Below are 144,179 nucleotides of genomic sequence, written 5' to 3' on the forward strand. Positions count from 1 at the left end.
GTTCCTCTAATTATCCTACTTTTGGGGGAAAGGGATGCGTGTAGACTTAGTGTCGTTTTATTTCTATTATTTGGCTTATTTCTTTTTGTCTTAGCACCTGCTTTGAGAGTGGAGCCATCATTTGTAGGGAGTTATATGACTGTCATGTTAAAATCTTTTACAGTACCAGTGACAGCAAAGCCTACAATATATGGATGCTTCTTTGACCCTGGGATTTAACCAGAGGATCTCAACAGGTTTTATAGGCATTAAGTAGTCAAGCCTAAAATCAGCTCTGAAGCATGGATATTACACAGGGTTGATGTTATGAACCAGAGGGGCACTAGGAGAAATATATTTAAACAGAAAGTCCTTGGGGAACCATCAAGCTGAGACTGAACAGGACTGCCTCTCTCCTGTGAGCAGGGCATGTGTTAGTGCCAATGTTCTCCACATTTGTTTTGTCTAAAAATCATTGAGGCGATTTGTTAAAAGCATAGTTATCAGACCAGAACTTCTAAAACCTGGGTATTTTTTTAATATACAGATTCTGTTTCAGTAGGTCTGGATCAGACAATACTTTAAGCACGAAAAGCCAGCACTAGCATCACTCAAAACCAGGAAGTCAGAGTGGGGCCTTACTTGTTAAAACACAGATTGCTGGGCTCCACGACAGAGAGCCTGGTTCAGTAGATATGGGATGGAACCCAAGAATTTACATTCTTAACAAGCTCCCAGTCAGTGGCTGATGCTACTTGTCTGAGGCTCACACTTTGAATAACACTGATCTTGATTGCTCTCCAGAACTATCGGGGTCTGAGTATTCTTGTTTTTAACATACTCCCCTGGTACTTAGAGTGAACATAAAAATTTGAGAACCATAAAGCCAATAGAGACTGACCCTGGATTAGGCAGCAAATATACATACCCCCAAAAGCCAGGTGTTACTTCAGACAATGTCAAAAGGCACAATACAAGAAGTGGAACAGTGAGTGAAGATAACAGGTGAGTGCGAACACAAAGGAGCCAGGCTGACCTTGACTCCACTTCCAAAGTCCTAGCACTTCAAGGCTCACTAGTGGTAGGTAGTGGGATGGGAAGCCAAAGGACAAAGCCAGATCTGAGGACTTAGAAGAGAAATGAGTCATAGGGTGACAAGCTAGGGAATCTGGAACATAAAAGTATAAAGTAGTTTGGAGCCAGCTGCTCGGGACCGACACCCAATTGTAAGTTATACTGGCTGGCCTGACACCTTATCTGGAAGAGCTGAGACAAGTTGATGTGGACTTTCAAAACACTGTGTCTATTTCTTTAGACACTAATGCCTACATACCCTTCTTTCTGTTTTAACTTGAAAATCCTTATAGTTTACAAAACATACTTCCATTCTCCATTTAATCATTCTTCCTTCTTCACCCATCAAGGTACCTGTCATTTTCATCATTTTTGTTGCTATTTGTCCCAACTTTTTTTCTGCTGATGTTTAGAGCACAATTGCTAATATTTTTCAAAAACTAATTCTACCCTGGACACTAAAGTTCCCAGATTGTTCTTAGATATTTTACGTGGCTAAAATTCTAATTATTTCCGAGACTAAAGTCTAAGACAACCTACAGCATCACATGTTTAAAATGCAGATTCTTGGGTATCACCTATCAACCTGAATCTCCTGGGGCAGATCCCCTTGAACATGCTTTTTTTTTCACATCTTTGAGTATAATTACAATGTTGTGTTAGTTTCTGCTATACAACAAAGTGAATCAGCTATACGTGTACATATATCTGCATATCTCCTCTGTCTTGAGCCTCCCTCCCACCCTCCCTATCCCACCCCTCTAGGTCTTCACAAAGCATCAAGCTTATCTCCCTGTGCTATGCAGCAGCTTCCCACTAGCCATCCATTTTACATTTGGTATTGTATATATGTCAATGCTACTCTCTCACTTCGTCCCAGCTTGCCCTTCCCTCCCTGTGTCCTCAAGTCCTGAACATGCATTTTTAAGGGGTTTCCCTTGAAATTTCTATGCACGCAGAAGGTTGGGAGTTAGTTATTATTGCTCTTTCCACTCTTTCTCTCCTCTGGGTGGGCCTCAGCTGTTATAAATTTAGTAACCTCAGTTATTCCTTTCAGGTGAATAATTCAAAAATAGATTCTTAAAGACACAAGTCCTATATCATTCCTGGATATCCTAAAACTACTCAAAAATAGGGGGAGAAAACATTAAAAAACACTTAAACACAATGAACAATTTTTTCTGTGTTAAAATATACAATGTAAATATTGTTTCAGACCAGATCTTCATAGTATCAGACCAAATAGAATTATATTATTGGATACATAAAGGGAAAAACTACCTCCAATGTTAATTTGCGGTAACTATCAACACTGATATCTAAGAACACAAAAAAATAAATAAAAGCAGATATAAAGCTGAGTAACATTGTCCTCTACTTTGTAACCCAGAACATCATGTTCAGTCATTTATTTATTTATTTTTGGTTAGGTTGGAAGGATAAGCCCATCACAGTAGCCTCTGGGCACATTTACAGCATTTTAGAAGAGACATTCTACAGTTTCTGTATAAATTCTGAGCAGCTTAAAATGAATACTAGTTCTGTTATTTAAAAGGATTTCTGGTTTGTTTCAACTTGAAAGTGATTTAATAGGAGGCCCACAGAGAAAATCCGTCTCAGTAATCAAATTATAACAAGTAAGGATTAAAAGTATTAAGAAGTTTAAGCAAAATTTTCAGCGGCCCTGTTTTTTCCCCTGGTAGGGGGTGGGGCTGAGGTGGAGGGTCACTTGAAGTTGACTGTGGGGATAAGTACAACAAAATTATAAAAAGGAAAAACACAGAAACTGCAAAATTTTTTGGGTTCATCATGCATCTCCAGCAACAATGTTTTTCAAACACTTGGGTTTGGCCAAATTCTAGCAGCCTTTTTCCCAAGGACATTTTGTCTCAGTCTACTACTTTCTTTCTGAATTTATAAAGCCAACTATATTTTACAGGTAAATTTAATTTACACTTTAGGATTCATTTGTACTTAATTCATCAAAGCGTTTTGTTGTGTGGGCCACTGGATTTTGGAAAAGCCTTGTGATATTTTTAATAGACATTTAGAACAATTTTTTTTTTTCCTTTCTTAGAAACAGGAAGTCACTTTGGCCAAAAGCAAACAAGGTTAAACTCCAGAGTGTCTGATTTGGGCTTGACATTTAGAAACCACAGATTGAAATGGGTTTTGAGTTAGGGAAAACATTCTTTCTCTTCTTTATTAGGTGAGAAGAAAGCATTTAGGGTAAAAGCAAAATTATTAAAGTGGGAATGCATTGCTTTAGTCTTTTATAAGCAAAAATAAATCCACACACTCTTTTTCTACTTAAAAAAAACCACATTTCTTTTAAAAAATTTGTAAACCTAGTAATTTCTGATATGCTTTTTACTATATACTACATAAACACATAGTACATATAGTAAATTTACATATGTATACAAAACACATATACATTTATAAAGTCATAAATATATTAATAAAGTTTCTATTAGTTAAGAAATTATTTATCTACTGCTTTTGTAAAGTGACTAAATTGTATTATGTAGGATATAACAAAGGCAAAGGATCTCAAAAGAGCATATGGTTGAATTCATAGACTCCTAGCAGGTCAGTGCCCCAAATATACAAAATGATTGCTAATTAACCTGCTTTTAAAACTCTTCAAGAAAAGAGTTCAAATCCTCTTGCAGTCATGAGATAAGATTAAGAATAAACTTAGTTTTTTAATCTTTCCAAACCTCCAATAAAAATAGAGAAGTTAGAATAACAAAATAAAATTTTATGACCAACACCTACAGCAAAATTTGAAGAAAGGGTATTCCTGCACCCCCTAAACTTGGATCTGCCATCAGGCACACGTGGTATCAGCAACTGTATGGGAGAAAGTGGAAGGAAGAAAGAAGTACTTCTGATGAGTGTGAAATTTAGAAAATAAATTCCTAATAGGTATATGCCCCCAAAATGAGATGTCCTCATTTCTGTGTAAAAAGCTCAGTGAGCCAATTCAAAAACAGCAGACATGCCTGGGAAGGGCCTTCAGAGGCTATGATTCATGGGTGAGTTCAAGGGACCCCAGAATGGACTGATTGTACAGGGGAGTCTCCATACCAAGTACTTTCCAAATTGACCAACCTAAGGCCCCTTTCAAAAAAAAAATGCCCAACCTAAGGAGAACACCTGAGAGGAGAAACTAAACAGAGCTGAGTAGAAACACTAAGGCAAAGGAAAAAGAAGCTCCAGAAAAAAGTATGGGGGAGAAGGCTTGAGGCATGAAGCTAGGAAAGCTTTCTGGACCATTCTGTTCTTTGAGTACAATGAAACAATTATCACTTAAAACCAGCAAGAGGAATGAACTGTGGACAGAACCCATGTAAAGTTTTTGTAAGGAAAAGGAATAATGAGCAGAATAATATTCATATTGACAATAAAGACATGCCAGAAAACATCCCACAAAACTGATAAAATATTCCCTAATATTTCAAAACAAGCTAAAAGAATTTCAGAAAATCATAGAAACTGTGAAAGAATGCCAGAAGAATTAGAAACACTCAGAAATGAGCTGATGGAGAGAAAAAGAATATTTGAAAAGAAAGAGGAAAGAACTCAAGAAAGACTTAGAAATAAAAGTAAAAATCGTTTCAGAAATGATGACTAAACTAGAAGGAACATAGGAACAAATAAATGGATTTGGATAATGGGTAATGCCTTTGGATACATTTGAAAAACAGAATATAGGAAAGAGGAGAGTAAAAGAAGATATAAAAGTGAAAAAAAAAGCAATAAAACAAATTAAAAGAAAGTGATAGAGGGAAAAAGGCAAATAAAATCCACCCTTTATGTAGTAGAAGTCCCCAAAGAAGACATATAAGCAAGAGAATAGACTCAATACTGAAATGTAAAATTCAGGAAAACTTTTCTGAAATAAAACAAAATCTTTAATCTATAAACATATTGAAAAGGCCCAGCACATACCTAGAAAAGTTTAACCGAAAGAGACCACATATTATTTTAGTAAAACTAACTTTAAAAAAAGCCCTTTGCGTATCTAAACAAAAAGACAAAGTCACTTATAAGGAAAAGAAAACCTGATTGTTGTCATGCTTTTTAACAGGAACACTTTATGACAGAAGACAATGAAATATCTTAACATATTTGAGATACTCAAGGAAAGAATGTGTGAGCTAAGTCTTTTATATGAAAAGTGACCTTCAAATAAAAATGCTGAACTTTCTATGAACATACAGGAATTCAGGAAATACTGCCGTATGGAGCCCTTCCTGAGTAATCTACTAGAGAACAAACTTCAGACAACTAAAATGACTAGAGAGTCCATGGCATAAGGACTGGTTGGTGAGAATTCAATACATATTTACCTGTAAAACTGAAATTAAATGATGGATACAAGGAAAACATTGTAGTACATAATGGCTATATGTTCTCATGATGTACACACAGCACAATTATTAAATGCAGGGAGAAGGAAGAAAGAATATTGAAAATAAAATAAACTTGCTAATTACCTTAAATAGCTGCTATAAATGAAGGTATCACAGAGTTAGAATATCATTAAACCTTCATGAAATAATGCATGTAGACAATAAATATTAATGGCAGTTAAAACCATAAAGAGAAAAACCAGAAAAAAAAAAGCCAGACAACATGCGCCTCCTGATAAAAGTACACATGACCATCAATGACATATTTTTGTTATCCAAAAACAAAAAGAAAAAATCAAACCTGAATTTGAAAGTCTTAAATCCCGTTAGTTGATAGAAAATAAAGAAGAAGAAGAAGAAAAAAAACATGTTAAATAACCCCACAAGGGTACATTGAGAAAAACCCAGACTGTGGAAAATTCTCCAAGACAAATTAAAGTGGGTTTATAGATCAAAAGGGACTTAAGATACCTGTCAAACAACTGCGATGTAGAAACTCTGTTGAATCCTGATTTGAACAATCTTAAAGAATAATTACAAAGCAACTGAGGAAATATGAACACTCTTTGGATATATAATGGTATTTAAAAGTTAATGGGGAATTTTAAATATGTTGCAGTTCTGTTTCTTAGAAAATAATAAACAACTGACTATAAAAATTTCTTCCTTATCTATCACATAGTCATATTATTTAACCTACCAATGTGCTAACATAAAATTACAGTAGAGCACCATGGAGCCATTAACATATTACATTGATCAAATAGAAACTTAGAAGTCCTGTAGTTAAAATAAAAAACTGAAATGTAAAGTTTGTCAGATGAGATCTGATCTAATAAATGACTGCCTGGCCCCAAACATGTCACTTTAAGGATGTTCAATGATGAAGCTTTTAACTTCACTAATTAATCTATTCCATAGAAATAATTAGTCTTCTATTAAACTATTTTTTGTGTGTGTCTAAAATGAGCCCTCTTTGGCTTACATTTGAATCCATTTCCTTTACTTGGCTTTCTTAAAAATGGTCATGTCAAGACAGACTTGGAATTGACTACTTTTTTGTCAGTGACCACTAGATGGATTTGAGAAAGGGCTTCAAGGAGTAGATGTAAAGTTTAAATCAGATAGTATTTAAAATGCTGGCATGTGGGGAATTCCCTGGCGGTCCAGTGGTTAGGACTTGGCGCTTTCACTGCTAGGGCTGGATTCAATCCCTGGTCTGGGAACTAAGATCCCACAAGCTGTGCAGCACGGCCAAAAACAAAAAAACCCATAAAATTGTATTAATAGCTGTATCCTGCAGGATCCTAACTCACAGAAAAAGTAATTCACTATACTAGTTTTAGAAGAAGGGGGTTAAGTTAGGCAGTTTACAGAATCTCTGGGAGAATCAAAAACTGAGTTTCAATACTGCAGAGCCAGGAACAGAGCGCATCAAAGAAAAATGTCCAAACCTCCATGAGCTATTCTAGTGTACCCACGACAGCTAGCCAGATATCACCTTGTTGCTTAACACCTAAGACACCATGGACCTGTTGCAAGAAACTCCAGAAACTTAGACTTCAGTGTGTCTTAAGAGCCAAATGCCATTATCAGGATTGGCAACTGATCTGATCTCTTCAACAAAAGCATTACTGCTCACTTCTGTCTCAGTTGAGTGTATCTACCTAGGTCACAAGTAGAACACTTGCTGCAAAGGATTTTGAGAAATACAGCTTTAGCCTTCTAGATTCTGCTGTACAAAAGTTATGCTAAAAGGGAGTCAAAAGCTTACTAGGTGAACTAAAATAAGTGTCTTCCATTGCTTTCTAAAACACTTAAATTCAGTCTATGTGTTCCTTCTTTAATTCAAGCTCTGCTGACTCCTCTAAACTTCCTTAAAGGGACCATTCTTTCTGAATATCTTTATCTTTACTAGGCATCTTCAGTCTTTCTAAATCCTCTCTTTAAATGTTATTAAGCTTGTCCCTATATTCTAATGTGTCTAACTAATGCCAAATAGAGAAGAAGGATGACTTTTTAAGAAGGCATACATCTGCTAAAATATCCCACTGTATTCTGACCTTCATGAAAATAAATTGACTTTGCAAATACATGTTTGACTTGTTTGGTATTTTTCTTATGTAGCCATCTATAACATAGTGCATATATAGTAGCATATATTTCTTTAATTAGATATATAGTTTGGTTTTAGATTTTTTTTAAGGTCATTAAGATAGATAATTATCTTTTTTAAAGTATTTAGGGTATGTTAAATGCTACTTTTAAAAAGTATAAAACAGCATATGTATCACCAAATTATTTTTTCAAAAATAACAACCCCCAAATGACAATTTTGCTATAAAACAGGGCCAAGTTCCAAAATTCATATTCTTTAAAATGAAAGGTCTGGGACTTCCCTGGTGGCACAGTGGTTAAGAATCTGCCTGCCAATGCAGGGGACACAGGTTCGAGCCCTGGTCCGGGAAGGTCCCACACGCCACAGAGCAGCTAAGCCCGTGTGCCACAACTACTGAGCCTGCACTCTAGAGCCCGCGAGCCACAACTACTGAAGCCCATGTGCCTGGAGCCCTTGCTCCGCAACAAGAGAAGCCACCGGGCTTCTCTTAGATAGGAGAATAGATAAATAAAATCTGTTGAGGACCATGAATTGAAGGATAGAAAAATGTGGAAAGAGATGATGGTAGGAGTGAAGGAACTGCTTGAAGGCAAGGATGAATGGTTTGAATAGGATACAGAAGATAATGAAGAGCAAATGGTTTAATGATGCCAGGAGAACAACATGATCTTGGTTATAAAATTCTGAAGTGTCCTGGAGTATAAGAAGTGGTTAGAAAATATTTGGCTCCATTGCCCTAAAACAGGTATGTTTCAAAGTTTTCCAGTTTTGATAACTATAGGCTGTTTTTAAGTGGCCAAATAACCAATTTTGTACAAATATTCATGTACAAATATTAGTAGACAGTTGTTCAGAATAGTGGCAATTAGTTGATGGACTGAAACTAACCAACATAATAAAGAAATAAACATTAAAATCAAGGGAGGGAAGAAAACTGCAGAATTATAAAGTGTGGTCTTTGCCCCTAAGAACTCCCAGAGCCACCCTCATAGAAGGTAACAATGTTCAATAGGCCAGAAAAAGATTGGCAGTTTTCAGGCTTCCTTCATGCTCTAAGATTATTGGGCCAATGTCAGAGACAATGACCAATCTCTTTCAAATTGTCCCAGAGGGGTCTGGAAAGCAAAGTTCACATCTTTGGAGAATATTTCCATCCTTATGATGAACTACAGGCTCTGTTTGTGTTTACCATATGGGTTTAGTCTTCAGTTAATGAAAAGATAAGCAGCCTCAGAAAACATATGGTACATATTCCACAATAATATAGAGAAATTATGCAATATATCTTCCATAGAATTTACAATTTAACAGAGAATAAAAATCTAAGGTATAGTTGCATGAAACCTGCCAGCATCAGATTGTTCTTAGGTACAAGTAGATATATTTATTTCGCCATTCTTAACAGGAGAAAAACTGCAGACCATTCAGTATAGTTGGTATACTGCATTTTTTTCTCCTTTGAAGACTAGAGAAATATATTCTTTTGCTAGCCATAGTATAATACACAATGTACACCCTTTTGTACCTATGTAAGCCACCTTCTTCACAGCATGAAATAGTTTAAACAGTTTTTGTCTATTTTGCTCTGAAGAAACCTATGAGATAGTGATTCTATCAATTGATGTTGAAATATTCTGCTTATTTAAAAGTCTATCAGTATGCAAATGCCTTTAATAATATTTTCAATTATTCTTTAAGTCCTAAATCACAAGCATGGTTTTAAATCATAATACTTTCCTCTGAATATAAAAAAATGACAGTTTACAAGGTATGTCTATGTAGTATACTGAAGAAAGTATATTTGGGCACCCAAAGAGGGTGAGAAGATCCCTTTAATTTACAATGTAGAGCAACCATGGTATTTTACAGCAGGCATTCTTTTTTACTTTTCTCCTTGCCTTTATTTTTAGTCCCTATGATGTTTTGTTCCCAGATGTAGGAATGTAGCTGAACAAGGGCTGCTGCTAATTACTGAGGAAATATCCACATGAAGTCCAGATGTTAATATGTGATCATTTTTTCTATCAGCAAATAGATTTCTTTCTGTGTCATGTTGAGATCAGATAAGACTCTTCCTATACTTTACCTTGGTCATTTGGAGCCCTTACTTTATTTAGTTTTCTATCAGTCACTTATCATTCACCTACACTCTATATAAATCTTATGTCCAAATGAAATAACTCCATTCATATTTCTTATTTTGTTCAGAACAATCTAATCTAGGTTTCCATAGGAAAAGAACCTTTTAAGAAAGATATTTTATTTGCAATTTATAAAATAAAATGTTGAAACTAAGCACAAAGTGAATGTCTGGAGAGAAAAAAAATAAAGACTATGTTTTGCTAGATGTTAACATCACATGTTTTCTTCCAGAGTGGTTATTAATAATAGAAGAGCAAAACAAACCCTAAATTAATTACAGAGATTTTTTAAGTCTCTCTGCTGGAAGAAAAAAACAAAACAAAAACACAGTCAATCTCACAAGGCTTGCCAATGGATCAATACATGATCACTTTATAAAAATGTTTTTATAGTTTAACTCAAAATTTATTTATTGAGTCTATACTTCAGAGTAATATAGCTGTTTAAATAGAGGCAGTTACCACAATGTTTTCTAAGGCTAACCTCCTATTGTAAACTGACAATTGTAAAAAGTCAATGAGCTTAAAATTGTTATGATAACTGCTACAATTTTTTTTTTTTGCTTCTTGGAAACATTGAAAAATACTTTATTAAAGTAAGTCTCAGCTACTCAGTAGATACATAAATTTCTTTCCATTTGTAGACAAAACTGGGTGAAGAAATCCAGGAGACACCATAATTTCAAACTGTATTTCTGCTCAAACTGAAGTTATAACATTGCAAATCTTCCCACCAACCAAGGAGCCAAAAAGGCTGTTCATTGTCTGATTTGGCTCAAGTAATGGGAGCCATTGTGTTGGCCTTCAGCAGAGTTGGTGGGAAACCAATTTCAACTGGGTCAGATTCAAAATTTGAGCATAATACTGATACTTCTGATTGTTTTATGTAAGAATTTATGGCATGGAAAGATTTTATTTTGAGAGATATTTAAAGGTAAACTGGCTTCACATTATTTTTGAATTTTCTAACAAATTTAACTTGATTTTGCCATGCCAGGCAATTTTCAACATATTTGTTCATGAAACTTTGCTTAAAGGAAATGAGCCATTCAGTCACTCAGGGAAAACTTTTGGCATTAAAATAAAGTCATTATCTGCAGACTTACTCATATACAGGTTAACTGTATGTGTTTTACTAATTAACGAGCCAAACACTATGAACGAAAAAGGTTTAACATCCATTATAGACTTTTGCATCAGGTTAACATTAGAACACTAAATTTCCAACTGTAAACTACCACTTCTTATATCTTAACAAATAACAATCACATGAATTAGTCCATTAATCTGGGACTAGAAAGATAGCAGGCCATGTGCCTAAAAGAAATGAGATGGTATATCTAAAAGTTCTATTTTCCTATTAGTAAACTGATATATTTAACAGGAATAAAAAATTAGTGGGAATACCTGTTTTGTTTTTTGTTTTTTGTTTTTCATTTAGCCTAATGGCATATGGTGAAAAAAAGGGGGGGAGTTATGATTAGATATTACAAAATATGAGCAGGGTTTTAAATATTTTAAAGTAAAGTAAAATCTTTATGAGGTAATAGATCTTTTAAAATATTTCCAAAAATGGCCATCTTTGGTATTATGCTTCACATTTCAGGAGCTTGAACCTCAATCTGCATCCCAAGAATATGGGAGTATCTGCAGTATTAGATTTCCTTACAATGCCAAGTCTATGTCTACAATTTAGGAAGAAATAGCATATCTGGTGGAGGCTAGTAAGGAAAGCTTGGGTTCACATCCTCCCTAATGATGGAGCCCCTAAAAGACACTAATTATTAATATAGACATCATAGAAATTATGTTTCAACTCACAGGATCACGATTGTTCACTATCTTTATGGAGCACTAACAATCTAAAAATAAATATTAATTTTGGCGGATTGAAAGCATCGTGTTAAAAATTACCATTTCCTTGATTGCTCAGTTTTATAGAACCATAGAGCAAAAAAAAAGTCTTTCTAAGGTGATTAGTATGCCTACCTGATTCCAGACAGGATTACACATAGAGTATCTATTGAATGTAGTTCGTGGGGAAAAAAAATAGAGAAAATACATCGAATGAGTTATGATCATTTCTAGCCCCCCAAATTTCATTGTTAGGAAATACTTTGCATGCATCATTATGAGCTTTCTTATCCACACTAACTCCAGAACACTAAACTCTGGACAATAGGGTTGGTCCTAGGATGAATCGTTTCAATTGATTGTACTGAGTCATTTATAGGCCAAGTTTTTAATGCTAACACAAAAGCACTGAAACATTATTTTTATGTCAGGGAAAAAAAGTATTATTTATTTCCCCAAAATTTCCACTGAATTTGTTAGTATATTTTTTTAAGAACAGAAAGATGAAACAGTTAGAGTATAAAGATTAATCTACATAAATAAAGTGAAATATTAGCAACGTGGCCTTGTGGGAAGAGCAGTGGTCCAAAGATTTCCAGATGACTCTGACTAATAAGTCATAACACTTTAGGCAAGTGACTTGGCCTCTCACTTACTATGTTTAAACAGTGAAATTGGAATAATAATGGTTATCTGAGAAAATTAATTACATAAGTAATACAAACTACAGAATTCATAAAGATGTTAAATCCACCTTTTTACTCAATAGCAGGATATGGTCTTAAATTAACTACCTAATTTCCACAATAGATATGGTATTCTGAGAAGTCACAAAACTTTACCAAAGCATCTAGCATTTCTCCCTCCAAATAAACAGATGTAAGATAAATGGAGTCTAGCAGAACATCAGAGAGTCAGAAAAACAAAAGATATTGTAACCATAATGGCTGAGATGTTAAACACTCTATTGGTATAAAAAGCAAGTTTAATATGAAAATAAATATATAGACTTTCATAAAGACAAGAAAGATAGTGTACTTGTCATTTTTTTACACTTTCATTTAAAAAGCTTTATCAAATTTTAGGTTTCCCCCTTCTGAAAGAGGCATTGAAAACAAAATTTCCAAAGGCCAAGAGAAAACCATTGAAAAGACAGAAAGCAATCCTTATTACACATAGTTAAAGGCGGGATGGTTTAAGATGAAGAAGAGTATGCTTTAACCTACTCTCTTAATGTAAAAGCTCATTCTGAAGAGCATATAACCGATCTGTCTACACCGTAAGATGAAAGTATTTTAAAACATTGGCAGAAATACTTGTAAAATTTAGCACAATAGGCCACAATTGGGATTATTGTATAATGTTTCATCACGTGGATAAGCATTGAAACAGACTAAGACAAGGCATGTAACCAGGATCTTTAAGAAAAGAAAAGGTAACAATTCATCTTGAATGGTTTGGCCTTACCTTTGTTAAAACTTGGGTACTTGGCCATTGACATTTGAAATCACTTCCGGTACTTGCAATTTATAGTTTATTCTTAGGAAAAGAAATGGACATGCTTAGATTGACTGTGATTTACAATTTCTTATTTTATTACACTTATTGTACTTCTAACACACCATTTTCTGCCAAGTTAATAGCAATATTTTAGAGGAAGATGAGAAGCTCTGTACTCAATAATGAGCTTAATGCCAACTAATCACTTTTAGCAGGGCAGTTTTGACACAGATTAGCTATAAAATGATTGAATTTCTAACTTAGTTTAATACACACAATAAATACTAGTGGGTTTTCATTTCTAAAGGTAAGCATAACTGCACATGTCTGGCCAGACATAATTAAGTCTGAAAAGCTGAAACATTTTAGCCAGTATTCAGAGAAAGAAACGTTAATAGTACGTGTCCATTATTAAATGTTACATACCCTATAAAATGCCACAAAAGAGACATTTCATTTTTAAAATATTATTGGTTATGTTCAAAATGACCTTCTAGACCATTAGGTAAAATTTGTTTCCTTGGAGAGCTGAAAGTGATACAGCCCTCGTCATCTAGCTGCTGATCTCTTGGTTCCCACAGATTCCAGAACTAGAATTTGGCCTGCTGAGTTTTGGCAAGTCTTATGTTGGTATCAAGCAAACTCTCTTCCAAAAAAGTGTTGGATAGCACTACCATAACTCTGAGTTGTACTGAAATCCAAATGTGAATTTCCTGGAACACATATGGGAACATGTAGTCAACAGATTTCTGAAACTGCATACCAGCACTTTGCTTTGCCTCTACAAGTGCTTGCCTATCTTGGAAGAAAATCTATTAAAATCTTTTCCAATGGATTCAGAGAGAAAATACTGCAACTAAAATGGCCACTTCGCTAGCTAGTCAGCTTCAAAGTTTTATATCCTGACTCTCATATAAAGCTGGGTGAATATAAAATGTTTATTACGTATATACGAAGGCATACTTCTGATATAGCAAAAGAGTAGAGTGACATTAACAGAATCACAATCATCATTATCCTCTATGCAAATTTCCTTAAACTCAGCCTTTTTGCTTCCTATAATTAGGAAAAGGTTGACTCTTAAGACTCAAATTTGCTATTTTCTCCTTTTGTCCAATTAGAGGTTTTTGCTAAAGGTTGTTTTACGTTGCATTTTCTTAAACTACCTGACTAAAACATTGGTTTCCAAACATTTAAAAAACTTCTTACTTATACATTTCCCACCACCTGCCACCTCTTATTTCTAAAGAAATTCTCTTGTTTCTTACCTGAACATGTTCTCTACTCTTTAGATTTCAAGCACCACAAAGTCAAGGGGACAACCCAGGCACTTTCTAATGTGTCAAACCAATAGTCTGAGAAAGTCAAGTTAACTTGAGAAATGCTTAATCTGCTTTCCACAGGTAAACAATGAGTCTCTGATGGATGCTGAGTATTTTACACTCGGAGCCTCTCAGGTAATCCTCGGCTTCTTTAATTAAGACAAATCCTGGTACAGCACCTAATACATAGTAAAAACAGGGAAGGACAGAGGGAGTTAAATATGGAAAAAACTTTTCTAGAATCTGAGGAACTGCTAAATATAGTAGAAATGATACCTCTCCTCAGAATAAAAATTATTTAAAAATAGGAGCATATATTTTCCTAAATGAAATTTGTCATGCATAATCTAAAAAACATAAGTGAATTTTTGAAGATAACAGACCAGTACATAGAATTGACATTGATAGAGATGCGCCTCAAAGGAAAGAATCAGGACTGACATGCCTCTGATGAGCAAGCTAGGCAAATTTACATGAATCCAGTACAGTTGGTACAAAGTCACTGTTTTCTCTTACCACTTCTACCCCCAAAGTTTTTTTTTTTTTTTTTTTAATGTGTTTTACTCACAAAATGACCACTTGGTAAAATGCCCCATGATCTGAAGTAATAGAGCAAACTGTTATTTTAGATCGATTTGAACCACATTTATGGCAATGGTTATGTAATGGATGGAGAAAGAGACTGTCAACATGCGAAAGGTCCCAGGTAGAGCCTAGGAAGTGTGCACAGCTCAGATTCAAATAGATGTGTCCAAGGCTCGCAGACTTTGGGTAAGCCAGAAAAATGTTTATTTGAATGAGAGGCAAAGGACCTCCTTGGACAGAGTCCATTTTAATGGATGAGAGAACCAAGTTCATAGACTTGGACAATAAAAACACCTGAGTTGGTCAATGAAGCTGATACTAAGTGTGATAGTGAGTACAATGAAGAGTCCACTACTAATCAGATTTGCCTTCTGACTCATCGTGATATATGAGTTTTAGGGAGATAGAGACTACAAACTGGAAAAAAAGAGCTGTTAAAAAAAAAAAAAAACAAGTTTGTAAGATGTTGACATTCAAGCCAATCCTTCAGTATATACCCATTGCGAAAAAAATAGTACTAAGACAACAGAAAGATATACTCCTCAATGGCCTTGCAGCATTGTGGGGTACAGGATATCAGCTATACCCTAGCTCTGTGGGGAACGAGATGCAGCACACAGCTAACATGCCTGCATTGGCAGTTCCCAAAAGCAATGATATTGGGGATGGAGAGGGTAGACCATGACTACCTGCGGAGGCTGAGAACTTGTTAGCATATGTATGTTAGCCAGCATAATTCTCAGATATAAGCAAGAAAAACTTTGAGTACAGTCAAGTCTCAAAACAACAGATGAAAATGAGAGCCAAGGAAATACTGTTCATTTCTAATAATCCATCTCCATACACCCTCCTCCAGGTTGCTCTGGCCTGGAACAACATGGGCTGTATATTTATCATACATATTAGCTAGGGCTTAGAAGTAGTTTAGGTTACAAGAACTCAGGAAAAATCTGACTCTTTGCCATTTCCAAGTAGAGCAAGCAGTTTGTTAGAAGCTCATAAAAATTTATTACTTGATAAACTCACTAGCTTCATTTTGAAGCAGGGGGTTAAATCAGAAAATTGACTAAAATATCAAATGCTCTTAGCATTAATTACTACTTCCTTATTAAAATTCTTTCCTTGGTTTCTATAAACCTGATTTTTATCCTAACTTTCTGGCCCTTCCATCTTGGACTTCTCAATTTCTTTTTCTTCAGCCTTAAGTGACCATATGCTCCAAAGTTCCATCTTTTGTCCTCAGATCTCTCTCTGTACATTTTCCCTGGGAGAGTAAAGTTTAACTTAACAACGTATGTGCTGACGATTTTCTTACATAGTTAACATAGTTAAGAAACAATCATTAAACAAGTTTTCAAATGTCAGGGGAAAAGTGAGGATTGGGAAACTGGTGAGTAGAAGTAAAAGTAGGAGAAAGTTCAGGTAGGTTAAAAAAAAAAAGAAAAGAAAAAGTGTGCTTATACCATGGTGTCTACAATACCTTTTAGATAACTGGGCTGTTCAAAAGACAATTTACATGAAAGCGTTAACATTCTTAACCAAGGAGAGGCATTTGTATTCTTTTCACCAGTATAATCAGGCCCAGTGTGTGTTTGGAGAAACAATCCCCAAATCTCATACATTTTGTTTAGCCAGGAAAAATCCTTGAAGGATGAGGGAATCTCAGCCATTGTTCTGTTTTATTTCACTGGTTCAATTGCACATTTTTTAAAAATATGATCCAACATTAGCAGATTCAGAAAAAAACACTGGGGTCAGAACACTTGGGAGGTAAAAGAGAAAGTCAGTGTTTAATATGCCAAACTCAGGCCCCAGAGGAAGGTCCTCCTTCTAATCATCCAATGGGTTAGAAGATTATGTATTTTAAATCAACAGGTGTTTATCTCATAAAATCCAAATATTATACTTTTAACAACCTCCTTGGCTGCCCTTAAGATACTTAGGATAAAATAGGAGGAAAAACTCTCTTTTCCCAGAGGCAATGATTTCAGCTGGTTGACCAGGTCTGTGTGCATGTGTGTAGAATAGTGGAGAGGAAGATAAAGTGAAAATGTGGTCTTTCTTATTTTGCAAAACATTCACTAGAAGAACTGAAGACATCAACTATACAGATGTCAACATATGGCCTCTTCCAGCACCCATTGCCCTGAAGAGAGTTCAAATCCTTTCCAAATCAGTGGGAAGATTTGGTCCTCACCAAGACCCACAGTAAGGAAATCTTAGTCAGTGCAAGCCATGTGTTCAATGCCTAGCAAAGATACCGGCAATGAATAGTGTAAATATGTAAATTACACTGACATGTCTTTTACGTTTTATTTGAATATATATGTATATATATATATATTCATATATAAGCAATGTTATAATACTGAATTAAAGTTTAAATATATTCTAGGAAAATAATTTTTTTCTATATTGAGCACTGGCTCATCTGACTTAAGAGAGTTATAAAATGCCAAATTGAGTTTTACTTATATTTCCCTTAATGACTTATTTGTAAGTTAAAATTTAATATTTACTGCACACCTGATATGTTCAAGACACTGTGCTAATAAATCAAGTGTGGGAGGAAGCAGGAGAGAAATAAGATGTGGTCCCTGCATGAAACAGCCCACAATCTATTCCAGATACAGACACAGGTCACTAACCCTAAAGCCAGCATTCCATGATAAGTGAGATAACAGGGGCCACAGAATACTGTGGGAGAACAGATACATGAGCTGACCTTGGAATTTGAGTACAAGTCTTCCCTAAGTGAGGAAGGATATTGCAGGCAGAACAAGCATGGTCAAAGGTATGGAGGCATAAAGAAAATGTACCAAAATTTAAATACTTCTTTTTCTCTTTGGCAAGAGAGGGAACAAATTTGGGGGATGAGTAGAGGGGTTGTTTTGTTCTCTGTTTACTCTGGGGAATGCTTAGATCCCTGTAGAAATTGTCTGACACATATTTAACCTGCAAAGGAAGAAATACAAATCACTAATAAATATATTTTAAAAATTCAACCTAGGGGCTTCCTTGGTGGTGCAGTGGTTGAGAATCTGCCTGCCAGTGCAGGGGACACGGGTTCGAGCCCTGGTCTGGGAGGATCCCACATGCCGCGGAGCAGCTCGGCCCGTGAGCCACAACTGCTGAGCCTGCGCGTCTGGAGCCTGTGCTCTGCAACAAGAGAGGCCGCGATGGTGAGAGGCCCGTGCACCACGATGAGGCGTGGCCCCCGCTCGCCGCAACTAGAGAAAGCCCTCACACAGAAACGAAGACCCAACACAGCCAAAAATAAATAAATAAAAATTTAAAAAAAAAAAAAATTCAACCTAACTGGATAGCAAAGAAACACAAATTAAAATATTTATTTTTCACTTACTGAATTAGAAAATAAAAGATAATAATACTCTGATTTGGCAAGAGTGTGCAGAAAATGGACATTTTTGTATATTTCTTTGGCTATGTCCTAAGGAAATAATCATTAATCTTCAAGAAGATATAATAACAAAGAGAATCATGGGGAAATTATTTAGTTAAAAAAAAAAAAACTTGGAAAAAAACTAAATGTCCAACAATAAGAAACAGGTTAAAAAATTAGTGTACAAACCTATAATAAAATATTGTGCAGTCATTAAACATACTAGAGAATAGTTAATGAGATGGATTTATGTTTACCCTTTATGTTAACTGAATAAAATCATGTCTATGTATATATAGAAACAGAGAGCTAGGAGAATACACACAAAAATAGTGGCATAAATTATATCAGTGGTAGATATAACGATAGTTTTTGTTTTCTTTTTCTGCTCATCCACATTTTCTAAAATTTATAAAATGAGTATACAGTGATTTTATATCAAGAAATATTATGTATCCAACTTTACAAAAAGCAGAGGCACAGTTATTGATTCTTATATTAGGACAAGAGCAGGGTACTTAATTGTCGTGAGCACAGTCTTCCTTCTACCAGTGAAAGGAAACATTTGGAAGAGAAAGAGGCCTTTAGACTTTCCTCATGAGTAAAAATCACTTATTATAGTGTGAAGTTATTGACCTCTCTCATTTTCCTAGTCACTCCATGTAGCAAGGCTGAGTGCTCCCATGTGATTGTGTGGCCACCCACAGAATCTGCCCCACACCCAGAAATGAATAGACAACTTCCGGGGAGTTCTCTTTTCTCCAAAATTGCCTTCCATTTGATCATTTTGTTAAGGACCTAAGGGAACACATTAATTCTTTGAAGTTGCTAGAGTATGTCTATACCTATACCATGGCATAAAACAGATGTTCAACCAAGTAGGGGGAAATGTTCAATTCTATGACATTATTCTTTTAACGTACTTTTAAATATAGTCAAACTCTCTGCATTTTTCCTCAACATTTAACAAGCCCTGTAGTTTATTGATTACAGAGGAAGTATGATCTCTTGCAGTGGGTTTAGCACGTGACTAAGAAATAAAGGTCAGGACTTCCCTGGTGGCACAGTGGTTAAGAATCCACCTGCCAATGCAGGGAACACGGGTTCAAGCCCTGGTTCAGGAAGATCCCACATGCCTCAGAGCAACTAAGCCCATGTGTCACAACTACTGAGCCTGCGCTCTAGAGCCCATGAGCCACAACTACTGAGCCCGTGAGCCACAACTACTGATGCCTGTGCGCCTAGAGCCCATGCTCCGCAACAAGAGAAGCCACTGCAGTGAGAAGCTCAAGCACCACATGAAGAGTAGCCCCCGCTCGCCGCAACTAGAGAAAGCCCGCTTGCAGCAACGAAGACCCAACACGTCCAAAAATAAATAAATAAAATAAATTTATTTAAAAAAAAGAAATAAAGGTCAAGACAACATATGTGCGTATGTGTCATTATGCAGGTATGTGGGAAAGTGAGTGTAACCCTGATAATCAGGGCCTTGTGGCAAATAACATAGAAATAATGCCAAGTTTTATAGTTTAGGAAAAATATGATTTTCCTAAAGAATCTTAATGTTGCCAAAAAGTAAGCTTTTCTCTTGGGGTGAGACACTCATTTTGCTAGTTCAGAGCATTTGGTAACTTTGATAGGACAAAGGTAAGATAATACCAGTATGGTTTGGTTTTAAAAGATCTATGCTCTTCCTCCCCTTAAAATGATAGGAGAATATAAATTAAAAAGCACAGTTTTATTTTTGACATTCAATAGTGAAAAAGTAAAGACAGTTTCATAAAAACAAGCTTGTTGATTTCAACAAACTCCATCCATTAGTGTACAGTGAGTTCTGCTACAACATACATATGTATTCCTAAAAATCTTCATTAGGCAAAATTGTTCAACAAAAACACAGGACTTATGAGGAAAATGGGGTGAGTGGCACATTACTCAAAAAACTTTGTTAGCATAGAAGACAAACTTATGGTTACCAAAGGGGAAAGGAGGGGAGGGGTAAATTAGGAGTTTGGGATTAGCAGACACAAACTACTATATATAAAATAGATAAACAACAAGGTCCTACTGTATAGCACAGGGAATTATACTCAATATCTTGTAGTAACTTATAATGAAAAAGAATATATATATGTATAACTGAATCACTTTGCTGTACATCAGAATCTAACACAACGTGAATCAACTATACTTCATAAAAAAATAAAAAATAAAGTTGGAACTGAAAAGGCAAAAACAAAAAACGAAATAAAACAACAAAAAACTTTCCTAGTTATACATTTTAAAGAGATAGAGACCATTCATATGGATTTTATGCAATCCCAGTCAAAATCCCAGTAAATTTTTTGTGGACATCGAAAACCTGATTCTCAAGTTTATATGTAGAGGCAAAAGACTCATAAGAGCCAACACAACAGTGAAGAAGAACAAAGTTAAAGGGCTGATGCTACCCAGCTTCAAAACTTACTATAAAGCTACAGTAATCAAGATAGTGTGGTATTGGTGAAAGAATATACAAATAGATCAATGGGACAGAACAGAGAGCCCAGAAATAGACCCCCATATATATGGTCAACTGATTTTTGACAAAGAAGCAAAGGCAATGCAGTGGAGCCAAGACCTCAACAAACGGTGTGAGAACAACTGGACATCCACAAGCAAAAACATGAATCTAGACAGAACTTCAAACCCTTCACAAAACTAAATCAAATGAATCATAGATTTAAATGTAAAATGCAAAACTATAAAATTCCTAGAAGATACTATAGGAGAAAACCTAGATGGCCTTGGATATAGTGATGCCTTTTTAGATACAAAATCAAAGACAATCCATGGAAGGACTAATTGATAAGCTGTACTTCCTAATAATTAAAAACTTCTAGTATGTGAAAGACAATAACAAGAGAATGAAAAGACAAGCCACACACTGGGGGAACATATTGACAAAAGACATGTCTAATAAAGGGCCATTATCCAAAATATTCAAAGAACTCTTAAAACTCAACAATAAGAAAATAAACAACCTAATTAAAAAATGGGCCAAAGACTTTAACAGACACTTCACTAAGGAAGATATATAAATGACAAATAAATACATGAAAAGATGTTCCACATCATATGTCATTAGGGAAATTCAAATTAAAAAAATATAAACTTATTGGCATAACCAAAATCCAGAATACTAACAACACCAAATGTTGTTGAGGATATGAAGCAAATGGAACTCTCATTCATTGCTAGTGGGAATGCAAAATGGTACAGCCACGTTGGAAGACAGTTTGGTGGTTTTTGCAAAATTAAACATACTTGTCATACAATCCAGTAATTGCACTTCTTGATATTTACACAAAATTTTGAAAAATTATGTCCACACAAAAACCTGAACATGGATATTTAGAGCAGCTTTATTCATAATTGCCAAAACTTGGAAGCAACCAAGATGCCCTTCAGGAGATGAGAGAATAAATAAACTGTGGTATATCAGACAATAAAATATTACTCAGCACTAAAAAGATAAGAGCTATCTAGCCATGAAAAGACATGGAGGAAACTTAAATGCATGTTACTAAGTGAAAGAAGCCAATCTGAGAAGGCTACATCTTGTATGATTCCACCTATTATATGGCATTCTGGAAAAGGCAAAACTATGGATACAATAAAAAGATCAGTGTTTGTGGGGGCAGGGCAAAGGGCAAGGCAGGAGGGAGAGATGAACAGGCAGAGCATAGAGGGTTTTTAGGGCATTGAAAATAGTAATGTATTATAATAAAGGATATATATCACTATACATTTGTCCAAACCCATTGAATGTACAACACCAAGAGTGAACCCTTAGGTAAATTATGGACTTTGGGTGATTATGATGTGTCAATGTAGGTTCATCCTTGGAAAAAAATGTACTATTCTGGTGAGTGATGCCGATAATGCAGGAGGTTCTTCATGTGTGGGAACAGGGGGTATATGGGAAATCTCTGGACCATCCTCTCAGTTTTATTGTACATAAAACTGCTCTAAAAAATAAGGTCTTTAAAAAGAATATAGAAACCTAATTTTAAAATGGTAGCATTTGTTAAATGGCTAAAAAGTATATAGTATTACAATAAATACGGTACTTTACTTTGAAAAAAGACTTGAAGTTTTCTTGTGCAAGTGGGTATCTGAAAGGCTAAACGTTGTGAGTTATTATGAGCCACTGAAATAAAGTTTATCTGGAATTGGACTGCGAGTTTTAATATAGGTTTAGATGGATGTGGCTCATAATACACAGAGTAAACTGAGTTAGATGTCTGAAGTGTCCACATGTGTGCATTTTGTGTATCCTTATGAGGCTTTGTTTAGATTTCCCAGAGAATGCATAGCTCAGCTGACACCTTGATTTTGGCTCAGTGAAATCCATATCAGACTGTGACCTCCATAACTACAAGACAATAAATTTGAGTTGTTTTAAGTCACTAGGTTTGCGATAATTTAGTGGCAATAGAAAACTAATACTCTATCGGACATTTTTCTTATTTTATTCACTTATATATCATGTGTCTCCCCTTACTAGAATGTAAACTCTACAAGGGCAAGAGCCTTGTTTATTATACTCATTCCTGTTCTTAGAGCTGTGCCTAGAACACAGTAAGCACTCAATAAAATTGAATTGAGTGAATAACACAAAATTGCATTTTGTCTGCCAAAGAATTTTATTCTTTCCGTAGACTTCAAAACTTTATGCTTTCTAACTGGAAAAGGAAAAGGAAATGTTTGGCAGAGATAAAAGTGCATTGGCCATTTTAATCTCAATATCAGAGGATTGTCATGCTTAGCGTTTGCTATACTAACAATATGTTCCTTCTCATTCTGATTCAGCTCCCTTATAAAAAGGACATATCTGCCTCGATATTTACAATCCTTTTCCAAGGCACATGCTGTTAGGTTTTAATTTGAGTCTTTAGATCTCCATGTAGTGTATTAACTGGAGAGCTGACATCATTATTTTTAGAGCTATAAATGGTGGTGGAGCTGCCATCAACTTATTGGAGTTTATTTGGAATTAAAAAATTATTTCATCATTGGTTATTTTTCTAGGGATATGTGAAAAATTCCTGGAAGTACTAATTTTAAAATACATTTCAATATTTGTAGGTTTTAGCATGTAAATATAGGGACAATTTTGCTTCTATTTTTAGTCTAGTAGACACCATTTATGAACTTTCATGAGACGGATTCAGTAGCCCATGTCAAAAACAACAATTCCAAGTTTCCTTAACCACTGACATAATTTCCCCTGGGCCCATATATATCCAGAGCTGGGCTGGTGGGATACAGAGTTGAGAAGACTGAGAGGGAGTGAAGGGCTTTCAGTTTAAAAGTTATCTTTTGTTGACTAGAAGATTCTCATGAGTTCTGTTCTCATAGATTACACTTACTTCTAATCAAAATCTTATTGTCAGTGATTGATCTCAGTCTTGTCCATATCCAATGTTTATAATCCAGTGTTTATATCCTGGTCAAGTAAGGCGTATTGAGAGAGAAACAAACAACAGCAGCAACAAAAACAAAAAAAACTCTAACCTTAATTAGATTGTCAATGAGAAATTCAAAACAGAACATTAAAAAGGCTATTTGAAAACATTAAACTTAAATATTAGAAACTTTATTTTGTCTCCAAAAGCCTAAGTTTAGGCAACACTTCGGGTAGACTTTGGGCTTAACCATGAGAATCAATAACAAGAGACATATTTGGGAGATATAAACCACCCATGTTATAGTTGTATTTTTTTAAAAAGAGGATTGCAGAACACAAGTTTCAATCAATGACTGTGAACACTAATTCTCTCAGATGTATAATTTCAGTTTATTATTTAAAATTTGTTAAATTCTTCTACGGCTAGATCAGTTATTTCTCCTTTCATAGTTTATCTGAATAAGAATATTAAATAAAACACAAAGAGAAGCTTTTTGCACCAGATTTGCTCAGAATCTATCCAATTCATGAACTCCAATATAATTACTCTCCTTAAGCCCAGGGCCATAAGCATCCTACAAAATTTCCATGTAGCAACCTTCTTGACGCTTGTTGACTCAGATTAGGTACTTCAAACTCCACCTGCCATCCACCCTCTCATAACCTTTTACTCTCATGATCTCTCCAATATTCATCACTTTGGCTTCATACTAGAATTTTTCCCCTCATTCTATCCATTTTGAACTTATGAATTCTGGCTGGTTTCCCTTTCTCTCTCTTTCTCATTCATATTCTTTTTCTCTCTCTCTCTCTCTCTCTCTCTCCCCCTTTCTCCTTTTATTAAATTAATACTAAAAATTAAACAATAAAGCTGTTACCAAAAACAAACAAACAAATCAACAAACAAAAACAACAACACTAGCGCACAGATGGTTGTTTTCTTTTCAGGATTCCAGTCTCAAGAATTCAGCAGGGGCTTCCCTGGTGGCGCAGTGGTTGAGAATCTGCCTGCCAATGCAGGGGACACGGGTTCGAGCCCTGGTCTGGGAAGATCCCACATGCCGCAGAGCAACTAGGCCCGTGAGCCACAACTACTGAGCCTGCGCGTCTGGAGCCTGTGCTCCGCAACAAGAGAGGCTGCGACAGTGAGAGGCCCACGCACAGCGATGAAGAGTGGCCCCCGCTCGCCGCAACTAGAGAAAGCCCTTGCACAGAAACGAAGACCCAACACAGCCATAAATAAATAAATTAATTAAAAAAAAAAAAAAAAGAATTCAGCAGGATAAACTTGCAGCTGATTCATGTAGATAATCCCAAAAGATGTTCCTCTTCAAGTCTCCCAGTCTATTTTTACTGTGAAGTTGGCCCATTTCTTTTAAAGAATGGTCAACTAGTGACTTAAACCATCATATTCACTCTCTTATGGTTCAGAAACTTCCTGGCACATCATTTGATAATCTTTATATTCTAAATACTTTCAAGTCACTTAGTGGGATTTTTCACTCTGGTAATTAAGCGGATTGGTTTAAAAAGAAAGTAAAGAGGGGGAAAGGGTGATGCATACATAGGCTTTGCTGGAATTCATTCTGGATTTTCACAGACAATGGAAAGGACTAGTGCCTGGCAGAAGTCATTAGCGTTGCTATATGCAATATGGACAAAAGAATTACTGCAGGCAGTTAACTACTTAATTGCTGCTACTGTTTTGGAATGGATTTATTGAGATGTAATTGATATATCATAAAATTCACTCACTTAAATCATCACCATAAGCAGTTTTAGAAGATTTTCATCACCCCAGAAAGAAACCTCATGCCCATTAGCAGTCATTTCCTATTTCCTTCCAACAACCCTCCCCTATTCCCAGCCTTGGCAACCACCAATCTAGTGTCTGTCCCTCTATAGAATGATGCTTATTCTAGACATTTCATACAAATGAAATTCACACAATGTGTAGTGCCCTTTAAGACTGACTCTCTTCATTAAGCATAAAATTTTCAAGGCTCCATTCATGCTATGGCATGTATCAGTACTTCATTCCTTTTCTTACAATTAATAGACTTTGTATTGTTAAAGCAATTTTAGTTTTATTGAAAAATTAAGTGGAAAGTATAGAGAGTTCCCATATACTACCTGTCTCATTCCTCATACACAGTTTTCTCTATTATTAATATCTTGCATTAGTGAGGTACTTTTGTTAAAACTGATGAGTCAATATTGATACATTTTTAACAACAAAAGTTTATAATTTACATTAGGGTTTACTCTTTGTGTCATACATTCTACAGGTTTTGACAAATGTATGATGTATATGTACCATTACAGTCCCATATAGAATAGTTTCATTGCCCTAAAAATTCTCTGTGTTACACTCATTCACACCTCCCTCCCTCTCTCTTCCAAACCCCTGACAACCACTGATGATCTTTTTACTGTTTCCATAGTTATGCCTTTTCCAGCAAAATATAATACTTTGCTGAAAATATTCCACTGTAAGACAGGTATTTTCCAATGGTATGATATACTGCATTTTACTAATCAATTCATCAGTTGATGTATGAATATTTATGATTCTATATCATGGCTGCTTTGTGTAGTTATGTACAAGTACATGTGTGACATATCTGCAAACAGTGACAGTTTTACTTCTTCCTTTCCAATTTGGATGCCTTTTATTTCTTTTTCTTATTTGATCACTGTGGCTATGGCTTCCAATACTATGTTAAATAAAAGTAGTGAGAGTGGGAATCCTTGTCTTGTTCCTGATCTTAGAGGAAAGGTTTTCAGATTTTCACCATTGACTGTGATGTTGGCTGTAGGTTTGTCATAAATAGCCTTTATTATGTTGAGATATGTTCCCTCTATACCAACTTTAATGAGAGTTTTTAACATGAATGGATGTTGACTTCGTCAAATGCTTTTTCTGTGTCTATTGAGATGATCATGTGCTTTTTATCCTTCCTTTTGTTAATGAGGTGTATCAGCTTGATTGATTTGCAAATATTGAACCATCCTTGTATCCCTGGAATAAATCCCACTTGAACGTGGTGTACAATCCTTTTTACATGTTGTTGAATTCAGTTTGCTAATATTTTGCTTAGGATCTTTACATCTATATTCATCAGAGATATTAGCTTGTAATTTTCTTTTTTTGTAGTGTCTTTGTGTGGTTTTGGTATCAGGATAACAGTTGCCTCATAGAATGAATTTGGGAGTGTCCCTTCCTCTTCAATTTTTTGTTATAGTTTGAGAAGGATCGGTATTAGTTCTTCTTTATATGTTTGGTAGAATTCCCCTGTGAAGCCATCTGGTCCTGGACTTTTGTTTACTGGGAGTATTTTTTAATTATAAATTCAATTTCACTATTGGTGATCAGTATATCTATCTCTTCCTGATTCAGTCTTGGAAGGTTGAATGTTTTTAGAAATTTGTCCATTTCTTCTAGGTTGTTCAATTGGTTGGTATACAACTGTATAACTGTCTGTAGCATGTTCTTATGATTTTTTGCATCCATGTGATATTGTTATTTCTCTTCTTTCATTTCTTGTTTATTTGGGTCTTGTCTCTTTTCTTCTTCATGAGCCTTGTTTATATTTTTGAAAACCAGCTCTTGGTTTCACTGTTTTTTTTCTTTTCTTTCTTTTTTTTTTTTTTTTGGTCTCTATTTTCTCTGATCTTTATTAATTCCTTCCTTCTGCTTTCTTTGGGCTTTGTCTGTACTTCTTCTTACAATTCCTTTAGATAATAAGTAAGTTAGGTTGTTTATTTGAGAGTTTCGTTTCTTGAGGCAGGCCTGTAGCAATATAAACCTCTTAGAACTGTTTTTTTGGGATCCTATAGATTATGGAAAGTTGCATTTCCACTTTCTTTTGTCTTGAGGTATTTTTCATTTCCTCTTTGATTTCTTCATTGACCCATTAGTTTTTTAGTAGCATGTTTAGTTTTCACATGTTTGTGTTTTTCTCATTTTTCCTGCTGTAATTGATTTCTAGTTTCATACCATTGTGGTCGGGAAAACGGTTGATGTAATTTCTATCCTCTCAAATGTGTCAAAACTTGTTTTGTGGCCTAGCATGTGATCTATCCTGAAAAACATTCCATATGCACTTGAAAAGAATGTGTATTGTGCTGTTTTTAGATGGAATGCCTATAGATATCTATTAAGTCCAACTGGTCCACTGTGTCATTTAAGACCACTGTTTTCTTACTGATTTTCTGTCTGGATGATTCGTCCATTGAGGTATATGTGGTGTTAAAGTCCCCTACTACAATTGTATTATTGTCAATTTCTCCTTTATGTCTGTTAATATTTGCTCTACATATTTAAGTGCTCCTCTATTAGCTGCAAATATGTTCGTGTGTGTAATATTTTCTTCTTGTATTGATGCTTTTATCACTATATAATGCCCTTTGTTTTCTTTTGTTATAGAGTTTGTTTTAAAGTCTATTTTGTCTGATATGAGTATTGCTAACCCTGCTTTCTTGTCATTTCCATTTCCATGAAATATCTTTTTCCACCCTTCACTTTCAGTCTGCATGTTTCTTTCACTCTGAAGAGGGTCTCTTGTAAGGAGCATATTGATGGGTCCTATTTTTTTTTATCCAATCAGCCACCCTATATGTTTTGATTGGCTCATTGAGTCCACTGACATTTAATTATTGATAGGTATGTACTTATTCCCATTTTGTTACTTGTTTTCCAGGCTTTTGTCTTGTCTTTTTTTTTTTTAATTTTATTGAAGTATAGTTGATTTACAATGTTGTGTTAATTTCTGCTGTACAGCAAAGTGACTCAGTTATACATACATATATATATATATATATATATATATATATATATATATATATATATATATATATTCTTTTTCATGTTCTTTTCCATTATGGTTTATCACAAGATATTGAATGTAGTTCCCTGTGCTATACAGTAGGACCTTGTTGTTTATCCATCCTATATATAATAGTTTGCATCTGCTAATCCCAAACTCCCAATTCTTCCCTCCCCCACTGCCCTCCCCCTTGGAAACCACAAGTCTGTTCTCTGTATCTGTGAGTCTATTTTGTGAGTCTGTTGTTGTTTGGCAGATATGTTCATTTGTGTTGTATTTTAGATTCCACGTATAAGTGGTATCATATAGTATTTGTCTTTCTCTTTCTGACTTACTTCACTTAGTATGATAATCTCTAGGTCCATCCATGTTGCTGCAAATTTCATTCTTTTTAATAGCTGAGTAATATTCCATTATATATATAATATTCCATTTTATATATATATCACATTATAAATATAATATTCCATTATATATATATCACATCATATATATGGATGGATTATATATATGGATGGATATATATATGTGGATATATATATATCACATCTTCTTTATCCATTCATCTGTTGATGGACCTGGGTTTTTTTGTAGTTCTCTGTTTTTCCTTCTTTTTTTTCTTCCCTTATGATTTGATGACTTCCTTTAGTGGTATGCTTGTGTTCCTGTTTCTCTAGTTTTTGTGTGTCTATTGTAGTTTTTTGATTTACGGTTACCAAGGGGTTCACATATACTGACCTATAATTATATCTACTTCTTTTAAACAGATAGTCCTTTAAGTTCAAACACTTTCTAAAAGATCCACATTTTTTAATCTCCTCCCTGACATTTTGTGCTTTTTGATGTCATATTTTATAACTTCATGTTTATTCCTGATAATTTACTGATTATTGTAGTTATACTTAATTTTGCATTTTTTTGTCTTTTAATCTTTGTGCTAGCTTATTTAAGTGGTTGCTCCTTGACCTTTACTACACATTTGCCTTTACTAGTGGGATTTTCCTTTTCCTATAGATTCTTACTTCTTGCTATAGCCTTTTCTTTTCCACTTAGAGAAGACCCTTTAACATTTCTTTTAGGGTAGATTTAGAATTGATGAACTCTCTTAGTTTTCACTTATCTGAGAAGTTTTTATCTCTTCTTTCATTTTAAATGATAATCTTGCTGGGTAGAGTACCCTAGGTTGCAGGGGTTTTTTTCCTATCAGCACTTTGAATATATCATGCCTCTCTTTTGGCCTGCAAAGTTTGTTTAGAAAAGTCAGCTAATAGCCTTGTATATAACTCTTTGTTATTCTCTTGCTGCCTTTAGAATTCTCTCTTTAGCTTTTGGCATTTTAATTATGATATGCCTTGGTGTGGGTCTGTTTGGGTTTATCTCGTCAGGGACCCTCTGCACTTCCTGTACCTGCTTATCTGCTTCCCTCTTCAGGTTTGGGACGTTTTCAGCCATAATTTCATCAAATACGTTTTTAACACCCCTTTCTCTTCCTCCTTCTAGGACTCCTATCATGCAAATGTTATTACACTTTATGTTGTCCCAGAGATCCCTTAAACTGTTCTCATTCTTTTGTTTTTCTTTTTTGCTCTTCTGATTGGGTGATTTCCATTATTCTGTCTTCCAGATCACTTATGTATTCTTCTGTATCATCTAGTCTGCTTAATTCCTTCTGGTGTGTTTTCCATTGCAGTTATTGTAGTCTTCAATTCTGACTGTTAATTTTTATATTTTCTAGTTCCTTGTTAAATTTCTCACTTATTTATCTATTCTTTTCCTTAGTTCAGTTAGCATTCTTATTACTAGTGCTTTGAACTCTTTATCTGGTAAATTGTTTATGTTCATTAATTTTTTTCAGGGGTTTTCTCTTGCTCTTTCAATTGAAACAAATTCCTCTGTCTTCTCATTTTGCTTACCTTTCTCTTGTCTTTATGAAATTAGGTGAAACAGTTACCTATTTTGGTCTTGAAGGGGTGAGCATCCCTATAGAGTCTGCAAATGCCCAGTGACTTTGGTGGGAGAGCTGGATTGACATGAACACAAGTTACGTCTTTCCTCAGGGTGTGTTGGTAGCTGTCACCTTGGTAGGAAGTGGAGATGGAGATGGAGTGGCTGGGGCCAGACCCAGGTGTGAGCAGGGGCTTCTCCTCTTTTCAGTGGCTGTCACTGCCCTATCAGGGGCAGGTACCAAGTTGCTGGGGCAGAAGTGCTTAGGGTCAGGTCTGAGCTGGCTCTGTTCCCTTTAAGTGTGTGCTCTCCCCACTCCCAGCACTGGCACCCTCACCTGAGGATAGCAGTGCTGGAGCAAGATTGGTTGGTGTGGGTGCTCAGCATGGGTCAGGGAACAGGCTGTGGCATTGGGCCACAGCGAGAGATTGGGACTGCTTCTGATGCACTGCCTGTGTTAGCACCAATAATGCTGCTCCTACCATGCTCAGATGTCCCTTGAGTCTGAGCCACATTTGTGTCTCACAGCCAAGGTCTCTCCTCAGCTGCAGCAGCCCTCACCCCAGTGTCAAGCTGTGTCATGAAGCAAGTGAGCCTGGAGCAGTTGCTCGGCTTAGGCTGGGAGGCAGTCGTGCAGCAGTTGTGGGAAACTGGCCAGCTACCCGTACAGTTTTAATCCACCCTCTCCACCCTGTTCGGAGAGTAAGCAAGCTTGTGTGTGCTCTTTACAAGTGGAGTCCAGGCTTCCCATAGCCCTCCTGTTAGTCCCACAAGCCCTCCAACCAGCCAACAGGACTTGTCTTCCCAGTGTCAGAACCCAGGGCTGGGGGGCCCAATATGTGGCTTTAACTGCTCACTCCCCAGGAAGGATCTCTGCCCATGTAATGTCCCTTCTCTTCTGAGTCCCCTCCCAAGGGCTCAGGTCCTAACCTGATCATGTCTCTTCCCTTCTAACCTAATTATGTATGTATCTTTAACAGCCTTGGCTGTACAGGAGTCTCTCTGCCAGTCTCCAGTTAGTTTTCAGTGAGAACTGTTCCACATGTAGATGTATTTTTATGTGTTCATGGGGGAAGTGCATTCCACATCCTCCTACTCCACCATCTTGATGTTATTGTAGTCTTTCAATTTCTTTAGGTCTTCCGTTTCTTTCAACAATACTATGTAGTTTTCAGAGTCTGTTTCACAATCCTTTGTTAATTCGTTAATAATGTAATTATTTTTTTCTTTCTTCACACATTATAATAATTCATTCTCTGTTATGCTCCCTCCTTTTGGGTCCCTTGCACAACTTATATCTTCACTCCCCCATGCTCAGTAGGTCCATTATTCACCTTGTCAGTGGGGAAGAGTACTTCCATGAATGGATGAATAATTTGCTATGTCTCTTGGTGTGTAATCCCAAACAATAATGCTTTCCAATAAGGAAATATTCATACTAATTTATAAAAGTTTTATATTTTTCCTTTAAAAATATACTCTTTTCTTTTAACTAATTACTCATTAAATGAGCTCATATACCCCCAGATAATTAAGAATTGGACAAAATACTTTTGTGCAACTTCCCAAGTATTCTCTGCTTTATCCAGTACAAAATGGGAAATAAATGATGGCACATACAAATGACAGTAAAATATTCTATTTGAAGCTAAGTTGAAATCATTTGAGCATTGGCAAACTCTCATTTAAAAAAATTAGGATCTGCTGGGATGAAGTAATAAGAGTGAGATTTCCAAACCCAATACCTTTCCATTTACTTGACATTAGTCTCATATTGATTTAAAGAATCATTCGATCTTTTTTATAACAGAAAAAGGAAAGAGAGGAACTAAACAGAAGCAAGTACAATATATTCAATGGAAGGGAGGAGTAGGAGACAAGCTAAAGAATTCAAAGTTTAGATAGTAAAGTTCATCTAAGGGGAAATACTAAAGAAATTATGAATTTTTAGCCTTGAAAAGGTTCAGTTGATTATATAATTGTCTTTAAATATTAAACAAAGTGTAATTATCTGTGGGTTTCCTCTTCATTGGGAGAGAAAATGGCAACAAGAAAATTATATTTCAGGAAAAAGAAGTTATTTTAGGTATAAAGGATACATTAACTTTAAAATGATTAGAAACTGAAAATAAATGATATAAAAGTTTTTAAGTGTTTTCTAGTGAGGACTATGATAACACAGTAAATGGATATCAGCTGTCTTCATGAGCGGCTTAGGTAGTGGTGGTAAGTTTCAAGCAAGACGGCTCTGGCACCTTCTTCTATCACTAAGGTACCCCAATTCATCTGCATTATACTCAGTTAGCTTTCAAATAGTGGTTATATTTTTAAAGTGTAATACTAACCCCAAATTCATTATCAGAGTTATTACTAAGTAAAAAAGAAAGCAATCGCACACACAAAAGCCTATATACATGGCACTTTATTTCCACATTCTGTAATCCATTTAGCTATAAAAATAGTCCTTATTGGAAAGTAGGAAAGAATAATTTTTTTTATAATATATTTGTTAGGATTCCAAAAATATTTTAATACAGCAATTCTTCCTGTGTCTAATGTGTTTAGTTACAGTAGCCATGGAAAAACCTCAAAAAGTGTTAGATTTTGCAGATTCAGCACATTTTAATCTTAGAATCAAAAGAACAGCCAAGAATCTAATTTCCTACCATAGCACTTGGAGCTGAACATAGCATTTGGAGCTAAACACCAGAAAAATCACTTCTCTAGAGCATGACTTCATAGCATTACTGTTTTACCCAGAAGAAGATGAACAATCTGTGTTATCTGATACTAATAATAGATGATTATTTGGGCTGCATAATTATCCAAAGTAAAAACACACAGGTCTACAGCCACTGAGTCTTATTTTGGCTATTAGCAATTTCATTAGCAAATTTAGTGTCCAATTTAGTATTTAGATGATTGTTATTGGACAAAGCTATAACCTGTCTTAATTTGCATGATGTTCAGATGAATTCAATTAAATTAAAAATTCAAATGCAAAATATTTTAACTGAAACACTTAGGTAATTAATGCAAGACAATATTTTTCTCTGTAGATAAATTAGCTGAACGTTCTTATATATCTCACTCCCATTTCAATAACATTAACGTGATTTCTGCTTGTCTTTCATCATCCCTTAAAAAAATGATGAAACCTTTTATTTACAGTTACTTTTTTCCAGTAATATTGTAACAGACTCAGGACCTCGTGGAATATAAATAATGGAAGTGAAAACTTGTAGTGCAACATCTTCTAAGAAATTTCCAATAGTCAGGGACACCATGAAAGCTGCATAATAAGGCTTTCACTAATTCTCTATAGCCCTAAAACAAAATATTCCAGTAGAGCATACAATAAACTTCTCCTTTCCTCTACAATTATATAGTTATCTCCAATTCACCATGCTAAGAGAGGTTGCCATAAACTAACATAAAGAGATATTATCCAGTACTTTATAGGGTAAAAAAAAAAGGCGGGAGGGGAAGGCAGATGGCAGTACATATATCTGAGGGCCATTTATCCACTTATTGTGCCCTTTCCTCCTTCCATCTTATTATATTGGTATGATCTCTATATTGTTTTATTAGTGCCAAATAAACAACAGAACAATAAAGTGTTCTATAAAGTAATAATGAAAAAAAAAATTCTTCTCACTTTGGATAGCAAAAACATAAAGTATTAAGCATAGAGATTGTCTCTTTTATTTGCACTGACCAAATATAATGGTGGTTAAAAGTTCAAGATTTGGTGTTAGATAAACCTATTTTTCAATCCCAGGCATTTCACTTATGGGCTCTGTAAATTTGGGCATGTTACTTAACTTCCATAAGTCTTAATTTTCTCCTCTAAAAATGGGACTAATAACAGACCCTACTTCAGTTAATGACATATTTAGTCTTTCATTAATTTATCCAACCAATATGTATGCAGCACACACAATGTGCCAAGCACTGTAACACTTTCAGGAAAATGAGGACAAATAAAGCAGCTAAAATCCAGTCTCTATTAGGTTTTATTCTAATGAGTGTATACAGGCAATAAGCAATAAACTAAAAAATATACACAAGGCAAATGAAGATCCAAGAATATAATCATGTGAAACAATCAGCCCAGTACCTGGAACATAATCAATAGTCAACAAATACTAGCAATAGTTATTATAATTATTCCTATTAAGAGACATCTAGGTGATATTACTTCTGGAATGAAGACATGAAGAATTCTGCAGACTTCTCCCCAGAAAACAACCACAACTGGTGAAATTTATTTTAAAACAATTATTTAAAGTTTCTGGAAACTGTCTTAAGGGAATAGAGGAAAGGAAGAAATATTTATTCAAAAAACTCTACTAAACTCAGTAAAAAGAGTGAGAATCTGTGGTACTTGAATCATAACCCACTCCCTTTTCACCAATCTCCACCTCGGTGTGATGGAACCTCCACATCAGGCAGGTACAGCCAAGATAATAGGGCTCCCTTTCTTCTTTCCCATTCTATGTTATCTCCCTGGGAAAGGTAGGCCACCCACATTTCTCAGTCTCCCACCTCCATGTTTCAGTGACTAAATGCCAAGCAAATGCAGCTGAAAGGACAAAGACTCCCTTCCTTCACTCAACTCTAATTTGTAGGGTGGAGTTCACTCCAGGTATTGCAGGCTAAGAGTCCTTGACCTTCAATAGCTTTTATCCAGATCACTCATTGGGTGATGGTTCCGTGCTAGCAGAGACAAGCTCAGAAAACCAGAAGCTACCACTCATATCCAGCACCCTGCTCTTAAAACTGGGGTATTACTCTAAGGTACCAGCTCCAGAGCAGAGGTGCAGAAATATTGTCCAGAGAGAAAGGCAGTTCATAGGGGTGGGATAGGGAGGGTGGGAGGGAGGGAGATGCAAGAGGGAAGAGATATGGGAACATATGTATATGTATAACTGATTCACTTTGTTATAAAGCAGAAACTAACACACCATTGTAAAGCAATTATGCTCCAATAAAGATGTTTAAAAAATAAATAAATAAATAAAAAATAAAATAAAATTATTAATGGGAAAAAAAAAAAAAAAGAACGGAGATCTCTAAAGTTCTGCCCAGAGGAACTAACTTCATTTGAAACACAATGTGGAGAAGTTTAAGCCTAATAGTACTCTCAAAGACAATGGAGGTTTTGGTGATAAGCAATTAAGAGGAAAGTGATAACTTCATGAGAATAAGCTAAATCATGGACCAGATAATTTACTCACATGGACACATTTTAATCAAACTGTCAAAAGCAAAAAACAAAGAGAATATCTTAAAAATGGCAAAAGAGAAGTGACTCACTACATACCAGGAATCCTCAATAAGATTATCAGCCTATTTCTCATTAGAAACCTTGGAGGCCATGAGGCAGTGGGTTGATATAGTCAAAGTGCAGAAAGAAAAACAAAAGATCAAACAAGGAGCCTATATCTAGCAAGACTCTCCTTAAAAATGAGGGAGAGGGAGTTCCCTGGTGGTCCAGACGTTAAGACTTTGCCTTCCAATACAGGGGGGCAGGTTCGATCCCTGGTGGGGGAGCTAAGATCCCACATGCCTCGTGGCCAAAAAACCAGAACATAAAACAGAAGCAATATTGAAACAAATTCAATAAAGACTTTAAAAATGGTCCACATTAAAAAAAAAACTTTAAAAAAAATGAGGGAGAAATTAAGACATTCTCAGATAAACAAAAGTTAAAGGAGTTGTTTTTTAACACTGGGCCTGCCCTGCAAACAAATGCTAAAGAGAGTATGTCAGACTGAAATGAAAGTAGTCAATAACTCAAAGCTGTATAAAGAAATAAAGACTTCCAGTAAAGGTAAATATATGGGCAATTATAAAAGCTAGTCTAATGGTAATTTTGTTTTGTAACTGTTTTTAATTTTCTACAGAAGTTAAAAGATAAATACATTTAAAAAACCATTATGAATCTATGTTTGAGGGCATACAATATATAAAGATGTAATCTGTGCCATTAATAACAGAAAGGAGAAACATGGAACTGTATAGGAGCAGAGTTTATATATGCCATTGAAGTTGATATAAATTCAAATTAGACTGTTATAACTTTAGGCTGTTAAATGTAATCCTCATGATAACCAAAAAGAAAATATCTGTAGAATATATACAAAAGGAAATAAAAAGGGAATCAAAAGATTTCAATACAAAAAAATCAAGTAAACACAAATGAAGTCAGTAATTGAGGAAATGAGAGACAAAAAAAGCTATAAGCCGTATAAAAAACAAGTAACAAAATAGCAGAAGTAAGTTCCTTTATATTAGTAATTACTTTAAATGTAAATTAATCAAATTCTTCATCAAAATACAGAGACTGGCCGAACGGATTTTTTAAAAAGCGTGATTCAATTATGAGTTGTGTAAAAGAAACTCACTTCAGATTCAAAGGCACAAAGAGGTTGAAAGCAAAAGGTTGGAAAAGATATTCCATGCAAATAGTAACCAAAAGAGAGCTGATCTGGCTATACAATTTTCAGACAAAATAGACTTTCAATCCAAAAAATGTTTCAAGACCCAAAGAACATTGTATATTAATAAAAATTTAAGAAGATAAAACAATTATAAACATTTATACACCTATTAATAGACCCTCAAAATACATAAAGTAAGAACTGACAGAATTAAAGGGAGAATCATTCTACACTAATAGTTGAAGACTTCAATATCCCATTTTCAACAATGGATAGATCAATCAGACAAAAAATAAGTAAGGAAATAGAGGGCTTAAAAAACACAGTAAGCCAACTAGACCAAACATACACATACAGAACACTCTACCCGACAACCACAGTATACACATTATTCAAGTGCATATGGTACATTCTCCTGGATAGACTATATGTTAAGCTAAAAAACAAGTCTCAATAGATTTTAAAGATAGATATCAAAAAAAAAGATAGATATCATACAAAGTATCTTCTCTGCCCAAAGAAGGGGTAAAGTTAGAAATCAGTAACAGAAAACTGGAAAATTCACAAACATGTGGAAATTAAGGAACATACACTTAAACAATTGGTCAAAGAATAAATCAAAAGAGAAATTAGAAAACAGAAATAAATAAAAACAAAAACACAACATACTAAAACTTATGGGATGTAGTAAAAGCAGTGCTCAGTGTAAAATTTCTAGCTGTAAATGCCTATGTTGAAAATCAAGAAAGATCTCAAATCAACAACTTAACTTTGCAACTTGAGGGACTAAGAAAAAAAAAGAGCAAACTGAACCCAAGGAGCAAAGACAGCACAAGGAAGGAAATAAAACAGAGTAGAAAAATAATAAAGAAAATCAATTGAAACAAAAAGTTATTTTTTTGAAAACAAATCAACAGAACTGACAAACCTTTAACTAGATGGACAAAACAAAAAAGAAGATTCAAATTACTAAAATCAGAAATGAAAGTTGGAACATTGTTCCCAATTCTACAGAAATAAAAAGATTATAAGAGAGCACTATAAACAGTTGTACAGCAAAAAATTGGATAACCCAGAGGAAATGGACAAATTCCTAGAAATATAAAACCTGCCAAGACTAAATCACAAAGAAATAGAAAATATAAATGGACCTATAACTAGTAAGTAGATTGAATTAGTAATCAAAAATCTCTCAACAAAGAAAAGCCCTGGACCTGATGGCTCCGCTAGTAAATGCTACCAAACATTTAAAGAAGTTCTAACACCAATTATTCTCAAAATTTTCCAAAATATTGAAGAGGAGGGAACACTTTCTAACTCATTCTATGAGACCAGCATTATCCTGATACCAAAGCCAGACAAAGACAGCACAAGAAAACTACAGATCAGTATCTCTTATAAACATTGATGCAAAATTCTCAACAAAATATGAGCAAATAAATTCAGCAATATATTAAAAAGCATTATTCACTATGACCAAATGAGATTTATTCTTGGAATGCAAGGATGGTTCCACAAAAATCAATGTAATACACCACATTAACAGAATGAAGGAGAAAAACAACATGATCTTCCTAATTCACACTGAAAAAGCATTTGACAAAATTCAACACCTTGTCATAACAAACTCACTCAACAAACTAACTACCTCAACATAATAAAAGCCATAAATGAAAAACCCACAACAAACATAATACTCAGTAGTCAAAGACTTAAATGTTTTCCTCTAGAATCAGGAACAAGGCAAAGATGCCTGCTTTTGCCACTTCTGTTCAACATAGTACTAGAAGTTCTAGCCAGAGAAGTTAGCAAGAAAATGAAATAAAAATCATAGAAATTGGAAAGCAAGAAGTAAAATTATCTCTGTTTGCAGATGATATGATCTTATATGTAGAAAACCCTAAGTATCCTACCAAAAACCTGTTAGAGTTAAATAAGTGAATTCAGAAAAATACCAGGATACAAAGATCATCTGCATTTCTCTACACTAACAATGAACAATATGAAAAGGAAATTATAAAAAACAATTTCATCTACAATAGCATCAGACAAAATAAAATACTTAGAAATAAACCTAACCAAGGATGTGAAAGACTTGTGCAATAAATACTACAAAGCATTGCTGAAGGAAATGAAAGAAAACACAAATAAATGGAAACACATACCATGTTCCTGAATTGAAAGATTTAATATTGTTAAGATGCCAGTACTACCCAACGCAATCTACAGATTCAATGCAATCCATGTCAAAATCCCAATGACGTTTTATGCAAGAATAGAAAACCTATCCTAAAATCCATATGGAATATTAAGGGGCCCCAAATACCCAAAACAATCTTTAAAAAGGAAAACAAACCTGGAAGACTCACACTTCCTGATTTCAAAACTTAATATAAAGCTACAGTAATCAAAACAGTGTGGTACTAGCATACAGACAGACATATAGAACAATGGAATAGAACAGAGAACCCAAAAATAAACTTCCTCATATATGGTCAAATAATTTTTGACCATGGTACCAAGACCATCAACAGGGAAAGGACAATCTTTTCAACAAATGGTGCTAGGAAAACTGGATATTCACCTGCAAAGAATGAAGTTGGACTTTACCTAACATCGTGTACAAAATTAACTCAAAATGGATCAAATAGCTAAATGTAAGACATAAACTATAAAACTCTTAAAAGAAAACATAGAGCAAAACTTCACAAAATTGGATTTGGCAATGATTTCTTAGATATGTCACCAAAAGCTCATCAACAAGAAAAAAAATTGACAAATTGGACTTCATGAAAATTTTTAAAAAGTGTGCATTAAAAGACAATATCAACAGAGTGAAAGGGAAACACAAAGAATGGGAGAAAATACCTGCAAGTCACATACCTGACAAAGAATTCATATCCAAAATATATAGAGAATTAAAAAAACAACAATCTATTTTTTAAAATGAGCAAAAGACTTGAATAAACATTTCTCTAAATAAGGTATACAAATGGTGAATAAGCACATGAAAAGATGTGCAACATCAGTAATAATTAGGGAAATGCAAATCAAAACTACAATAAGACAACACCTCACACCCATTAGGATGGCTACTACCAAAAAATCAGAAAATAAAAAGTATTGGCGAGAATGTGGAGAAATTAAAACACTTGTGTATTTTTGGTAGGACTGTAAAATGATATAGCTGTCGAAAAAAGTATGGTAGTTCCTCAAACACTTAAAAATAAAATTACCATATGGTCAAGCAGTTCCACTTTTGGTTATATACCCAAAAGAATTGAAGGCAAGGTCTCAAAGAAATATTTGTACACCCACGTTCATAGCAGCATTATTCAGCTAAAACGTGGAAGCAACCCAAGTGTCCATTGACAGGTGAAGAGAGAAGTGAAATGTATTGTATAGTATAAACATATAATAGAATATTATTCAGCCTTAAAAAAAAGAAAATTCTGCCATATGCCACAACATGGATGAAACTTGAGGACATTATGCTAAGTGAAAGAAATCAGACAGAGAAAGACAAATACTGTATGGTATACTTATGTGTGGAATAAGAAAAAAGACAAATCTGGTATAATTCCATTTATATGAGGTATTTAGAATAGTTAAAATCACAGAGTCAAAAAGTAGAATGGTGGTTGCTGGGGCTGGGGGAGGGGGATGAAAACATTGTTTAATGGGTGCAGAGTTTCAGTTTTACAAGATGAAAACAGTTATGAAGATGGATGGTGGTGATGGTTTCATAACATTATTAATGTATTTAATACCACTGAACTATACACTCAAAACTTATTAAGATGGTAAATTCTGTTATGTGTATTTTACCACAATAAAAAATAAACTGCAAAAACTAATGTCTAAAAATAAGAGAGAACAATCTGGCAGCATTGTGGATAATGGATCATAAGAAAGAAAAACAGATACGGGAAACCAATTTTGATTTGCTAGAGCTGAGTATCATGGAACTCAAAAGATTAAGCCATGAAGACAATTGGTATAAGTTTACATATACAAACTTCATTGCCCTCACAATGTAATCTAGTTTGAGTAGACTGGATGAAGCTGAGTTTCAGAGAAGAAAGAGAAATGTACCCTCCTCTCTAGGGACATAACTGGAAGGAGAAGTGGTGGACAACAGAATCCCTAGAAATGGTTTGGGGAAATCTGTGCCTGGTTTCCTAAATGAAGACTAAGGAGGTACAAACCTCATGGAAAAGTCTTCCCTTAAATAAAGGAAAAAAGTATGGCTTCAGTAACATTTAAAAACTTAAACAGCCCCATCTGCAAGTGTCTCCCATACAGTCCCACATCGAAATGTCACGGCAGCAGCAGAGATGGCTGGAAATTATCCTGTGCTGGAAGGGAGTTGGAAGCAGTCTTGGCATCCATCAGTTACAGACTGACAGGTAAAATTTAGCAAATGCACGCACAAATATTATGCTACAGTTGAAAGAAATAGATCATATAAACAAAGAGCTACAAAGAAGGATCTTAAAACAATAGGGTTTAGGGAAAACAGGAAACAGAATGAGATCTACAACTTTACCATTCATATACTACTCATCCACTCCCCTCCATAATTATCAAGTCTACGGAAACTCTTTGAATGCTTGCTTTTCCATCTATTCATTAAGTAGATATTTAAGACCCTACTATGTACCAGCCCCCGGGCTATGTGCAGACTATTCAGCATTGAATAAGACATATTGTATACCCTCAAGAAGCTTAAAATCTAGTAGCAGAGGCAGAGAAGTATATAGTCAATCGCAATGCAATTGAGTAATCAACTTTTATTCATTCTCTTTCTTACCTTTTTCATCCTTTTTTCCAGGTGACATGTCAGTTTAGTAAATGATAAAGGAATTTTGCAACTAAGAGGCACCGTATTAGTGCCTAAGAACTCAAGTGGCTATAATAGCCTCTAAGTATGTCAGCCAAGTGAGCAATGTCTTATACATTATCTCTTAGACAGCTGAAACTCATTAGCTGTCTTGGACAGTCCCATGAAATATGCCCTCCACCCAAACATGAACAACAGTAGGTCCTGACCTTAGTCAGAAAACAGACAACCAAATGTCCTGTGTGCTATCCATCTGTGGTACTCACTACGACAACAAGAACCACTTCAGAAAACAATATGTTGCATTTGATAAAATAGAAGGTGCTGGAGGGAAGAGGCCATCAGTTCAGTGAAATTAGATCCAGCTGCAAGCCACTCAGGCCACGGCTATCTGTAAATCGCTTTTTTCCCTGCCTTGTACATTATAGCAATCTACTACAGATCATAAGAGCACAGCCAAAAGCCATATGTTTGGCATCATGTGGACAGCATCTGGTATTTTTTAAGATACAACTAAAAACGTTGAAAACACAATAAAACAACTGTCATTCACTTAATGCTTGTGCTTATATCTCAGCTCATGGATGGTTTTATGACAAATAAACAGTTGTATAAAGTCTCAGTTTAGTCACCTTCCTTTATATATTTCTTTCCTTGGTGAATTACATTTTCATCTCTCATTTTGGCTTGGTCCAAGTGTACTTTTATATATGTGTGTGTGTGTGTGTGTGTGTGTGCGCTACTGTATAAGGTGAAGCATTGCTGTATAAGCAGAATGAAACTGTCTTTTAAGGTAGCTTCAGCCAAGTAGTCTACATGATAATAAATATTATTTACACTCAATTCTGTTTACTAAAAGTCAGTATGGGTCTAGCTAATATGTTTCATAATGTCCAGAATTCAGGCGTATATTGGAGTAGTAAGGGAGAAACACATGTGGTTGGCACTTGGGAAAATGGACATGGGCAAGGTTGTTGGCCCTTCTGAATGATACATGAACTATCATTCTAGATCCAGTCTACCCTCTTACTTGAAAACTCATTTAAGTATTCTGACAAGTATACCTGTTAATAATTGGCAGCCCCAAAGCAGTTTATGTAAACCTTGGAGGAGTTGTAAGCCTCTTAGTTACTGGTTTAGGAAGACACAACCCCTTGTTAGAACAAATTAATGACATTGACTAATTCACTTCTTCTCTGCATCTGTCCATACAGTAATGCTGTTAGCTTTAAAATTCTAAGGTAGGGACATGTTAGCTTTCTCACTTTGGATGCTCATTCGTAAAAAGGATAAGTATACTAATTGCCTTTGAAAACATTTAATATGTTGTTTCATATGCTGAAGATGTTAAAGTTATTATGACAGGTTTTTAATTTTAGTTAGAAAACCAAGGTTAAAAAATAGAAACTCTCTTCTGTAGAATTTGTCTGTAATTTCGAAAGTCAAAGTACACTGGATACTGAGGTATACAAAATCAAGGAACACCACATTTAAATTTATTTGATTCCTCCAACCACTTTTTCATACTTCAGATTTCTTTTTTCACTGTGATTTATTTGGGAGAGTAGCCAGGATGTGGCCTGGTCTGGGGCTACATAGATTTCATATCCAAAAAAGATTTTGGTAGAGTTCATTGGGAGCTAGTACAAAAAAAAAAAAAAAAAAAGGAATTAGTTAGGATAGGTTTTTAGTAGAAAGTAGAAAGGTTCAGAATTTACTTGTAAGGAGAAAAACTAGAAAATCATTTTATTAGTTTAGTTAATTCATAACTAAAATTAACTACTCATACTCTGGACTTATTCTTTAACTAGACACCAAGTTCCTTACCTCAGTTATATCTAAATAAATCAGTCATTTAAAAAGATGTAATTTATCCTAGAAAAATGGTACAGATGAGCCGGTTTGCAGGGCAGAAGTTGAGACACAGATGTAGAGAACAGACATATGGACACCAAGGGGGGAAAACTGCGGTGGGGTGGGGATGGTGGTGTGCTGAATTGGGCGATTGGGATTGACATGTATACACTGATGTGTATAAAACTGATGACTAATAAGAACCTGCAGTATAAACAAACAAACAAAACAACTAATACTAAACTTTCATTGGGTTATTTGTATGGAAATATGTTAATATAAATGTTTCAGACATTACATGAAATTTCTAAAAATCTTATATGTTCTGGTATAATGTTATAAGTCATAATCCTAGTTATTACTTTAAAATGTATATCTCAGAAATAACTAATTTTCTTGTCAACTGCATTATTATGAACTTTCATCAAATCTTTAACCGTGGTCATTTTTAAGTCTTTTGTCATTTACAGACAGTTCTGGGTGTACTCTGATGCTTTTGTAAATATGTTCCTATAAAAGGGTTTCATCTTCAGGAAATTCATGGAAAAGACTCTGACAAGTACATGTTTCTGGTACCTGACTGTACTGCTGAACTGAATGAATAAGCATTTTCAGAACTCTAATGAAAAACTGATGAGCTCATAAAAGTGCTAACAAAAGATCAAGATGAAAAAAAAAAAATTACATGGGACTGAGTGAACTGATGAGGATGAGTATAATTTTTGTGACTTTCTGTTTGAATTTAAAAAAAGAAAAAATCCCACAAGGACTCAGAGGCAAAGAATATACAAATCAATTTTCACTGCAAAGTAAAGGAGCTGTTACAGTGGAGGATTACTGGACTGAATTTCAATATTATGACATAGTATGAGTGTGTTTCATGTTTGTTAATTGCAATCATTGTTGCTTTTGTTGTGGTCATCCATGTACAATGCTTGGTGTCAGTCTATTTATCTCTTGTAAAAAATTTTTTAAAAAAAGAGAAAAATAGGATGTGGAGGAATAAAAAATGGGAAAGGCTGGAGAAGAGTAGAGAGGGAAAAATTGATGTACTGTGTGAGAAGTGACAGTGTCTATTGACAAAAATGTTAACTATTAAGACAATGAATAGAGAAAAATATATAATAGAATACAGTGTTAAAAAAAAAAAAACTATTATCCTGACACATCTCCTCTCCCAACCCTGTATTTCCTCTCTTGACTAATAGCATCATTAGCTACCTGGTCACTCAAGCAAGAAACCTGGGCATCACCCCTAACTTCTCACTCTGACCTCCCCACTTAGAATTGGACACGAAGTCCTATCAGTTCTCTCATCTCCTATCTGTCCCATTATCTTCCTTCTTAGCTCTCAATTTAGGCCCTAATTATTTGTGGCTTGGACTCTTCCAGTAGTTTCCTGATGGCTGCCTGGAATTCTGATTCTCCTCTACAGAATGGTTTTCTGAGTACAGTGGTTAACAGCATAGAGTCTGAAGCCAGACTGCCCTGGGTTCCAATCACTCCATTACTCACTAGCTGTGTGATTTGGAAGTTACTTTACGTCTCCGTCTTAGATCCCTCATCTGTGAAACAGGGATGACACTAGTAGTACCTCATAAGGCTGCTGTGAGGTCTAAAGGAAGTGCTATATGGGAAGTACTTAGAACTGTGCTCTGCGTTGCTTTGTTCAAGATTGCAGTTTACAACCCTTCAGCAGTTCTCTAGTCCCACTTACCAGGCAAACTCCTGCTCAACCATCAGGACTTGGCTCCTGGGTCTATTTCTCATGAAGCCCTGGGTGACTCATTTAGGCAGTTTAACTTTTCTTCATTCCAGACTTCACCTTGAATCTCTCACTGCACTCAGCACAATAGTGCAATCACCTGCTTACAGAGTTATCATCTTCCTTCTGGGAAGTGAGCTATTGATACTTGAGAGCAAGGACTGCGGCTTTTTTCTTTTTCTTTTCTTTTTTTCTCAATCTTCAAGACCAAGCACTGTGCCTAACACAGAGTAGATAATTAGAAGCAATGAACAGTGTTAACTATGTATGAATGTAAGAAAGGGACAGAAAGGATTCGGGAAAAAACACCTGTTTCGCCACACTGATTGGATGATGGATGTTTTAACCCTTCTCTGTATTATTTTCATGTGGTTTCTATAATACAAAGTTTTAAAAAAAAAAAAAAGCCCATTGTTGCCACCATCTACGCTGCAGCCTCTAACCCAGCTTCCATCAGTAGTAAGAAGGATATATCGATCCCTGACTTCCTTGTCCTCCTCTCAGTGGGTTTGAACTTGGGCCGGGGAAAAGGGTCCATGTATTAAGCCCCTAAAACCCTAATCCCTACTCCTGCAAGTGTTGTAATGAAGATCAAATGGGGTGGTCTTTATAAAGCCCTTGGAACAGGGCCTGGAATATAATAAATGCTCAATTACCTTAGATAATTATAATAACAAGCATTATCTCTTTTAATAGCTAATGGAGTCAGTCCTTCCTCATTACTCTTCCTTTTCAGAATTTTCCTACAGCTATTCTCACACATTTACTCTTCTAGATGAATCATTTGATTAATTTTTAAATATCCTGTTCGAATTTTATTAAATGAATAAGTAATTTAGAAAAAATAGACATTTTAATGATGTTGGGTTTCTCATACAAGAATAAACCCTGTCTTTTTTAAAAATAAAATAAAATAAAAAATAAAAAGATGTAATTTATCTCTAGTAAATTATAAGTAATTGTTTTTAAATTAGTGGTAATGTTTAATAGTGTTACTACATGGGCTAAAATCCAAAAAGTTTGCTTCATTCAAGTGGAGAATGTCATTTCTAATCTTGTTGCTTCCCACCTTTATGCTTCCACACACTTCATTTATATACTAACCATAGTACTTATCAAGATGAACGTTAATGACTATTAATAGACTATTGATTCTTCTAGTGTCTAGTGTCAAGGCCATGTCTTATTCATCTTTGTGCCCCTAGTATTGGCTGGGGGGAAAAAAAGGCATTGAATGAAAGAATAAATTATTTGAAAACAAAAGGAAAAGCCAGTCAGTTTGGAGACTGTTTGATGTACACTATCCAGCTATTTAACCTATTTAAAAATATAAACACTAATCTGTTTAAGGTTCTTGCCTTCCTGAAGCATAGGCCCATTAAAATGGCAGAACACAGTATAGAGGAATATGTGTACACTCACTGACCCAGTATAGAGGAATGGATCCAAATAACAGTGAAAACTGATTAATGGAACTGATGACCATTACGTTCTAAGTGGAGAGTCTAATACGGTCAAATAGTACAGGGCATATTGAATAAGGCACTTTGCTTCTTCAACTCAAACAGCCACTGCTGGTTTGAGAAAAGAATGGGGCGCTGCAGTAGACTGACAACATTGACAACATTCCCCTCATAGGAATTTTCTCTCTCCATTTGCTATACACTGGAAATTTGTTCTGTAACTGGGAGGCAGTGAAACAGTATGACTGAAGCAGATTTCACAGGTAAGAAAGAAGAAAGTTTTTGTTTCTTATCTGACCACCTAGACAGGATTTGAGCTCTTATTATTAAAGGGTAGATGCCCAAACAGAAATTAATTAAATTTAATGTAGATCATGTGCATGGTAGAAAAACAAAAAAACAAAAACCAAATTGTACAGAAAAATCTCACTCCTTAGGTAAAATCACTTTTACCTTTAATAAAATCACATATTTCAAAAGAATGTGTTTATACTGAAGTTTCTTGATTTATGAAGTTTATGTATTATTAATTGAATTTTGGTTGTATGAAAGTTTATTAGCTTATTTACAAAACTATCTCTTCTCCTCCTTCTTCCCAATGTGGTAAGTGCTGACAGAATGATCATGGGGGGGCAGGTACGGAAGATGGGGTGGGAAGGTGTATGATGGAGGAGTATGTAGTAGATGGTACCAAATGCAGCATTTTGAGGAGATGCCAAACGAAAAACTGGGCCAACTTCCCAAAGACATCATCAACACAAAGAGCAAATCAGAGGGAAAGATCCTGGAGCAAAATCAACAGAATAGAGCCTGGGAAGCCCAGTCAAGAGAAAAGATGAGAAGCAAAACTGGGGGTCGGGGAGGTGGTGGGAAGGGAGGGGTGTGGACAGAGAGAGATGCAGTCTCTGCACCCACAATAACCCCTGGCAACTCCTACAGAGAGCAGAACTGGACATTAGAAAACCAGCAGAAAAAACTACAGTAAACCCTTGAAAGATTTTTTTCTTAGATCACTTCAATTTTGAAATAATTTATGAAAAATATGTTGGAAACACTGTAAAGTCTATTACCAGATAACCAGCTATCCTGGTGAAACTTAACATTTGGGAGACCTGGGGCAAGAATATAAATGGAAGCCAACATACTATATATATTCTATATGTTTAAAAGTTATAAATCAAGGCAACTTTTAAATAAGATATAATCTATCTGCTTACTTTGACAAATATAATTTCATAACAGAAAGAAAATGTACAAAGCTAATCTTCTTTATATATGACTGAAACTTAGCAAAATAACAGAGAATTAAATTTAATAAGTATTATAGCTGTGTAAGTGGTCTGTGGATGGACTGAGTAATAAAATAAAGAAAAAAATCCATAAATTATTTTTTTTTAATCATTTTTCTCACCTTCATTTCAGCAAAATCACTGTTACAGTGGTATAGTCAAGATTTTTACAGTCTGTGCTATTTCTAAAGTAATCATTTAAGAGTTAAAAATAAAACATTATCAAAATATAAATGTATTCTTATAAAAATGTAAATTAAGGTAATTTCAAAAATCAAAATATCAAAATTATCCTACATGCATATTTTCAAAAACATTTTCTTCTAAAGTATTCAAAATTATCTATTGGAAGTGAAGGGCAAGATACAAATTGTAATTCATATTAAAATTATATATATGAAATATTTAATGAGGAAATTTTATTTTTGAAAGTGTAATTAAATGTATTAAATATTTTAATAAAAATGAAACTATTAGCAATTCTAACACTCAGTAACAATGTAGTTAGAACTCATATCTTGCTTTAGGCATATTACATGTATACCTACATACATAGAAATTTAAGTGAAATATGATTAAATATGGTACAATATTCTTCAACTCCCTCATACAAGTGTTGTAAATATGATGCTAATTTGTGAGTACTTTCAGAATCAAATTGGAACACAAAAGCAGCAAAAAAACAAAAAACAAAAATAGATGTTAGGCACTACTGGCAAATGAAACTTTGTTAACAAGAATTGATTTAATTTAAGTTATCTAAAAGATTTGACAAGTTAATTTATCTAATTACCTAAGTGCTTCTTCCACTCAAATGCATAATGGAGGTGATAGCAAACACTATGGTGGTAATCATAGCGCAATAGGGAAGTGTATCAAATAAACACGTTGTACACCTTACACATGTTATATGTCAATTATATCTCAATAAAGCTGGGACAAAAAGTCTTTCCTACACCCTGAAGCCATACCAATCTCCTAAGAACAGCAGCACAATCCACAAACTCACCACATTCAGATATAGTTACCTTTTGTTTCAAGAACACAGAGCAAAAAAAAAGTGGAAAACCATTTCCCTGGGGCCTGAAAAATGTCAGTCTTGAGAGTAGATGTTCAGGATGTTTAAGGTTCCTGGTTGCTATATCAGGGCTGGACACCAGATTATGTGTAACAGAGGTGTCCATATGTACTTTAATAAATTGTGTGTGTTTGTATGTTTGGTCAGTAATCAACTAGATCTTTAAAGCAGTGTGAGGGCGAGGGCTGAGGCCCCTCTTGCCTAGTTCTAAAGGTGGTACTGCCAGCAACAGAAGTGACTCAGATGCCAGTGAAGGTCCTAAGACAACATATAGAGCTAATATCACTGCTAAGAGTAACTCTTAAACGTTCCTATGTTATTGTTATCATTATGTCAGGACAAATTAAATAAACAAAATTAAATAAAGTTTATGAAATTAATAAATTCAACAGTGGCCTGTGGAGGCCACTACTAGTTTACCCCGGACACTAGATGCACCATACTTGGTGCATAATAGAAGCTTAATAAATACTTATGAAATAAATTAATGAAATATTTTGTGCCTACTATACATTATGTGATGAGCTAGCATTAAGACAGGAGGTGCCCCCTGCCCATGACCTCATGGAGACACCTGCGCATGACAAGATTCACACGCCAGAGAATGTATCAACCTCTTCAGTCCTTTGAATGACTTCTGTGACAGCTCAACCTAAAGCAGAGAGAACCCCTTCTGCCACGACCAGTGTTAGAGACAACAGCAGGGCCATTGCTCAACACTAAGCTCATAGGTGGGTTTCTGTATTAAATCAGTACCAGATCTGAGGTCTCATTATTTCAATTCAATACACAATTTGAGAGCAGCCCAGTGAATCTAGGAGAATGTGTTTCAGTACTATAACAGCGTTATTCTAGCATCAGCATGGACTTTGGCTCCTTCTCTCTCTCCCTCTGCTCTCAAGCTTAAATCAACTGCCAGTTTCTGTTCCAAATTGGAGTTGTGCCATAAGCATTTCCCCTGGCAATGAGTCACTTCACCCATGACTTTAGGGGTTGGTGGCACAACCCATGAACTCAATCTGGAGGATGGGTCATTTGAAACTGGTAGTGAAACTAGTTTCAGTTCATGAGCTTCCAAGCTTTGACTGAAATATTTAAATCCATCCATCCAAGTTTCAGACAATTTATAGGGACTTTAAAAAAAGAAACAGAAAAATAAAGATTGTTACAATAAAATGAAACATATTTTTGGAAAATGCCTACTTTTATAACTGTCAAAGATCATAGTTTTCATGGAATTATACTATAATTGTTTTGATTTTTCTTTCTCCAGAATAATCACACTTACCCAGACTGCCAGCCCAGGTAATTACATGAGTATGTCGACTCATTTAATGACAGCATGGAGCTTTTACCAGTTATGAGTAAATAATGTATTAGTACAACTGGAAGTGATTTGCAACAAATTTGACTTATCAAGCAATACCGAGTTTAGCACTGATAAATATTAGTAAAATGTTGGACGGAATTCAGACCACATTGGTTGGAATAAATCAGTGTAGGTTTCGGGGGAAGCAGAATAGCATAATAAAAATCAAGAGCATTAAATTCACCTAAAAGGCCAAGCTGACAGCACTGGAGGCCAGTATCTTTTCTTTATTCCCAAGGCACATATAATGTAGATGTCAGGCTCAAGAATCAGTAAAATCTCCTCCAGCATTCTTCTGATAAACTTACCCATTTTCCATGAAGGAACATCTTATAAGGAGAAAAAGGTAAAGTTTCCACCTCATAATTTAAGATTTAATCTTAAAATTTTTCAACAAAAGAATTGTTTCCTGGGATTATGGGCACCTCCACCTCAAGTTTCATCATTTGGCACTCCTTGGAGACAGTCTCTTACCTGTATAATCCACGTCCTGCCAGAGAGGACTTTGTAGAATGCTGGTGCTCTGCCTATGCTTAGTGAGTGGATTTATTAGTTACTATAACTAATTCTTTTTTCAGCACTAAGTTTTTTATTTTTCAATCTCAATAATAAGAGTTAACACAGGATTAGCAATCAGCATAAAAAGGCCAGATACTGAAGTGCCAATTATTTACCTACCAAAAAGAAAATGCTCCCTGAGACATAACAATGTAGTAAAATAAAATGTTTATTTCTTCTACATTTAATATAAGGTCAAAATTCTTTAAGTTTCTATATAAAATGTTTCCCATTTACAACACTAGTAGTTAACCTCTCCTGCTTCTTCTTTATTCACTTATTGATACTTATACATGAACTTTTCCCATCAAGAATATGAGATGGATTTCCTTTTCCTCCGAGGAGTATAGCTATGGGAATCAGTAATAATATTTTCAAATTGTCACAGAAATATGCCTGACATTCTGCATTCTATGGATCTTGTTGTGTTCACACAGCTCTGATCCTCTTTTGGACTTCAGTTCATACCTTCAACATAAGATAAATAACTCCTCCCCGTTTTATGCACCCAGTGTGCACTGGGCAATCTATCACAGCAAGAAATGAGTCCTGAAGCACTATAATAAAATATCTCACCATCATAGCTTTACTTTATTCAGGGATAGAGTGTTTAAGGCCAGTACATTATTATTTGTTTTGTTTCCATCTGTACTGGTTGAAATAAACTTAATGTTAGAAAGAAGCTCGAGGGACTTCTCAACTTTAATGGCCCTTGTATGTGGAGTTATATAGCTAAGTGTAAAACTACTAAAATGAAGTTGGTGTACCATGGTTTTAAGGTACTATAACAATTACTTGGGAATTGCATCCATGCTGGGAAACTCCACAAGTGATCAATCATCCTGGGCTCTTCAGCAGAAAAGCACTAAATAAATATATTAAAAAAGTGTATCGATATATGGAATCACTAAAAGCCAGCTAAAAAAATGCTTACATGGCAAGAAATACAAAAGAATCAGAAACAACGATGGGGGGGCAGAGTCAAGACGGCAGTGTGGGAAGACGCAGAGTTAGCATCTCCCCACAAGTAGGGTGCCTGCCGGCTGCTAGTTGGGAATCCTGATGCCCAAGGAGACAGGAGGAACCCCAAAGTGAACCAGATCTTGGTTCACGAGCCAGGGGTCGGGCCAAAGCTCCTGCGGTGGGAGCTCCGAGTCTGAACCACTGGACTAACAGAGAACCTCAGACCCCAGGGAATATTCATCAGAGTGATGTCTCATGGAGGTCCTCATCTCAGCACCAAGACCAAGCTCTACCCAACAGCCTACAAACTCTAGTGTTGGAAGCTTCATGCCAAACAACCAGTAAGACAGGAACACAATCCCACACATAAAAAAGAAAGGAAAGAGAAAGAAAAGAAAAGAAAAGAAAAGAAGAGGAAAGGAAGGAAAGAAAGAAAGAAAGAAAGAAAGAAAGAAAGAAAGAAAGAAAGAAAGAAAGAAAGAAAGAAAGGAAGGAAGGAAGGAAGGAAGGAAGGAAGGAAGGAAGGAAGGAAGGAAGGAAAGAAAGAAAGAAAGAAAGAAAGAAAGAAAGAAAGAAAGAAAGAAAGAAAGAAAGAAAGAAAGAAAGAAAAAGAGACAGTAAAAAAGCATGTCACAGAGGAAGGAGAAAGATGAAAACCTACACAACCAAATAAATGAAGAGGAAATAGGCAATCTACCTGAAAAAGAATTCTGAATAATGATAGTAAAGATGACCCGGAATCTTGGACATAGATAGGAGGCATGGGTTGAGAAAATACAAGAAATGTTTAACAAAGATCTACAAGAACTAAAGAACAAACAGAGATGAACAACACAATAACTGAAATGAAAAATACACTAGAAGGAATCAGTAACAGAATAACTGAGGCAGAAGAACGAATAAGTGAGCTGGAAGACAAAATGGTGGAAATAACTGCCGAGGAGCAGAATAAAGAAGAAAGAATGAAAAGAATTGAAGACGATCTCAGAAACTTCTGGGACAACACTAAATGCAACAACATTCAAATTACAGGGGTCCCAGAAGAAGAAGAGAAAAAGAACAGGTCTGAGAAAATATTTGAAAAGATTATAGTGGAAAACTTCCCTAACATGGGAAAGGAAATAGCCACCCAAGTCCAGGAAGCTCAGAGAGGCCGATACAGGATAAACCCTAGGAGAAACACACCAAGACACATATTAATCAAACTAACAAAAATTAAATTCAAAGAAAAAATATTAAAAGCAGCAAGGGAAAAACAAAAAATGACATACAGAGGAATCCCCATAAGGTTATCAGCTGATTTTTCAGCAGAAACTCTGCAGGCCAGAAGGGAGTGGCAGGATATACTTAAAGTGATGAAAGAAAAAAACCTACCTCCAAGATTACTCTACCCTGCAAGGATCTCTTTCAGATACGACAGACAAATCAAAAGCTAAGAGAATTCAGCACCACCAAACCAGCTTTACAACAAATGCTGAAGAAACGTCTCTAGGCAGTAAACACAGACAAGAAAAGGACCCACAAAAGCAAACCTAAAACAATTAAGAAAATGGTAATAGGAACATACATATCGATAATAACCTTGAATGTAAATGGATTAAATGCCCCAACCAAAAGACACAGACTGGCAAAATGGTTACAAAAACAAGACCCATATATATGCTGTCTACAAGAGACCCACTTCAGACCTAGGGACATGTACAGACTGAAAGTGAAGGGATGGAAAAAGATATTCCATGCAAATAGAAATCAACAGAAAGCTGGAGTAGCAATACTCGTATCAGATAAAATAGACTTTAGAATAAAGACTGTTATAACAGAAAAGGAGGGAAACTACATAATGATCAAAGGATCAATCAAGGAAGAAGATATAAGACTTCCCTGGTCGCACAGTGGTTAAGAATCTGCCTGCCAATGCAGGGGACACAGGTTCAAACCCTGTTCCAGAAAGATCCCACATGCCGTGGAGCAACCAAGCCTGTGCGCCACAACTACTGAGACTGCGCTCTAGAGCCCGCGAGCCACAACTGAGCCCGCATGCCACAGCTACTGAAGCCCGTGCGCCTAGAGCCCGTGCTCCACAACAAGAGAAACACCGCAATGAGAAGCCTGTGTACTGGAACAAAGAGTACAGCCCGCTCACCGCAACTAGAGAAAGCCCAGGCACAGCAACGAAGACCTAACACAGCCAAAAAATAAAACAAATAATTTTTTTAAAAGATTAAAAAAAAAAGAAGATATAACAATTATAAATGTTTACGTACCCAACATGGGAGCACCTCAACACATAAAGCAAATGCTAACAGCCATGAAAGGAGAAATCAACAGTAACACAATAATAGTAGGGGACTTTAACACCCCACTAACACCAATGGACAGATCATCCAAACACAAAATAAATAAGGAAACACAAGCTTTAAATGATACATTAAACAAGATGGACTTAATTGATATTTATAGGACAATCCATCCAAAAACAACAGAATACACTTTCTTCTCAAGTGCTCATGGAACATTCTCCATGATAGATCATATCTTCGGTCACAAATCAAGCCTCACAAAATTTAAGAAAATTGAAATCATATCAAGCATCTTTTCTGACCACAACGCTATGAGATTGGAAATGAATTATAGGAAAAAAACCCGTAAAAAACACAAACATGGAGGGTAAACAGTGCACTAGTAAATAACCATGAGATCACTGAAGAAATCAAAGAAGAAATACAATACATAGAAACAAATGACAATAAAAACACCCAAAACCTATGGGACATGCAAAAGCATTTCTAAGAGGGAAGTTTATAGCAATTGAATCTCACCTCAAGAAACAAGAAATTTCTCAAACAATCTAACCCTACACTTAAAACAACTAGAGAAAGAAGAACAAAGAAAACCCAAAGTCAGTAGAAGGAGAGAAATCATAAAGATCAGGGCAGAAATAAATGAAATACAAACAAAGAAAACAGTAGCAAAGATCAATAAAACTAGAAGCTGGTTCTTTGAGAAGATAAACAAAATTGATAAACCTTTAGCCAGACTCATCAAGAAAAAAAGGGAGAGGATGCAAATCAATAAAATTAGAAATGAAAAAGGAGAAATCACAACTGACACTGCAGAAATACAAAGGATCATAAGAGACTACTACAAACAACTATATGCCAATAAAATGGACAACTACAAAGAAATGGACAAATTCTTGGAAAGTACAATTTTCCAAGAATGAACCATGAAGAATTAGAAAATATAAACAGACCTATCATAAGTAATGAAATCAAAACCATAATTAAAAATCTTCCAAAAAACAGAAGTCCAGGACCAGATGGCTTCACAGGAGAATTCTATCAAACATTTAGGGAAGAGCTAACACCCATCCTTCTCAAACTCTTACAAAATATTGCAGAGGGAGCTACACCCCCAAATTCATTCTGCAAAGCCACCATCACCCTGATACCAAAACCAGAAAAAGATATCACAAGAAAATTATAGACTAATATCACTGATGAACAAAGATGCAAAAACCCTGAACAAAATACTAGCAAACAGAATCCAACAGCACATTAAAAGGATCATACACCATGATCAAGTGGGCTTTATCCCAGGGATGCAAGGATTCTTCAATATACGCAAATCAATCAACGTGATATACCATATAAACAAATTAAGAAAGAAAAGCGATATGATCATCTCAATAGATGCACACAAAGTTTTTGACAAAACTTAACAACCATTTATGACAAAAACTCTCCAGCAAATTGGTATAGAGGGAACCTACCTCAACAAATAAACGCCATATATACAAACCCACACCAAGAATCATACTCAGTGGTGAAAAACTGAAAGCATTTCCACTAACATCAGGAAAAAGACAAGGATGTCCACTCTCGCCACTCTTATTCAACATAGTTTTGGAAGTACTAGCCACAGCAATCAGAGAAGAAAATGAAATAAAAGAATACAAATTGGAAAAGAAGTAAAACTGTCACTGTTTGCCGATGACATGATACTATACATAGAAAATCCTAAAGATGCCACCAGAAAACTACTAGAACTATTCAATGAATTTGGTAAGGTTGCAGGATACAAAATTAATGCACAGAAATCTCTGGTATTCCTATACACTAATACGAAAGATCAGAAAGAGAAATTAAGGGAACACTTACATTTACCACTGCAAAAAAAATAAAATACCTAGGAATAAACCTGCCTAAGGAGGCGAAATACTTGTACTCAGAAAACTATAAAACACTGATGAAAGAAATCAAAGATGACATAAACAGATGGAGGAATATACCATGTTCTTAGATTGGAAGAATCAATATTGTGAAAATGACTATACTACCTAAAGCAATGTACAGATTCAATGCAATCCCTATCAAAATACCAATGGCATTCTTCACGGAATTACAACAAAAAATCTTACAATTCATATGGAAACACAAAAGACCCCGAATAGGCAAAGCAATCTTGAGAAAGAAAAGCGGAGTTGGAGGAATCAGGCTCCCTGAGCACAAACTATACCACAAAGCTACAGTAATCAAGCTAGTATGGTACTGTCACAAAAACAGAAATATAAATCAATGGTACAGGATAGAATGCCCAGAGATAAACCCACGCAAATATGAGCATCTAATTTACAACAAGGGAGGCAAGAACATACAATGGAGAAAATACAGCCTCTTCAATAAGTGGTGCAGAGAAAACTGTACAGCTACATGTAATGAAATTAGAATACTACCTAACACCATACACAAAAATAAACTCCAAATGGATTAAAGACTTAAATGTAAGACAAGACACTATAAAACCTTTAGAGGAAAAAACAGGAAAAACACTCTTTGACATAAACCACAGCAAGATCTTTTTTGACCCATCTCCCAGAATAACAGAAATAAAAACAAAAATAAACAAATGGGACTTAATTAAACTTAAAAGCTTTTCCACAGCAAAGGAAACCATAAACAAAACAAAAAGACAACCCTCAGAATGGGAGAAAATATTTGCAAATAACACAACAGACAAAGGATTAATCTCCAAAATATACAAACAGCTCATGGAGCTCAGTATCAAAAAAACAAACAATCCAGTTAAAAAATGGGCAGAAGACCTAAATAGACATTTCACCAAGGAAGGCATACAGATGGCCAAGAGGCATATGAAAAGATGCTCAACGTCACAAATTATTAGAGAAATGCAAATCAAAACTACAGTGACGTATCACCTCACGCCAAACAGAATGCCCATTATCAAAAAATCTAAAAACAATTAATGCTGGAAAGGGTGTGGTGAAAAGGGTACCCTCCTGCACTGTTGGTGGGAACGTAAATTGATACAACCACTATGGAAAACAGTATGGAGGTTCCTTAAAAAACTAAAAATAGAACTACCAAATGACCCAGCAATCCCACTACTGGGCATATACCCTGAGAAAACCATAATTCAAAAAGAGACATGGCGGGCTCTGCTGGCTGCAGCTGGAGCGGAACCCGGGAGGCGGCGGCGGCGGGATTCCAAGGGATGGCAACCAAGATGGCGGAGTAGAAGGATGTGCTCTCACTCCCTTTTGCGAGAACACCAGAATCACAACTAGCTGCTGGGTAATCATCGACAGGAAGACACTGGAACTCACCAAAAAAGATACCCCACATCCAGAGACAAAGGAGAAGCCACAATGAGATGGTAAGAGGGGTGCAATCACAGTAAAATCAAATCCCATAACTGCTGGGTGGGAGACTCACAGACTGGAGAACACTTGTACTACAGAAGTCCACCCACTTGAGTGAAGGACCTGAGCCCCACGTCAGGCTCCCCAACCTGGGGGTCTGGCAACGGGAGGAGGAATTCCTAGAGAATCAGACTTTGAAGGCTACTGGGATTTGATTGCAGGACTTCAAAAGAACTGGGGGAAACAGAGACTCCACTATTGGAGGGCACACACAAAGTAGTGTGTGCATCGGGACCCAGGGGAAGGAGCAGTGACCCAAGGGAAGACTAAACCAGACCTACCTGCTAGTGTTGGAGGGTCTCCTGAAGAGGCGGGGGGTGGCTGTGGCTCACCATGAGGAAAAGGACACTGGCAGCAGAAGTTCTGGGAAGTACTCCTTGGCATGAGCCCTCCCAGAGTCCGCCATTAGCCCCACCAAGGAGCCCAGGTAGGCTCCAGTGTTGGATTGCCTCAGGCCAAACAAGCAACAGGGAGGGAACCCAGCCCCACCCATCAGCAGTCAAGCCGATTAAAGTTTTACTGAGCTCTGCCCACCAGAGCAACAGTCAGCTCTACCTACCACCAGTCCCTCCCATCAGGAAACTTGCATGAACCTCTTAGATAGCCTCATCCACCAGAGGGCAGACAGCAGAAGCAAGAAGAACTACAATCCTGCAGCCTGTGGAAAAAAAACCACATTGACAGAAAGACAGACAAGATGAAAAGGCAGAGGGCTATGAACCAGATGAAGGAACAAGATAAAACCCCAGAAAAACAACAAAATGAAGTGGAGATCCACAACCTTCCAGAAAAAGAATTCAGAATAATGATAGTGAAGATGATCCAGGACCTCGTAAAAAGAATGGAGGCAAAGATCGAGAAGATGCAAGAAATGTTTAACAAAGACGTAGAAAAATTAAAGAACAAACAGAGATGAACAATACAATAACTGAAATGAAAAATACACTAGAAGGAATCAATAGCAGAATAACTGAGGCAGAAGAACGGATAAGTGACCTGGAAGACAGAATGGTGGAATTCACTGCTGGGGAAAATAATAAAGAAAAAAGAATGAAAAGAAATGAAGACAGCCTAAGAGACCTCTGGGACAACATTAAACGCAACAACATTCGCATTATAGGGGTTCCAGGAGAAGAGAGAGAGAAAGGACCAGAGAAAATATTTGAAGAGATTATACTCGAAAACTTCCCTAACATGGGAAAGGAAATAGCCACCCAAGTCCAGGAATCGCAGAGAGTCCCATACAGGATAAACCCAAGGAGAAACATGCCGAGACACATAGTAATCAAATTGGCAAAAATTAAAGACAAAGAAAAATTATTGAAAGCAGCAAGGGAAAAACGACAGATAACATACAAAGGAACTCCCATAAGGTTAACAGCTGATTTCTCAGCAGAAACTCTACAAGCCAGAAGGGAGTGGCATGATATACTTAAAGTGGTGAAAGGGAAGAACCTACAACCAAGATTACTCTACCCGGCAAGGATATCATTCAGTTTCAATGGAGAAATCAAAACCTTTACAGACAAGCAAAAGCTAAGAGAATTCAGCACCACCAAACCAGCTCTACAACAAATGCTAAAGGAACTTCTCTAAGTGGGAAACACAAGAGAAGAAAAGGACCTACAAAAACAAACCCGAAACAATTAAGAAAATGGTCATAGGAACTTACATATTGATAACTACCTTAAACGTGAATGGAATAAATGCTCCAACCAAAAGACACAGGCTTGCTGAATGGATACAAGAACAAAACCCATATATATGCTGTCTACAAGAGACCCACTTCAGATCTAGGGACACATTCAGACTGAAACTGAGGGGATGGAAAAACATATTCCATGCAAATGGAAATCAAAAGAAAGCTGGAGAAGCAATACTCATATCAGATAAAACAGACTTTAAAATGAAGAATGCTATAAGAGACAAGGAAGGACACTACATAATGATCAAGGGATCAATCCAAAAAGAAGATATAACAATTATAAATATAGGAGCACCTCAATACATCAGGCAACTGCTAACAGCTATAAAAGAGGAAATCGACAGTAACACAATAATAGTGGGGGACTTTGTAACACCTCACTTACACCAATGGACAGATCATCCAAAATGAAAATAAATAAGGAAACAGAAGCTTTAAATGACACAATAGACCAGATAGATTTAATTGATATTTATAGGACATTCCATCCACAAACAGCAGATTACACTTTCTTCTCAAGTGCACACAGAACATTCTCCAGGATAGATCACATCTTGGGTCACAAATCAAGCCTCAGTAAAATTAAGAAAATTGAAATCATATCAAGCATCTTTTCTGACCACAACGCTATGAGATTAGAAATCAATTACAGGGAAAAAAATGTAAAAAACACAAACACATGGAAGCTAAACAATACGTTACTATATAACCAAGAGATCACTGAAGAAATCAAAGAGGAAATCAAAAAATACCTGGAGACAAATTACAACAAAAACACGACGATCCAAAACCTATGGGATGCAGCAAAAGCAGTTCAAAGAGGGATGTTTATAGCAATACAATCCTACGTCAAGAAACAAGAAAATTCTCAAATAAACAATCTAACCTTACACCTAAAGGAACTAGAGGAAGAAGAACAAACAAAACCCAAAGTTAGTAGAAGGAAAGAAATCATAAATATCAGAGCAGAAATAAATGAAAGAGAAACAAAGAAAACAATAGCAAAGATCAATAAAACTAAAAGCTTGTTCTTTGAGAGGATGAACAAAATGGATAAACCTTTAGCCAGACTCATCAAGGAAAAGAGGGAGAGGACTCAAATCAATAAAATTAGAAACGAAAAATGAGAAGTTACAATGGACACCACGGAAATACAAAGCATCCTAAGAGACGACTGCAAGCAACTCTATACCAATAAAATGGACAACCTGGAAAAAATGGACAAATTCTTAGAAAGGTTTAACCCTCCAAGACTGAACCAGGAAGAAATAGAAAATATGAACAGACCAATCACAAGTAATGAAATTGAAACTGTGTTTAAAAATCTTCCGACAACCAAAGTCCAGGACCAGATGGCTTCACAGGTGAATTCTATCAAACATTTAGAGAAGAGCTAACACCCATCCTTCTCAAATTCTTCCAAAAAATTACGGAGGAAGGAACACTCCCAAACTCATTCTATGAGGTCACCATCACCCTGATACCAAAACCAAAGATACTACAAAAAAAGAAATTTACAGACCAATATCACTGATGAATATAGATGCAAAAATCCTCAACAAAATACTAGCAAACAGAATCCAACAACACATTAAAAGGATCATACACCATGACCAAGTGGGATTTATCCCAGGGATGCAATGATTCTTCAATATACGCAAATCAATCAGTGTGATACACCATATTAACAAACTGAAGAATAAAAACCATATGATCATCTCAATAGATGCAGAAAAAGCTTTTGACAAAATTCAACACCCATTTATGATAAAAACTCTCCAGAAAGTGGGCATAGAGGGAAACTACCTCAACATAATAAAGGCCATATATGACCAAACCACAGCAAACATCATTCTCAATAGTGAAAAACTAAAAGCATTTCCTCTAATATCAGGAAGAAGACAAGGATGTCCACTCTCACCCCTATTATTCAACATAGTTTTGGAAGTCCTAGCCACGGCAATCAGAGAAGAAAAAGAAATAAAAGGAATACAAATTGGAAAAGAAGAAGTAAAACTGTCACTGTTTGCAGATGACATGACACTATACATAGAGAATCCTAAAGAGGCCACCAGAAAAGTCCTAGAGCTAATCAATGAATTTGGTAAAGTAGCAGGATACAAAATTAATGCACAGAAATCTCTTGCATTCCTATACACTAATGATGAAAAATCTGAAAGAGAAATTAAGGAAACACTCCCATTTACCATTGCAACAAAAAGAATAAAATACCTAGGAATAAACCTACCTAAGGAGACAAAAGACCTGTATGCAGAAAACTATAAGACAGTGATGAAAGAAATTAAAGATGATACAAACAGATGGAGAGATATACCATGTTCTTGGATTGGAAGAATCAACATTGTGAAAATGACTATACTACCCACAGCAATCTACAGACTCAGTGCAATCCCTATCAAACTACCAATGGCATTTTTCACAGAACTAGAACAAAAAAATTTCACAATTTGTATGGAAACACAAAAGACCCCGAATAGCCAAGGCAATCTTGAGAAAGAAAAATGGAGCTGGAGGAATCAGGCTCTCTGACTTCAGACTATACTGCAAAGCTACAGTAATCCAGACAGTATGGTACTGGCACAAAAACAGAAATATAGATCAATGGAACAGGATAGAAAGCCCAGAGATAAACCCACGCACATATGGTCACCTTATCTTTGATAAAGGAGGCAAGAATATACAATGGAGAAAAGACAGCCTCTTCAATAAGTGGTGCTGGGAAAACTGGACAGCTACATGTAAAAGAATGAAATTAGAATGCTCCCTAACAGCATACACAAAAATAAACTCAAAATGGATTAAAGACCTAAATGTAAGGCTAGACACTATAAAACTCTTAGAGGATAACATAGGCAGAGCACTCCATGACGTAGATCACAGCAAGATCCTTTTTGACCCAGCTCCTAGAGAAATGGAAATAAAGACAAAAATAAACAAATGGGACCTAATGAATCTTAAAAGCTTCTGCACAGCAAAGGAAACCATAAACAAGACAAGAAGACAACCCTCAGAATGGGAGAAAATATTCGCAAATGAAGCAACTGACAAAGGATTAATCTCCAAAATATACCAGCAGCTCATGCAGCTCAATATCAAAAAAACAAACAACCCAATCCAAAAATGGGCAGAAGACCTAAATAGACATTTCTCCAAAGAAGATATACAGATTGCCAACAAACACATGAAAGGATGCTCAACATCACTAATCAGTAGCAAAATGCAAATCAAAACTACAATGAGGTATCACCTCACACCAGTTAGAATGCACATCATCAGAAAATCTACAAACAATAAATGCTGGAGAGGGTGTGGAGAAAAGGGAACCCTCTTGCACTGTTGGTGGGAATATAAATTGATACAGCCACTATGGAGAACAGTATGGAGGTTCCTTAAAAAACTAAAAATAGAACTACCATGTGACCCAGCAATCCCACTACTGGGCATATACCTAGAGAAAACCATAATTCAAAAAGACACATGCACCCCAATGTTCATTGCAGCACTATTTACAATAGCCAGGACATGGATGCAACCTAAATGCCCATCTACAGATGAATGGATAAAGAAGATGTGGTACATATATAGAATGGAATATTACTCAGCCATAAAAAGGAACGAAATTGGGTCATTTGTTGAGACGTGGATGGATCTAGAGACTGTCATACAGAGTGAAGTAGTCAGAAAGAGAAAAAGAAATATCGTATATTAACGCATATATGTGGAACCTAGAAAAATGGTACAGATGAACCAGTTTGCAGGGCAGAAATCAAGACACAGATGTAGAGAACGTATGGACACCAAGCGGGGAAAGCGGCGGCGGGTGGGGATGATGGTGTGATGAATTGGGAGATTGGGATTGACATGTATACACTGATGTGTATAAAACTGATGACTAATAAGAACCTGCTGTATAAGAAAATAAATAAAATTTTAAAATTAAAAAAAAAAAACAGAGTCATGTACCACAATGCTCATTGCAGCACTATTTACAATAGCCAGGACATGGAACCAACCTAAATGTCCATCGACAGATGAATGGATAAAGAAGATGTGGCATATATATACAGTGGAGTATTACTCAGCCATAAAAAGAAACGAAACTGAGTTATTTGTAGTGAGGTGCATGGACCTAGAGTCTGCCATACAGAGTGAAGTAAGTCAGAAAGAGAAAAACCAATACCGTATGCTAACGCATATATATGGAATCTAAAAAAAAAATAAAAATGGTACTGATGAACCTAGTTCCAGGGCAGGAATAAAGATGTAGACATAGAGAATGGACTTGAGGACACGGGGTGGGAGGGGGAAGCTGGGGCGAAGTGACAGTAGCATCGACATATATACACTATCGAATGTAAAATAGCTAGTGGGAAGCAGCAGCATAGCACAGGGAGATCAGCTCGGTTCTTTGCAGTGACCTAGAGGGGAGGGATAGGGAGGATGGGAGGGAGGCTCTTGAGGGAGGGGATATGGGGACATATGTATGCATATGGCTGATTCACTTTGTTGTACAACAAAAAGTAACACAGTATTGTGAAGCAATTATACTCCAATAAAGATCTATTTTAAAAAAAGAAAGAAAGAAAAAACGGCACGTATCATTCACACACCCACTCCTAGCTTCATTCCAGCAGGTTAACAATTAGAAGTATTTTGGTGGAAAAGTTTGTTTTCTTTGAAACAAAGGAAGAGATAATTTGTAGCACTCAGACCTTAAGGGTGCTGCGTACAGCCAAGGCTGTAGCTAATTTGGGGTTTCAGAGATGGAAGAGCATCCCCTGGTTATTTCATACCACTTCCCCCTTTGAAGGAGTTGTTAAACAAATGTTTACCTTGTCGTCATGTGTAACTTCGGCAATATGTTCTGAATATTATGGGGTTATGTGCTCCCCACTGTGGGTTATTCACAAAATTTCCTGAAGTTGTGCAAAGCAAGTTACTGTGTGTGAAGGTTCTCCAAGGTTCTGGTTGACTTATGTTTGGAATAAGTCTTTTGTTGTTATTTGCTTTCTGACAGAGGAACTGGAAATTGTCTGTAGTTTGGAACTGACTTGGTGTTGTTTGGATAGTGCTTTTAAACTGAGTGGTGTGTTAGCATGTGGTTTACTTATGCAAAACAAGTCAAAAGATGGATTTAAAGTACATTTCTTAAAGTAGGAGTGTTTTTGAGAAGAGTTCCCAACAGTCCCAGTTTTGTGGTACAACAGACTCACACTGGCTAAAAAAACCTGGCAAGGTACTTAACTATCACGTTCTGCAACCTGAGTTTAGCAATGCTGCAAACACTGTTACTAAGTTTGTTTCTCCCTTCCTCCCCCTCTCCACTTATTAAAAAAGGATAGTTTATTTAAGAACCACATTTTGAAAATTAAGTAGACAGTGATAGCACTTGCCTGCTACTACATTTACCGAGGATTAAAATATAGATTTTCAATAGCAGAGACTCAAACCTAGCTCTATTCTGTAGCAAATAATTCTGGACTGTTTCCTTTATAATGCGAGGCTAGGGAGTAAATAAACTGATGAATATGTAAAGCAGTGAACAGTTAATTGGGGATGCATGTTTCCATAAAAGGACACACCCTTTATCTTAAATTGTGAGTATCTCTGTAACCATCTGTATAACTTTAGTTGAAGAATAACAGTTTAAATGTGATACTCTTTGTGAATAAAGGTCTAGGTCAGAGGGCTCTCCTGCTCTCCCCAGTTCACGTGCCCCCCTTTCTGCACACAACTAGGGGGAAAGACCCTGCATTCTTTTATCCTCTCTCCCCATATTCTGAAATTTAAAAATAAAATTTAATTAAAGAATGTATTTAATTGATGTGCTGCTGAGCTCCTTCACCAGCAAAAATAGAACATCACCCTTACCTAAAGATGTGTGCACACAGGCTGAAGTACACACATAGGATAAATTAATCTTGCGGCGGTTTTGTCAAAATGAGAACCAATGCACCAAACACAGCCCCATCCCAGACACACAGAAGCACCAGGGTGCTCCCATCAGCACAAGGCGCCTCTGTGTTCTTGTCTCCTCTCTCCTTTTATTAATTAATGGCACTTTACTTATCATGTGGAACACTTTTCTGCTGTCAATTCCTACATTAAGGAAAAGTATTACATGCCCTTCAGTTTGCCTTTAGGGAATATTTAAGTGTTTTAATAATACAGCTAGAAACATGATTTGTATGGCAGAATTAGCCACAGAAATTCTGACAGTGGCCATTCCTAAGAAATGCCCAGTTCCAGAACCTCAGTTGTAGTATCTACTCGGGTTCTGCTCTCTTAGCTGTCCCAGCCCCTGCCCTGTTACCTCTATTACTGTTCATAGGATATCTAACTGGCTGAATTGCTACCTCCCAACATTAGTGACAGGAATGACAAAAGAAGCTATTACTAATGTAGTATGTAGTGTTATAAGGTAGGTGGAATCTCAAGTCAGGAGTATGTTGACCTTGAAAGATGCCCATTCTGTCTCAGAAGGAAGGTGTGCTGCCTGGCATACTTGTATGCCTAGGTCCCAAGAACTGGTCAGGGATGTGAAAGCCACTAAGGTATAAATTTTTTCAGCTATACAAGGATACAAGGATATATACAAGGATACATGGTTATCAGCTTGTGTAGATGAGAAAATCCTTCCTATTCTGCACCAAGTTATTTCCATTTATTCATTCACTCATTTATTCAGTCACTCCCAGCACCAAGCAAGACTCTTAAGCACAGCCATATCAGAACTGGGTTAGTATCTCAGCCAGTTCCAGCTTCAGGACATGCATGCTGTGTTTACTGATAGCTTCCTATTATAAGCCACTACAATTTGAGACCTTTTCAGTGTTAATCAAGGCCACAATGAGAACTAGTTCTACAGGCCCCTGTATAGAACAGAAAAACCAGATCAGAATATTTTAAATTTCCTAGACTGAGTAAATTAGAAAAGACTGGACCCTTCATTTGCCTCCTCAAAGAGGTAAAAAATTAGACTCATCAGTGAATGGGAATAAGGTAGCCTTTGTAAGGCTTGCATAGAGCTAAAGTAATGATGAGTGAGAGAGAAAAGGGAAAAATCAGAAATGAATGGTATGGGGAAAAAACAGGAGAGGAAAATGGGTAAGAAACAACAGTGGAGGAAGTACAGTAGGAGAGAAAAGAGGGCTAGAAAAGAAGTGAAGAGTTGTGAGGCCCAAGATAGGCACTCACCAACTCATTGACAGGAAAGGGGAAATACGTGGAGAGCAAAAATGGGATGGACAAAGGGATGAGGGATAGAGAGCATCCAACTTCTCACCAATTCTCTACTTCCACCTAATCCAGGTTGCTATCATCACTGTGGACTATTGTAATAGCTTCCTGACATCCTCCTGGCCCTTGCTCCTCTATACTTTCTATTAATAATCAGAAATGAACCTTATAAAAGGTAAATTATAGTCATGTCACTTCCCTGCTCAAAACATTCCAACATCTTCCCTCCCCACTCAGAATAAATTTCAAAGTCCCTATTATGGCTTCAGCTGCCACCCATTATCTGTCCTAACTCGTCTTTTCTTCAGCATGTTACAGGCAGGCTGACTTTCTCTTCCTTGAATACATTAGGTTTATTTTCTTCTTCAAGGCTTTTGTGCTCCAACCAGATCTTAAGGCTGAATCCTTCTCATAATACAGATCACAGCTCAAAAGCCATTTTGACTGTGTCTAACTCATAGATGGAACTCAATAAATGCCTGAACAAATGTGAATTATGAAAGCTTCAGCATAGCATTAACAATTGAAGAATCTGGGGAAAAAAGAAGACTTGGTCAGTGGGAATGTTTGTTTCTCCAGATGATTTAGGAATATCTTGTAGAAGAGATTAAATTATATTCATCTAGATCACAGAAATAGTGTCAATGTATGGAAATAACAGGAACATTCCAGCCTAATAAAGAACTTCCTAAAAATTAGAACAGTTTATACATCATTGTATTTCCTCAGTACTGAACAATTCATATAGCAAATAATCAACAAAAGTATTTTAAAAATGAATGAATGGAATTATTTATTATACACCTGAAGTTAATTTTGTTATTTAAATTACAAAGTGGTGGCAGTGCTAATGATTTGCTTTATTAAGAATTCATACAAGACTCTTATTTCACAGCATACATAACTATCCTAAGGTCAAGACTTATTTGTTCTCAGGAGATCTGTACTGTTGGCTCTCTGAGCTATCAGCTCTCACTTCAGTGCTGATGAATGTAAGCTCAGTTGCCATGAACCTGTGCTCTACCAAACTTAATCATCCAGGAGGCAAAATTTCCAAGCCATGTCTATACCTGTCTTTTCTTACTTGTCCTGCATTCAAGTGGCATGCTGCATTAGGCTGGCTTTGTCCAGCTGCCTGAATAAAATCTCAAATCTGATAAAAACCAACAGAAAATTCTTCCAAATCAAATTTTGCCATCTTATTTCTAAGTTCAAAATGGTCCAATTTTTAAAAGTCACTGATTCTGTTTTTAAAGAATATGTTCCATATTTAGAATTGCATCAGGCTTTTAAAAACATCTACTTCCTGTGCATCTTCACCAGTCCTTTCTATATTAACTGAAACAGGCAATGGTAGCTCTGATGACTATTACTTTGGGCCAAATTTTTTATTTTTATTATAGCTCTTATTAATCTAATGACTTTGTTTTTCCACCTATGTACTTTTGCAAATGCTATGCTTCTTGAGGATCCCATAATTCCTTCCCTCGCCCCCGCCTTCCCTGACATCTCCTCTATGCCCCTTTTCGACTCAGGAAAAAGCTTTAGCTAATCTTTGGGGACTTCCTTAGTCACGCAAATTCAGAGAATCCTCCATTTCTTAGAACTCCCAGAGCAAGGCCTAGACCACTAATTAGGCAGTGTGCCAGCTAATCTCCAAAGATGGCCTCCAAAAATACCTCATTACCTATCTGCTGTTCCTCACATCAAGAGCTTATTCCCCCACCCCAACCCACCAGCACGGCTGGTCTTGTGACTGCCTTGACCAACAGGGGGTTAAAATGGATATTCTGGTACTTTTGATCCAAGGACTTAAGAGTACTAAAAGTGTCTACTCCCTGACTCTTGGAGTCTTAATCCATGATGTAAAGCTGCCCTATTGGATAAGGGGACCACATGAAGATGTTCTAGGGGATGAGACATTATGGGAAGAAGGAATAAACTTGGAAGAGACCTGAGGCCCAGATACATGAGTGAAGAAGTCATCTTGGACACCCTAGCCCAGCTATCATCTGACTGCAACGGTATGAGATTTCAAGTGAAAGCAGCAGAAGAACAGCCCAGCTGAGCCCCAGCCAACCCAAAGAATCATGAGGAACAATAAAAGTGTCACTGTCTTCAGCCATTACGTTTTAGGGTGATTTGTTATACAGCAAAAACCAAAACAGGCAATATGTTAGCAGCATAGACTTTTATGGCTGGAACGGCTTTAAATATTAGTGAAGTGTCCTGTGTCATGAGTTATTCTCTGGGTTATTTGCTCAAACTATAAACTTCTTAAGGGCAAAGAATGTGTTTTAATGGTTTTTATGTCCCTCACTCTCTAGCATAGTGCCCTAAAAATACTGGGTGCTGAAATAATATTTATTATCTTGTCCACAGACTAAGTACCTTAGAGACCCAGCGAATTTATTTTGGCTCTCAAGTTTTAGAATAAAGCTAATTTTGTTATAAAATCATTTCCTTACATACAAAAAAATCTTTGTGGACTACATTATTCACAAGATTTCAGAATCCAAAAACATTATTTTAATATCATTCATATCTTGTACCTTTATTATTTTTCATATGTGAAGCATTGTTTACAACTATTATACTATTATTCAACTATAATAGTATAGAAAAATATAATTACTTTGAAGCCTTCCCTAGAAACCAAAAAGAAAACTGACTCAGCTACATCTAGAAATAAAGTAACATTTAAAATTCCAAATGACTCAGAGTAACATTTTATTTTATTACTCAAGGGCATAGAATCTATATTACTGGTAATATCCCAAAGCACTTTAGAAGACTTATGTGAGTAACAATGAAATGATTGCATTTCCAGAAAGACACTTAGCAAGTTTATTGCTGGTTCTTTCTGCACTTCTTCAGTGATTCAACCTTTTGGCTAGACATTTTAACTTCTGCATCACTGGAGGCTTATCCAAAATATATTTCAAATAACCACATACCTTCAGAGCATCATTCTTAAAATTTTTAGGAATATTTCACCAATTCAGTGATCTCACTGGCTAAATATCCTTAGCTATACAATTCTGCACCTACATCACATATCATTTGGGGGTAAAAGTGCACTAGGTACACTGATAATCTACCTGGCTATGTTTATTTCCTATTATTGAATTGTTTTAAGTATACTGGTCATTTAGTTTGAAAGGTACTTCACCTGGGATAACAGGTGGTATTAGAAAGCAAGAGAATAAAATGACACACAATTTTGAAAATATAATTTAAGATGTTAAATGTTAAAACTATAAACATGAAATATAAATTTTTTAATTTAAAGATGTTTGAAACCACATATTTATGTATTCGTTTTCATATTTATAAGTTGGTCCTCAGATTACATGTATTTCCTACACTTTCTCACTGGTAAAATCTGGGTTTCCTCTGGCCACACAGTTTGAGAAAGCAATAGGATCAAAAACAGTAACAAGTGTCCTGACTCTGTATTCAAACAGCTAAAAGAATGCCAGTCTAATATGTAAAGGTTTTTAACTTAATGATTTCATACATTTTTTTGTAGAATCAGTGGGTTCTATGAAATAGCTCTTCTGCCGGAGACACATACCTAATACATGCCTCTTCTTCCTTTAATGACAAAACCTTGATTGTGTTCAGAGAAACAAAGTGCCAAAAACACTAATACTTGGGAATAAAATTTAACCAAGGATGTGAAAGACCTGAACACTGAAAACTACGAGATATTGAGGAAATAAACTGGAGATGTAAACAAATGGAAAGAGATATCGTGTTCTTGGATTGGAAGAAGCAATTTTGTCAAAATGTTCATACTACCCAAATTAATCGACAGATTCACTGCAAGCCTTATCAAAAGCCCAATGGCATTTTTCACAAAAAAAAAAACTATCCTAAAATTTGTATGGAACTGCAAAAGACCCCAAAAAGCCAAAGCAATCCTAAGAAAGAAGAACAAAGCAGGAGGCATGACACTTCCTGATTTCAAGCTATATTACAAATCTATAGTAATCAAAACAGTATGGTATCAGCATAAAAACAGACACATAGACCAGTGGAACAGAAGAGAGAGCCCAGATATAAACCCATGCATATATGGCCAACTCATTTTTGACAAGGGCACCAAGAACACACAATGGGGAAAGAATAGACTCTTCAATAAATGGTGTTGGAAAAACTGGATATCCACATGCAAGAGAAGGAAACTGAACCCCTTTCTTATACCACACACAAAAATTAACTCAAAGTGGATCAAAGACTTAAATGTAAGATCTGAAACCATAAAACTCCTAGAAGAAGACACAGGGAAAAAGATCCATGACATTGGTCTTGGCAATGATTTCTTGGATAAGACACCAAAAGCACATGCAAAAAAAGCTAAAACAAGTAGGGCTACATCAAACTAAAGAGCTTCCACACAGCAAAGAAAACCATCAATAAGCTGAAAAGGCAACTTACAGAACGTGAGAAAATATTCACAAACCACATATCTAATAAGGGGTTACTATCCAAAATATATAAAGAACTCATGCAACTTAATAGCAAAAGAACCAAATAACCCAATGAAAAAATGGGCAGGACCTGAATGGGCATTTTTCCGAAGACATATAAATGGCCAATATAAAAAGTGCTCAACATCACTAATCACCAGGGAAAGAGAAAACAAAACCAAAATGAGATCTCACGGCACACCTGTTAGGATGGCTATTATCAGCAAGAAGATAACAAATGTTGGCAAAGATGTGGAAAAAAAGGGAACCTTTAACACTGTTGGTGGGAATGTAAATTGATGTAGCCATTATGAAAACCAATATGGCAGTTCCTCAAAAAAGTTAAAAATTGAACTACCATATGATCCAGCAATTCCACTTCTGGGCATATATTTGAAGGAATTTAAATCAGCATCTCAAAAAGATATCTGCACACCATGCTCATTGTAGCATGATTCACAACAGCCAAAATATGGAATCAACCTAAATGTCCTTCAATGGATGAATGGATAAAGACAATTTTATATATTTAATATAATTCAGCCATAAAGAGAATGAAATCTTGCCATTTGAGAAAACATGGATGAACCTAGAGGGCATTATGTTAAGTGAAATAAGCCAGATAAAGACAAATACTGTATTATCACTTATATGTGGAATATAAATTTTTTTTTTAAAAAGCTGATTTCATAGAAGCAGAGAATATAATGGTAGCTGTCAGGGCTGAAGGGAGAAATGGGGTGACATAGATCAAAGGGTACGAATTTTCAGTTATAAGTGCTTAGGATCTAATGTACAGCGTGGTGACTATACTTGGTAATACAGTACCGTACACTTGAAAGTTGCTGAAAGTAGATATTAAGCATTCAAGAATTCTCACCAAATAAGTAAATAAATAAATAAATAAAAATAACTATGTACAGTGATGGATGTTAAGTATCTTGCTATTGGTAAGCATTCCACAATGTATATCAAATCATCATGTTGTACACTTTAAATATATACAATTATATTGGTCAATTATTCCTCAGTAAAGTTAAAAAAATAATTTTTTCCAGACTCTACTTCAACCAGAGGTAGTCATATGACAAGTTCAAGTCAATAAAATGAAAAGCTTTTTCTCTCCTGATGCAGGCACCATCCTTTCCTGTTTCTTCATTTTTCTTCTAGTATGGAACACAAAGGTGATATCCAGAGATACAGCAGCTACCTTGAAACTACTGGAATATGCATGAATATGAAGAAAGGCCTTCACCCCAAGATTGAGAGGAAAGACAGAAAAATCCCAGGACTTTGATGAAATATTTAAGCCATTGCAGTTTCCTAAACTGCTCTCTTCCCCCTTTTTGTCTAAGCTGCTATATTTGGGATTTCTATAGCCTATATCTTAACATGCCCAAAAGTCCTCTAGATCATGGTTTAAATCAGTTATAATTTACCAATGTCTACTCCTAAATGTTGAAATGACTTTTAGACACTAAACAAAAGACTTTATATAATTTTTTTTCCTTTGTGAGTTCTTCCGGATCTAGTATCTCCTCTTCATTTCAGAGCTTCGAGCCTTTTGTGGAATCACTTCACATCTGATCCATTTCAAAGTAGTTTCACTGTCTATTATCTCTTAACCCACTCACAATTACTAGAATAATCTCCAAAAAACCATTTTCTTTCCTTACAACCCCATTCAAAGAACCTCACTGACAATCCACTATCCCCTGCACCGACTCTAAAATTCTTGGCTCAAGTTTTCCACCATTTGGAAATCTTCCAGACAATCTCTTCAATCTCATCATACATGCCCCTACACTCTAAACTTGGGTTCATCTTATGGTTTATTCCTTCCTCCTTGTCTGTGCCATTTCCTATGTATTTTCTGCCAACTTTCAACCCTCCATTATCCTTTTCCACCAAGTCTGAATTTGGTGATCTCTGTGATTACTATGACCTTGATTTCTAAAATTTTATTTGCAAATATTTAAGTAAATTCTATATAGTAAATACTCCCAATTAAATAAACTTCTTGAATGCAGGGATACTGTCTCTCTTTCACTCTGAGTGCTCAGCATACAGCAAGTACTAAATAAATGAACATGTCCAACATGATTATTTGAGTGTATGGTATACATTAACAAATTCAGAAACTATTCACAATGCGACACTCAAAGATGTTATTAGATCTCAAAGATACCATGCAAGTATGGTTTATTAATACCTAATTTAATCCACATAAAATCTGAATTCACCAAAAATATACAAAGATCACAGAAAATAAATGAGTTCATTTTATTAGAATAGGAATGTTCTTTCCCTCTGGGCAACCTGAATGGTCCAGTTACAAGAAAAATCTAAGAACAGCTGTTTTCACAGCACAGGGTGCTCTATGCACGAATTTCAGGGTTAGGAGCATTTAATCAACGTACCAATCTGTCTCACCAATACACCCCCTCCCACTCCTCAAGTGCTCTATACTGGGATTTGTAGCTAAGAATAAGTATGGTATATTTAAATACTATACGACAATTTTAAAAATAGAAATTTTAACAGTTTAACTTACAACTAAAACCTCAGTTAAGTTTTCTAAAATAATTAAAAAATTTTATATAGTGTTGAAAATTGCCATTATTTTATTGATATTAACCAAACTATGTAAGGAAACTAATGAAAGACATGTATTCTTTTTATATTTTGGGCTTCATAATATAAAGACTAAGGTAATTTCTTAAAAATAACTATAGAGTAAAATTTTATAAGAGAAAAAATTATCTTTAAGGCTCTAACTTGAACTTATAATACAAATCAAATGTAACTATACTATACATATATAAGATTGCATTGTTTTTCTCTGCATAGAAAATATTTCTTAAAATAGCAACTTTATTTTCAAATTTGAATTATTTTTAGTATTTATACTTTACAACTGCAAAGTCTTAAAATTTAATGTCAGTAGGGATCAAAATGAGCATTTTTGCTCATTTAAATCTTGGCAGCCTTAACTCTCAAAACTCAGATATAAAATTTGATTTAAAAGTCCACTAAGAACAAATTGCTTAATCAGAAATCTGGACTTCAAAATTAAGGTATTTCACCACTCACAAAATACAGGGAAAAGAAACACATATGGCCACAAAACATAAAAATGCTCATTTTCATTTAATGGTTTGTGGATCAGAGTTAGGGAGAAGAAAAAGAGACATGTTTTTCTTGCTTAACCAATTACTGAAATCCCTAAACAGTAGCTTTGAATAGCCTCTTTTCATCATAAACACACACAGATAACATTGTTTCTTTACACTGTGCTATCCTAGTTGTGGTTTGATCCCAACTCACATATATCTCTGAAAATGTATAATTAAGTCACAATTCCATTTTAATTATCCCTGAACCCCAAGTTTACAATATTTAAAGATTAGGCTAGGTGATCTAAGTTCATTATAATGCTACCACCCCAATAATCTGTGCTTCTACCTGAAAATTAAGAAATTCTAGGGGCTTCCCTGGTGGCACAGTGGTTGAGAATCCGCCTGTCAATGCAGGGAACACGGGTTCGAGCCCTGGTCTGGGAAGATCCCACATGCCACGGAGCAACTGGGCCCGTGAGCCACAATTACTGAGCCTGCGCATCTGGAGCCTGTGCTCCGCAACAAGAGAGGCCGCGATAGTGAGAGGCCCGCGCACCGCGATGCGGAGTGGCCCCCGCTTGACACAACTAGAGAAAGCCCTCGCACAGAAACGAAGACCCTATACAGCCATAAATAAATTAATTAATTAATTAAAAAAATAAAAGAAGAACATTTAAATAACCAAAAAATCTTAAAAAAAAAAAAAAATTCTAGTCATTTCACATCACTCAGATCTCAAGACTCACCAGGATCTTTTTCTTCAGCCTTTTTGTCTGTTTGAAAATTGTCCAGCACAGGCAATTTTGAGAGTGATTATGAGCACCAAATTACTTCTGAATCTTAGTTTCCTGATTTACGTTTAAGCACATAACTGTAAATAATATCTATCTTCCAGGCTTCTAGTAAAAACAAAATACCTCAACCATCATGCCAACAGGGTGTCTTCTGAGCTGCTTTAACTCAGTCACAATTGCCTGGATACTAAATTTACTTTATATATCCCACAGTATTTGAGTAATTCTTCTTCATGCCTCTCAATCCTGGTCAAGTGGGTGAAAGAGATTTGGAAGAGAACGAGATAAGAAGGACACTAAATTTCCTTGATCCAAGTTTTCTTTGACATGTAATAACGTGTAAAATTTTATTCACCCATTCACAAGAGAGCTGATTCTCGTGAGAAAAGCAACCTTGATAGGAAAGTTACATTTAGAATGGATAGTGGGTGGGGATAGCACCAGACATAAAGGGTCATGTGGTCACCGGAATTGGGATGCCTGGAAGCTCAGTGCAGGAGGGGAAGAGGAAGAGCTATTAAACACTGAGGAAAAAATGGTGTGACAGTCCTGTGGTGAGAGTGAAAGAAGCAGAAATTTTCAGAATTCATAAATAGAAAAAGTGAAATCTGAAGAAAAACTTTAGAAGCTTTCTGGGTAAAATGCTACAGAAAACTGAATACTGTGCCTTTAAGAAAGCCTAAAGTCACCTTTAGGTAAACTTTTTTTTTTTTAAACATCTTTATTGAAGTATAATTGCTTTACAATGGTGTGTTAGTTTCTGCTTTATAACAAAGTGAATCAGTTATACATACACATATGTTCCCATATCTCTTCCCTCTTGCATCTCCCTCCCTATCCCACCCCTCTAGGTGGTCACAAAGCACCGAGCTGATCTCCCTGTGCTATGCGGCTGCTTCCCACTAGCTATCTATTTTACATTTGGTAGTGTATATATGTCCATGACACTCTCTCATCCTGTCACATCTCACCCCTCCCCCTCCCCATATCCTCAAGTCCATTCTCTAGTAGGTCTGTGTCTTTATTCCCGTCTTGCCACTAGGTTCTTCATGACCTTTTTTTTTTTTTTTTCCTTAGATTCCATATATATGTGTTAGCATACTGTGACAGGTTTCTATTCCTTTAAATGTGACACAGCAAAGATGAGACCAAAAGAGGCTGGGTTTTAAGGTGTTAAGCGATGGTGTCTATCACTCATCCATTCAACAAGTATATATATAATTGAGTGCTTAATTGATGCAGACACGGTAGTACACTCTGCAGGGCTACCATGCAGAATTCTAGACCTCAGATTTAGTACCAGATGCCTCTAGGAGGCAGCCTAGAACTAAGTCTAGAGTGCATTTCACCATGCCTGTCAAACTCGTAGACTCAGGATGCAATGGACTGAATGTAAGACAAATAGTGTGCACTATTATGGTTCCTGGTACAGCATTATAAAGGAAAAAGAGACATTACTGAGGTAAGTGCAATCTGAGAAGGTCCTTTTTGGTGCTGAATATACGGAAAAGCAAATCCTATATAGCACTATTATCTGTGCACCATATGAAGGAAGTCTAAGAAACTCCCTTAGAGTTGCAAATTGGACATGAGTTTTGATCCAACTTACACGGATACAGGAAATCTTAAGATATTTCAGTTCCTTTTGGATGGGAGAGGTGAGGTTGATGGGAGATATGCTTGAACGGGCTCAAATACTTTGCCCTACTTCTATTGCCCAAGACCAGATTCTTTAAGAACCTGGCTGCTACTATTGAACTTGTAATTGAGCAAGCTTTGTAACCAATGATACAAAGCTAAGTGCTACCAGAAACTTGAGAAAATTTTGGAAAATACCATGTGGAGAAAGAGAACATAACTGAGTCATAGCTAGAGCATGCACTAAAATTGGCCAGGAATGTCAAAAGAAGTGCCAATTTTTAAGTGTTCAAATGGACTGTGAACTCAAATAACTACAGAAATGCAGCAGTTAACATAAGTAAGGCAGGCCTAAGTGGAGTGAACCAAAGAATGTCTTCATCTGAAAGGAGCTATTTAGGTCCAACTGACTGTGGCTGTTTTATTGCCATATTGTGCAATTTTTCAAAAGAAGCCAGAAATTAAATTTGCATGTGGAATTTAATTATTAAAATGTAATCAACTAATTCAATGCTTAAAAACTACATGGGTCAAACAAAACTTCTCTGTAGGCCAGATACGGTACCTGGGACACGGTCTCTGGTTATTCCATTATAGATGGCCAGCTGTGAGTCCAACAAAGAATCTTCAAGATGAGACTTAATAGATACAGGCCATTTTTCTTTTAAAATATATTTCTATGTTTTGTTTTTTAAAATAAAATTTGACTATACAAGCCAGAACTGTCCCAACTTCACCAAGATATATCCTTGAAACAACATCTCCCAGCAGTTTTTCTCTCCTTATATTTACCTTTAGATAAGAACAGTGATTCTAGTATGAATCTTAACTCCAAAAAGCTTGTTTTCAGTACAATTTCTAAAGAAAATCATAGGGGAAAAATCAGAGGTGAAGACAGAAGAACACAGAAAAATTGAATGCAACAGATTTAACAAAAGTTATCAATAAAACAGCTTCTCTCTTTTGGCCTCTTATACAAACACAATTAAAGATATTAGAGAGCTCAGGAGTATTATAATCACGTGTGGTTCATAGACTTAAGATTGCCTTAATACAGGATATACTGGCCAGATTGAACTTTTATTTGCACACAGACATTTCTGATCAATAGACAAAGATTTTGGAGTAAAAATAAATAAATAAATAAATAAAAAGGGGAGAAAATAAAATTAGTTTTATAAAACAACTCTAACTCTAGAGAGAAAAAGAAAACTATTTCAAAAACAAAATCAATGATATTACCAACTTTTTGCTTAGGAACAATTAAGATAATGATTAGATGGTTTTTAAAAATCTTTTGTAGGTATAATTTATAAATGGCAATTATTTGCATTTTCCTGGAACACTATCTTATTCATGAAAATATTGGCTAAAACAATTTAATAATTTAACATACAATGTCAGTGTGAAAATTAGTCTTTTTCACTTGAGTTTTATTAAAAACACCTTTCTACATATTAGTTTCATGCTAAATTAGATTTACTAACTTCTGTTTCTGGATGGCTTGGAATTAGGTAACCAACTGTCCCAGTTCGCCTGGGAAAGAAGTTTCCTGGGATGCAGGATCATCAGTGTTAAAGTGGAACAGTTGGACAAACTGGAACAGGTGGGTCACCCTAGTTAGAATACATTTATGGCCAAACAGTGTTCCCTCTGAGAGCAAAACAAAACTAGATAATATAAAGAAACCATTTATGTGAAGACAGATGAGATCTGCTAAGGTAACAAAAAAGGGAGATACTACAACTCCAAACTTGAAAACCTTACAAAAGGTGAGCTAGGATTTGCAGCTGATTTTACCTTGGAGGCATTTACCAATTCTAAGCAAAGGAAGGAGGTTGAGACTCCAGACTGCTGTAGCAGAGTTTTTGACAGCAATCTAGGACTTTCAATTACAAGGGGAGTTTTCCCTTCAGGACATTTACAGAATTCTTGTCCTACGTGGAAAAGACTCTGAAAAGTAAAGCAGAGTTTTTGGCATTCTCATGTGTCAAAGATTAGCATTCAGTACATGCCAGGAGAGGGAACACACACACACACACACACACACACACACACACACAAAAACATCAAGCTCCCAGTTAAAAGACCTGGAGGGCCAAGGGTAATCAAGAGGTGAACTAAGTTTCTTTAGAACTTAACCTTGAATCAACATAGCCACTGATTAGATTAAGGTGATCCGCCATCACTGTTGGCATAGTGGAGGAAAGAATGACCCCAAGGAGAATTTTTTTTTTAACAAAATATCCAATTGAGCAAAATTTATTAGGCATGTCATGAGACAGGAGCTCATGAACAAAAACCAAGTGAAAAAACAAGTAACAAAGGAGATAATCCAATGTTGGCATTAACTGACACCACCTTAAATATAATTACCATATCAGAATAAAGGATAAGCAAAATAGATTTAAAAAATATTAAGAATGTCATCAGATAAAGCATGCAAGGGGGAAAAAATCTGAAATTTAGAACACCTTAGATGGGTCTGAGAGCAGATCAAACAGAGCAGACAAAATTAGTGAACTCAAAGACAATGGAACAGAAATAGTCAAACTGAAGGAGAAAAAGTGTAATGTAAAAAATAGAAGAGTGTAAGAGATGCGAGGCATAGTCAAAAGTCTAATAATAATACATAATTGGATTCCCAGAAGAGGAGAAAATGGGGCAGAACTAATATTTGAAAACAGCCAAGAATCTTCCAAAACTGATGGAAGACATTATCCCACAGTTTCAGAAAGTTCAAGAACCTTAAGCAGAATAAAACGAACAAAGCAAAACCTAGGAAAATTAGTCATAGTAAGATTACTGAAAACCAGAAAGAAAAATCTTTATTAACAGAAAAAAGATATATTGCTTTAAGACTTGCAAACTTCTCAAAAAAATATGGATGCCTGAAGATATGGAATAATATTGATATTTGTGTTATAATAAGCCAACCTAGAATTCTATACATAATGAAAATATCAAATTTAAAGGTAAAATATTTTTTCAGACAAAAACTGAGAGAATTTATTATCAAGAAACATACACTAAAGAAAATATTAAAGGAAGTTCTTCAGGTGGTTGAAAAAAATGAAATTGAAGAAATGATAAGCAAAGAAAATGGTAAATATGAAGGTAGATATAAATACTTACTAGATACTGGTAGTATCAAGTAATACTAATAATAATTCTAATGTCTTATGTAGTTTAACATATGTAAAATTAAAAGGCAGAAGTAGATAAATGGAGTTAAAGTGTTCTAAGGTTCTACAGATAGTCAAAGGTTCATGTTATAGTCTGTAGTAAAAGACTGCACAAATAGCTGATTAACAAAGGATATATAACAAGTCAATGATGCATATTATAATCCCTCATATAAGGATATAAAACTAAGGTAACTGAAGGTAAAATGAACCATAAAAGTTAATTCAAAAGAAGACAAAAAAGAAGAAGGCACTGAAAGCAGCTGGGTCACAGAAAACAAATAGTAAAATGGTAAATATAAGCCCAAATGTATTCACACTAAATGTAACTGGACTATATACCCCAATTACTAATATTATCATATTGGATAAAAAGAACAAAACCCAAGTATATGCCAATTACGAGAGATACACTTTAAAGAATATAGAATGTTTCAAAGTATCATGATGGAAAATATTTATCATACAAATACTAACCAAAGAAAACTCATAGCTAGTCAGACACAGGGAACTCTGAGACTCAGAAAAGGAAATTGCACATAGTCAGAGGTGACAACATCTCAAGAAAACAAGGCAAATAGGTTTTACATGTGATAATAAGAGTATCTCAAAACTGTATCCCTCACCACATGGGATCAGGATAGTACTGCACTTCAATGTAGCTGATATAAATAAGGAGGAAACTGCAGCATGTCACTGGTCCATTACGTTTTATTGATAATATTTAGAAATATTCGTTGGATAACAAGATTTGACTATGTGCCTCATATAAGATGAATGATTTTAATGACAAATTAATGAATATCTATCCGTAGAGAGGGGCAATTCATTTATCTACTTGATGGAAACTCTAGTAACCATTTCTTATTATATTTTGTTTAAATACCCAGTGGCTAGCCTACTGCCATGTGTTTGTTAAATGAATGAGCTGGGTAGATACAAACTTACACGTATTTGGGCAACCATGGAAGCACAACTAGCAAGGAAAGCAGCCTCTGGAGTAGCAATTCCTCTTCTTTTATTTGAAATTTTGGCAACTTGAATTTACGCAATATAGTCAGATTAGGAGAATTATCTAAAACAGGCACAGCAAACTTTCTGTAAAGGGCCAAACAGTAAATATTTTAGGCTTGCGGGACATGCAGTATTTATTGCAACTACTCAACTCTGCCATGATTTGTAGCACGAAAGCAGTCACAGATAATAGGCACATGTGTGCCTATATTCCAAAAAACCTTTATTTATAAAAATTTTGATCTAGAGCAGTTCTCAAAAGTGTGGTCCCTGGATGAGCAGCATTAACATCAGCTGGGAACTTGTTAGAAATACAGATTCTCAGCTCCACCCCAGATCTATTAAATCAGAAACTGAAGGGAACTGGACCCAACAATCTATACTTTGCAAGTCCTCTAGGTGATTCTGAAGCTTGATTAAACTTGAAAACCACTGATTAGGGAGCATGCTGTCATGAAACTCAAATCCAGTCTCCTCCTGGACTGAATGTGAAGATTTAAATACCAAAGAAATGGAGAAACCAAACACCCATCCTTAGGTCCCATACCTACCCTCATGCTCAGCAACCAAGGCCTAAAAGCAGTTTAAGAATAGAGTGGTGCAAACTACTATGTATAAAATAAACTACAAGGATATATTACACAGCTCAAGGAATACAGCCATTATTTTATAATGTTATATACAATGGAGAATAATTTATAAAGATATAGAGTATAATCTATAAAAATGTTGAATTACTATGTTGTACACCTGAAACTAAAACATTGTAAATCAGCTATACTTCAGTCAGAACAATAATAAAATAAGGAAGATACTAACTCTAAATACATTAGTTCTAATCGTCCTAGAAACAAAATTCCCTAGTTCAGCTATTATTTTAAAATAAAGTCAAATGAAAAATAAGATTGATATTACATACGTTTACAGAACGCTTGAGTATTACAGATTCTAGTTGCATTTTTTTCAAATTTACACTCATAAGAAATCCTAATATTTACCTATAATTATCTTTACATTAAATAATTTCATATCAAAAATGTGTATTTATATCACAAGTAAGACATTGAAATCTTGGCACAACAATGCTTTAAAAGAATTATTAACTTTTATGTCAAACTAAGAATCCACGAGGCTTTCTGTCCAAGATGTACTACACACATATATTCTTTCCCTCCTTAGACTCCATTAAAATAATAAAGTATAAAAAGGTATAAACCAAAATTGAAGAGCTAAGATGTAGACTTCAAGAGAGTTCAAGAAACTTCTAGATGCAAAGAGGACATAATGAGTGCTGAGGCAGAGTCAAGAAAGAAGCTACAAGCAACAAGAGGAGTAGAAGATGCTGCAGCAGAGGCAGCTGACCTACCCAAGCAGAACTCTGGGGCCTCTCCTGAGTCCAGATTGCCATATACAAAGGAGGATGAGTGAGACGGGGCAATAGCAAAATGATTAATTGAAGATCTAAATGTGGGACAGTTTTTTCTCAGAAAATTTATCCCAGGGCGGGCAAGGGGTGGGGGAATTCTTCTCTAATGAAATTACATAAATTACAGAGAGGTAGGCCACTAGGATGGGTATGGATAGTTCGTGACAAAGTTCTCCATGTTCTGAATTTTTGGAGTTCCCTGGCATAATACCTGGTTCTCTGCTCACTAACCCACTTACCTCCAAAGAAAGTTTGACAGAAAATAATCCCTGCCTATATACACATTATCTCTTAAGTCTGTACCAGATCACAAATAGTGTTATATATCAGACTCAGAAGTTTCATTTTAATCTAAGATGATAAACCACTGAAAGATTTTCAATAGAAACATGACATGATTGGGTTTACATTTTATTGAAAGACAATTCCAATACTGTGGAGATGGACTAGAGACTGGATGAAGGTAGGGTAGGAAACTAGAGTCAAGGATACCACATAGGATGCTGTAATAATGCAGGTGTTAGGTACATATTTCCTGTATTAGATACTGAATGAAGAGTCTGAAATGAAGTGGTGGGGATGGAAAGAGGTAGGAACAGACTTAAGATTCAAAGTCAGATCTTGGTGACCTATTTGGTTGAATAAGGGAAGGAGACAGATGACTTTGAAGGAGAATGAGTCAAGGATAAATCTCAGGTTTTTAGTTTAGATAACTGCAAGAATGACAACATCATGCAGTGCAACGGGAAATAAAGGGTTTGAGGGAGAGGTTGAGTTCAGATTTGCACACATTAATAAAATAACCGGAGTTAAGGTTCACCTTATCTTGCCTACAGCTTTGTTTCTGTATGTCCTGTACACACTAGTTTACTAGTACAACAAAAATGATGCATGCCTTAAATAAAGGAGCGCTATAGGAATTCAATGGATAGATTTGAGAAGGCTTACTAAGGAGGTGGTAAGTTGGGTTTTAAGGAACTTAAACATGTGAAGTGGGAGGCATTCAAAGAATTACAATTGTACCTGAAAGAGATATGTTCCCCCCCAAATGGATAGGAGGATAAATACAATTTCCCACTAATTTATATTATAAAATGTGATACGTTCCTTCAAAGAACTTATGTGTTCCAAGCCATGTGCTGGACAATAGAGGAAGAGAAATGCTAGTCAACTATGTACTGGATGCTAGGCACATTTTTTTTTAAATGTATAAGATAAATTCCTACTTCAAGCTGGTGGTAGGTTTCTACATCTGCCAATGCACACCAGACAGTACAACAGAGGAAAATAAATAATGCTGGGAAGGGTTGAGGCATTTTCCAACATAAAGAATATCAAAATGAGCAAGCCAAAGCTGCTTAACAGTTGGAGGACCCAATTTTCCAAAGAAAAAAGTTTCAGTTAATCTCAAAGGGAAATTATTTTGTAAGTACATTTCAAGAATCTCAATCTCCTTATAATAGGATATCCTAGAACTTTCATTTTATATTTCCAAATTGTGCTAAACAATTATAATTATGTAATTCCAAAAAAAATGATTTTATTCAACATATCATCATTAAATAAAATCAAGAGCGAACTCCATTTTGGGCACTTTTCAGAATACTTCAAAACTCTGAGGAAACCAGAACACAAATTACAAGTTAAGCAGGACAAAATTCTGATTTACCTAGCAAGCAATGATTTAAATATTAATGATACTAAGAATTATCTATTCTAATATTAAAATTCTAGGTGGGATTAGATCCAAAATAAATCTAAATGGATTTGTGAATCATTAATTAGCATTCTCAAGCCTATCTACCAACCACAAAAGCAGTACTTTTGGGTATTCTGGCATTCATCAGGGCCAAAGGTATACTATAAAACTCTGACAAATTCCAAACTGGCACTGGGGTTAATGAGATCATTTTATGTGACAATTTTCAAGCAGATGAATTTTTTTCCATTCATAATATTAAGAATAAAATATTTTACTTAGCTATTGGTAACTTCATTGAAGTCTTTACTTAAATAACTATTAGGACTCCTATTTTTCAAGAAGATAGAGTAAACATATATATATATATGTAATATAAGTCAAGACAGAGGACTAGCTACAAACTTAGGACCAAAGGAAAAATACAATGCTGAGCTCCCTGGGTTTTCTTCTTGTTTTTTTTCCTATATCAGACTGGATACTAGAAAAGCTGGCAACTTAGAAACGCCAAAGGCCACAGACAAGAGGGGGAAAACAAAAGCGCCCCCCCAAATCTACTCTAACCAAAGAACAAGGGGCATCCTAACAAGACAAAACATTTTCAGACAATAACCACTTTATTCCAACCAAACACCAGATAAAAACTGCAGCCCCTACTCCACACCCCCATCAGCAATGGTCAAGCAGAGAGCTTAGATTTTTACTCTTGCCAGGCCATAATGATGCACTCTCAACCCCCCTACCAGGGTGGTATAAGAGCAGCCAAATGGGAAACTAGGAATTTCATCCACACCCAGCAGTAACAAGGCACCCCATCCTTCCCTTGTTCGGAAGTATCAGAGACCTACCAGAGAGGCAGCATTTTCACCACTCAGCGGTAACAAGCACATACCCTCACAGTTTCAGCAAAGACAACATGAAGTCCGGTATTCTACTCTCATGATGTGGTAAAACAAGGAGTTGTCCATTCCCCTCCCGATTGGGTGGTATCAGAAACTAGTGGAGTGGGGACTTTTCACCATTGCTCAGGGGTAACATGGCCACCCCCCCCACAACATCAGTGGAATACAGGTATGTAGCAGTAACAAAGTGGCCCAACCAGGATGGTACCAGCAAAGGTCTAGTGGAGAGCCTGAACTCCCACTTCTGCCCAGCAGCAACAAGGAGAGAGAGCCCCCTCCATCCTCACTGCTGGTTGTCAGAGGCTCAGTGGAGAACATGGACTTCTACTCCCAACAGCAGTAACAAGGCAGTGGTTTCATCCACCAGAATGGTGTAAGAAAATCTGTGATAGTACAGCAAAGATATAAAAGATATAACAAATGGAACTTTGAGAACTAAAAATTATAATAACTGAAAAAAAACCCTCAATAAATCAAAGGCATAATATGGAAGACAGAAGAAATAATCAGTGAACTAGAAAATAGAACATACAAATTATCCAATCAGAACAACAGAAAATAGACCAAAACAAAAAAACCCAGGCTCCAGGACTTTGTGGATTTAAAAAAAAAAAAATCTTACATTTGTGTCATCAGAGACCCAGAAGGAGAGGAAAAAGATGATGGGCTAAAGGTATTCCAAAAAAAAGCAATGCCTGAGAATTCCCCAAATTTGGCAAAAAACAAACACAGATTCAGAGTCACCTCCAAATAGGATATACCCAAAGAAGATCTATGCCAAAACACATCGTAGCCAAACTTCTAACTGCTAAAGACAGGAAAAAAAAAAATTCTTGAAAGTAGCCAGAGAAACAATGCATTAACTACACAAGAAAAACATTTTAAATTACAACAGATTTTTCATCAAAAAGCATGAAAGCCAGAAGGAAGTGATACATTTTTTAAGTGCTAAAAGAAGTTATAAAGCAGGATCCTTTATCCAGTGAAAATACGCTTCAGAATGAAGAGAAATCAAGACATTCTCAGAGAAAGAAACAAAAATCTGTCACCAACAGACCTACCCTAAAATAATGACATAGTGAACTTCCTTTTTCATTTTTTCATTATTTTATTCATTGTTGAAAGACTCAACATAGCATAAAGATGCTAATTCTCCCCAAATTGATATACAGGTTTAATGCAACTCCTATCAAAATTCCAGCAAGGTTCTTTGGTAAATACAAACAAGATTATTCTAAAATGTATGCAAAAGGCAAAGAAACTAGAAGAGCCAAAACGATTCTGAAAAAGAATCAAGTGAGAGGAATTATTCTACCGAATTTCAGGACTGATTGTATAGCCACAGTAATAAAGACTACGTATTATTGGTGGAGCGACTAAAACAAATCAGGGGAACAGAGAACCTAGGAATAACCCACACAACTATGATTGACATATTTGTAAAAGAAGTACAGAAAAAATTCAAAAGAGGAAAGATACTCTTTTCAACATGGTGCTGGAACAGCTGAATAATGAGGGATTTAAATGTAAAACAAACTATGAAACTTGTAAAAATATAATACAGGAGGGTAGAAGGAGCTTCTGACTGTGGCTGCCACTAGGCTAGTGTTTGTGTCCCCAGAGTAAGCCACAGCCACCCCCAGTCTCTCCAGGGTGACTCTCCAAGACCAGCAGCCATGTGGCTGACAGGGTCTTGGTGCTCCAGCCAGATGTCAAGCCTGAGCCTCTGAGGTGGGAGAGCCAAGTTCAGGACACTGGACCACCAGAGACCCCCCAGCCCTACGTAGTATCAATTGGCGAGACCTCTCCCAGAGATCTCGTCTCAATGCTAAGACCCAGCTTCACGCAACAACCAGCAAGCTACAGTGCTGGACGCCCCATGCCAAACTAGCAAGACAGGAACACAACCCCACCCATTAGCAGAGAGGCTGTCAAAAATCATACTAAGTTCACAGACACACCAAAACACACCACCGGACGTGGTCCTGCCCACCAGAAAGACAAGAGCCAGCTTCATCCACCAGAACACAGGCACCAGTCCCCTCCACCAGGAAACCTACACAACCCATGAACCAACTTTACCCACTGGGGGCAGAAACCAAAAACAACGGGAACTATGAACCTGCAGGCTGTGAAAAGGAGACCCCAAACACAGTAAGTTAAGCAAAATGAGAAGACAGAGAAATACACAGCAGATGAAGGAGCAAGGTAAAAACCCACCAGACCAAACAAAGGTAGAGGAAATAGGCAGTCTACCTGAAAAAGAATTCAGCATAATGGTAGTAAAGATGATCCAAAATCTTGGAAATAGAATGGAGAAAATACAAGAAACGTTTAACAAGGACCTAGAAGAACTAAACAGCAAACAAACAACGATGAACAACACAAGAAATGAAATTAAACATTCTCTAGAAGGGATCAATAGCAGAATAACTGAGGCACAAGAACGGATAAACGACCTGAAAGATAAAATAGTGGAAATAACTACCGCAGAGGAGAAGAAGGAAAAAAGAAATGAAGACGGTCTCAGAGACCGCTGGAACAACACTAAACACACCAACATTTGAATTATAGGGGTCACAGAAGAAGAAGAGAAAAAGAAAGGGACTGAGAAAATATATGAAGAGATTATAGTCGAAAACTACCCTAATATGGGAAAGGAAAGAGTCAATCAAGTCCAGGAAGCTCAGAGTCCCATACAGAATAAATCCAAGAAGAAACACACAAAGACACATATTAATCAAACTATCAAAAATTAAATACAAAGAAAAAATATTAAAAGCAGCAAGGGCAAAACAACAAATAACATACAAGGGAATCCCCATAAGGTTAACAGCTGATTTTTCAGCAGAAACTCTACAAGCCACAAGGGAGTGGCAGGACATATTTAAAGTGATGAAAGGGAAAAACGTACAACCAAGATTACTCTACCCAGCAAGGGTCTTATTCAGATTCAAAAGAGAAATTAAAATCTTTACAGACAAGCAAAAGCTAAGAGAATTCAGCACCACCAAACCAGCTTTACAACAAATGCTAAAGGAACTTCTCTACGTAGGAAACAAGAGAAGGAAAAGACCTACAATAACAAACCCAAAACAATTAAGAAAATGGTAATAGGAACATACATATTGATAATTACCTTAAAAGTAAATGGATTAAATGTTCCATCCAAAAGACACAGACTGGCTGAATGGATACAAAACAAGACCTGTATGTATGCTGCCTACAACAGAACCACTTCAGACCGAGGGACACATACGGACTGAAAGTGAGGGGATGGAAAAAGACATTCCATGCAAATGGAAGTCAAAAGAAAGCTGGAGTAGCAATTCTCAAATCAGACAAAATAGACTTTAAAATAAAGAATGTTACAAGAGACAAAGAAGGACACTACATAATGATCAAGGGATCAAATCAAGAAGAAGATATAACAATTGTAAATATTTAGGCACCCAACATAGGTGTACCTCAATACATAAGGCAAATGCTAAGAGCCATAAAAAGGGAAATCGACAGTAACACAATAATAGTAGTTGACTTTAACACCCCACTTTCACCAATGGACAGATCAACCAAAATGAAAATAAACAAAGAAACACAAGCTTTAAATGATACATTAAACAAGATGGACTTAATTGATATTTATAGAACATTCGATCCAAAAACAATAGAATACACTTTCTTCTCAAGTGCTCATAGAACATTCTCCAAGACAGATCATATCTTGGGTCACAAATCAAGCCTTGGTAAATTTAAGAAAATTGAAATCATATCAAGTATCTTTTCCGACCACAACGCTATGAGACTAGATATCAATTACAGGAAAAAATGTAAAAGATACAAACACATGGAGGCTAAACAATACGCTATGAAATAATCAAGAGATCACTGAAGAAATCAAAGGGGAAATCAAAAAATACCTAGAAACAAATGACAATGAAAACATGACGACCCAAAAACTATGGATGCAGCAAAAGCAGTTCTAAGAGGGAAGTTTATAGCAATACAATCCTACCTCAAGAAACGAGAAAAATCCCAAATAAACAACCTAACCTTACACCTAAAGCAATTAGAGAAGAACAAAAAAAAAACCCCAGGGCTTCCCTGGTGGCGCAGTGGTTGAGAGTCCGCTTGCCAATGCAGGGGACGCAGGTTCGAGCCCTGGTCTGGGAAGATCCCACATGCCGCGGAGCAACTGGGCCCGTGAGCCACAACTACTGAGCCTGCGCATCTGGAGCCCGTGCTCCGCAACGACAGAGGCCGCGATAGTGAGAGGCCTGCACACCGCGATGAAGAGTGGCCCCCGCTTGCCACAACTAGAGAAAGCCCTTGCACAGAAACGAAGACCCAACACAGCTAAAAATAAATAAATAAATAAATAATAAAAATAAAGGAATTCCTTTTAAAAAAAAAATCCAAAGTTAGCAGAAGAAAGAAATCATAAATATCACATCAGAAACAAATGAAAAAGAAATGAAGGAAACAATAGCAAAGATCAATAAAACTAAAAGCTGGTTCTTTGACAAGATAAACAAAATTGATAAACCATTAGACAGACTCATCAAGAAAAAAAAGGAAGAAGACTCAAATCAACAGAATTAGAAATGAAAAACGAGAAGTAACAACTGATACTGCAGAAATACAAAGGATCATGAGAGATTACTACAAGCAACTCTATGCCAATAAAATGGACAACCTGGAAGAAATGGACAAATTCTTAGAAAGGTATAACCTTCCAAGATTGAACCAGGAATAAACAGAAAATATAAACAGACCCATCACAAGCACTGAAATTGAAACTGTGATTAAAAATCTTCCAACACACAAAAGCCCAGGACCAGATGGCTTCACAGGTGAATTCTATCAAACATTTAGAGAAGAGCTAACACCTATCCTTCTCAAACACTTCCAAAATATAGCAGAGGGAGAAACACTCCCAAACTCATTCTATGAGACCACGATCACCCTGATACCAAAACCAGACAAAGGTGTCACCAAAAAAAAAAAAAAAAAAACCTACAGTCCAATATCACTGATGAACATAGATGCAAAAATCCTGAACAAAATACTAGCAAACAGAATCCAACAGCACATTAAAAGGATCATACACCATGATCAAGTGGTTTTATCCCACTTTACTGAGGAATGCAAGGATTCTTCAATATACGCAAATCAATCAATGTGATACACCATATTAACAAAGTGAAGAATAAAAACCATATGATCATCTCAATAGATGCAGAAAAAGCTTTTGACAAAATTCAAAACCCATTTATAATAAAAACTCTCCAGAAAGTGGGCACAGACAGAAGTAACCTCAACTTAATAAAGGCCATATATGACAAACCCACAGCCAACATCATTCTCAATGGTGAAAAACTGAAACCATTTCCACTAAGATCAGGAACAAGACAAGGTTGCCCACTTCCTCCACTATTATTCAACATAGTTTTGGAAGTTTTAGCTACAGCAATCAGAGATGAAAAAGAAATAAAAGGAATCGAAATCGGAAAAGAAGAAGTAAAACTGTCACCGTTTGCAGATGACATGATACTATACATAGAGAATCCTAAAGATGCTACCAGAAAACTACTAGAGCTAATCAATGAATTTGGTAAAGTAGCAAGATACAAAATGACTTCACAGAAATCTCTTGCATTCCTATACACTAATGATGAAAAATCTGAAAGAGAAATTAAGGAAACACTCCCATTTACCACTGCAACAAAAGGAATAAAATACCTAGGAATAAACCTACCTAAGGAGACAAAAGACCTGTATGCAGAAAACTATAACACACTGATGAAAGAAATTAAAGATGATACAAACAGATGGAGAGATATACCATGTTCTTGGATTGGAAGAATCAACATTGTGAAAATGACTATACTACCCAAAGCAATGTACAGGTTCAGTGCAATCCCTATCAAACTACCAATGGCATTTTTCACAGAACTAGAACAAAAAATTTCACAATTTGTATGGAAACACAGAAGACCCCAAATAGCCAAAGCAATCTTAAGAAAGAAAAATGGAGCTGGAGGAATCAGGCTCCCAGACTTCAGGCTATACTACAAAGCTACAGTAATCAAGACAGTATGGTACTGGCACAAAAACAGAAATATAGATCAATGGAACAGGACAGAAAGCTGAGAGATAAACCCACACACATATGGTCACCTTATTTTTGATAAAGGAGGCAAGAATATACAATGGAGAAAAGACAGCCTCTTCAATAAGTGGTGCTGGGAAAACTGGACAGCTACATGTAAAAAAAATGAAATTAGAACACTCCCTAACACCACGCACAAAAATAAACTCAAAATGGATTAAAGACCTAAATGTAAGGTCAGACACTATCAAACTCTTAGAGGAAAACATAGGCAGAACACTCTATGACATAAATCACAGCAAGATCCTTTTTGACCCACCTCCCAAAGAAATGGAAATAAAGACAAAAATAAACAAATGGGACCTAATGAAACTTAAAAGCTTTTGCACAGCGAAGGAAACCATAAACAAGATGAACAGACAACCCTAAGAATGGGAGAAAATATTTGCAAATGAAGCAACTGACAAAGGATTAATCTCCAAAATATACAAGCAGCTCATGCAGCTCAATATCAAAAAAACAAACAACCCCATCCAAAAATAGGCAGAAGACCTAAATAGACATTTCTCCAAAGAAGATATACAGATTGCCAACAAACACATGAAAGGATGCTCAACATCACTAATCATTAGAGAAATGCAAATCAAAACCACAATGACCTCACAACGATCAGAATGGTCATCATCAAAAAAATCTACAAACAATAAATGCTGGAGAGGGTGTGGAGAAAAAGGAACCCTCTTGCACTGTTGGTGGGAATGTAAATTGATACAGCCACTATGGAGAACAGTATGGAGGTTCCTTAAAAAACTAAAAATAGAACTACCATATGACCCAGCAATCCCACTACTGGGCATATACCTGAGAAAACCATAATTCAAAAAGAGTCACGTACCACAATGTTCACTGCAGCACTATTTACAATAGCCAGGACACGGAAGCAACCTAAGTGTCCACTGACAGATGAATGGATAAAGAAGACGTGGCACATATATACAATGGAATATTACTCAGCCATAAAAAGAAACGAAATTGAGTTATCTGTAGTGAGGTGGATGGATCTAGAGTCTGTCATACAGAGTGAAGTAAGTCAGAAAAAGAAAAACAAATACCGTATGCTAACACATATATATGGAATCTAAAAAAAAAAAAAAAAAGGTTCTGAAGAACCTAGGGGCAGGACAGGAATAAAGATGCAGACGTAGAGAATGGACTTGATGACACGAGGACGGGGAATGGTAAGCTGAGACCAAGTGAGAGAGTGGCATTGACATATATACACTACCAAATGTAAAACAGATAGCTAATGGGAAGCAGCCACATAGCACAGGGACATCAGCTCGGTGCTTTGTGACCACCTAGAGGGGTGGGATAGGGAGGGTGGGAGGGAGACACAAGAGGGAGGGGATATGGGGATATATGTATACATATAGCTGATTCACTTTGTTACACAGCAGCAACTAACACAACATTGTAAGCAATTATACTCCAATAAAGATGTTTAAAAAAAAACTGCAATAACAACAAAAAAGGGTAAATTTAAAAAATAATACAGGAGAAAATCTGTAAGATGTAGGGCTTGGTGAAGAGTTCTTAAACATGACACCAACAGCATGAAAATAAATAAATAAAAAATAAATTGGACCTCATCAAAAGTGAAAATCATTGACCTTCGAAAGATACTGTTAAAGGATAAAAGGCAAGCTACAGAATAGAAGAAAACATTTGCAAACCACATGTCTGACCAAAGACCTATACCTAGAGAACTCTCAAAATTCAACATTAGAAAAACAAATAGAAAATGGGCAAAAGAAATGAAGAAACATTTTACTAAAGAGAAAAAATGGATGACAAACATATGAAAATATGTGCAACATCATTAGCCATTAGGGAAATGTAAATTAAGAACCATGATGAGACATTCGTAGCAGAATAGCTAAATTAAAAAATAATACCAAATGTTCATGAGAAGGAGAAAAAAATAACTCTCTCATAAACTGCTAATGGGAATACAAAATGGTACAGCCACTCTGGAAAATACTTTGGCCATTTCTTTTTGAAAAACTAAACACATACTTACCATTAAACCCAGCAATCACATTCCTGGGCATTTTCCCCAGAGAAATGAAAACTGTATAAAAACTGGTACACAACTGTTCACAACAGCTTTATTTGTGATAGCCAAAAACTAGAAATAATCAAAATATCCCTCAATGAGTAAATAGCTGTACAAACTGTGGTACATAAATACCATGGAATATGACGACTCAGTAATAAAAAGGAACAAATTGCTACATGCAACAACTTGGAGGATCAAGAGAGTTATGCTAAGTGAAAAAAGCAAATTCCCAAAAGTCATAACCTGTATGATTGCATCACAATGGCAAAATTATAGACATGGAGAACAGTTTAGTGGTTGCCACGGCTTAGGGATGGTGGGAATAGGAAGGGGAGTGTTGTGTGTGCAGTGGACGTGGGGAGCTGGGTGTAATTTATGAAAGAACAGCAAGATGGAGAAGTCTGTGATGATGAAATAATTCTGTATCTTGACTGTAGTGGTGGTTACACAGATCTCCAAATGTACTAAAATGGGACAGAATTATACACACACTGTACCAAGTCAAATTCCTGGTTTTGATATTATACTGTAATTATTTAAGATGTAGGCACTGGGAGAAAACTGGATATAGAGTACATGTGGACCTCTCTGTACTATTTTTGCAACTTCAAGTTGCAATCTATAATTATTTCAAAATAAAAAGTTAAAAACACAACTATTAGATGATATGCGATAAACTTCTAAAAAATTTCTTGGGGGGGAAACAAATGCCCATCTATTAAATCTGTGTGAGTTGAAGAAAATAAGTCAATTTGCTCTGTAATTTTTTTTTTTTGGTTTTGGAGGGAAATAGGTTTTTGAAAACACCCTGCTGGTGTTTACAGTTGAGAAATTATATTATTACAGTATTGGTCTAAATAAAAGTAGACTGCATTGCTTATGCAAAGGCATTAAACAGTTAAAATATTTAAGATACACCTAGATTTGACTGCACATTGTGTTCCTTCAGAGATTAAATTGATTCCATTGTTAACTGTGGCTAAATCTAAATACTTCTAAACTTAATTCTAAGAAATACATCTCTTCAAGCTACTTCACACACTAAGATTTCATTTTTGATACGTAAAACATCTGCAATACCAACAAAAAGGGAAGTAGCGTGAACTAAAGGCCACTTAAAATGAAACAATTCCTCAAAAACAAAGCTTATATAGCTCTATGTGTATACTTGAGATATTTCAATACCAGCAAAAAACATACAAACACACACATCCTTCAGCTAGCCAATATTTTAATACACAATATTAACTGCTATATAAAAAGTGCTTTCACGATCTGTTACCACCTAAAATAATACATCATATAATTTTCAAAAATGTGTTCTTTGACTTCTAACCTCTGCTCTTCTTTAGAATTACCTGTGAGGGGGAGAAAATGAAGATTCATATTATACCTATGCCAAATAAAACACAATTCCTCAACAAAAAGTTTAAAAGTCCTATGTGTATAGTATGCAAGTCTCTGAATTTATAAAACCCAATTTGGAATGTGATTAGGGAATCTTTTGCCTTATAAACGGTTTTAGACTTCTCTAAAATAGTATAATTCTCTCAAAGAATGTGAAACATGCCTAGATTCTCAAAATCTGGTTTTATAATAGTCACTTCTAGATGTTAATTTCTTCAATTGTGCCAAAAGTGTCCAGATTAATGGCTCCCAACTTGAGGTTTATAGACAATTTAGTAATTCGGGGAGTTAAGGAATGTTCCAAAACCTGAAAATCCTATTATGAATCAGGCATTTAACAACTATAAAGCAATACAAATCCACTGCAACACCTAATTTCTTTTATTTAGGCTGGAATTATATCAGAGACCAAGACTAGTCATCTCAAGCTGAAAAGCTTGTTAGGTAGATAATTTTTAAGACATGAAGCCCATAAGAGAAATTAAACAAAATGAGGTCTTAAGTTGTAAAAGACAAGGAACATTAGAGACCAGAATATATCCAAAAATATTTTAAAGAACTTACCTACTTTCAGGTAAGTACACTTATAATTCATTAATAAAAACAAACCAACCCTAAATTTAAGACACACACATACACTCTTCAAGTTCTTAAGCCTTGCTTTACCTGCAGAAAGCACTTATATCAACTTTAATAGTACAGAAACTTGTTGAAATGTTTATAGTTGTAAGAGAATTTAAAGCCCCTTAAAAAATGCCAAGGCATGCCCATTTCTAGGCTTCCACAGAGGTCACCAAATAGGTTTATACCCTAGGCCAGTACTTCTCTGTTCTACCAGAAGTTAGTATAGGGACTGCAAAAGAATACTATGTACTCAAATGAATTTACAAAATTCTAAGTATATTAGACACCCAAATTTACAAAATGCTAAATTAAACAGAGTTCAACAAATTACTGGTATATTTCTCATAACCTTTCATAACTTTACATAACTATAGTTATATAAAGACATTACCGTTGTGGGAAGTTGGATAAGGTACAGTGGAACTCTCTATACTATTTTTGCACCTTCTGTGAGTCTATAATTATTTCAAAAATATTAAATGTTAAACAAAAAAGCCTATAAAGAGGTAAACTGTCAAAAATAAGTCTCTCTCTCACATCATCCTCCAGTCAACCATGTGCCAATTTCTTGCATATTCTTACAGAAACAAGCTCTCTATGCGTAACATTGTGACTATTCAAGGAGGTATAGTATGTTAGGTTATATAAACTTATCTGACCCCAGAAGCCTTTCCTATTGGGGCATCTATTAACATCAAGTGAAAATAATCTTGGGAACATATATGGAAAAAACTCTACCCTAGGCATCATACTATTGCGTTATACAGAAATATCAGTAAGAAGCAATCTTCTCTGGTTATATAAGCAATATGATTAAGAAGTCACTCAAATCTCAAAACAAATGTAGAAAAATCATTAGCTAAACTTAAAATGATCAAGAAGAAAGTTTTGATAAATTTCAAGGTAATAAACCTTCTCAGCTATATATAGGCTACTACATATCTCACAGATTAGCAGTCAAACATTCATTTTCCCCTAAATGGCAATAAAGCAATGGCCATGAATCTTTCCATCAGAAATCCATAATGTACATAATAAAAAAAAATCTAACCTGTAATTAAAACCCGTGAAAAGCCAAGCATCAACTCAGTCAACAAAACTGAATAAGGAATCTAAACCAGGCAGAGGTGACGAACTAGGTGGTGTTTTAAGGCAACTGTGCTCAAGAAAAGAAATTCAGATCTTACCTTTGCTGCAGCCAGTACATGCTCCTTTTTAATGACTCCACACTTATTCTCACAAGCATTTGTCCGAGCCTCTTCTGCTAATCGATGAACAAGGAGTAAACAGTTCAGATGCACCTTTAAAAGAGAAAATGCAAAAGGATTTTTAAGCTCAAATACTGATGTTTGGAAATAATGACTTTTAAAAAGAATATCCCCGGGCTTCCCTGGTGGCGCAGTGGTTAAGAATCCACCTGCCAATGCAGGGGACACGGGTTCAAGCCCTGGTCTGGGAAGATCCCACACGCCATGGAGCAACGAAGCCCGTGAGCCACAACTACTGAGCCTGCACTCTACAGCCCACAAGCCACAACTACTGAGCCCAAGCGCTGCATCTACTGAAGCCCGCGCGCTCTACAGCCCATGCTCCACAACAAGAGAAGCCACCACAATGAGAAGCCCACGTACCGCAACGAAGAGTAGCCCCTGCTCGCAGCAACTAGAGAAAGCCGCGCGCAGCTATGAAGACCCAACACAGCCAAAATAATAAATAAGTAAAAATAAATAAATTTATAAAAAATTAAAAAAAATAAAAAAATAAAAATAAAAAGAATATCCCCAATTTTAATGCTGTACTATTTACTACTGTGATTACATCAATTAACCTTTATTTAAAGTAACAGAATTCAGTTTAATATATGTCCATCTTAAGATTCCATAAAAAAGAGACTTAGTTATTACAATACATGAAACAAGTCTATGTAAAAGTGACCAAAGGCTACAGACAATAACATTACTCTAAAGGATCATTATATCAAAACTTAGGTAGGTCTCTATTAAGAAAAAATATTCCTGTTTCCCATTCCAACTAAATTTAAGTTTCCAATGTAATTTAAAATTTCCCCCAAATTAAAAAAACATATCAAATATTGTACTTAAGGCTAGTCATCTCTCATTCTACAATCCAAGGTATAAAGATTTTGTAACCAGATATTTAATTTGAAATATCTAATCAAAAACATGTTAATAATTGAAATTTTAAAAGTTTATCGCATTTATATACAAAGGTCAAGTTACTTGTCTTCCAACATCAAAATAATCATATCTACTATTAATAATCTTAAAATTTCATAAAAAGTAGCCTTAAACTACATAAAATAAGCAGACAATACAAAATTCCAAAGTCCACAAAGAACTGTAGTTATATAAGATATTAGCATTGTGGGAAGCTGCATAAAAGGTAAGGGGAATTCTCTACTATTTTTGCCACTTCTTGTGAACCAATAGGTATTTCAAAATACAAAGCAAAAAGTCTGCAAAAGGATAGACTGACAAAAGTAAGTCTCTCTTCCACATCATCCCCCAGTCAACTATGGTTGCCAGCTTCTTGCATATTCTTATAGAAACAACTTCTACATATTAGCAAAACATATACATGTACCATAATATATGTGTACATATATCATTATTTAACCTCACTATTTCAATATATACATTTTGCTAAATATTTTACTCAAAATTCACTACCCTAACCAAAAAGGGCTACTCATTCTATATGCATAAATATATAGCTTGAAAACAGCTGAAGTAGAACTCAAACCCAAGCAAGAGAGAATGTAAAGTGAGTTGCAGTCGTATCTCATTTCTCCCTCTAGTATCACATCTAGTGCTCTTTTATTTCAATTACTGGTAACATCTCTATCCATTGCTTCTGCCATGTGCCTGAAGTCACTACCAACCTAGGTCCAATTAGTCTCTTTAACATACAATTTATTTGACCATTTATATAATAGTACACACTCTTTGCAGTGAGAACAATTAATTAATACATAACACTTGGCAGAAGCAAGAAACTAAAATCCTGCAGACTGTGGAGTGAAAACCACAGTCACAGAAACAGAGACAAAATGAAAAGGCAGAGGACTATGTACCAGATGAAGGAACAAGATAAAACCCCAGAAAAACAATTAAATGAAGTGGAGATAGGCAACCTTCCAAAAAAAGAATTCAGAATAATGATAGTGAAGATGAGCCAGGACCTCGGAAAAAGAATGGAGGAAAAGATTGAGAAGATGCAAGAAATGTTTAACAAAGGTTTAGAAGAATTAAAGAACAAACACCTAGAAGAATTAAAGAACAAACAAACAGAGATGAACAATACAATAACTAGAAGGAATAAATACCAGAATAATTGAGGCAGAAGAACAGATAAGTGACCTGGAAAAAGAATGGTGGAATTCACTGCCATGGAACAGAATAAAGAAAAAAGAATGAAAAGAAATGAAGACACCCTAAGAGATCTCTGGGAAAACATTAAACGTAACAACATTCACATTACACGGGTTCCAGAAGGAGAAGAGAGTGAGGAAGGACCCAAGAAAATATTTGAAGAGATTATAGTGGAAAACTTCCCTAACATGGGAAAGGAAATAGCCACCCAAATCCAGGAAGCACAGAGACTCCCAGGCAGGATAAACCCAAGGAGAAACACCCTGAGACACATAGTAATCAAACTGACACAAATTAAAGACAAAGAGAAATTATTAAAGGCAACAAGGGAAAAACAACAAATAACATGCAAGGGAACCCCCATAAGGTTAACAGTTGATTTCTCAGCAGAAACTCTACAAGCCAGAAGAGAGTGGCACGATATATTTAAAGTGATGAAAGGGAAAAAGAAAAAGCTACAACCAAGATTACTCTACCCAGCAAGGATCTCATTCAGATTCGATGGAGAAGTCAAAAGCTTTATAGAAAAGCAAAAGCTAAGAGAATTCAGCACCACCAAACCAGCTCTACAACAAATGCTAAAGGAACTTCTCTAAGTGGAAAACACAAGAGAAGAAAAGGACCTACAAAAACAAACCCAACACAATTAAGAAAATGGTAATAGGAACATACATATCAATAATTACCTTAAATGTAAATGGATTAAATGCTCCAACCAAAAGACACAGGCTCACTGAATGGATACAAAAACAAGACCCATATATATGCTGTCTACAAGAGACCCACTTCAGACCTAGAGACACAAACAGACTGAAAGTGAGCGGATGGAAAAAGGTATTACATGCAAATGGAAATCAAAAGAAAGCTGGAATAGCAATACTCATATCAGATAAAACAGACTTTAAAATAAAGAATGTTGCAAGAGACAAGGAAGAACACTACATAATGATCAAGAGATCAATCCAAGAAGAAGATATAACAATTATAAATATATATGCACCCAACACAGGAGCACCTCAATACATAAAGCAACTGCTAACAGCTATAAAAGAGGAAATTGACAGTAACACAATAATAGTGGGGGATTTTAACACCTCACCTACACCAATGGGCACATCATCCAGACAGAAAATTAATAAGGAAACACAAGTTTTAAATGACACAATAGACCAACCAGATTAAATTGATATTTATAAGAATATTTATATTTATAATAAATAAATGGATATTTATTCCATCCCAAAACAGCACATTCCACTTTCTTCTCAAGTGCACACGGAACATTCTCCAGGATAGATCACATCTTGGGTCACAAATCAAGCCTCAGTAAATTTAAGAAAATTGAAATCATATCAAGCATCCTTTCTGACCACAACGCTTTGAGATTAGAAATCAATTACAGGGAAAAAAACATAAAATACACAAACACATGGAGGCTAAATAATATGTTACTAAATAACCAACAGGTCACTGAATAAATCAAAGAGGAAATCAAAAAATACTTAGAGACAAATGACAAAACATGACGATCCAAAACCTATGGGATGCAGCAAAAGCAGTTCAAAGAGGGAAGTTTATAGCAATACAATCCTACCTCAAGAAAAAAGAAAATTCTCAAATAAACAATCTAACCTTAAACCTAAAGGAACTAGAGAAAGAAGAACAAACAAAACCCAAAGTTAGCAGAAGGAAAGAAATCATAAAGATCAGAGCAGAAATAAATGAAGTAGAAACAAAGAAAACAATAGCAAAGATCAATAAAACTAAAAGCTGGTTCTTTGAGAAGATAAACAAAATTGATAAACCTTTAGCCAGACTCATCAAGAAAAAGAGGGAGAGGACTCAAATCAGTAAAATTAGAAATGAACAAGGAGAAGTTACAACGGACACCATGGAAATACAAAGCATCCTAAGAGACTACTGCAAGCAACTCTATGCCAATAAAATGGACAACCTGGAAGAAATGGACAAATTCTTAGAAAGGTACAACCTTCCAAGATTGAACCAGGAAGAAACAGAAAATATAAACAGACCCATCACAAGTAATGAAATCGAAACTGTGATTAAATATCTTCCAACAAACACAAGTCCAGGACCAGATGGCTTCACAGGTGAATTCTATCAAACATTTAGAGAAGAGCTAACACCCATCCTTCTCAAACTCTTCCAAAAAATTGCAGAGGAAGTAACACTCCCAGACTCATTCTACAAGGCCACCATCACCCTGATACCAAAACCAGACAAAGATACTACAAAAAAGGAAAATTATGGACCAATATCACTGATGAATATAGATGCAAAAATCCTCAACAAAATACTAGCAAACAGAATCCGACAACACATTAAAAGGATCATACACCATGATCAAGTGGGATTTATCCCAGGGATGCAAGGATTCTGCAATAAAAAATCAATGTGATACACCGTATTAACAAATTGAAGAATAAAAACCATATGATCATCTCAAAAGATGCAGAAAAAGCTTCTGACAAAATTCAACTTCCATTTATAATAAAAGCACTCCAGAAAGTGGGCATAGAGGGAACCTACCTCAACATCATAAAGGCCATATACGACAAACCCACAGCAAACATCATTCTCAACAGTGAAAAACTGAAACCATTTCCTCTAAGATCAGTAACAAGACAAGGTTGTCCACTCTCACCACTATTATTCAATATAGTTTTGGAAGTTTTAACCACAGAAATCAGAGAAGAAGAGGAAATAAAAGGAACCCAAATCGGAAAAGAAGAAGTAAAGCTGTCACTGTTTGCAGATGACATGATACTATACATAGAGAATCCTAAAGATGCTACCAGAAAACTACTAGAGCTAAGCAATGCATTTGGTAAAGTTGCAGGATACAAAATTAATGAACAGAAATCTCTTGCATTCCTATACACTAACAACGAAAGATCAGAAAGAGAAATTAAGGAAACAATCCCCTTCACCATTGCAACAAAAAGAATAAAATACCTAGGAATAAAGCTACCTAAGGAGGTAAAAAACCTGTTCTCAGAAAACTATAAGACACTGATGAAAGAAATCAAAGATGACACAAACAGATGGGGATATATACCATGTTCTTAGATTGGAAGAATCAATATTGTGAAAATGACTATTTTCTATGACTATGACTACCCAAAGCAATCTACAGATTCAATGCAATCCTTATCAAATTACCAATGGCATTTTTTTTTTTTTAACAGAACTAGAACAAAGAATCTTAAAATTTATATGGAGACACAAAAGAGCCCGGATAGCCACAGCAATCTTGAGGGAAAAAAACAGAGGTGGAGGAATTAGACTCCCTGACTTCACACTATACTACAAAGCTACAGTAATCAAGACAATACGGTACTGACACAAAAAGAGAAATACAGATCAAGGGAACAGGATAGAAAGCCCAGAGATCAACCCACGCACCTATGGTCAACTAATCTATGACAAAGGAGGCAAGGAGATACAATGGAGAAAAGACAGCCTCTGCAATAAGTGGTGCTGGGAAAACTGGACAGCTACATGTAAAAGAATGAAATTAGAACACTCCCTAACACCATACACAAAAGTAAACTCAAAATGGATTAAAGACCTAAATGTAAGACCAGACCAGACACTATAAAACTCTTCGAGGAAACCACAGGAAGAACACTCTTTGACATAAATCAAAGCTAGATCTTTTTTGACCCACCTCCTAGAGTAATGGAAATCAAAACAAAAATAAACAAATGGGACCTAACGAAACTTAAAAGCTTTTGCACAGCAAAGGAAACTATAAACAAGATGAAAAGACAACCCTCAGAATGGGAGAAAATATTTGCAAACCAATCAATGGACAAAGGATTAATCTCCAAAATATATAAACAGCTCATGCAGATCAATATTAAAAACACAAGCAACCCAATCAAAAAATGGGCAGTAGACCTAAATAGACATCTCTCCAAAGAAGAGAAACAGATGGCCAAGAGGCACATGAAAAGATGCTCAACATCACTAATTATTAGAGAAATGCAAATCAAAACCACAATGAGGTATCACCTCACACCAGTTAGAATGGGCATCATCAGAAAATCTACAAACAACAAATGTTGGAGAGGGTGTAAAGAAAAGGGAACCCTCTTGCATTGTTGGTGGGAATGGAAATTGATACAGCCACTATGGAGAACAGTATGGAGGTTCCTTAAAAAACTAAAAATAGAATTATGATATGACCCAGCAATCTCACTACTGGGCATATACCCAGAGAAAACCATAATTCAAAAAGACACATGTGCCCCAATGTTCATTGCAGCACTGTTTAAAATAGCCAGGTCATGGAAGCAACCTAAATGCCCACCAACAGACGAATGGATAAATAAGATGTGGTACATATATACAATGGAATATTACCCAGCCATCAAAGGGAACAAAACTGGGTCATCTGCAGAGACGTGGATGGACCTAGAGACTGTCATACAGAGTGAGGTAAGTCAGAAAGAGAAGAACAAATACCGTATATTAATGCATATATTTGGAATCTAGAAAAATAGTACAGATGAACCAGTTTGCAAGGCAGAAATAGAGACACAGATGTAGAGAACAAATGTATGGACACCAAGGGGGGAAAGCGGGGGCGGGGATGAATTGGGAGATTGGGATTGACATATATACACTAATATGTATAAAACTGATAGCTAATAAGAACTTGCTGTATAAAATAATAAAATTAAAGAAAAACACACAATACTTAACTCTCCCCAACAGTTCACTAAACGTTAAATAACTAGGTAATGTGGTGCTTTAAATTATTATGTGGAAATCTTTAGTGGATTGTTATAGATGTTTAAGAATGTTTTAGTGATATTTGGGGAAAGCAGAGGAGTTTAGGAATTTAAATTTAACATGATAAAGAACCTATGGAAGGAGATATTCTTTTGGTACTTTTTTGATGCACTGTCTTGTTTAATTCTCACAAGAACTCTGAGCTAAATCACCCAATCCTGATTCTTTACGTTATACCATGTCATTTAAAATTTCTTTAAACTTCCAATGATATACCATTTCCTTCTGCAACAAAAGTACTCCATAACATGGCTCAATTTCCTCCGTTAATCTGTATTTTCTACTTCCAAAGCTAAATATCTTCCAGATGCCTCATGAAAAATTCCAAATTCCTTAATACTAAACCCCACTTGACTAGGCTTTTCTAATTTCATCTCTCACCTTTCCCAACTTTCAGTTCTATACTAGGTCTTTTGAACTTCTTTCAGTATTCAAATACAAGTTTGCCTACAGCCATGCTACTGGTTTATAGACTTCTCTAAAAAGCCCAATTCCTCCCAATATGTAAGGTTATATAGATCCATGGCACCCTGAACTTCTTATCACTGTACGTGCTACATACATTAGGCAGCAATTTCTCACCTGTCTTCTTCAATGTACTATAAGGGCAAAACCATGTCTATCTTCCCAGACATTATATCCCCAGTGACCTTTAGCCAATGGCCCAATATGCAGTAGGTAGTCAATTATTATTGCATGAGAAAAAGATCCATCCATATCTCCCCAAATTAGGCAGAAAAATTTTTTAGCCAATCCCAAATAAACCACACTCTGTTTTGAGGCTTGAGTCCTTTACTCTTCATGGGCATGAACCATAGATACTCAATTAATATTACTTTTTTTTAATGTCAGAATTTTTTTTTTTAAACAACCTATTTCTCTGTAATAAAACAGTTAATTGAGTGGTGTCACTCAAGTGCACTAAGGTTTAAATTTAAATGGTCAGAACAAAAGCAAATTTTATGGTTTCAGCTAGACATTCAATCCTGAAAGCCATTCCATCAAGAACTTACACTTTGGAAAAATAAAAAATCAGCTTGCTTGAAAGGTAAACCAAAAGATAATTTACAAAGAGGTATCCCTTTGACAGTCTCAGGTGACCAAAAGACTGGGCCAGCCTGACTTCCTCCCCACTTCCTCACAGCACTTCTGAGTTTTACATAAACTGTAAGTACCCAGATATTTGCACAATATTCCTTAGTGATAAATCTAAAAACTGAGTCACAAGAAAGCCGAACAATTTGAGATTAACATACACTCACCAGTATTGGCCCTGGTGATATACAATCAAATAAGTCATAAAATAAAACAACAATAAAAAGCCAGTGCAGAAGAATATGAAGTAACACAAGGAAGTTATAAGTAAAATGTTAGAAATATCAATCCACATATAGTCATCATCACTCCCAACTTTAATTGTACACTCAGAATGTTCAAGGTATTATGCTAAACACCAGGAATACAGTAAGCTCCCAATTCAAAGTTCCCAGTCCGATGGGAGAATGAAACCTAATTAAAGACAAATGTGTGACAGTAGATGATATTGGAAGGTAAGATTGATCCTTTCTAAGACCATGAAGGAAGGCTTCACCGAATAACAGGCATTTGAACTGAATTTTGAAATAACTGAAGTTTGAGAAGCAGAGTGGAGTGAGGACATCTTCAAACAGAAGAAATATCTTATGCAAAGACATCATAAAAGTAGATTAGTTCTGTGTTAAAGATAATGGAAGACACAAAAGGAGATATGTATGGTTCCTTCCCCTCAAGAAGCTGCATACTGCACTGGGAGACAACACTGACATATAAAACTTAGAGAACAGTGTCAGGGTCCCAGTAGCTAAACTGTATGATGTACACTCTTACGGCTATCAAAGTTCAGAAAAAAAAACAGACTACCTTAATTGTAGAGAAGTTTATGGATGATGTGGGACACCTGCTGGGTAAGATAATTAAGTACCAATGGCAAGCAGAAAACCATAAGTAAAGAAACCAGAGTGATGCATGGCATATACAAGACGGTGAAGGAGAAATAATCAAAGCCAAAGACAAGCATACAATCTAGTAATAGACGGTAGCAAAAAGAACTTCCATTCCCCTACCACTGCAAATGCTTAGAATTTCACCTCCCCTTCTTTCCTGTACCACCTGGATCCCACTCCACAATAGAGTCCTCCTGTCCAGGGGTCACTTGGGGCAGGCAAGTGTGGATGTGGGAGGAATCTGACTACTTGAGAAATTTCTGCCCAACAATCTACACCAACCGGTAGTCTCCCAGATTCTAGAGCAGGTACATTTCCTCCCCCCTCCATTTACTGAGAGAACCCCAGCACCAGTGAAAACTTCAGAATAAATTACCTAAAATTCTTTTGAAAATCAATTTCACTTTAATACAGCTCACTTGTGCCACCTTAATCACCACCTTGGGGGAAGGAGGGTAATAAAACAGTATATATTGTCTTTTCTTACAGGGTCTAAAAAAGGAACAAAAAAGGACAGGAGATATTAGAAGGGCTACTTTTCCAAGGAAAAAAAAAGTTGTTTTGGCTCAGAGAAAGGAAAAGTGAAGACAATTCTATAGTAATTTAGCAAAAATAGAAACCCTAAAATTAGGGGAGGCAGTAGAGAGCTGGCAGAGGCCGTAGAGAAAAGAGGTGGGGCGGGGGGGGGGGGGGGGTTACAATGTAGCTTAAGAAGAGATGGAATGATGTACTGTGAAACCACCCTCCATGCCATATATCCTTATTATCCACAATTCTTTATCCTTGATCTCGGGGAAATTAGGTGCCCACCTGTAGTGGCTCCTTACTCAAAGAGCTCTTGTAACAAACCACAGGAGGTGCCTCCTATGGTTTAAACCTAGGGAAACAGTGTTCATTCTGCTAGAGGGATATATATTCCAGGCATTCAACATAAAAACTCTTAATTTATTTCAAAACAGAAATATTACACAGTGGTTTGGTTGTGGTTATTTATCATGTGAGCATTATGCTGCAGTTACTATGAGTCAGATAAACTTTTAATGGTTGGGCTTGAAAACTAAACTAACAGGTGTTCTATTTGTCTAGGAAAACGAATTCACATTTGGGAGCATGCTACTTACAAATAAACTTTGGGGTCAGGGTTCTTTAGTAAATAAGCTAAAGTAGAGGAAACGGCAATATATTTGTTTAACAATGTAAAAAGAAGGGGAAGAAAGGAAGGCAAGGAGAAAGGCACTTTTGAAAGGCATGTCAGTAATGCCTTTTACAATATTTAAATGAAAATAACCCAGCCTGAATTCCAAAATCTATTTTTCTTTAAATGTATCTTTCGAACCTTTGCAAATTACACTAAGCACAGTACCAGACTGTGCTCCTGAATAGCGATATTGAAAAACTATAAGCAGGAACTTAACGTTAGTTTTCTCCTTAAATTGATGTGGCTAATAGCCTCCTGTAAAAAAAGGTCAGGATATCTACATTTCAGAGGACCCCAAAACAACTCAGCATCAGGAATACTAACTGATACGCCAGGCTGGGGCAAACCCGCCCAGTTTGCTGCGAACACCTCAAACGTAGGCCTGAAAGCTAGATTGGCTGGGGGCGGCGAAATAAAGGCTGGGGGTTATTTCCCCTGTCTCCGCCCCACTTCCAGTCCTAGAAGGGACAAAATCTCACCAGTAGGTCGCTATTTGTCTCCAGACGGAGGTGAGGCTTCCGTTGCTTGAAGACGCGCTTTAGAAAACCGCGGGGAGCCTTCCGCTTTATCAGCTTCCTCTGCGAGACTGTTGTCGAGAGCGCCATCCTCTCCCTCCGGCTCGGGCACCACTCGCCTGAGCTTCCTAGGTCCTCCCTGTGCCGTACTGCAGCTCACGCCCGCGGGGACACCGAGAACCCCGACTCCGACGCTTCTACAGGCCCTGAGACCAGGCCGGAACGTTTGAATCCGCCGCCAATTGAGCGCGCCTGGCGCCCGGTAGTGACGTCAGCACGCTCAAGCCCCGCCCCCCGCGGCGCCTGGCTGTTGATGGAACACACCCTCGGTAGGCGCCCCGTGACGTCATAGACGGGAGAGCATTGCGGCTTTAGCCTTTAGCACTAGCTCTTTGAAAAAATTTCTCCAGTGTTCGATAGAGACGTTGGGAAATTGTGGAAAATGTTGGTATGCCAAAGCAGCCACACTTACTGTCCCAGCTTTCATTCTCTACTGAGCCTAATACCAATGAAAGAAAAAGTAGATGAATAGAAAGAAGTCTATGATGTTTCATCAGGATTCTTGAAGAACCAATGGCTTCCTAGCAAGGCATGCTTTTCTGATACTAATAGCTAACGTTTTTCACTTTTACGTAATTTTATGTTATCTTATCTGAGGTCTTTTCATGAGTCAAGCTTTTCTTTACAAATGCTGCTCCCTTTAATTTTAAGGCCCCTACATTTAACCTTGCAATAACTTATGTTGTAGTTTAAATGCTACCTCATTGAATCCTTCTTTTCCAAGCAATTAACTCTTCCATCTTCTGTGCTACCCCTGTAAGTGGTTCTCAGACGTCATCGTGCATCACCTGAAGCACCACCCCTTGGTTTCTTGGTTCAGTAGGTCTCAATGGGACTTGAGAATTTGCATTTCTAACAAGTACTCAAGACATGTTGGAACACTGTTAGTCTGACCACTCTGATATCACTGTGATGTTATTTGTAATTACCTCTAATACTAATGCTGTAGGAGTTGTTGTGTTGTGCTTTCAATATCCACATAGATCCTTCTATCTGGCCTCCCACTTTCAAGATCTCCTCTCTGCCAATAATCTTATCTTTCATCCTATGAGCCATTTACATCTGTGGTCATACACTAGGCCTTGTCATTACTAATACCCTTCCATATTCTCAATTCAGTTGTCTTACTCTTCAACCTTATCTCTGGAACTCACTTCCTCCAGTATCCCCACTTCAACAATTCTTACATGCTACTGGATCACTGTCCTCTCTGTCTCTACCATGTCCCTAACCTTAATCTATTTTTTATTCTCCTTCCTGTGGTCTATTGTACATCACCATAATATCCTCTTGCATTTATCCTTAACTCTCTAGTCAGGCTCTTTTTTTCCCTCACACTCAATTGACAAAAACCCAACCCTGCTTATGTTAAAATCTCAATTCATTCTGTATTTGCACCTGTACATTGATGTTGTCTTAAGAAAAACATGCAAGTTTGTGTCTGGTCTCAATGTAAATACATGACCATTTTATTGAGCCTCTAAGTACTGCCTGCAGTCTTTTGCTATTTCTGAAGTCCATTCATTCACCCATTCTCTTCTTCAAGTCTCGCTACACTCCCTACCCCATCCTAACCCTCAGTTGATGACATTGTTTTAATAACAAAATGGAAGCACCCCATAGAGACTTTCCACATGCTCCCACCACCACATCTACCCATCAGTCTCCATCTGCTCCCACGGATGAACCATCTGTCTAAGGCCAACTAATCCACTTGTGCCCTAGATCCCAGTTCACTCCCTTTCTTAAGGACATCCTCTGGCAAGTCTCCCCTATTTTGCTTCATGAATTTTCCTTCTTTGCTGAATTTTCTTTTCATCTGCACAAACACATGCTATAATATCTCCAACCTTTTGAAAACTCTTTCTGGATCTTATATTTAGCAACTTCCGTTTCATTTTTTTCACAGAAAAACTAGAAAGGATTGGCTAAATTTTATGTCTCCAATTCCTTTCCTCCCATTCTCTCTTGAAGCCACTGCAATCAGACTTTAGTACCTATCTCTCCACCAAAATTATTTTGGTTAACATGATCAATAACACTTTAAAATCCAGTGGTCATTTCTCAGGCTTCAGTTTATTTGACTAACCAGGAATATTTGTTGGGTTTTATGATTGTTTCCTCCAAGAAACATTTTCTTTAATTGGATGCTATTCTCTTTTGGTTTTCCTCCTACCTGATGGCCTTTTAGTCTCCTTTTCTGGTTTCTTTGTGTTCTTTATCTCTAAATCCTGGAGTATCCCAAGACTTAGTCCTCAGATTTCTTCTCTTCTCTATCTACACTCATTCACTCTATGACCTCCATCCAGTACCATGGCTTTAAGTACCAAATGTACATCTCCAGTTGATTCTCTTCCCTAATCAGACATGTATATCCAATTCTTCATTGAACTGGAATTTTTTAAAGTCATCTTAAATTTAACACATTCAAAATTAGCTCTTGATACACCCCTGTAGCCCCAAACTGATTCTCCCACCATCTTCCCAGTCACAGCTGATAACACTTTCATCTTTTCAATTACTCAAGCCAAAATCTTGGAGTCAACCTTGGCTCCTCACTTTCTTTCCCCCCATATTCAATTTTTCAGCAAATTCTGTCCCCTCTACTTGCAGTATCTTATCACTTTTGGCCAAGCCACCATCATCTCTCACTTGGATTATTGTGCAAAACCCTCCTGTGTCTCAGCCTATTTCTATTTATCCTCAACAGAAGAGCCAAATTTAACTCAGATTATGTCACTCTTCTCCCCAATCCCCTTCCATTTCCCTCAAAATAAAAGTCCCTACAATGACTTATGAAGCGTTATCTGTCCCCTAAATGCAAAGAAACCTATGAATATACAGTTAACTCTTTGACCTGATCTCCCACAATTCAGCAGCTCACTCTCTTCCAGCTATATTAGACTCCTTGATTGCTCTCAGACATACCTGAAATCCAGCAGATATGCCAACCACCCCCCCATCAGGTGTTTACACTTACTATTCCCTCTGCCAAGAATATTTTTCCCCATTCATCTTCATAAGTGTCTCCATCATCTTTTTCAGGTCTCTGTCAGTATCACAAAGACCTTCTATTTAAAATAGGAACTCCACACATATGTACTTAGAAACACACATGTGCACACACATACCCGGATCCAGTAGTGTGCAGAAACTGACGTATGTTCCCAGCTCTTGTGTTCAGTGACGTTACATCAGTTGCTAGAAATTGGTCATGGTAGAAGTATTTACGTCACGGGAACTGGCAAATTTTGTTTTTTTCTGGAAAGCAAGTGGTTAAACATTTACCAACATAACACTGCACATATCCCTGCCAACCTGAACATCCTAACACTTTCAGTGGGTTATTTTTCTCTGTAGCACTTTTCACTATCTAATATTAGCTTCTGCATATAGAAAAATGTTATTGTAGCTCTATCTATATAATAGAAATAATTGGAGACAACGTTAATAAAGGGGGGAATGGAAACACATATTGTCATATGTATGTTTCCTATTGCTATTATCACAAACTTAATAGCTTAAAACAAAGCAAATGTATCATCTTACAGTTCTGCAGATCAGAAATCCTAATATCAAGGTGTCAGCCTTCCTCCTAGAGGCTCTAAGGGAGAATCTGTTTCCTTGCCTTTTCCACCTTCTAGGGGCCACTTCCATTCTTTGACTCAAGGCCCCTTCCTTTATCTTCAAAGCACATCACTGTACCCTCTGTTTCTATCAGCACATCTTTTTCTGACTCTGATCCTCCTGACTTCTTCTAAGAACCCTTGTTATTACATTGGGCCTACCCAGATAATCCAGGATAATCTTCCCATTTTAAGATTCTTAATTGAATCAAATCTTCACATTCTCTTATTCTCTAGTTAACATTTTCAGATGCTAGAGATTAGGGCACTGACATCTTGGGGGAGAAGGGCATTATTCTGCCTACCACAGGCTCTCTTCCTGGACTTAATTCTAGAGTAGGGCTGTTCAGTAGAAATTTCTTCAGTGATGGATGTGTTTATCTTCTCTGTCCAATATAGTAACACGTGGCTGTTGAGCATTTGAAATATGGCTAGTGTGACTAACAATATTAATCTCATTTAAATGTGATTAATTTACATTTAATAGCCATGTGTCACTAGTGGCTACCATAGTGGGCAGTGCTGTTAGAGCAAACTAATAGGTAACTCTAACAAGTCATTCTCTTCAATAGTTTTGTAGGTCTGTAGAAGCCAAGGAACAGGAATCAAAGAGAATTTTCAATTTATCTGCATTTTTCATAACTTTTACAATGAAAATACCCTCTGTTTTTAAATTTTTTACATATTTAAAAGAATAGTTGAATAGAATATGAGGGTAATAACTGTATTTATCCCTGTAATGAAGCATGTCCTTGTACATTATCTTATTTGATCTTAACAAAACTATGACATTAGTAAGGATGGTATGGATGTTATTATTTCTATTTTACATGAAATTAAATGGTCATAGAGTTTGAGTGGCTCAAAGTAGAAGAATTTATGCAGAAAATTTAAGGCATTAACCTCAGTGTTTTAATTTTCTGATATGTCGTACTGTCTTTAAGTGTAAGAGAAGCATCTAAATTCTGCTTAATTGCTTTCCTAAAATAAAGTTTTTTATTTATTTTTTTATAGACTTTCACCTCATTTACTAAAGAATCACAGAGGAAAACATTGGAAAATTTCATCATAACCTAAATTTTCAAAATGGCCTCCTTTTCTTTTACAGTTTTTCGGTAATTTAAGTTCCTTTGATTCAACGGGTTAAAAATCACGAGGCAGCTAACCCTATCCCACACAACTAGAATCTTCCCCCAAAACTGGAAGTGCCTTGAGTGATGACAGCACTTGACTCCACATCCAGGGAAAGTAAAAGGGAGTTTAGATAGGAAGGACAAGATCTGGACAGGATCTTGACACCAGAAGGATAAATACATCCCTTTCTTTATCCCAACTTGTTCTTCTTCTAATGTAAATTTTGCCCTCATCTGAAAAGGGCAAGGCCTCTTTGATACTGCTGTTTACTTTGGGAAGACAAAAATAAAATGTAATCAGGGAAAATTATTGAAGGATTTTCCCCCTCTCATGCTATTCTAAGGACTTGCTGTACATGAGAAACAATTATATTAAGCTATCGAGAATTTTTGTCTTTTGTTGATGACATTTGTTGGTGTCTATTAAGATTCTTTTTAAAACAATGATGCACTTGTTTTTCAGAATCTGTCCTAAGGAATTTACCCCTAAATATAAGGTACATTTTATGCACAGAGTTTTTAAAAAAATTTTTTAAACATGTCTAATGTGTAAATTTGGGTGCATACATTCAGTTAAGTATTATTATGGCCATATTAAAAATGACATTTATGAAAGTTGTTAATAGCCTAGAAGAAGGTCCATGTTAGGGCCAAGTGGGAAAAAAATACCTACATACCAAATTAAATATAATATGATCCCAAGAATATTGAATGCATGCACACACACACAACACTGGGAGGAAACATACCAAAATATGAACAGTTTTTAGGTGTTGGGAATATGGATAATTTTGTTTCATTATTTTAAATGTTATCCAATATTCTGTAATAAACATACTTAAAACAGGAAATAATAAGATGTTTCATATTTTAGGTAATTGATGTTGTATATGGTTTAAGTGTTTAAGTGTTTACTGAATGAATTTCATTAAAATACATTAAAATTTTCATTAAAGTACTTCATTTAAAATACATTAAAATAAAGAAAATTATTTACATTAGAAAACCTAAAAACTTAATTGACAATACTTTCTGTTGTTTGACATAATCTTGGAAAACAATTTGATTTTACTTTTCATAAATTGTACTAATGCATACATATGGAATATGTTACTAGGTAATGTATTACTCTGAATCAACATTTTTGGATCATTTTAAATGAAATGAATGATTTAGAAGATTATTTCTGACTTGTACTTTTGTGCTTATCAGCAAAACATTACAAAAAGTGTTGACAGTAACTAACACTATTTAGGTTGAATCATCGTTTGCAAAAGGTTTTGACACATTGTATTGTTTGGTCCTTAAAATATCATGTTGATTATAATAATGATTAAAATAAAAATTTTAATCAGCTAGATGAAGCACAGTTGCCAAAAATTTCTGTAACTTTAAAACACCTCTGTCATGGCTTCATTCATCATTTGCGAGATACAGAATTTCACAAAATTTTGGAATGTGCACTATTTCAGTTTTTTATCAGTCCAGTGGTCTGTAAGACAAATTACTCCAGGAGCTTTGGAAATTTTCACCTAACTTGTATGGTCTCTTAATTAATATTCATATTTCAAATGTTTAGCTCAACTAAGTACATCTCTTCTTCCCCTCTTCCCCTCACTGATTACCTCATTTTTTAGATTGCATATGGAGTGGTTAAAGGGATACAAATCTATTTTCCAGTATTGATGAAAGATATTGGCTTTGAAACGAATTCTTGTTATGAATGCCAGAAAATTTAGACTTCTTGATGTATTTTCCATGATAAAAGATGCCTTCGAAGTAGGACATAGTAATCCATAAGAAATGGATATTGCTAGGAAATACTAAGTGGAAATAAAAATCGTAACTTAGAGTAAACTCTACATTGCTAACAATAATTTTTCTGTAACATTTTATTATCAGTTTATACACTATGAAGAATAACTGCTACTAGAATATTATTTGGAACAGGATAGGGCAAAAGAAGAGAAATACTGCAATCTAACAATTTTACTCAGCTGGTAATAGGCCCATATCTAATCATCAGTATTTTTTTTTTTTTAATTTCATGACTCCATAGAGTTTTCAAACTGGCAACGCTTTCCATGAATAAATTAATAAGAATTCTGTAAGAAAGCTAAATGACATCAATTGGTTAATTGTCAAGAAAACAAGAATAAACTAACCATTTATTGCCAGGTAATACTTTTTGTCTTAAATCCCTAAGAAAGCCATGACATTTATCTGGGGGAAAAAAAAAACACACAAGAATTTTTAAGAAAATGAGGAAAATTTCAAATTACTTATTATTTAGCAACTTTTATTGGAAAGTTAGAGGAGAAAGAGACCAAGGCTATAATGAAGAAAGTAATACACTTTCCTCTCCCACTCCAGGCTTCCCAGTCTGGATCAGGCATAAGGGAGAGAGAAGCTTTAAACTGGGTAAGAGTTCAAAGTTTTTATTTTTTCTCTGGATTGAACTGCAATGATGGGATGATTATGAGACTAGGCTAGACTTTTTATCATCAAAACAGAGGGGCTTTTCATTTATTACCTAAGAGAGACAGTAAAATCCTGAGATTTCCATCTAAGAAAGAAAAAAAAGAACACGTTTGGAGGGAGAACGAGAGAAGGGATAAAGTTAGTTTCTGCTTATACTTCATCAAGTCTGTCTTTTTCAGTCAGTTCAGCCTTAAAATATATAATAAAAAAGAAGTTTTATTCTTTGTATTTACCACGTGTCAGGAATTGCTCTGAACACCTAACAAGCAAGAGTGAATTTAATCTTCTCTAGGCCTTTAGAGGTAAGTACCATCATTATCTTCATTTACAGGGAAGGACAGAGAGACCCAGAGGTAACTTTCTAAAACTTACACATTCAGTATATGGTGGAAATGAAATTTATCACCCAAAAAACTGGAAACAACATAAAATGCCCAGTTAAATAAATGTAGTGTTTCCATGGACTGCCATGCACTCACTTAAAATAATGATTTTAATCACCAGGTAGAAATATGTAATTTGCTTTATATCTTTTGTTTAAAAAAAGCTTATTAAAAACAGCTAGAAGAAAAATCACAAAATGTGAATAAAGGGTATCAATTTATGGGTCAGTTTTTTCTCTGTAATTTCTTACTTATTTAATGTGGTGACATTACTTCTCTATAGGAAAATAAATTTATAATAAAATGGGGAGAGGAATCCACTTTTTAAAATTTCGATCAAATCTAGTCAAAGTGATTTATATTTTAAAAATTGATTTAAATGAGGTTTTTCGTACAGCTGACCCTTGAACAACATGGGTTGAACTACTGGGGTCCACTTATACGTGGATTTTTTTCCAGTAAATACGTACTACACAATCAGATTGAATCCATGGATGTGAAACATCCGATAAGGATAATTTACCTACTGTAGTGACCAGGATTTTCGACTGTGGTGGATGTCAGTGCTCTTAACCACTGCATTGTTCAAGGGTTAACTATATTATGAGACTAGCAAAGGCAGTAACGAAAATGTCTTATTCGTTATGGAAAACTGATTTTTTAACATGGACACATCCTTAAACTTGATCTTCTGTAAGCACATCAGTGCTCCAGCAAGAACAAAGGATTAAGTGGAATTGAAGCACATGCCCCTTTCTTTAGGGTCAGTATGTGAAAGTCACATATACAGTTGGCCCTCCAGATCAGCAGACGTGGAACCAGCCCACTGTACTGTGCCATTTTATATAACGGACTTGAGCATGGGGAGTTGTTTGGTATCTGCGGGGAGGGGAGGGTCCTGGAACCAACTCCACCCCCTCAACTGAGGGACAACCATACCATATCATTTCTATTCCTCTGGACAGAACTCTGATACATGACCACACCAAGATGTAAGTTGGGGTAGAAAATGCTATTTGTATTTGGGCTACAATGTACCTAGCTAAAAACCAAAGAATGTGTAATAACAAGCAGCCTCTGACACTGGAGGTTTTACTGGAAGTCAGTATGAGTAGAGATTAAAATGGATTTTGAAGTCAAATAAACTGAAGTCAAATAAAGTGGCAGAGTACACATCTGCCACTTATTAGCTTTGAGAACTTGGGCAAGTGGCTTAATCTCTCTTAACATGAATTATATTATCTTAAAAGGGGGAAATACCTAATACTATCACTATAGGGTACATTTCCCAGATTTTGGCTACCTTCCTGTTTTTGTAGGAAATAATTATTGTGTGACTCTTGTAAAGCTGTCCTCATATGGACAATTTTCTGTTTATATCAAGTGCTCCCATAATGGTTTGTCATTATGTTCTCTAAGATATTTTCCTACCAAAAATTAATTAAATATTAAGTTATATGATTAGTTCAATTATCATAATCATACACCAAACATAAAGATGTGCTTTAAAAGAAAAAAGCTTGTATTTGACTGCACAGCAGATGATGACAGCAGTAACCTTGTATTATCCTCCAATTCAAGTTTCTATCCTCTCTACACATATACCTCTGTACATAAATTTATAATGCAAAATTAGAGAACATGTAAAGAAACTAACCAAGAGCAGCAAAAACAAGAGAAGTAACAGTCACCTGAAGAAGATCCAGAAGAACATCAGATGAAGAAATGACTGAATAAAGATATAAATGTTTAAAATTTTTAAATTAAAATTAACAAGTCATTACCAAAAACTGAAGCCAGCCATATTTTTAAAAATTAAAATAACAATACATTTTAAAAGAATATTATTTTAAATTAAATAATTAAATAGGACATTAGAAACAGCAAAATAGAAAAGTAGTAACTTGTAAATTGAGGAAATTATAAAGTGATGGAAAAGATGAAAGAGAATTTTTAAAATATGGAGAAAAATTATAGGAGTTCCAGGAGGAGAGAATAGACAAAACTGAAGAGAAGAAATAGTCAAAAGATAATGGCTAGAATTTTCCAGAACTGAATTTTCACCTTCAAGAAACATGCATCTCAGGCAGGATAAATAAAACAAAATCTACACCTAGAAACATGTTAGAAAAACTGCTTAGTATTACCATTGGCAAAGGAAATATGGTAAATGCATCTAGAGATTAATCACAGCCTACAAAAGAAGAAAATTAAGCTAAGAATATAATTCTTGATAGTAAGCATGGAAGCCAAAAGACAGTGAAAAAACAACTTCAAACTATTTAAAGCTAATAACACTCAATGTAGGATTTTATAACTAAACCATCATTCAGAAATGAGGGCAATAAAAAAGACATTTTCAGACAAACAAGAAAATGATCATTACCATCAATAACTTTTACAGAAAGAATGCCTAGAGGATGTCCTTCAGGAAAAAAGAAATTAAAACCAGAAAGAAGAAATTGTATATAAACAGTAATACACAAGTGGATAAATCTAAACAAACACTGATTCTATAAAATAATAATAATACTCAATTTGGGAGAATTTAGTGGAAATTAAATCTTGGACACCATTGACATGTGAGATAGAAGGAAGGATAATCAGAATGAAAATATTTTTATTTTTTAATTTTTTTAATTTTTGGCTGCGTTGGGTCTTCATTGCTGCACGTGGGCTTTCTCTAGTTGAGGCAAGCAGAGGCTACTCTTTGTTGCGGTGCGCGGGTTTCTCATTGCGGTGGCTTCTCTTGTTGCAGAGCACGGGCTCTAGGTGTGCAGGCTTCCGTAGCTGTGGCACACGGGCTCAGTAGTTGTGGCTCACGGCCTCTAGAGCACAGGCTCAGTAGTTGTGGTGCAGGGGTTTAGTTGTTCTGCGGCATGTGGGATCTTCCCAGACCAGGGCTCGAACCCGTGTCCCCTGCATTGGCAGGTGGATTCTTAACCACTGCACCACCAGGGAAGTCCAGAATGAAAATATTTTAATGTTCTATTGGGGGAAGGAAAGTAGAAATATTGGACAACTTTATATTTTATTAAATATGTATATTAAAATATTAAAGCAATGTTTTTAAAAGAAGAGGAATAGGAAATATAACTTACACACATACACACACACACACACAATCCAAAGAAAGCAGAATTAGCCAAAGTCAGAAAGTACAAACAGCAGCATTATATCCACAAGTATATGAGACAATAGAGCAAAAATTTGAAGGAGAATCAAAATATCAGTCTTAAAACAATTAAAGATAGAATAAAAGCTAAAGAGAGTTATTTAACTGGAAAATAGATTTAAGGAAATTATCTAGAATGTGGAACAGAGATACACTGTATGTAAAATTGTGGAAATTACTCAAGGGAAGTTAAGAGATGGTGAGGTTAGAATGAAAATGTCCAACATAAATTAAAAATGAGTTTTAGATTGAGGGACTAGAGAGAATAAAGGAGAGGCAATACTTTTTAAATGGCTTAGAATTTTCCAGAGTTGACAAAAGATATGAAATCTCAGATTCCTAAAGTAGAAGCAGGAAAAAATAAATTAATATACAGCAAATGCACCACAGGAAAACTGCAGAAAACCTCAGAGATAGGAAGATATTAAGAGGAGAAAGATGAAAGGGAACGTTTCTTAACTTTTTAAAGGAAGATAGTGTAATTTTAATATAAAACTAGATAAGGACAATAAAAGAAAAAATATATAGGAAGATCTTACTTATGAACTAGACAGAAAATTCTAAATAAAAATCTTACCCAAAAAATCAGCAATAGATTGAAAAATACATTTAACCCAGTAATATAAGGACTATTAACTTTGGAATAGCTACTAATAAAAATTTATCACAATGACACATGAAAGGGGAGAAAATATCATATGAACATTTCCATAGAAGTAAAACAACTTTGATAAAGTTAATCACATTCATAACTTAATAAAACTACTAGCAAACTAGGAGTAGAAGTAAACTTCCCTCCCTGAGGAAGGTTATCTATCAAAACTCACTGCAACTTTGAAACATTATAAATAATCCCTTTATAATTCAGAAGCAAAGATGGTGATATAGACAATCACTGCTTCTAGTCAACATTACATTAGATGATCTTTCTAGTGAAATAAGGTAAAAGAGTTATAAAAAATAGGTTGTAGAAGAAAGAAAAATTTTGAAAACTGTCACTATTTGTAGAAAATATTGTGAGAATGCAGGCAACATCCGTGAATAAAAGAGGATAGCAAGTTGGTTTGATATGAGCTTAGTATATAAAATCAGGAGTGTCAATGTACCTGACCAACAAATAGAAAAATATACTTTTAAAAAGTTATCATCGGGCTTCCCTGGTGGCGCAGTGGTTGGGAATCTGCCTGCCAATGCAGGGGATGCGGGTTCGAGCCCTGGTCTGGGAAGATCCCACGTGCCGCAGAGCGGCTGGGCCCGTGAGCCACAACTACTGAGCCTGCGCGTCTGGAGCCTGTGCTCCGCAATGAGAGGCCGCGACAGTGAGGGGCCCGCGCACCGCGATGAAGAGTGGCCCCCGCGTGCCACAACTAGAAAAAGCCCTCGCACAGAAACGAAGACCCAACACAGCCAAAAATAAATAAATAAAAATTAATTAAAAAAAAAAAAAAAGTGAAGGCATCATTTAAAAAAAAAAAAAAAAGTTATCATCTACAATGGTAACAAAAACCGTACATTTCCTGAGAATAAATCTAATAAATGAGACACAATTACTTTTATGGAGAATATAGCTAAACATTATTTAAGGCATATAAAAGTCTTAAATAAATAAATGCTATAACATGTTTATGAATAGCAATCATGAATAATAAAAATGACAGTTTTCCCCAAAATTAATCCATAAAATTAATGCAATTTCAATCCACGAGATTTTTGTGGGACCTAACAAGCAGACCCAAAATTTAAATGGAAAAGTAAAGAGTCAGGAATAGAAACTGAAATAGAAAATAAACATAGGAAAATATGCCTAAAATCTTGGGAATATAAATTTAAGTAACGATGAGATACAATTTCAGAATCATCAGATTGGCATAAACTACTAGGTTGGAAAATATCAAATTCTTGTGAGATGCAAGGAATACATTCCTGGAGAGATGGTAAAAAGCAAAACAAGATGCATATACTCTGCTAAGCCAAAATTATTCTGGGTTTCTGCCCTTGATAAACTTTCACATACATGCACAAGAAATATGCACAAGGATGGCCACTGAGCACTCTTTGCAACAACAAAACTTTGGGAAAACACAACTACATCTCAATAACTGGTTTACTCATGCAGTGGAATAATGCAATATAGCTATTAAAATTACTGAAATAAATTTACATGTATTAATAAGGATAAATTTTAAAATGTATAAAAATGGAAGCTGCAAAAACTTACATGTAGCATGATAACACTGATATAAAAATGTTCAAATATAAAATGGCACTATAGTTTTACATAAATAAAAAGGCATATATAGCACACACTGGAATGACATACCAACTTCAGGGTAAGTCATTGCCTCTAGAAATGGAGGGAAGGATAAGTGATGGGGCTTTAGCTATTCCTATTTCTTAAAAGAAACAAACAAGGTACTTGCAAAGATTGAAACAAGTAGGACAAAATATGAAAAGCCATTTAATCTCAGTGGTGAGGACATATTCTTGTATGTTTAAAATTTGATAACTAAATTTTTAAATTCATACATGTGTATAAAGCTGTATGTACATAGATTTTTATGGCAGCATTGGCTGTAATTGCAGAAAAAGTAGAATCAATCTGAACATCCATAAATAGAGAAATTATTAAGCAAATTATAGTATTGAATACATCATACCCAGGAGAGCTATCAAAGTATAAACCTATATGAACGTGTGTTTGATTGATTGCATTGATTGCCCCAATTCTTTACTCTTCCCATCAAAGGCAGGGCATTCTGCCCCACTCTTTGACTCTGAGCTAGACACAGTACTCACACTGGCCACTGAAATGTTATCAGACAGAACACAACCAGAGATGAGAAAAGTTCTTGTGCATTGGGACTCGCTCTCTTGCTGCTCATCCCTGGGCTAGCTTGCTAATGTGAGGAACACCTGGAGGAGAGTTGAGTCATCACTATGCTGACCATCCTATACCAACCAGGCCCCTCAGAGCCTCCAGCTGACTACAGATAGATGTCTGAGAGAATCCCACTGTGATCAGCCAAACTAAACCCAGGTCAGTAAAAATGCCTAGCCGACCATAGACTTGTGAGACAAAATAAGTTGTTTACAACTTACTGTTTATTTACAAAAGTAAACAGTAAATTACCAAGGAAAATTCTGGTTGGAAAAGGACTGTCATGGAATATTTACAATGTCATTTTCTAATCAGAATTTTTCCTGATAATGTATCTTTTTGATAAAAGAACTGAAACAATTCTCACCATTACTTCCCCTTAAATGTCTCCTTCCTTAATTGGCTCTAAAGAGAATTGTTTTGACCTGAAACAAATAGACTGCCAGATATTTCTCCAGCAAAGATGGATTTCTTTAGAATGAGCAGAGAGTTGCAACTTGGGGTCTGCAATCATGATGAACTACATGCAAAGCCCCTCAGGGCAAGGGAAGGAGAACACTTTTATAGAGGGGGAAAAAGGAAGTTGGGAGGGCTGTAGAAAACAGAGTCCATGGCTTTTCATTGGCTGAGTCCTTGCCAGGAAAGAAGAGGATTCTTTCTTTTTCCTGTTGGGCTCTGTTTTTGTCAAAGGGCATGAGAGCTTCCCGTTCTGGTCTCCCATCTCTATTTAATTGAGGTTTCTGTTTATCTTTTTTTTTTACAGAATTGAATGTGCATTCAGTACTCCAGTTACAATTAGTATCTAGAAATTTACATTTGCTAAAAGTTTAGGGTTAGAAAACCTCAGCTTACATCAGAAACATATTTCTGTAAGGACCAGTTGCTTCCAGAATATAACATTTTAACAAGCAGTTAAAGAGAATTATTAACAGAGTTTTAAAAAGCCTAAAGCAGCTTCTTCACATGAAAAATGTAAATAAAATTTACAATTGTAGAATCATAAAATTGGAAGAATCCACAAGAGATTGCTTGGTTTTGACACATGATAAATAAGTTCACATTTTAAATCAGCATTCATTTTAGGATATGAGTTAATATGTGCATCACTTTTACCTCTGCTCTCTATTTTATTAAAATACTATGCTATCCAGAGTAGAGTCATGATTTGCTTGCCAAACTTTTGCAAAGCAGGTACTCTCTTAGCAAACAAATAGCAGACATGTTTTTCTGTTTAGGTAAATGTTAATAATCACAGCTGGTTTGGTAATTCAGTTATTTGGCAAAGACATTATAAACTACTTGAAAAGAAACCATCTGGCTTGCAGTTGTAAAACTGAAACCAATTAAAACACTTAAATGGCATTTTGTTTTTCATTTTAATCTGTAAAAATATATTTTGCAAGTTCTAATAAGTGGTTGATATTTCTCTATTACTTTTATAATATGAATCTGACTCTCAAATAACTTTTAAGTTCAACAAAGCTGTTTCTATAATTACTTTATTGGGACACCTGGTAAGCTAAATGATAAAGAATATAAAATATAAATGCATTGATACACATAGACACAAATAATGTAATACACAGAATTTATCTGTATCAGACCTGATAAAATAGAACAACAGATACCGCTTCACAAGAACTGATTGGTTAGGTATAGACTAAGAACCTGAAAATTCAGTTAAGGGACTATCTCTGTGAAAGAAAGAAAGGAAAGGAAGAAAGGAAGAAAGGAAGGGAGAGAGAGAGAGAGGAAGGAAGTGAGGAAGGAAGAGAGGAAGGAAGGAAGGAAGGGAGGAAGGGAGGAAGGAAGAAAGAAAGAGAGGAAGGAAGAGAGGGAGGGGGAGGGAGGAAGGAAGGAAGAGAAGAAGGAAGAAAGAAAGAGAGGGAGGGGGAGGGAGGAAGGAAGGAAGGAAAGAAGAAAAGAAAGAAAGAAAGAAAGAGGGAAAAAACAGAACTCAAAGATTGTAATCAGAAATATACATTTTTCCCCACCCACTCTCCCTTAAAATTTATTCAGTGATATGAGCTCTTCACTTTGCCTCTGGAATAAAGCACAAGTAGCCCATGACTGTTCTTCTCACTTTCAGATAATAAAAAGAACTATGACCACTCCGGGTTTGGGTCTATAATCAAAGCCTGGATTTGGTACTTAGAACATCCAGTCTCATGCTACAGTCAAAGTATCCGACCACATTTAAAATTAGAGCTACTTCCAGTCCCCCAGATGGAGCTTGTAGGCCTGTTATAAGCAAGAAGCCAGTAAAGCAGGGAGGGATACTAATTTTGTATCTTTTTATCTCTGATTCTTCCCTTTAGGTCTCTCCTACACCTCCATCTTGCTAACCATGATTTTTGAACCTTCCCTCCAGAGGCAATGTGAGAGGAAGGACAGTGGATGAGCTGGGGGCAGAAAAATTCTTACTTGACTGCCACTGTCTTAACTTGCCTTCTCTTTCTCAAGGGCTGGCAGATGTTCAAAGTCAACACTTTCTCCTCCGGGGAATTTTTATATTTGTTTGAAATGCCCTAGCCTACCCTCTCCCCATTCCAGGTGGTCTCTGATCTGCAGTTCCCCTGACTGGGGCAAATGCGCTCCATTTCAGTGGTTGCTTACTTCTCTGCCATAATGAGTATGGTGATTCACCTCTAACTTCTCCTTTTGAGGCTTGTTTGGCCTCTCATGGATGTTCCTTGTACAGTATCTAATAAAGCACCTGCTCAGGTCTCTCTCTCTCTTAACCTCATACAATGTGCGGAAAACACTCAGGCATCCTTAACCCCACATACCTAATATAATGTGACTTTTATTGCAGCCAACCACTCCCTTACCCTCTTTATTTCCCTGTGACTCCCTAACTGCGGGGCCATAGCTTAGCCTTTTTGAGTAATCCTGTTAGAAATCCTCTCTCTCAAGATGAAGAGGGAATCATAATTTTGTTCAAAAAAATCCTTTTCACTAATCTCCTCTCCCTCTCTGCTTTCTTTACTATCTATATTTCCAATGAGAGTAAGCAGTTTTCAGAGTCAAGACATCCTTTTACAGACACTTCCTTTGAAAAATTTCATCTTGGCCTGGCATCTCACTTTAAAATCTCATAACCCATTACATTCTAATGTTTCAATTAAATTTTCTCTTTAACATCTGGCCTCAATAGTGGTGGTTTCTTTTTTTCTTTTTTTTCTTTTTCATAATAATCCCTTGCCAGAGCAAATATTTAAATGTTGTACAGACACAATATTTCCACCTTTAAATTAATAGCACCGTTACAAATATTTGACACCTGATACAAATCATCATTTTTTCTATAATCTCTATTAGATTTTACAGAATGAGGAATAAAAGGTTAATAAAATAAAAGTGATTGGTTTCTTTTTGGAGTGGCTATTGCCACTGATGGCCTGGTATCCCTGTCATCATCCTTTGAAAAACAGTCCCATATCTTGACCACAGAGGTTATCATGTGACCCAGGCTGGATCACTTATAATTTGCTTTAGTTGTGGCCACAGGGATTGGTCCAGGGATGGGTATGTGTGGCGAGGTGAGCCAGTCAGAGTTCTTCCCAAGGATTTTTTTGCTAGAGATGATAAGAATCTTTCTTTCCTCCCTGATTGTGAAGCTCAAAGTCTGAGACCCCAGAACTTCCCGCAGCCATGTCTCTAAAACCCAGAAAGAAGCACAGATTAGAGGGAGAGAGTTTCTGACATCCCTCAGGCTATCCTAGCTCCTGATATCTTCCTTTATGTGGTCTATCCCAGCATCTTTCCTATAAATTTCCTTTTTCACTTAAGCTAGTTTGAGAGCTGTTTCTATCACTTTTAATCAAACACAATAGATTCTTGATTATTAATTTCACAAAGTGTATATGGTATCTGGGATCTTAAAGTGTTTAAACCCAAATAAATAGGATTAAGCTCAATTTTAAAGGCATAGACTACCATTAATACTAAAAGTAGCTACAATTATTCTAAAGGCATGGACAAAGAATAAAACTAGACATTCCACTATTAAACATTCAAAGGAATGAAAATGACAGTAACAATGAAAAACAATAAGCATATTTTTTCAATTTCTTGATTTTTGTGAGATCTAAGTGACTGATGCTCCTGTTTCTTTTAGGTCTTTGGGGGGATTAAAGGTCAATGTAGCAACTCAGATAAACTAATTAATAGTTAATGAGAGCATTGTTTTCAATTATAAAATATATATAGTAGGAAGAAAAATATGTAAATGTCTTCTCAACAAAAACAAAAACATAAGAGGACATAAAGAGCATTAATTACCTAAATCCAAATATTTAAAAAATATATATCTGCTATTACCTGTTTGTTACTCTTCTCATTCAAAAAAAGACTTGAAGTTGCAAAGGAGCAAGCACTTGTTTTCCAAACTTCCAACAATTTGAACACTCTTTTCAAAGAGCCTCAAAAATACTTAAGACACACTGTGTTCATGGAATCATCTTATGAATAATTTCTCCATTATTACTTGCTTCTGGATTCAGATACTTTTCATAGAAAGAGTAAAAGGTGAAGTCCATTTAATTCTCTCAGAATTTAGAAACATTATCACATAAGCAATATAGTTTCATATTTAAATAGCAAGCTGAACTGAATTATATTTCTCATTTTGCTATTAAATGAATTTTAGATTGTGAGCCTAGAAACAGGTTCACGTAGAGTGAAGATCAAGAGTTCACAGGATGAACCTCCTACAGTAATGGAAATAAAAACAAAAATAAACAAATGGGACTTGATGAAACTTAAAACCTTTTGCACAGCAAAGGAAACTATAAGCAAGACAAAAAGACAACCCTCAGAATGGGAGAAAATATTTGCAAACGAATCAACGGACAAAGGATTAATCTCCAAAATATATAAACAGCTCATGCAGCTCAATATTAAAAAAACAAGCAACCCAATCAAAAAATGGGCAGAAGACCTAAATAGACAGTTCTCCAAACAAGACATACAGATGGCCAAGAGGCATATGAAAAGATGCTCAACATCACTAATTATTAGAGAAATGCAAATCAAAACCACAATGAAGTATCACCTCACACCAGTTAGAATGGGCATCATCAGAAAATCTACAAACAACAAATGCTGGAGAGGGTGTGGAGAAAAGGGAACCCTCTTGCACTGTTGGTGGGAATGTAAATTGATACAGCCACTATGGAGAACAGTATGGAGGTTCCTTAAAAAACTAAAAATAGAATTACCACATGACCCAGCAATCCCACTCCTGGGCACACACCCAGAGAAAACCATAATTCAAAAAGACACATGCACCCCAAGTGTTCATTGCAGCACTATTTACGATAGCCAGGACATGGAAGCAACCTAAATGCCCATCAACAGACGAATGGATAAAGAAGATGTGGTACATATATACAATGCAATATTACTCAGCCATAAAAAGGAACGAAATTGGGTCATTTGTAGAGATGTGGATGGACCTATAGACTGTCAGACAGAGTGAAGTAAGTCAGAAAGAGAAGAACAAATATTGTATATTAACGTATATATGTGGAATCCAGAAAAATGGTACAGATGAACCGGTTTGCAAGGCAGAAATAGAGACACAGATGTAGAGAACAAACGTATGGACACCAAGGGGGGGAAAGCAGGGAGGGGGGTGGTGGTGGGATGAATTGGGAGATTGAGATTGACATATATACACTAATATGTATAAAATAGATAACTAATAAGCTGCTGTATTAAAAAAATAAAATAAAATTCAAAAAAAAGAGTTCATAGGATGAGTAACTTATCTGTGATTTAGGGTGCCAAATTAATTTTCTCCTAACTACTTTTCATTAGTTCATTTACTCACTCACTTACTCATCACATATTAATTGGATTTTTTTATTTAATGAGTGTACAATAAGAAATTTTCCATGTCGTTCCATGATCACATACAGGAAATGACCAGGCAAACTCAGGATATACATTAAAATGTGGGCATGGCTCCAGTGCAAGTGTGTGTGTGTGTGTCCAGGGAAAATGTAACAGGATTGCAGAGGAGGGAGACCTAAATTTAACTCGGTTGAGGTGGGATTAGAAAATTGAAGAAAGCTACACAGAAGAAGTAACATTTGATTTGAGAAATGAATTCAATTTTCAGTTTAGGCATGAAAAGCTTATGGCTTGTGCAGAAGTGGTTTTAGTGACCAAACTACTTTTTAGGAGTCGCCATAGTTATATTTACATAGTTAGCAGGAAGGATGCTGGATTCTGGTTGGAGGGGGATAGTTCAATGTAAATAGTAAGTATTCAGTATAGGCTGAGTGGAAGGTGGTTGCCAGCTGAGCCACTTGAAGTCTACCAGGACTTCATAAAACATGTGGGGCTTCTTAATGGGGAGCTTACATTTCTTAATGCATTGTTTAATTTTTTAAATTATATTTTATGTTAATTATGTTAATTATAAATGGATATTCTTGAAGTGCTAATTTGTCCAAATATACTGCTAAAATTAAAAAGTATTTTTATTAGACATTTATTTTAAAGTAGTTTATTTTTGGAAAGAAGACAATAGTTTGCCAGAATCTTATCATTATAAAGTAGCTTTTGTTGTTAAATAGAAAAAAAGTCCTTAAATCAAATATAATAATTTATCTTTTAAATTTACATTTTCTCTTTGTAAAGCAAAACATTCAGAACAGAAGAAACTTCAAACTCTATTGTCAAACAAACATGTATCTATTACCTTTCATATGTTTCTCATAATCCTTTTAACTATCCGAGACAATTGTCAAAGCTATTTATATTTAAACAGGGTTTTGCTTCCTTCTAGTTTGAGTTCTCCATCTATTTGCTCCTAAAGTGAAATGGTGAATTTGTGACATCAAAACCCGATCTAGGGCAACCATTTATTATTGTGGTCAATTACGATTTTATGATCTCACTGTAAGAAATAAGGGAAAAAATGCACAAAAGAGAGTATTTGTACAAATTGTTCTAACAGTAGTAAAAAATTATTCTCATAGCAAAAGAAAATAGTAGCTAACATGGTTGCTTCTTTATTATAGTCCTCAGTTTCTACATTCATAGAAATATAAAACATCCTCTTTTTAAAAATTAGCACCATCACTTTTTTAAAGACCATATTCTTAAATACGTGCAAATATATGCAACTTGTATGAAAATCACCATGTAATGTTCCCATTTGATCAGATTAAATATTGAAGTTTGTGGGGGGACAGCGAGAGGCAAGAAAGGAGGTGAGTTGGTCATATCTCCCAGAACTCTGAACCACATTTTTGGCATCTAAAACAAAGACAAACGTATTATCCATTGCTGCAGTACTTTGCTAGGAATGTACCTTATGCACAAGGGTCATATATTTGTATTTTTCTCTATTGTAATGGATTAAGTTTGAATCCCATAGCACTATGATATTTGTATTTACAAATAGAAACCATATTTATTCTGAATACATTTGTAACTAAGTACACAATTTACAGCTTTATCACTTGTTTTATGAGTCCATTTGGCTTGGCACAGAAAAAAAAATAATTAAGTCTGTGGATTGCAGGGCCTGGTGTTTATTTATGCAGAAACTGCCTATTTATTAACATTAAGCATCTCCCATTTGGTCTCAAAGAGATGTATAGCTACATGGAAACAGAACAGCTTTCAGTAGATGATTGCACAACTACAGATGCTTTTTTCCGACACTGTCACAGCTGAGGAGGTCCAACCAAATGAAAAACAGTTCTGATGAAGTGAGAAACAGAAAAGCGGTACCATGCAAACGTTATTACATAATAAAATGCAGGCCAGCACACATTTTTTTAACTCTCTTTATTAAATTTATGTGAATCAAGAGGAAAGGGTGAAAAGTATATTTACTGATGATAAAAATTATTCTCTGGATAATTTCAGTCATCTCATTTAAAACTTATTCTTTATAAGTTTTTAGTTTTCCCTGCTTCCTTTTAGCTCTCTATCATCTACTCCAAAGTTAAACTTTTTGGATTTAAAAAAGAAATAGAATTTGCAGGTGGTATGTTCCTGAACAGCCAGTCTAATATCGTGATGTTACAAAACACTTAAATGAAAATTAGTAGGCTGTCCTCACTAATCCTAGCCTTAATATGTTTTCAGATGATTCATCTTAACCTGTTTCAATAGCCATGTTAGTGTGTGTGTCTATCCTGCTTCACTGGGAACGATGCCAGCCAGAAAATGAATTAATCATGGGATGTGTTATGATGCTATCCCTGAAAGATTTCTAGCCTAAGCTATACACACAGCATTATACCACAGGGAACCAGGCACCCCAATGGATTCTTACAGTACATGCAGATGTGTTTTTCTGATTATGCATAGCTAGAAATATTGCTTATCCTTCTGATGTGCTAATATAGAGACAGATACAAATATTAGAATCAGTAATTGTAAAACATATATAAATGGATTAAGTGTATTCATTTCATGCTACCAAAAGCATTTTTTCTCCACTACTTTGTATGTATGCATAATTGTATACGTGTTTCTGTGTGTATATATACAAAGTTTTGCCATGTATTCTACTGTTTTAGTTAAAGTAATTATCTCTAAGCATATTTCCTCATATTCAATTAGTGTACCTATACTGGGATCAAAAATAATTTTTGTTCTTTTCATTTTCATTAACATTCATTAAGTGCTTATTATTTGCCAGGAAAGTGTGTTGAATGTTTAACATATATTATCTCACTTAATCATTACAATAACCTTATGAAGGTGGTATTTTTATGTCTGTTTCACCAATGAGGAAATTGTGCACCTGAGAAACTGGAGAATATGTGAGACAACTGATTAGTTAAAAAGTAGGGAAGCCAAAATTCAAATTCAGGCTCTAGTTCCAAAGCCATTGCTCTTAACCAGTATTTCTTTCAAGTCAGCTAACCAATCAACTAACTCAATATATTAGCACAAAAGGGATATAAAAAGGATTCCAATTAAGTATGTTTCATTAAAAGATTGTAATAAATGAATAGAACACATTCATTTTAACTAAATGCAGTAGGAGGGAATGTATTGCTCTACTGAGTCTCCAGCCCTAAATGTCTTCCTGCTCCCTCACACCAACATTCAAAAATATTTGAGAGAAATTTAAATCTATCATAGGGTCTGAGCTACTTTGATGCTTTACATTCCTATAGCATTTCTTTAAATATTATTAATTATTTAAATTTCTATGGCATTGTTATTTGCTCAAGTTAAAGTCACCCAAGAATGCTTTGCATACTGTTCCTTCAAGAGATTGCATCACACAATTTCTGTACAGTGAGTTCTATTCTTCTGTCATATATTTCCCCTTTTGCCTTTTGTACTCTCTTCGGAGGTACATCCAAAGATAGAGAAGATAGGAATGGAATGAAAAGGGTCGATTACCATAAACTTCAGAGAAAGCAGAATAAAATATTATCAAAGTTTGTTATTTGTTTGGATTTACTGGTCATCTGTAGTGTTGTTTCCAGCATAACCATTTCTAGTTCTTTTCCAGAGGGAGTAAAAGAAAATGAAGCCAGCATTTATTTTAATATAAGTAAATCCAGAGTCAGCCCTTCACATAGGCAAGTAATATTTGAAGCTCCGATCTACTGGACTTGTTAAAGTTCCCATCATCATTCCTTTTTATTAGACAACAAAAGTAGGTGTGATCTTCACCCAGCATATATAAACAGGTCAATAAAACATACTTTGATGCTACAGCCAATGAGATTGTTTTTGACAGAGTAAGATAGAGTCAATTCCTTTTTCAAAATGTGGGAAATCAGCTAAATAGTACTGAACTTGTGAGTCTTCTTCTTTCTTCCTCTACTCCAAGTGAATCTATATAACCCTTTTCTCAAGGACAGGGAGAAATCATGCAAAGAGAGAGAGCAGTGCAAAGAAAGAAGGTTAAATTTCATAGCAGATATTTTCCAACTTGAGTGTTGGAGAAGAGTAAAAATATTTTTATGTTGTAATTTTGCACATATATTTTCTGTAGCAATCTGGGAACAATAGTAGCTTCAGTCATAAAAATGCACTTAAATGTGACTGATATTGAACTCCAAGCAATAGCAGATCAAGGGATTATGAATTCTTTACAGTAACTATAAAATCATGATAAAATAATGTAATCATTCTGACATTGTCTAGCCTGAGACACACTGTTGAAACTAAAAGAGAAAGAGTACATGACTTGGAGGCAGTATGATAAATGAAGGGTGGAATCTAGACAAGAGTAGGACAGAGCTTTCTCATAACACATCCAAACAAAAGTCTCATCATTTCATGGGAATGAAAAATTAAAAGTTAATACAAATTTGTACTATCAAAATTACAAGTGTTTGTACCCTTTGAACTGGGCTACTAATTATAGGAGTTGACATATATACATGGTTATCCACTGTGGTATTCCTGAAACAACAAAAGATTGGAAACAAACCACATTTCCATCAAAGGGCACTCATTTTCTGTATGCATACAGTAGAATACTAGTAGCTATAAGAAATAGTAAGGAATCTCTCTATGCACTGTCTTAGTCAACTTGGGCTGCTATAACAAAATGCCACAGACTGGATGGCTTAAACAATAGACATTTGTTTCTCACAGTTTTGGAAGCTGCGAAGTCCAAGATCAAGGTGCCAGCAGATTCGGCTCTTGGTGAGAGCCCTTTTCCTGGCCTGTAGACAGCCATCTTTTAGCTGTATCCTCACAAGGTGGAGAGAGAGAGTGACCTCTGGTCTTTCCGCTTCTTACTAGGACACTATCCATTATGCAAGCTCCACCCTCATAACCTCATCTAAATCTAATTACCCCCAAAGGCTCCACCTCCAAATATCATCACATTGGGGGTTAGAGCTTCAACATATGAAACAGGGGGCACAACATTCAGTCCCTAGCAGGACTAGATAAGGAAAGCTTTCCAAGATCTATTAAGTGAAAAAAAGCAATGTGCAAAACCACTTTATAGACTGCTATGTGTTTAAAAGGTTGAGCAAAATTAGAATATACATTTTAGAAACTCAGAAAGCTTATACTGGAAACTAATAAAAGTATCTATCTATGGAGAAAGAGTGGGAACTGGAAAGATAAAGAATTGGAGTACTTAGTACTTTTTAATATCTAAATAATATAACTATTAAGTAACTATTTTATTTAAAAACAAAAGGGAAAGCCAGTATTGAAATTGGGCATTGCCTATAAATTGAAGTTGAATTTGTGACAAAATTCAACACCCATTAACGATACAACTCTCAATAAGCTAGAACTAAAAGGAAAATTCCTTCACCAGATAAAGACAGTCTAAAAAAATCTTATAGTTAATATAAACTTAATGGTGAAAAACTAAATTCTCCCCCACCCCAAGATCAGGAACAAACCAAGGGTGACCAATCTTACTCCTTCTAATAAATACTGTACTAAAAGTCTTAGGGAAATAAGGCAAGAAAAAGAAATTTAAAGAATACAAATATAAAAGGAAGAGGCAAAATTGTCTTTAGTCACAAATGAAATAATTGAGTATGTAGAAATTTATAAGGAATCAACAAAGAAAACTATGAGAATAAGTGCATTTAGTAAGGCTATAGGATATAAGTCCTATGAAACAAAATCAGAATATATAAAATCAATTGTATGAGTATATGCTATCAAAAAAATGGAAATTCAAAATTATAAAATATCATTTATAATAGTAGCATAACCATAAGATAGCTAGGATAAGGTTAGCAAAATATATAAAAGACCTGTACCTGAAAATTATAAAACACTGCTGAGAGAAATTAAAGAAATATGAAGTAAATGGATTGGCATGCCATATTTATTGACAGGAAGACTTACTACTGTTAAAATGTCAAATCTGCCCAAATTGGTCTATAGATTCAATGCACTCTCAACCAAAATACCAGCCAGCTTTTTGTAAAAATCAACAAACTAATTCTAAAATTCTTCTGACAACATAAAGGAACTAAACTAGTGGAGCCAAAACAATTTTTTAAAGGATCAACAAAGTTAAAAGATTTATTCTACCTGACTTCTACACTTACTATAAAACTCCAGTAATACAGACAGTGTGGTATTGATGTAAGATTAGACATATAGACCAATGAAACAGAATAAAGAATCTAGAAATAAATCCACATTTTATGGTCAATTGATTTTTTTGCAACGATTCCAAGGCAATTCAATGCAGAAAGGGTAATCTTTTCAAAATACAGTACTGCAACAATGGAATAGCCATATTTAAAAAAACAGTAAATAAGGGAGTCTTGACTCTTACCTCACACCATATATAAAATTAACTGGCAATGCTTCATAGGCCTATTATAAGAGCTAAAACTATATAACTCTTAGGAGAAAAGAGGAGAAACATTTGCTCTATTGGGCTAGGCAAAGACTTCTTAGATTGTACACAAAAAGGAGAACCATAAGATAAAAGATTGATAAATCAGACTTTATTGAAATTTTAAACTTCCGCTCTTTCAAAAATGTTGCTAAAAATAAATAAAAAGGCAAACCACAATAGGAAAAATTCAAAGGACTTATATCCAGAATACATAAAGACCCCTTACAACTCAGTAATAAGAAAACAAATAACTGAAGTGAAAGTGGACACAATATTTACACAAATATTTCACACAAAAAAATAATCACCAATATGCACACAAAACAATGCTCAACATCTTTATTCATCAGTGATAGCCTGGAGGTAGGGCTGGGATATTGATTACAAAGGGGCAAGAGAGAATGTGGGGGAGAACTGATGTGTTTTATGACTTCAATTAGAATGGTGGTTACATAGATGTGTAAGCATTTGTCAAAACCAACCAACTGTATGCTTCAAATAGGTATATTTGATTTTTTGTGAATTGTATTGCAAAATTTTGTTTTTAAAAAAACATTACAAAATAAGGAATCTATAATGTGAAGAGGGGGAGGAAGGGTAACCAAGGAGATAAGAGAAAACCCAGGAGAATGTGTGTATTGGACACCTCTTGAACATCACCTAAAATACTCTTGGCCACACCTCTTACTACAGCCACTGCAGCAGTGACCAGCTCTGTGCAGTCTTTGACCAGCTTTTCAAGTTGCAACCTGAAAGCTCCTCACTTCAGCCTGTGCTCTGGTCCTATAATTTCTAGCTTACTCTGGCACACTAAACCAGATTGGCACTAACAATTTCTCTACCCAAAAGTGTAAGGAAGTTAATGTTCATGGAGATATCTTGACCATTAAGGTATGACAGACAATGAACAAATGTAGTCAGTTTCAAAATGTATTACCTAAGCTCCCATAGAGATGGCCAACCTGATAATATATCTTTGTGTTAGCTTCTCCTCATTTTTTGTTTTATTCCTCTGGTTCCTCACTCCTTCCCTGGGATCATTTCACAATAAACTGCCTTCATACCAGCTCTGCTTCCAGGGAAACACAGGCATGATAGGAAGTCAAGTAATAATAAAACAACGATAATAGCTAAAAGGTATTATGTGCTTACTATGTGCTAGATACTACTTTAAGATTTGTATGTATATTAACTTATTTAAATCTAACAACAACCCCATTTTCTATATGACAGAACAGAAGCAGGAAAAAGGTAAGGAATGGACAGGAAAGTGGTCAACACTGACAAACGTCACTAAAAATTATGAAATTCAATGGATTTTACAAATAGACTATTATTGATGAACTTTATGGAACCAACTTCAGTGGAGTAATGAGAACAGAATTCAGATTTGAGGAGACATTTCTTTAACCTTAACTGAAGATCAATCCTCAGTTGTGCAGCAATATGAACATCATAACCTTTGGAGAAATAGTAAGAAATACTGTGGTGGATAAGCTTAACAAAGCCTTCATATCCACTCAGATTCTAAGCTTTTCTAAATGTTTTCCACACAGTGAATTTGATATCGAGAACTTGAGTTTTCGATATCAAATTGCCATACAGGAATTTTCTTCTGGGACTTCCAAATGTATGGGTACTGTAGTTGAATAAAGTGGAACAATAATAAAATGTGTTGTTGATATAAGAGAAACAGTAGGATTGAATACAATAGTAGTTAGAAGAAACCCAAATATCAAGGCCAACTTTGATGACCTTAACCCATCTATCATGATAGAACATTTGTATCCTAGAGTGAATTCACCAAAATAATATATTTCAAATTTTAGTGTTCTTTGTAGCAATGCTGGATTGTATACTATTGTTTCTCCACAAATGCTCAATAAAAAAATAAAAGTATGAACACGAATTCCAACAAAGGACTATAGGCTACATTGTTGGTCATAAGTAAACTTCAAGACTTTAAAACTTTCGGTAAATGAGTGTGTCACATTTATAAGGAATTTTCAAAGTTATAATTATTAATCATCTTTTTCTGCTGTATAATTCAGTAAGCTGGTGATAAGCTACACAGTTCAAAACGCAACAAGTTCTAAACACTCAGCCTCAAAATCTTGGCCCCTTGCTTTGACTCTAATCAGTGCAAAGTTCAGTTTTGAAAGGCAGCCAGTATGTTCAAATAAAATCTCAATAAATAACTCAGCAGCTGATATTCGTAGTAGACTCATCACAATTGGTATCTATCCACCATCTCTGTTGGCACAGCATTCCAGCTGATATTCTCATCATAACAAATGCTGTCATTTATCAGGTGTTCATCACATCAAAATGAAACTAAACTTGAAAAAATCGAAAGCAAAACTTCATAGTACGTCTGTACATGCTAGAAATAAGAAGATGCTTTGCAGGAATAAATATGTGCTGGCAACACATCTCTTCTCCTATTTCAAGGACAAAATTGAAACCATACTTCCATGGGGTACAAACATTGATTGCTATATGTTCTTATAAACAGAGAACTACAAACAGTACTGCAGCATTCTCTTGATCCTCCTTTTCTTTTATGTGAAGTCCAAAAATGCATCAGTTAAAGGAGGCTTCTGAATTCAATTCAGAACACAGACAGGGATTCATATGTCAAGAATAGAGGCAGAGCATACTCTAGGTAAGAGTAAAAACAAACAAAACACAGTTGTGTTCAATTTGAAAGATTTAAAACTATTATTCACTAATGGGTATGAAATGAGTAAGCACAGATTATAGATTATCTCAAAGTTTCATTTAAATTGGGAGTTTCATCCTTCCATTTCTTTTCCTCCTTCCACTAATGGTCAGGCCTGGTCATTCAGTCCTACGCAGCCAAAGTACTTCTTAATCCCTCTCCACTTAATTCCCTTCAGATGCTTTATCATCACCTACAAGGCACTGCATTGTTTAGCTCCTACCACCCTTTGAAGCCTCAACTCTCAGCACTCTCCTTTCTCTAATGATCCCCGGCCACACTGAGTCTCAGTTCCAAATGCTCCCGTAGTCTGTCTTCTTAGGATATTAGCATGTTACTCTCTCTGCCTGAACAACCATTTCCATTAGAGTTCACCTGGCTAATTTGCATGCATGCATTGTTCAGATTTTAATTTCTATGTCACTCACTCCATGAAAACGACCCCCCCATCAAGATTGTCTCAAGAATCCTATCATGTTCTTTCATTATGTTCTTTGCTTCTTTATAGTACTTACGTTTAGAGCCAAATCATTAATTTTGAAATTATTTATTTATTGTTTGAGTGTAGGTTTCTTAAAGCCTGATATCTGTATTGTTGGTCATTGGGTCCTAAGTACCACAAGTAGTGCTCTGAATACTTAAGTGCATGAAAAATTATTTGAGAGGGAAGGAAAGTAGGTAGAGAAGGAGGGAGAGAGGGATAAAGAGTGGCGGAGAAAGAAAATAAGAAAAGGGGAAGGGAAAAAAGAGAGAAATGGAAGGAGTGGGAAAAGGAAGGAAGGAAGAAAAGGAGGAAGAACAAAATGGAGGAAAAATTGAGTGCCTGTTAGCCATGTTCTGTTGTGTGAAACCAGAGGGAATTATCAAATGTTATATATAAGGATTCAATCACCAAGTGGAAAATCATGTTTAAAACTGATCTCAAGCAAGTGTCAAAGGTCCAGGGAAGAAAATCAGAGAAGTTAGAACTCAAATAGCAGCTAGTGGGAGCATAGAGTGTGATGGTAATTTTTATGTGCCAACTTGACTGGCCATGGTGTGCCTAGGTTATTTCCAGGTGTGTCTATGAGGGTGTTTCTGGATGTCATTAGCGTTTGAATTGGTGGACTCAGTAAAATATACTGCCCTCCCCAGTGTGGATGGGCAACATCCAATCCACTGAGGACCTGAATAGAACGAAAAGCAGAGGAAGGAAGAAGTCACCTTTTTTTGCTTCCTGCCTACCTGTTTGAGTTGGGACATCTCATCTTATCTGGCCCACAGACTGGGATGTAAACCACTGGCTCCTCTGATTCTGAGGCCTTTGGACATGGACTGAATTATACCACTGGCTTTCCTGAATCTTCAGCTTACAGACAGAAGATTGTGGACTTCTCAGGCTCCATAATCAAATGAACCAATTCCTTATAATGAATGAATGAATGAATACACATACACATATGTGTCTTACGGTTCTATTCCTCTGGAGAACCATGACTAATACATAAAGGCAGAATCCAGGGAAGGAGAAAACAAGGAAGGGCCAGTGCCTGCAAAGAAGATTTTACACACTGTCTCAGATTTTATTTTTATGATGCTTGGTCCATAAAGAGGCCTGCATAAAGTAACTTTAGGCCATTTTTTTCCATCTGGATTTTGATTCTGGCCAGCCTCGACAATTTCGTCAACATGTACTTTACCTGGTTGTTTGTCAAATGTTAGACATGTGAATTTTAACTTCCAGTAAAGAAGACAAGTTTTTAAATTAAATGCTATAGATCCAGAAATATGGTCAATGAGATTGGAACTGAGCAGGACCCTGTGGGGCTCTGGGGTACAACTTTATGAAAACAAAGAAGGATTCTGAGAATAATTGCACTCTGTAGTTTCTGTTCTCCCAAGATGGCTGCTATCAATTCTTTCCTTCTCTATCTGTACATGCCACTCCCCTATGGAGAGGTGAAGTTTATTTCTCCTTCATTTGATTCTGGGCTGACCATGTACTGATGTGACAAACAGAATGCAGTAGAAGTGATAATCTGGGACTTCTGACCTTAGACTTTAAGACTGGCAGTTTCTGTTTCCTTCCTCTTGGAATTCTTGCTCTTGGGAAACCCTCCCACTACCACCATGGGCCCAACGGACTTGCTATGAGAAGCCAAAGGCAGAAGGAAAAGCCATATTGCAGAGAATGGAGTCACTCAAGTTGACAGTCCCCACTGAGTTTCCAGCCAGCCTCCATAACTAGCCATGTGAGTGAGCACCTTGTATGTTCTAGCTCAGTTGAACTCCAAGATAACTGCAGCATCAGGAGACATCACGTAGAACAGAAGAACAACCCAACAGAGCCCAGTCAATCCACAGAATGATTAAAGATAATAACATGGTTATTGTTTTAAGACACTAAGTTTGGGTATCATTGGTTCCACAGCAGTAGATAAACAAAAGCATACAACCATGAAATTTATTTTACTCTAGATTTAACCACCACAGAAATATATGCTACAAACTTTGCATATTGTATAGAGAAGTTCTGATTTGCATTTTTAGTTCCCCTTATTGATTAATTCATAAATATCTTCAAACTCTTTAAGAGTAAATATTCTGTTTGGGTTCATTCTAGATTTTGCCTCGAATATTCTTCAAGTTCTGCATTTCCTCTTCTACCTGGTCCATGCTTTACTCATACTAAAGTGTCCATGTTGAGATATTTTATTAACTTTATAGTATTATTTATAGGGTTTTTTTTTAAGTTTTCACAAGCAAAACTCAAAATTTGCCTTACATTCCAAGTTTTTTTCAACATAATGCAAAAAAAAATCATTATTTCCTTTAATACATTTTCCAAGCTGATGTTTCCTGCAAAATCATTTTATTGAACATAATGTACTCAGTAGAAGACAAGCAAAAAGCAACTACATTCCTTCTTAAAACTTCCTGTTAAACTCATTTTGACAAACAGTTCTTTCCCTGCCCTTAAGCGAAATCTTGAAGGATTTCTCATAGCTTTAATAATAACTTACAGAGGGAGACGCAAGAGGGAGGAGATATGGGGATATATGTATATGTATAGTTGATTCACTTTGTTGTACAGCAGAAACTAACACACCACTGTAAAGCAATTATACTCCAGTAAAAACGTTTAAAAAATAATAACATAAATAATTGATGGATATTCTCCTTTTCAAAGTATTATAAAGTCCTGTTCTGTGTGATATTAGAACTCCAATCTAGCTGAAAGGTTCTCCTTTCCTGTAGCATGGGACAGCATTGGACTTAGGATACTGATGGAGGTAGGGGAAGAGGCGGTGGAAAACAGGATGACAGTTGTGTCTTGGCTTTATCTCCCACCCTACTCTCTTGGCTGGTGCATTTGAAATCTGGTGTTGATTTATACTAGATGCAGAGGTTCATGTCCTTCCTCTCATGACGGACAACTGTGGGTTCCTCCAGGATTTGCCTGCTGGGGAACTCTGACATCATTTCCCTTGATACTGGAAATGTATCCTCTGGATGTCACTATTGATTTCTCCCTCAGCTCTTGGTTTATGGCAACCCATTTTTTCTGTTAGGGTCCCTTCTCCCCTATAGGCCCTACAGGGTGGGTTCCCTTTTAAGACAACCTCAGGCCAGCTATGTTTGCGGGATCCACATTGGTTTGGGGAAACATCCACTTCTCCCCTCCCCTACTATAAACGCACTTCACTCTCACTATGGTATCTTGTTGCTCTGCTGCCAGGCTGTTTGATCCAGCTCTTAGGTTTGATAGGCAAGAGTCAGATATCAGTCCTTATGCCCCTCTCACCACCAAATGGGACATATCTTGAAGCCTCTCTTGGTTAGTTTGAACTGAGGAGAATGCTCCCTATCACTTCTCCCCGACAGCAGGATAGAAGGAACACACAGTACACTACTAATGCTCTCTCAAGAAAAAAAATCCATTACCACATCTTTGTTCTCTAAGCCAGTGGTCCCCAACTTTTTGGCACCAGGGACGGGTTTTGTGGAAGAAAATTTTTCCACAGACGGAGGGTGGTGGTGGGGTGGTGGTGGGGATGGTTCAGGTGGTAATGAGAGCAGTAGGGAGCGATGGGGAGAGGCAGACGAAGCTCCACTCGCTTGCTGGCCAGCCGTTCACCTACTGCTGTGCGGCCCAGTTCCTACCGGTCCTTGGCCAGGGGTTGGGGACCCCTGCTCTAAGTGAACACTGTCTTTCTTTTGTAGGCTAGGGACAGATGATGGGTCAGTGGAAACTCAGGCCCTCCTTTAATATTAAAATGGATCATAAATACTTGTAATCACAGAAATGTTACAAGATATTTTTAATTTCATCAAATAAAAATTTTATCAAATTACTACTGCTTCACCAATCTTCACCCTTCTTTTAAAGCAATGTCTGGATCCATACAATAATGTAAACTCAGTATCATCCTTCATTTATGTCTATAATTATATAAGAATTTAAGAATAATATAAATTATTTACTACGGCTGTTTTCATATTGCTAAATGGTCAGCAAGCATGTACAATGGCTACAATAACCATAAAAATTTGTGATTACTTCTGAAATCATAAAATGGAATATGAAGAGAAGGAAGAAATGGATACTGAGTATTGGTAGGACACCATACTTTAATATGTAAGACTCTACTATGTTAGTGCTGAGAGGAAGGATGTGACAAGCTAATTAATTTGTCTTTTCTTTTACCCCTAAGCACTCTTGCTGTTCAGATCCTCCCTCTATTTCAAATCTGTGTCCACCACCAATACTGACGGTTGCACAAAGCACACATTTTCAAGGCATTCAGAGGAGTTGCCTTTTGGGTCAAAAAGGTAAGTCAAGAGACGTGAAGAAGCATTTCCCTGGAGCCTGAACAGTTTAAATCACAAGGGTGGATGTTTGAGATTATGGGACTAGCTGTGCCATTGCTGAATGCTGGATGCTAAGTAAGAAAAATTCCCATTTGTTCCTTTTAAAAACAATATTTATTTGTTAATTTCTTTTAAAATAAAAATAATTACCTTACATGTTACCATAAATTTTTAATGAAAATAAATTTATTTTCTTCTAAACAAAAAAGTGAGAAAAATAGCATTGTTTTATATTTTTGCAAATCTCTTTTATGTCTGACTTACAGGAAGACAGGTGAATCATCATATCTGTTTCTATACGGAATCTGTTGCCATACGTTGTTTGTGAAGTGTAGAGAGAAAATTTAACCACACGTATATTGGGTTGGCCAAAAAGTTCCTTCGGGTTTTTCTATAACATTTTACAGAAAAACCCGAAGGAACTTTTTGGAAAAGGAATGGTATTTCAGTAATCTTTGCACATAATTCTGGAAATTCTTCTTTATTAGTACACCAAAATTCAACAAGTGGTAGCTTCTTAAAGGTTAGATGCAATGCCAATTAACTTTTTGTGCTCTGTGACATCAAAATCCATTGGTCCCTCTTGTACTTGAAGTGGATCATTCATCCATGTGCCATTTTGTAGCATCCTTACTGATTATTTAGAGAGTGTCAGTTCACTGAGTTGTGCAGATCTTCTAAGTGTTGAAACATTTCATTATATAATTTTTAAAAATTCATATTTGCTTTTAAATATCATTTGACGTATTTTGACAAAATATCTACCAAACACCCAAGTCTAAATAACTATAATTTTGTCTGTCAGTCATTCTTTCAAGCAAAAATAGTGTTCCATGAAAAAAAGTGACCATTTCAGTTTACAACTGAAACAACTGCATGAGTGCTCTTCCCCTTGACAAACATTACACTTCAGTTTGCAGTAGAAGTGCTTTATGCATACTTCCTATTTTATCACACCAAATAATAAAAAATGTACTCAAGGGTTAAGATTTAACAAAAAATATATTTTTTTTACTGCTTTTTCAAGGACATTCTTAAATAAAACTGGCAATTTTTTTTTTTTTTTTTTTTTTTGCCAATACATAACGGTGGAGAATTTGATGACTATTAACATGGTTTGGAGCCATGGCTTTTATCTGTGCCAGCAGTTTAACTCACCAAATGCTTTTGCACCATCAGAACAAATATCACCACAGTTGTTTCAAAAGAAATCATATGATTCAAAAGAAGATATTCAATTCTTTGAATATTTCGACACCATTTCTGTTGTTGCCAAGCATTCACATAAAAGAAGATCTTCAATCATTGGTTTGTGCTGATACTCAACAGCTGATACTGGAATATAAGCAAAATGGCAAGCCCAGCCATATCTGTAGGTATTTCCATCTTTAAGGAAAAGATACAGTTCTAAAGAGATGTTTTGATCTTCATGTTTTCATCTCAATTTTTTTTTGAATTTTATTTTATTTTATTTCTTTATACAGCGGGTTCTTATTAGTTATCTATTTTATACATATTAATGTATATATGTCAATCCCAATCTCCCAATTCATCCCACCACCATCACCCCCACCACCCCCCACGTTCCCCCCTTGGTGTCCATATGTTTGTTCTCTAAATCTGTGTCTCTATTTCTGCCTTGCAAACCAGTTCATCTGTACGATTTTTCTAGATTCCACATATATGCGTTAATATATGATATCTTTCTGACTTACTTCACTCTGTATGACAGTCTCTAGGTCCATCCACATCTCTACAAATGACCCAATTTCATTCCCTTTGATGGCTGAGTAATATTCCTGTGTATATATGTACCACATCTTCTTTATCCATTCGTCTGTTGATGGGCATTTAGGTTGCTTCGATGACCTGGCTAATGTAATTAACATTGGGGTGCATGTGTCTTTTTGAATTATGGTTTTCTCAGGGTATATGCCCAGTAGCAGGATTGCTGGGTCATATGGTAATTCTATTTTTAGTTTTTTAAGGAACCTCCATACTGTTCTCCATAGTGGCTGTATCAATTTACATTCCCACCAACAGTGCAAGAGGGTTCCCTTTTCTCCACACCCTCTCCAGCATTTGTTGTTTGTAGATTTTTTGGTGATGCCCATTCTAACTGGTGTGAGGTGATACCTCATTGTGGTTTTGATTTGCGTTTCTCTAATAATTAGTGATGTTGAGCATCTTTTCATGTGCCTCTTTGCCATTAGTATGTCTTGTTTGGAGAACTGTCTATTTAGGTCTTCTGCCCATTTTTTGATTGGGTTGCTTGTTTTTTTAATATTGATCTGCATGAGCTGTTTATATATTTTGGAGATTACTCCTTTGTCCATTGATTCTTTTGCAAATATTTTCTCCCATTCTGAGGGTTGTCTTTTTGTCTTGTTTATGGTTTCCTTTGCTGTGCAAAAGCTTTTAAGTTTCATTAGGTCCCATTTGTTTATTTTTGTTTTTATTTCCATTACTCTAGAAGGTGGGTTGAAAAAGATCTTGCTGTGATTTATGTCAAAGAGTGTTCTTCCTATGGTTTCCTCTAAGCGTTTTATAGTGTCCAGTCTTACATTTAGGTCTTTAATTCATTTTGAGTTTATTTTTGTGTATGGTGTTAGGGAGTGTTCTAATTTTATCCTTTTACATGTAGCTGTCCAGTTTTCCCAGCACCACTTATTGAAGAGACTGCCTTTTCTCCATTGTATATCCTTGCCTCTTTTGTCACAGATTAGTTGACCATAGGTACCTGGGTTTATCTCTGGGCTTTCTATCCTATTCCAATGATCTATATTTCTGTATTTCTGTTTTTGTGTCAGTACCATATTGTCTTGATTACTATAACTTTGTAGTATACTGTGAAGTCAGGGAGTCTGATTCCTCCAGCAATGTTTTTTTCCCTCAATATTGCTTTGGCTCTTTGGAGTCTTTTGTGTCTCCATACAAATTTTAAGATTTCTTGTTCTAGTTCTGTAAAAAATGCCATTGGTAATTTGATAGGGATTGCATTGAATCTGTAGATTGTTTTGGGTAGTATAGTCATTTTCACAATATTGATTCTTCCAATCCAAGAACATGGTATATCTCTCCATCTCTTTGCATCATCTTTGCTTTCTTTCATAGTGTCTTATAGTTTTCTGAGTACAGGTATTTTACCTCCTTAGGTAGATTTATTCCTAAGTATTTTATTC

The 144,179-nt window shown here is 35.8% G+C and overlaps 1 protein-coding gene across 3 annotated transcripts; it reads right to left on the reverse strand.

Annotated features, from left to right (window-relative positions):
* Positions 1-14,532: 14,532 nt before the first annotated feature.
* On the reverse strand, positions 14,533-107,597 carry CENPW (centromere protein W). 3 transcript variants are annotated; one of them, XM_061207498.1, is made up of 3 exons: positions 107,325-107,597; positions 96,640-96,753; positions 14,533-14,589 (listed from the first exon to the last, which is right to left on the reverse strand). In XM_061207498.1, the coding sequence occupies exons 1-3, from the start codon at positions 107,448-107,450 to the stop codon at positions 14,566-14,568; spliced, it is 264 nt and encodes an 87-aa protein (XP_061063481.1). In that variant the 5' UTR covers positions 107,451-107,597; the 3' UTR covers positions 14,533-14,565. The 3 variants fall into 3 exon arrangements, with proteins under 3 accessions (XP_061063481.1, XP_061063480.1, XP_061063482.1); XM_061207497.1 differs by lacking the exon at positions 14,533-14,589 and adding an exon at positions 94,703-94,779; XM_061207499.1 differs by lacking the exon at positions 14,533-14,589 and having other exon boundaries at positions 96,636-96,713.
* Between the last annotated feature and the right edge of the window lie 36,582 nt (positions 107,598-144,179).

The sequence above is a fragment of the Eubalaena glacialis genome, chromosome 12 (assembly GCF_028564815.1).
Source record: "Eubalaena glacialis isolate mEubGla1 chromosome 12, mEubGla1.1.hap2.+ XY, whole genome shotgun sequence".
NCBI classification, from domain to species: domain Eukaryota; kingdom Metazoa; phylum Chordata; class Mammalia; order Artiodactyla; family Balaenidae; genus Eubalaena; species Eubalaena glacialis.

Coding starts and splice junctions, on each gene's coding strand:
- CENPW (XM_061207497.1), bottom strand. CDS start 107,450: ATGGCGCTCTCGACAACAGTCTCGCAGAGGAAGCTGATAAAGCGGAAG. Junction 96,754..107,324: donor AGACAAATAGCGACCTACTG/GTGAGATTTTGT, acceptor TCTCTTTTAAAG/GTGCATCTGAACTGTTTACT. Junction 94,780..96,639: donor ATGTACTGGCTGCAGCAAAG/GTAAGATCTGAA, acceptor TCCCCCTCACAG/GTAATTCTAAAGAAGAGCAG.